We start from the raw sequence: 144,179 nt of genomic DNA on the forward strand, positions 1-144,179 counted from the left end.
CTTTGGAATTATAGTAGTAACGTAATGGATCAACAGTTTTAGGATCAGTGATTTGTTCAGCACTAAAGGGTTTTGTTCAGAGTGATGGTTTACAAGAGGTTTGTAACACCCGAAAATTGAGGAGCAATTTTGGGAATGAATCAACTTTTTAGGATTTGACACGGTGTGTTGGAGGCACCAACACTACGTGTCCAAATATGAGGAAACATGGATTTCATTAAGCGCAACACAACATGTTGCCTGTTGGAACACGACGTGTTGATAGCTGGAATGAAACCCTAATCTTCCAGGTTTTGCTCAGTTTTTAAAGGAATGTGGAGGCTATGTTTTATTCACTGTCTTTCCCCATCATCCCCTCAATGTTTGAAAGAAACCTTAATCATCTTTCCTTCCTATTTTTGAGCTAGTTTGGTGTTTTTGAAGTTAAAGAAGGAAGAAGGTGGAAGAAGGAAGCAAAGATCCAGCAAGAAAGCCCCTATTGTTCAGTTTGGCACTCTTCTAGACCTTTGTAAGTGTCCAAGACTTGATTTTTATCATTTGACTTTGTTAGATCTTGGGTTTTGTCCCTTTTTCTTCTTGTTCTTGAATGCTGGCATGATTAGATCTCATAAAGTTTGCAACTTTATGAATCTCCACGTCAAGGCAACCTAGTCGTCTCTTGGATCTAGTCTTTAATCAAGTTTTGATGCCATGAATATATACTAGGTCATAAAGTCGCATTTTGACCTAATATGGGTTTAAGACATGTGTTAGACATGTACATCTCAAAATCACAAACCTTGCGGATGGTTTTGGTGTTAGAATCACTCCTGGAAATGATGGATTTCAGACTTTAAGGACGAAGTGCTTATTGGGTAAGCCCTTGCATTTTTAAACTTTATGGATTGGATGTTGGACCTTTTTGGGTAGTCCCAAAGGATAAAGTTGGAAACTTTATCCTTATAGATCACATTTTGTACTAGATTTGAGCTTTGGAGCTCTTGTAATCAAGGAAAACAGATTAACGTATTAAGATGTTGGAACTTCAGCAAACACGGTGTGTTGGTCGGGATTTTCCCGACTGTTGGGGAGCAGAAGGAAAACGACATGTTTCTAAGTCAACACGATATGTGGGTCAACATGGATTGTTGACCTTGACCATTGACTTTGACCAACTTGGACCTTGAGGGTATTTTAGGTATTTTGGGATTTTGATGGAATTGGTCACATGATGGAAACATGTATCAGTTTGATAGTTGAGATTCAGAGTCAGTCCTCATCAGTTCCATTTAGTCTGCGAGGTGAGTTTTCCTTACTGTACTTGCTGGGTCGAAGGCACCAATTTCGGGCCATTGGATTTGATATCCTGTTATGTATGTTATTATACTGTAGTGATTTATTAGATCAGCATCCTGCTATATAGGATGATTATATGCTTAGTAATCAGTAGATCTGTCTGACCGACTATAGATTGTTATATGTGCACATGTTTGGTTGATGGCTGAGACTTTACTGCTTCGTGTATAAGCCAACAGGCCAGGGTATTCCAACCCAAATGTTGATTGGAGCCATAGTATGTTGGAATTCCAAACCGATGGTTGAGGTCCTAGGGTATTCCAAGCTGATGGTTGATTAGACCCATAGTATGTTGGCATTCCAACTAGATGGTTGGACCCTTAGTATGTTGGCATTCCAACCCGATGGTTGAGGGTCTTGGGTATTCCAACCCGATGGTTGAATGGACCCATAGTATGTTGGCATTCCAACCCAATTATTGAGGGCCTGGGTTATTCCAACCCGATGGTTGATTGCACCTATAGTATGTTGTTATTGTATTTGTGTTATTTATTTTGTGTTTGTATTTGGAGGAACTCAATAAGCTTTGTGATTACATTTTTGGTGTATGATTTCAAGTACTTCAATGGACCGTGGCAAGCCGAAGGTGTGACCATACACATCCTTGGTTTTACAACTAATTGGATCTTGGGAGACTCTGATTTTTAATGATGCTTTGAAACAATGGTTTTGTACCACTTCTATTAGACAAAAGTATTTTTTTGAAAAGTTTTAAATGTTTGGAAGTTTTGGGATGTTACAAGGGTGGTGAGAAGTGATTTTGAAGAGGAAATCTAATTAGAGTTGTAACACCCTATTCCGAAATGTTTCCTAATTCGGGGTTGTGACCCGAATATCAGTTATCATGAGGATTAGGGCATTTGGGAAAGAGAGAGAGAGAGATTTAGACCCATTTTGGTGTGGGTAATGTATTTTAGATTATACAGATGTTTGGTTTGTGTTTTGGAGCCAAGGGGTATATCGGTGAAATGTTAGTCTGGGCTTTTGTTGGATTTTGTATTTTAGTTCACGAAGTTTTGACGCAAGGATGAGTTGATAGAAGTGTAGATCTTCTTGTCACCATTCCTTGGATATAAGGATCGTCGAAATTTGATTTAAAATGAAGAAGATATGTCATTCCAAAGATTGAAGGATATAGGGTTGTCCTAGTACGGTAGGCATACATGGGGAGTACGTTGGGCATATTAGGCAAAGGTGTCATTACTCCACCTTGGACTATGTTGGGCGTACCAGAGTTACGCATGGCGTCCTCCAGTCAGAGCCAAACCCTAATTTAGGGTCTTAGAACCTATTTAAGCTTCTTAACTAAACACCAAACCTTATGATCTTCAAACTCCAGTCCTTTTAACCTTATAATCGAGACGATAACTTCCATTAGTGAAGTTTTTGAGCTTTAAGTGGTATTTCATGCATTTTGGTGACCTTTGAAGAAGAAGGAGCTTCTTGGAGATGTGTGAGATTGCTTCACTACTAGAAAAACAGCCTTTTACGACACGCAATCAATGACACGCGCTGATAGAGGACACGCATTTGTGCGAGCCCTAAAAATTGATGTCAGTTTTCCAAAATTTGAAGCATAGAGGACATGCATTTTTATGTGCCCTAAAATTAGTGTCTAATGAAAAACACACGGAGGGCACCTTAAATAAAATGTGTGTCGTCTAACCTTGCCGCTTTATAATTTTAATGAAACATGCGCGTTTCATCGAAGGGGGAAATGAAATCCAAAAATTAAAAAGCCCGCTTTTCCACAGGCTGAAAACCTTGGCCGAAAACCCATTTCTTTCTTTCTTTCTTCTCTCTGGATCCTCAAACATCCCCCACTTCACTTCTCCACATCTGCTCTCCAACTTTGCATCTCCCACAACTTCGTATCTTCATCGCTTGTTCATACAAAATTCAAGAATTTTTATGGTTTTGATTATTGAGTAAGGTACAGGGAGGTGTAATCAGTTTTCCACACTTCAAACTTCTATGATTCTCTCTTCTTCCGCTCCCCAATCTCCGATTCCGCTCCAATCGAGCTCTAATGAAGTAACTCTAGCTTCATTGAATGTTCTTGGAATGCACGAATTCTATAGTGAAAGAAAAAGGATGTCAGGTATATTAGGGTTTCCCGATAACGTGGTGAAAGTTTTCGTTAAAGGTGCAGATACAACAATGTTTAATGTTATAGATAAATCAATGGATTCAGATATAGTAAAAGCAACCGAATCCCATCTTCATTCAAATTCTTCAGTCGGATTAAGAACCTTAGTTATGGGAATCCGTGAACTAAATTCTCATGAATTCAATCAATGGCGTTCATCTTACGAGTCTGCAACCAGTGCTTTAATGGGTAGGGCATGTTTACTTAAAAAGGTGGAAATCAATTTAGAAACAAATCTCAACATATTAGGAGCTTCTGGAATTGAAGATAAATTACAAGAAGGTGTACCTGAAGCAATCGGGAGTTAAAGAACAGCTGGCATAAAAGTTTGGGTTTTAACAGGCGATAAACAAGAAACTACTATTTCAATTAGATATTCATCCAAGCTTCTAACAAATACAATGACGCAAATTGTAATAAACAATAATTCTACTGAATCGTGTAGAAAAAGCTTGAGAGATGCGTGAATTAGGTCTCGCAAAATTGATAGTTCTGGAGATGATTCAAGATCGATTGCTTTGATTATTGATGGGACAAGTCTTGTGTATATCGTTGATACGGAACTTGAAGACACCTACAAATGAGAATCTTATGGAGCTTTTGATTATGACAGATGCATGTCGCTGAGCATCTGCAAAAACTATCACTATAGTTATTCCATACTTTGGATATGCAAGAGCTGATCGAAAGGTAACTTTGCATTATAAATTCAAGTGTAAATTTAAAGGGTACATATAAATTTAACATGTATATATATATATATATATATATATATATATATATATATATATATATATATATGCAATTGATGAATCAGAATCAAGGACGTGAATCCATTGCAACTAAACTTGTTGCAAATCTGATAACAGAAGTAGGAGCAGACCGAGTTCTTGCTTGTGATCTTCACTCTGGGCAATCAATGGGGCATTTTGACATTCCAGTTGATCATGTACATGGTCAGGTAATCAGACTACTTTTCTAATTCCTTATTTTTTTTCTTATATCTAATTCTTTATTTTTTTTGTTGTTAATAAGCAGCCTGTGATACTTGATTACCTTGCAAGAAAGACAATTAAAACTGATGATTTAGTAGTGGTGTCACCTGATGTTGGTGGAGTTGCTAGAGCTGGAGCTTTTGCCAAAAAATTATCAGATGCACCTTTGACCATTGTTGATAAGCGGCGTCATGGCTACAATGTGGCAGAAGTAAATTTTAATTTTATCCCTAATTTGTTAAAAAGACGAAAATACCCATTAGAAATGTTGGTGTCTTAATCTATTTCTCTGTTTTTCTTATTGCTGATGCTGATTTGACAATTACTGACAAAGGGTCCATTGTTTGTTACTGAACCAGATCCTATTCATCTCAGGAATGATAATGACCATTGGAGTCAAGTCCTCCTTGTAGCTCTTCATGAAACACAAGAACTTTAAGGTTTCTAATACTCACTCATAAAATTTTGTTTATGTGTGATCAAATATTTCTTTTATACATCCAGTTATCTATCCTTTGATTAATTCACTACATTTACAGAGCACAATTTCATTTGGTGTTGGATTCTTCTTTATTATCATTGGGTGGCCTGTAATAAGAATGGTAGCAGAGGCTTATGGATTCATTATTCTCTTCAAGTTTGCTTGATACATTTCTCATAGTTTGATTGCTTTTGTATTTGCTCATAGGACTTGCTATTAATTACTTAAGATTCCATTTATGGAGTGGCTTCTGGCCTACACTATCAGTTTTTGTGCAGAAGATACCTGTTATTGGTTGGATATTTCAACAAGATTTTATTTTTATGATTAAATAACCGAACTCACTTCTTATCTCTTTTTTTTTCAGCATATATATTATATAAACTGTTTTCAGGAGTTACCATTCGGATGTTATCGTGCTGCCAAATCCCTTGATCCTACCACAATGCCTGTAAGGGGTAAATAAGTCATTTCACCTATATCTATATGATATCTCTACCCTTGGGATTTGGGTTTTGTTTTTGTTGAATGTATGTTTTGGATTTTGTTGTTATTTCAGACAAATGTTGATAAAGATCAAGTGAAAGCAGCAATCAAAGCTCAACAGGATCAACAGATCGATAATGTAAACCACTATTTTCATCATGTTTTGACACCTTGTTTGTTGATCTGATAATGATGTAACTTTAATGAAACAGAAACAGGCTCTTATGGCAGAGATGCGTTTTTGCTCAGATATAGAGTTAACCGTGAGTCAACTCGGCGACTCAGATTATGGAAGATTAAGTTTCTTTACAAGGCCCATATTATATTTCCATGTTTTGGGAAACTTTAAAATTGTGTGCCGTGACATCTTTGATTTGTGTTGCATTGTCTGGGAGATAGGTTTTTTTCTTAATTATGTTGCCTTGTCTGGGATTTTAATTTGTGTCTAGTGATTGCAGATGCACATCCGTCATTGCAACACCCGTTGTTCAGGAAAAACCTGTTACAGAATGTTACAAGCAAATAGTTATTGTTATGGCATCAGTAATAATAGTATTTGTATATCAGTACGAGTGTTATTCTAAAAATAGTATTAATATATTTCTTTTAACAGGAGAAAAGTGCGAGGATTGACTAGTTCTCATATACTATATACCTATGTTATTTGCCATATGCACCTATCTATATTGTTGGACCTATTATCCGCATCTAAGTGAGTTTATGCTATGCATGAGAAACTTCTCTCATGGGCATGGTTAACATGCATATTCTTTATTCCTGAAATGATTTTGAAATCAACAACAACTTCTTTTCAGGTGATGTAATAAGTTTTAATAGAGCAAATTCCAGTGATCTAATATACTTTGTAAAGCATTTAATTTAAGGAGTTTGTATGAATATTTTCACCATGTAATCTCTTATAATTCGAGATTCCATTCCATGGCATGTGTGTTTGCTTGCCAAATGATGGACAAAATTTAATTCTGTCTGATTCCTTCAAACACCAAAATACCCTCATTATACATACATATAACAAAAATAAATAGTTTGAGATTGGAATTCCCTGAAATTTGAGTTGTGGTTTTACAGGCTGATAACGTATTTAAGGAGTTTATTTTGCGTGAGCTTAGTGCAGTTGTTGGTGCTATCATAATCGCGTGTCTCATGGTTTGTGTAGCATAAAACTACCCTAATCTATGTTCCTGAAATAACAACACTTCCAAAGGGACCAATTTCCAATTCCAAAGTTAATTAATTTAAATAATATATATAACCAAAACTGAAAAAAGTAAAATTGTGGGCTTTGTCATCGGACCAATTTCCACGGATATGCTGGTTTAGTTTAAAAGAATTTGAAAATGACCATTTTGCCCTTATATCTATTTGACAGGTGGCTAACCTTGTGGGCTTTGTCATCGGACCATCGGGCATAAGTTGGCTAAAATCCGTATTTCTTCAGACAGAAGGTTTCTATTTCTATTTCTGTTTTCCCCAAATGTGTGGGTTGTCTTCACATTTGTTGCCATATGGCATGATCTCGAATGGTATTTAATTTTGGCTGCAAGAGATGAATTCAGAAGAAGATGAAGAAGAAACAAGGTTGTAACTATAGTTCAGGAACTACGGATGAATTATGTTTGTAAAATATTTAAGAAAATGATTAGAAACAAGGGTGAATAAGCATAAAGCAAATCTTACACTTCAATGTCTATGGATATCAAAGGTAGCAGGAAAAAATTAAGAATGTTGAAGCTGGTGAGTGGATTTTCTGTAAAAATATCAAAGTATTATATAATACCATTTTATCTAAGTGCTTTGAATTATAAGAATAAATAGTAATTAAAAAATTATAATATGTTGTCACAACTAAGGACAAACAGGAGAAGTGAGTTGAAGAGCTATGATGGAGATTAGACATTGAAAAGCATTTAAGGGTATATTTTTTTTATATTTCTTGTATCTAATTAGTTTGTAAATTTTTGTTACAACTTCTATTGATTTGTTTTATCTTTCCATGTAAATTCCTTGATTATAGGAGTAGATTAGCCTCTGTCCTTTTTTAGCTTCTTATGCTCCTTTATAAAGTATTTCCTTTCTATTATGAATTGATGAGAAATGAAATACAAAAATACACTTTTTATCATGGTATCAGAGAGGCTTTGACTTCCCCTAGAAACTTAACCAGGTACTCCATTATTGTCTGTTAAACCTCACCAGGTACCTCCTTTTCCATAAGACATACATACTTAGTTATAACTCTAAGCTTTGGTGGTCACGTGGATTTTTGGTGCATAATCATTTTGATGTCTACAGGTCTCAGATTTTGATTATGTTCTTGTGTTTGTTCATCTAAATACAGAATTTACACTTAACATTCATGGGTTCAAGATTTTGATTTTTAGGTTTTATCATTTAGGTAATCCAGGGATAGCAAATTAACTAGTCTTCTTCGTGATTCATCTGGTGGAAGGACTAAAACATGCATCATTGATACATTATCTCATGTTGTTTATTCTCTTGAAGACATGAATGCCCTCCTTATTCCCCTTTCAGGTTGCATGGTTGACGAGATCGGGGGATTATGAATTGGAAGTTCCAATTGCAATTAGACCAACAAGTGAAACTGTGATGTATTCGTATTTCACAAAATGATCAGGGGACACCATGACTTTCCCTAGAAACTTAACCAATGGTGTAGTGTTGTTCGGTGGGATTTTAGTAATCCGACTCCATTTATCAGGTAGCTTCTTTGCTTTCTTATTCATAATTCATCACATGACATGATTTTTTGTCTTGATTTTCTATTTCTTGAAATGATAATAAACTGTTGCTATTCTAGGAGCCGTGAGTTTCTTTGGCAAGGACACACTACCTTTGCATCAAAGGATGAGGCAGACGCTGAGGTACAATTATAAATTTAAGGAATAAAAAATACCTATGTTACACTTTATTGTATTTTTATACTGATATTGATAAAATAGTATTTCCTATTATGATTAACCATTAATAAACTATTTATGAAAATAATCTAGTTGTCTATATCCATAAAGTTGTGAAAATTTTACGTTCTGCTTTAGTATATTATAGTATTATACTATTATTATATACTCAAATTGATAAAATAGGTTAATATATTGTCAACTGTTGTATCAATATTAGTATACTTGTTGTTGATTGTTAAAATTGGTTAGTTTAGTGGATAAATCGATAAAATATTTTTGTGATGTATTTATTTTTAGGTTGTCGAAACTCTTGAACTGTATAGGCGGCTATATGAAGAATACTTGCCTGTCCCTGTGGTGAAATTGAAAAAAAAAATGCAAGATAGAGATGTTTAATGGTGGACTTTATACCACCAGTGTTGACGTACTTACTAATAATAGTTTTGAAAATATTAAATGACTTTTTTGCCCCCGTCAAGTATTATAACTTATTACATTATTTGCATGTTAAAATCCATTGTTTGTGTTAATATTGAACTCTCCCTCTCATATTGAACATATAAAGTAAACTTCTATTATATACTACAGTTCTGCTTTGAAATAGAAGAGAAAGTAAGAGGACTTCTGCATAATGTGTCATTTTTATTGAAACTAGGGGGTTACTTAATCGGTATTATTCTGGACTCTTCTACTATATGGCAGGCTATCATGTTTTTGGGAGTCATTTTCTTAGAATTTATTTATAGCATCATTTTCTTGCTTTCATTTTGAATAATTGGATTGCATTGCAGGGCAAAGTATTAGAAAAATGCGCATTAATATAAAAGAAACTGACAAGTGCATTGAAATTAATGATTTGTTTTTTTGGGGAACCTATTTGAAGAGTACAAAGCAAATTTAGAACACTTGACCTTTGATAGCATATCGGGTAAATCTATTTTATCCTTAAATTAAGTTTTATCAATTGAAATTAATGATTTGTTGTTTAGCTTGTTATTTTAATGAAATCAGTTTTATTAAAATGAGTTTTGTTTATGTCATGGTCATGATAGATTGGTACATAGAGATGTTGGCCTGATGGCTTTTGTCTTTCACTATAAGTGGCTATGTAGTCTTTAGATTTTACCCTTTCAAGTCCTTTACATGTATAAGGGTTGTTGGAGCTGGTAGATAAAGGCGTATATACAAGAAACTAATCAACAACAGGTAAATTGTAACTAACTCCAAGTAAAATAATCATCTTAAACTTCAACTCCAGATATGCTAGGTAACTTGGTTGTTTCTGCTGATGAAACAGGTCAAGTTGGTCCTTGTGCATCAGGTAAAGTTGATGGAAGAAAGGAATATGAAGCCACTTGATTTAAATCTTGCAGCATTATCAGCAAGATGCAGTAAAGACTTGGAGTTGAATTTGGCTAAGTCATTATTGAGTGAGATGGGCCAATGTACAACTGCTTATCCATATAATTAGCTGTTTGGAGCATTAGTCTCAAAGAATTATTAAAGGCAAGATGTAAATTTACTTAGTTGGAATTTGATGTACACAGTAGATTAGATGCAAATTTATATATTGTAAGAAATAGAATTGTATGACATTAAATTTATGCAATGGATTCTATTTTTTGTATATGATATTTTATTTTCTATTATAAAACGTTAAATACAAATTTAATTTGAAAATAAATAAATCTATAAATAATATTTTTTTAAACATTTAAAATTATGATACGCAAAAATGTGTGTCATCTTCATTTATGACATGGCCTTTCTTGACAGGGGCTTTCTTGATACGCATTGCGTGTCATTAACATGAGCGTTGTAAGGTTACGACACGCGAATGCGTGTCGTCTTCCTTTATGACATGGCCTTCCTTGATACGCATTGCGTGTCGTAAATGCGCGTCGCAATTGTGCGTCGTCTCTCTTTATGACAGGGCCTTCCTTGACGCGCATTTGCGCGTCATCTGAGCCTTTTACGACGCGCAATGAGCGTCCTAAAAGGCTGTTTTTCTAGTAGTGCTTGGAGCTTTTGCATCCAGCCTTTGTGCATCTTGATCTGCCTTCTGAAAGTTTCTAACTTGATGACGCTAGGTGTTACATCTAGTTTAAGGAGCATTTTGTGTTCATTTTGTTCCTTATATTCATCTTTGTGAGTATGGGTTACTCCAAGACCTTAGTATGCTAAATCTTGACATTTGGGAGGTCCCTTGTTTATAAAAATTTCATCTTGATGAGTTGTGTTGGACCATGCATGAGTTTGAGTGCTTGTTATGGTTTGTATTAAGGTTTTCGTCCCATTAAGCCATGAAAAGGGAGTAAATCTGCCAGCTTTACGTGTTAAGACATCTCATTAGGGTCATATCTGAGTTTAGAAGTCATTGTCTTAACCATTAAGAGCTTATCATGTTAAGACATCTTATTAGTGGTGTGACAACCCGAAATTTCTATCTTGTACAAACCCTACATTTCAATCAAAGTCAAACTTGCTTCTACTAACTTTTAGCACTATTTTGAGTCTGTTTGAGCATTCTAAGCTTAATACATCAAAATAATAAGTGAAAGGAAATGTAAATTGAAGTTGTAAACATCAAACAAGCCCTAACCATCATCATGTGGAGTTTACGGTGAAGCCATGTGAGTTTACGGTCGTAAACACATGGTGTCCGTAAACTCATGCTATATATACATGATTTTCTTCATTTTTCCTCATTCTTCACATTCCAAGCTCAAGAACTCAGAATTCTCTCTCAAGGATCTTGAGATTTTTGCTTCCAATCTTCCAAAAATGTAAGTAAATCACTCCATCTATGTGTTATACATCACTTCTTCTTGATTCATGCTTGAATCCATCCACAACTTTCATCTTTTGAAACCAGATCTTCAAGAACACCAAGAATACTTAAGTGTTTTAGGCCGAAAACACCCCCATTTGCCTTCAAAACGTAAGTATACTACCGTTAGCTTGTTACATACTAGAATCACTTGATAAACAACTAGAAAACACCAATAAATAATGGAAAAAAGGGTGTTTACGGCCAAGGCAAACTCCCTTACCTGTAAACTCTACTTATTGGTGCAGAGTTGCCACAAACACTTTCCTAAGCCTTGGAACTAAGACTAGAACACTTCCAAGATGAGTATAGGACCTTAAACATCAAAATGGTACAATATACCATGAGTTTACGGCCGCAAACTCATTGGGCCGTAAACCCATGGGCCGTAAACTCATGGGGACTTTACACTTTAGCCGTAAACTCCGAAGAGAGGCCCTACAACCCTTAGATACAACCCTTTGTACTTCTAGCACTCGAATCAAAGTGTTTTCCATGTCCTAGGGTGTCCTTAATTGCTTAATTAGTTTCTTAATCACTAATTAGATACATATATGTGTCATTATACGTTAAATAGGTTCCGTGTGTGTGTTCAAGTCTTCACTTGGCACTTAGCATCCTATACAACAATTTCATCCAAACCACTCACTACAGGTGAGTTCATACCCCTTAATAAACCTTTTAAATATTTTTAACGCTTTTATGGGGGGTACAAGTTGAATCATTATAGTTATAATATCATCACATGTGATTTATAACTTTCAAACAAATGGATTTACTATACTTTTAACTGTTTTGTCAACAAACTACTTCAAAATGATTATTAAACTCTTTTACATGTTAAACTCTTTATAAAACTTGGTCTTAATTGCCAAATCTTTACTTTCAATTCTTTAAATTATATATTTTCAAAATCATGTCGAATACATATATAGTTATATAAGTAAGGTTTAAAGGACTTAGGACTGATAACACACTTTAATTCTTGTTCCTTGTTTGGTTGTGGACTTAGAGTACGCTGTTGTTTGTCCGAGTGTCGTTTAATCCTTAGTTATATATTATGTATATATGTATATATATAAAGCTTTTACCTCAACTCCATCACCTTTGGGTAGCAAAAGTGTATAAACTTACTAAGTCATTCAAACAACATTTCTAGTAAACTATAATAGGTATAGTTTAGAGGTATACTACTTACTATTTTCTAGTACAATGAAACATACAAAGAGTCAGTTCATACATGAGTCAATACATACTATAACAAGAAAAAAATACATACATTACACTATACAAAAGAACATACTATAATGAGAATCAGAGAGAACATACTACACACTAGACAGAGAGAACATACACTAGTATATACAATTCATACACACTATATACTATACAAAAAAACATACTACGATGAGAATCAGAGAGGACATACACTACACTAGTACACATAATACATACACACTATAACATAAATGTGAGGCACTACTTTAGGGCATGGCATCTCTGTCATGGCTCGTCTTGTAACCACAGTCTTCTGAAGGGAGAGCGCAAATTCGTGTATAGATCTATACTGGACTGACCGTCCTACACCTTGCTGCTAGCTACAATGGGACCTGCAGGTCTTCGGGTGATGAATTTCATACCATTTCGACGTCTTCAAGCATTGTGTTTTACTAGGTCGATTAAGTATGGTTACAATTATATCACATTATACCTTAATTAACAACCGGTTTAAGGTAGTTAGTACATCAGTAGTTACTATAACATAATACTATAGTACTTCGTTATTTTCCCATTACATCTACTTTGTGATCTTCTCACATAAACAATAATGTAAAAACTATATTTTATAAATGATAGTCACATTTGGGAGAAATACTCACTTTTACAATGAACAAACATGCAGCACATTTGATGCCTTGGTAGAAGGCTACCTTTAGTAGAAAATATAGGATTTTCTAGGAGATGCAAACAATTACTACAAACATTTAAAAACTTATACATTCAAACACTTACAAACATTTTCATACAAACAATGACAATAAATGCTTATGAATTCACCAGCTTTAAAGTTGATAAACTCTTTCAAAATAACTTGTATTCTCAGGTCATTAGTAGCCAGGTACCGAGGCCATCTTTTGAGAAGATGGAGCGCATTCAAGACTTATCTTTTATTTTGATTCATATTTTTGGTGTCTTATAAACTATACAGAACACTCTTGTATTAAAATACATTATTAATGCAATGGATGATGTTGTTCGCTTGTTTACTATTATTCCGTGTTGTGATACTGTACATGATGTCCTCCACCCCAGAATGTTTCTGCCGTTCCACTTTTGGGGTGTGACAAGTGGGTTGTATCTTGCTGAGCGGAACTCAATTTGTTTAGTTTTTGTTTGCTTCTTTGATGGGATCAAATCATGGGTATCGTTTGGAGGGTTTATGTGCGGATTAGTTGGATCAGTTCATCAACAAAGTCAAATTTTAGTTGTGTTAGCATTGATTCATGTAGGATTGGAAGTCGTTTATGGAATGACCTTTGAGTACGGTCACTATCGTTAATATGAAGGAGCGGTAGCAGAAGATGGTGGAGGCAGTTGCATGAGGTTGTTTGGTCGTTGGAGGTGCAAAGAGGAAATTTCATAATCGCAAGGGTTGAAGGTGGTTAGAATGCAAAGATCCTTCTGATGATGGGTAGACGGAGTAAAGACTCGCTAGTTTAGGGTAAGGGTTATAGTCTTTGTCACCAGCATAAAGGACTTAAGGAGGTGGTATTGTATCATGTGAAACAAGTGGGGTCTTTGGACTTGCTGAGATTTCAGGAAGTTTTCATCTAGAATTTGGGTGGTTGCGTGATCTTCGAGCTTGGCTAGTAATGGAATGCTAGTCCTAGTAAGCTCCAGTTTTTAATAATTTGAATTGTAAGGTTGCGAGATTGATTGGAAATTCATCAAATCTTGAGGTTGGATTAATGCAGTTGAATCCATGTGGGAGAAAATATTTTGGCCTAAGGGATTTCACAATAAAGGATATTCGTGTTTCATTCCACACCAATAGTAACGCATGGCGGAAATGTGGATGGGTCTAGGTCAAGGTGCTGTTAGGGCATCATTGCATGCTCTTATCTGATTAAGGATCTGAGGTTCGAAGAATGGCCCAAACACCTGATTGGGATTTAGTCAGATGCGGGTTTGTCTCGGGATGATTTTGGTTGGTAGAGTTGTGGTAAGACCATGGGCAGTGGCCATGGTGGAATAGAAGTGTCGTAAGACTGTTGGGTAGCCATATCATTTACCAGGATATTAAACACTCATGGAATTGTTGTAAGTCTACGACGAGATTATAGTATTTTCCTGATTGAGATAGACCATCTTTTGGGTGGTTATTGGTATAATGGAGGATCAACTAGTACCTAAGGGCAACAGAGTCTGTGTTGCCAGAGAGTATTTCCCCTATTATGGGAGGAGGACCATTAGGGTCCAAGGCAAGGTTGGGTTAAGGTATTGGATCTTGGTTATAGTAGGATGGCTATGTGGTTAGAAAGGGGACAAGTGTTGTCCATATGATAGAGCAGCCTTATTCGATGGAACTTTGGGAACCTGGCGGCTAGGTAAGGTGTGAGACTAGCAGTCTAAACACTGGATTAGGTATTTTTATATCCCATTTTAGTGAATGTATACCGTGAGTCAAAAGATTTCGGGTGAAATTCCAGTCCAAATCCTTGGATCTTAGGTTTTGAGTTTGATACCGAGTTGACTTTTGGTCGAGAATCAGGTTGAGCTTCGTTAGTGTATATATGCAAAGATCTTTACTTCAACAAGTTATGGATTAAGGAAATCTGTATGCCCAGGATATCAATCAAATGTTTAGGGTCAAAACGGTATTTTTTTCAACTCTAATGGTAGAAAAAGGCTCTTGTGATTGTGTTTCGAATTGGCATCAACTATTTGGAGGTCAGGCAAGCTATGGGGCTTTCGAATTATAGCAGTAACATAATGGATCAACAATTATGGGATCAGTGATTTATTCCGCACTAGAAGGGTTTGTTTAGAGTGATGACTTACAGGAGGTTTGTAACACCCTAAAATTAAGGAGCAATTTTTGGAATGAATCAACTTTTCAGGATTTGACATGGTGTGTTGGAGGCATCAACACGACGTGTCCAAATATGAGGAAACATGGATTTCATTAAGTGCAACACAACGTGTTGCCTCTTGGAACACGACATGTTGATGGATGGAATGAAACCCTAATCTTCTATTTTTTGGTCACTATTTTAACAAATGTGGAGGCTAGGGTTTATTCACTCTCTTCCCCCATCAGCCCCTCAATGTTTGAAAGAAACCCTAATCATCTCTCCTTCCCATTTTTGAGCTGGTTTGGTGTTTTTTAAGTTAAAGAAGGAAGAAGGTGGAAGAAGGAAGCAAAGATCCAGTAAGCAAGCCCCCATTCTTTAGTTTGGCACTCTTATGGACCTTTGTAAGTGGCTAAGACTCGATTTTTATCATTTGCATTTTTTAGCTCTTGGGTTTTGTCCGTTTTTCTTCTTGTTCTTGAATGCTGGAATGATTAGATCTCATAAAGTTTGCAACTTTATGAATCTACAGGTCAAGGTCACCTAGTAGTCTCTTGGATCTAGTCTTTAATCAAAGTTTGATGTCATGAATAGATATTAGATCATAAATCCTCATTTTGACCCAATATGGCTTCAAGAGATGCATTGGACATGTATGTATAAAAAGCACAAACCTTTTCGATGGTTTTGGTGTTTGAATCACTCCTGGAAATGTTGGATTTTATACTTTAAGGATGAAGTGCATATTGGGTAAGCCCTTGCATTTTTAAGCTTTATGGATAGGGTGTTGGACCTTTTTGGGTAGTCCCAATGGATAAAGTTGGAAATTTTAGGGAAAATGACTCTTGAGGGTAATTAACTTTTGCGTTTGTACTCATTTGGTCCCTTTTTTTTTTTTTTTTTTTTTGTATTCAATATACCATTGAACTTGTTGTTGGTGTTTACCATAGCCCTTTTGACCGGCTTTTGACCTGTGATAGCCGGTCAAAGGGTTATGGTGAACACAAACAACAAGTTCGATGGTATATTGAGTACAAAAAAAAGGAAAGCGACCAAATGAGAACAAACGCAACAGTTGGTTACCCTCCTGATTCATTTTCCCTTTACTCATTTACAACAAATCTCACATCATCTCCTACTGATATTAATGACTTTATGAGATTCATTTTTGCTTCTCTTCAAAACATAACCTACAAAAGGACATTATTCATACATGTACAACTTTGTAATGCACTTAAATATTTATTAGGGGAATCTTGACTAAGCAGGTGCATTTCATGACTACATTTACATTTTCAATCAAATGATTTATCGTATCATGGATTCTAGACAAGTCTACAAACGAGTGGAACCACAAGTGCTATGATTTTTGAGTTTACTTAGCTTTAAGATCGAACTCATGGGATAAGATGTTGGATAAGGTGTCTAAGTTCATAACTTATTTGGTATATACTTGATCCGAATCGGCATGGTCCATTTGGGTTGCACTTCACCCGAACTATTTATGGATAATTTTATGAGAGTTATACACATATGATTATTAATATATTATAAGTTATAATATATTAATATGAAGTCATGTTACTTAATTAGTCTTAGTCTTAAATTAATTATGAATTAATTTAGAGATTAAAAAGAAGACTAATTAGATTGTGGGCTACTGGCTTTATATGGTGTGGGCTAACACTCATTTGTTAATGGGCTAGGCTTGTATGGAAGTCCGTGGATGATCCATGGAGCTTTTAACCCATGGATCCTTGGAAAAGGAACGGTCATGGGTTATTAGGGTTTCACCCTAACCATGCACACTATATAAGCATGCTTATGTTGCATGAAATAGCCACTAGTGTATGTGTTTGTGTGTGGCTGAAATTATAGTGTGTATACACTCTCAAAGTTTTCCAAGTGTTTGTGGTGATTTGTGATTCCATTTGAGGCATTCACACTATTGGTGCTTGGCCCTCAAACTCCTTAAGAATCAAACTCATCAAAAAGGTACGTAATCTCATCTAATTCTTTTATGTTTAAAAGTACCCCATGCCATGTTAGATAGGTTATGAACCTTGGAAAATTATTATTTTTCATGTATTTAGACAAACATAGATCCAAGGTTTATTAGGATTGCATGCACACTTTGGAAGTGTTAGATTGCTCAAAACCCAACATAAGATACAACATCAATATGTACAATATTATGGTGATGTGTCTACAAAAGCAGCATGATATTGTACATATTGATGTTGTATCTTATCCCATGAGTTCGATCTTAAAGCTAAGTAAACTCAAAAATCACAGCACTTGTGATTCCACTCGTTTGTAGACTTATCTAGAATCCATGATACGATAAATCATTTGATTGCAAATGTAAATGTAGTCATGAAATGCACCTACTTAGTCAAGATTCCACTAATAAATATTCAAGTGCATTACAAAGTTGTACATGCATGAATAATATCCTTTCGTGAGTTATGTTTTGAAGAGAAGCAAGAATGAATATCATAAAGTCATTAATATCAGTAGGAAATGATGTGGGATTTGTTGTAAATGAGTAAAGGGAAAATGAATCAGGAGGGTAACCAACTCTTGCGTTTGTTCTCATTTGGTCCCTTTCCTTTTTTTTTGTACTCGATATACCATCGAACTTGTTGTTTGTGTTCACCATAACCCTTTGACCGGCTATCACAGGTCAAAAGCCGGTCAAAAGGGCTATGGTAAACACCAACAACAAGTTCGATGGTATATTGAATACAAAAAAAAAGTGACCAAATGAGTACAAACGCAAAAGTTAATTACCCTCAAGAGTCATTTTCCCGAAATTTTATCCTTATAGATCACATTTCGTACTAGATTTGAGCTTTGGAGCTCTTGGAATCAAGGAAAACAGATTAACGTATTAAGTTGTTAGATCTTCGGCAAACATGGCGTGTTGGTTTGGATTTTCCTGACTGTTGGGGAGCAGAAGGAACACGACGTGTTTCTAAGTCAACACGACATGTGGCCCAACATGGATTATTGACCTTGACTGTTAACTTTGACCAACTTGGACCTTGAGGGTATTTTAGGCATTTTGGAATTTTGATGGAATTGGTCACTTGGTGGAAACAGGTATCGGTTTGATAGTTGAGATTCAGAGTTGGCCCTTATCAGTTCTATTTAGTCAGCGAGGTTAGTTTTCCTTACTGTACTTTCAGGTCGAAGGTACCAATGTCGGGCCATTGGATTTGATATCCTGTTATTTATGTTGTTGTACTGTAGTGATTTGTTAGATCGGTAGCCTACTATATAGGATGATTATATGCTTAGTGATTAGAAGATTTGTCTGATCGGCTATAGATTGTTATCTACACATGTTTGCTCGATGGCTGAGACTTTACTGCTTCGTGCATAAGCTAACATGCCATGGTATTCCGACCAAAATGTTGTTTGGAGCCATAGTATGTTGGAATTCCAAACTGATGGTTGAGGGCCTAGGGTATTCCAACCCGATGGTTGATTGGACCTTTAATATGTTGGCATTCTAACCCGATGGTTGAGGGCCTGAGGTATTCCAACCCAATGGTTGAGGGCCTGCGTATTCCAACCCGATAATTGATTAGACCCTTTGTATGTTGGCATTCCAACCTGATGGTTGAGGGTCTGGCGTATTCCAACCTGATGGTTGAGTGGACCCATAGTATGTTGGCATTCCAACCCGATTATTAAGGGTCTGGGTTATTCCAACCCGATGGTTGATTGCGCCTATAGTGTGTTGTTATTATATTTTTGTTATTTGTTTTGTGTTTGTATTTGGAGGAACTCACTAAGCTTTGTGCTTACATTTTTGGTGTATGGTTTCAAGTACTTCAGTGGACCGTGGCAAGCCGAAGGTGTGACCATACACATCCTTGGTTTTACAACTAATTGGATCTTGGGAGACTCTGATTTTTAATAATGCTTTGAAACAATGGTTTTGCACCACTTCTATTAGACAAAAGGATTTTTTTGAAAAGTTTTAAATTTTTGGAACTTTTGGATGTTACAAGGGGGTGAGAAATGATTTCGTGGAGGAAATCTAATTTAAGTAGGAGAGAGTTGTAACACCCTGTTCCGAAATGTTTCCTAATTCAGGGTTGTGACTCGAATATCGGTTATCGTGGGGATTAGGGCATTTGGTAAAGAGAGAGATTTAGACCCATTTTGGTGTCGGTAATGTATTTTAGATGATACAAGTGTTTGGTTTGTGTTTTGGAGCCAAGGGGTATATCGGTAAAGTGTTAGTCTGGGCTTTTGTTGGATTTTGTATTTTAGTTCAGGAAGTTTTGAGGCAAGGATGAGTTGATAGAAGTGTAGATCTTCTTGTCACCATTCCTTGGATATAAGGATCGTCGAAATTGGATTTAAAATGAAGAAGATATGTCATTCCAAAGATTGAAGGATATAGGGTTGTCCTAGTACGGTAGGCATACTTGGGGAGTACGTTGGGCATATTAGGCAAAGGTGTCATTACTCCTCCTTGGAGTATGTTGGGCGTACCAGAGTTACGCATGGCATACTCCAGTTAGACCCAAACCCTAATTTAGGGTCTTAGAACCTATTTAAGCTTCTTAACTCAACACCAAACCTTATGATCTTCAAACTCCATTCCTTTTAACCTTATAATCGAGACGATAACTTCCATTAGTGAAGTTTTGAGCTTTAGGTGGCATTTCATGCATTTTAGTGACCTTTAAAGAAGAAGGAGCTTCTTGGAGATGTGTGAGATTGCTTGGAGCTTTTGGATCCAACCTTTGTGAATCTTGATCTACCTTTTGAAATTTTCTAACTTGATGACTCTAGGTGTTACATCTAGTTAAAGGAGTATTTTGTGTTCATTTTGTTCCTTATATTCATCTTTGTGAGTGTGGGTTACTCTAAGACCTTAGTATGCTGGATCTTGACATTTGGGAGGTCCCATATTTATAAAAATTTCATCTTGATGAGTTGTGTTGGACCATGCATGAGTTTGAGTGCTTATCATGGTTTGTATTTAGGTTTTGGTCCCATTAAGCCATGAAAAGGGAGTAAATTTGCCAGCTTTACGTGTTAAGACATCTCATTAGAGTCATATCTGAGTTTAGAAGTCGTTGTCTTAACCATTAAGAGCTTAATATGGATTTGTGTGTCCCTATCGACTACGTTGGGCGTATGTGGAGGTATGCTCAGCGTACTGTTGAATTCTACATTTATCGCTTGTTCTTGATGCTTCGACGGTGAGTACGCGGGGTGTACCCTTTTGGTACGCGAGGTATACTTCCCAACAAGTTGATTTTCGGCCTTTTAAGGTTTGAGTATTGTTGGGTCATTAAACTTTTGACTTTGGGCCATGGATAGTCTATGGGCTTTCTTGGTATTGGTCCCATAATGGTTTTTCGACCCAATTAGGAAGTTAGGCCATATTGGGCTTTGGGTTCCCATTTAGAGATTTGGGATTTTTGTGCGAATGGGTTGGATCTTGGTTTTGGGACAAATAAGAAAAGGGTAAAATGGTTTTTTACCCTTTAGGAAGTTGGATTATGGATTGGACCTTGGATTTTAAGTTATCGGGTTACTTATTAACTAAGGTTGTATTTATTGTTAGTTGGTGCCAGGTTATCCTTATAACGCTTGGTTCAGGTATGAGATTATTCATCAAATTCGTTGCATTTTTCCTTTGGGACTCGACGAGTTGGCACCTCCAACTTGTCGTGTCGAGTAGGTGTTGGCCACGGAAGTTAGTGAACAACCTCGGCGAGTTGAGGTGCTTCAACTCGGTGAGTTGGCGGGTGGGAAGGAAACCCTAATTTTTAGGGTGTTACACCATATTTAAAGTTTTAAGTCACTTGGATAGCCTCCTTACCAGCCTCCTCTATCCAGAAAACCCTAAAAGCGTGTGTCATCGTCCTTGTGAGTGTGTGAGCTTGTGGAGGGCCTTAAGTGTTGATATTTTGCACTCTTGTGGTGAATCTTTGAAGTTGAAGGTGTATAGCTTGAAAAGAAGATTCAGACATAGAATTCCGCCACTCATTTCAATCATTTGGAGGTATCTAGTTTATACCTTGCTTTTTCATCATCTAGATCTCTTTGTATGGAGTTTTATCTTGATTTTTGGTTCATGGGTGGATTTTCCAAGAAGTTGTGTGTTCCAGGGGTTGTTATATTAGATCTTACCATTTTATGACCCCTTTGGACTTAAAGTTGCAACCTTTACTATGTTCTAGGTCCCATTCATCCATTAAGCTCTTTTTAGCCCATTTTGAGCCCTAGGGTTTCTTTTTAGCATGAATAGACGTAAAGTCGACAACTTTACGTGATTTTACAGCCTTTGGATGCCGAATCTATATTTTTGGGAGTAAGTTTTAAGAGTTTAAGGGCTTAATGGATTAATCCTCAATCTAATGAGTCTAGGGTTTGGGTTTGACTCACTTTGGATGGTTCCTAAGGGTAAATTTGGAAACTTTAGCCTTCTAAACATCATTTCAAAGGAGATCTGAGATTTGGAGTTCCTGGATTCAAGGGAAACAACTTAATGCATTAAGCTGTTGGATTTTTGCTTAACTCGTCGAGTTCATTGGTAAACTCGGCGAGTTGATTAGAGTTTTCCCGATCTGTGCAGTTAATGGAGAGACTCGACGAGTTGAAGGACAACTTTGCGAGTTAGGTCAACTCGGACCATTGACTTTAGTCTTTGACAAATTTTAACTTATGCGGGGTTTTAGGGCACTGTGAGTTGTATTTAAGGAGTTGTTTCTCTTTAGGGGTTGAGTAGAGTTGATATTCGGAGCTTGAACCTAGTCAGCTATCATACAATATTGAAGGTGAGTCTTCTCATTACCTTCATGGGTCGAAGGCACCAAGGCCGGCCCATTAATTGTTATGTGATGGGTTGCATTGGAATATGGAATTGTATACTTTTGATCTATAAGTGGATTTATGTGTAGACCATGGGGGAGAGCCCATAGTATTTGGCAAGACCATGGGAGTTGCCTATGGCCCGGGGATACAAGACTATAGGAGTAGCCCATGGCATTCCATTAAAGACCACAGAGGGATTCCATGGCAAACTTATATGTATGTGTGCATTGTATTATGTGGATGTATGTTTGTGTATTTGGGAAACTCACTAAGCTTGTGCTTACAGTTTTATTGGATGTTTTAGGTACTTCTAACTCTGAAGGGCAAGGGCCCGACTTGATGAAGCAACGTGCACTCTCCAGCACTTTTCCCCATTAGTTATTATGAACCCTCTGATCTTTTTGAATAATATGTTGATGTATTGGATTTTGGAAACAACTTATGATGGGAATTTCTAATTATTAAACATGGATTGTTAATATTTAAATGAAAATTTTTACTTCAAATTTTGGGTTGTTACAAGTTGGTATTAGAGCCTTGGTTTGAGAGTTTTGGGCACACTCGCGGATTGTTAATACGTTAAAATTTTGAGTTGCTCACTTTTGGTTAAAGTATCATTCACTATTTCAACAAGTTCATCAGCATTCAAATATTCATCTATCTTAACAATACCATAAGCAAATCGATTATCAGGCACTTTATCGAATTCTGCTATAGTTTTCTCACAGTCATAGGCCAAACTATCAAGTTTTTCTCTTTCGAAAACAAGAAAAGGAAATAACTTCCTATGTTGTTCTTTTCTTATTTCAAACGAATGATGTAATGAAGTCAATTTAGCATATAATCTTTTTGTTGAATTACAGTAAATGTTTCTTTGTGCAAGTAACATTCGAACATCCTTATCTAGACATTCCCTATCATTATTCACATTATTCAATTGCAATTCCAGATACTCTATCCTGCTTCGTTTCGAATCGAGCAATTTCTGGGTCTCTAGTAACTGCATGTTTAGTTTCTTAGCTTCATTACTAGTAGACACCACAATTGTATCAAAGTAAGCAACAGTATCATCAAGTGCAATTATTTCAGAATCATAAGCTTGTAAAGGAATGTTAAAAGATTGAAGAATAGAACATACCTTCATGGATATCGATGATTTGTCTCCTGATTTGGTCATGAAACAACGACCAGTCACCATTTCATCCTCATTTTCTTTATAATGTGCAAACATGGCACCATGCGTCAGATTACCCATATCTTCATCATCGGATCCTGAAGACCATATCTGATACGTGTCATCTTCCTCACTTTCTCCTTTTGCAACCAATGATATCCCTTTTGCTTTTGTTCGAATCTCTTCTAGTTTCTGTACATAGTATGCTTCATCCTTGACTTCATTCTTTTTCTCGTCCTTCTTACGAAGCATGTAATCATTAGCCAAATGATTTGCTCCGTTGCAGTAATGATGGTTAATGCCCGAGTCTCCTTGAAATTTCTTCTCAATTTTGGCTTCAGGTGCCTTTACCTCATTCTTCTCGAATTTATTCTTCTCCTCACCCACAAACTTATTGACGAAACTACCTCTCATATTACTCTACTTCATTTTTGTGACAACCGTCAAATTCAAGTCAAAGTCAAAGTCAAAGTCAAGTCAACAAGTAAAACCGGTCAATCTTATATAGTACTTATATAATTAAAAGTTATTCTACGAAAACGTACATTTGTATGTCAAGAATTCGAGTGTCTCAGTAAATCTATATGTTTATCAATGTGAAACCCTAAGAAGGGAGTTAAACGCATCAAGTGTTCTTCACTTGATACTCCTCATCTTCGACCTTCCACTCTTTAAATAATCACTCAAGGTGAGTTCATAACCCTACATTTTATAGTTTTCATTAGTTTTCAAGGGGGAATACAAGTTAAAACACCAAAACATATTTCAAACTTAACTTGACAGCTTACAACAGAAAAGTTGTGACCTGTTCACGAACTGTTTTACCCAACCTAAACTTAATATTTTTCAAAACTGTGTATTATGCAAATAGTTCGGGTTTATACCTTTAAAATGACTACTTGCACATCTCCATAATATTTTTGTACAGTTTATGGTGATTTTTACAAAACTGCCTATCACTGCAGCAACGAAATCGGACTAGGTTGTGAAAATGAACATTTTCATACTGGGTTGAGACCACCAAAAGTTATAAGAAAATTTGTGAACAAAGTAGACTCTTTTTCCAAACCATCTGAGTTTACGGATTCAGTTTTTGACTTACGATAATGTTTCTATAAATAATTTAAAACAGTGACAGTTAAGATTTAAATAGTTAAAACGAGTCTAAGAGTTATTCACACCTTGTAACATGCTGAGCAAGGTGTGTAAGGATTTATAATTAGCATTTTAAATGTCATTTTATTGAAATACAAGGTCATGAATAACAAGGTTTCATGTACACATTAAAACATTTTGATAAACTATAATAGGTATAGTTTGGACACCTCATTTAACAAAGAAATCGTAATATAATCGATTTACAAAACAGGTATTTTATTACAAACTACGTGAACATGTTAATGCATAAATTTGTGAGAAATTCATCTTCGGAGTACTCTTTAGTACAACAGTAAAGTCCTGTAGCTATAGCCAGAATCTCTTGTAGGGAGAGCGTGATAGTTGTGTATAGATCTATATTGGGTTGGACAACCCGCACCTGAGCTGCTTGCAACAGCTAGACCGGCAGGTCTGGGGTGACAAGTGTTATAACATTCCGACGCTTGAACAACGTCGAGTACGTGGTCTTCGAGTCATAGCATGGTTATAACAACTCACATGGGAAATTAACAAAACACAGTTCACGGGAATTTAATGATTTCATAAAAAGGAGTTTTATTTAAATATAAAACCACATATAAGTATGATGATTTGCTTACATATACTAAGTCTTGGTTCAGTTAAGACTAGAATAAACCTTTTAGAAAATATTGGATTTTCTGGAAACAAACTTGTAACAAAACTTTAAGGAACAAGATTCATTTTCATCATAAATTGCTTATGAACTCACCAGCTTTAATGCTGATACTCTTTCAAAAACAACTTGTATTCTCAGGTATTCAGTAATACAGGTAACCACAAGATTTTGAAGGCACGACACTAAGGCGCACGTTTCTTTTGAACTATTTTGACGTCATACGTAATTTATTTGGAAACATGTATTTTTGCAACGATGTAACCTTTTAAATTATATTTATGATGATTGTGTTTACTTTCTTCACTATGGTTATGATACTGAACATGACGTCCTCCGCCCCCGAATGTTTCTGCCGTTTCGGTTTGGGGGTGTGACGGATTGGTATCAAAACTATGTTTATAGTGAACTAAGTATATCAAACCACACAAGATATACAAACTATAAATACAACGGGACAAAATTCTCTGACGTAGTTTTTCAAAAATATTTTTAAGAATAAAAAATTCGTATTTTTATAAAAAGTGTTCGTACAATCGCACTCAGTAGTTCAGTATCACAATAACATAAAAGTATTGAGACAAGTTGGACACCATGATCCACCTTCGGGATATGTAGTCAGATCTTGGATGAATATAGTATGATCAACTATATTTAGTCAAGGTATGACCAACGTATGCCGAAGAAGGATCATGATGAGCAACAAGTCTTCAACTTACCAAAAACCTCGAAAATCAAACATAAAAATACTATAGGAGTATTTTTACACAAAAACCGTAATAAGCACATTATAAATTGCGATAACTAACTTCTTATACCAAATTTGTCGCGACATCCTTCTTATCCTGATTCCCGTACAGGCGCAATGGCAGGATTTCACTTGCCGGGTGACCCCTATTCCAACCAAGGGAATGCCGGTTGGATTGTGGAAGATCCAGAGGAAAATTCCTAAGAAGAACCCATGGAGGATGAAGAACCCATGGAGGATGAAGAGCCCGTAGAAGAGGAAGAGTCAGTAGACGGTGAAGAGGAAGAAGACTCAGATGGAAACGACTCCGAACCCAAAGTTTACAATCCACACCCTTCCCCTATCACTCCGTAACACTTCCAAGGCCCGACGCCCCAATGGGCTGAGACTATACATACATGGAGTCGAGAGCAAGGTCAATGACCTCCCTATGGCATGCAACGATGTTTCTACGACCTCAGCAGAGGAGGATCAGCCGACAGAGCCTTCCCTATCATGGTTCACCGTGTCGTACGCCATGAAGAACAAACCAGGATATACATCCGCTACCTCATGGAAATTGGTGCAACCAGCCAAGTCAAATCCGTTTGCATTCGCCGGATTGATGAACACCACGATCGAATTCGAGACCGCACCAAAGTTCTTCGAAAGGAAATGGCCGCGACCCTACCCGAAGTACAAGAGCTCCGGGAACACCGAACCACCTTTGAAGAACGTCTGACAAAAGCAGAGCGCCATGCAGCAGAATCCAGAGCTGAAATGAGGGAAACTAGGAACTTTGTGTCTTCACTTCGTGATCCTCAGAGCTTCAACTGCCGCAAGTAGTACTTGCACTGCTCGCTTCAGTTTAATCTAGTTTTTTTCGGATAATTATTACTATTATTTTCTAGTTTTCTATGTCCGATCCTGCGATTTAAGTGTTTACACTTCCGGGGTCTGTTAGGCAGTCAAAATTTTGCCATACATTGATGTAGCCTAGACCTTTATAGGGTCAAATTTTCCCAAATATTGTATACCAAGTTATATCAATGAAATTGACATGCTATTTGTTTTATTGGGAACATTACATCAAGTTCATAACAAGAACTATTTTCAGATTAAAATTTACTGGTGTCCGATTTATGATTGTTTGATGTATGAATCCAGGTTACATATAATTTATACCATGTCGACCTAGAAAATGTTGGTTCCGCCTTGGATCATGTTCCTTGTTTGGTTGTGGGCCTAGGGAAGATCCATTGGATTCGAAAGTCTACTTAATCTTAATTATATGTAAATATTATAAATCAAATGATTGTTGAACGGGCCCGATATGGATTCTATCAGAGATATCTCATAAGAATCAAAACTATCAAAATTCATAAAGTCTATATTTCATTATCTGTAGACCTCTAGTATGGATGGATTCATACAATTCAAGTCAAAATCATGATGCATATAAACAACTAATAATGTTTAGTTTTAACTCTCGACTTGTAAGTGTTGTCAAAGACTTATTGTCTTTTCATTCTTGATATGGCAGAAAATGCCACCTCGTAAAAACCCTAGACGCGGTGGTGCCACAGGAACTGAAGCACCACCACCGCCACCACTCCCTTAGTTTGACCCAGTGATGTTCCAGGCAGTCGTAATAGCCACAGTAGCAGCCTCCATATCCCAAATAAGCACCAACAATGCGGGTGGTGCGAGTAATGGTGCCACAAATTCTAACGACGGGGATGGCCAGGGACGCTCGAGAGAGTGTACTTACAAAGTCTTTAATAATGCCAAACCCAAAACTTTCAATGGTAGCGGAGGTGTCATAGCATTGCGACAATGGTTCGAGTAAACCGAATCTGTATTTGAAATATGTGCATGCCCTGAAGCAAACAAGGTCAAGTTTGTAGCATGCACATTCTCTGAAAGGGCACTCACCTGCTGGAATGGCCACGTCAAGACATTGACACTTCCGGTGGCTAACTCTATAACATAGGAAGACCTGAAAACCATGTTGAAGAAGGAATACTGCCCAAGAGGAGGGATACAAAAGTTGGAAGAGGAACTTTGGGGTCTCAAAATGATAGTCTCTGACATCCTGTCTTATACCTCAAGGTTTAGTGATCTAGCCATACTGTGTCCAGGGATGGTTCCGTCGGAAAGCAAGAAGGTGGAATGATACATATGGGGACTATCTTCCCAACTTGAAGGGAACGTATTGGCCTCAAAGCCAACTACCTATGATAGTGCCAAATAAATGGCACAACAACTCATCGACCATAAAGCCAGGAATGGAACTATGACAACCACCTCCGAGAAAGCTAAATGGGGAAACAACAAAAGGAAGTTCTGGAACAAGAAAAGGGTCAATCTTCTCAAGACCCTGCCAAGAACCAAAAAGTGGTTGCTGTGAACGCCGCCACAACTACTGCCAACCCAACTCCGATAAGGCAAGACGTCGGGAACCTACCAAAGTGCAACAAGTGTAACTTTCATCATGATAGCGCTTGCCGTGAAATGCATTGCACCAACTCTAACAAAAAGGGGCACACCACTCGATTTTGTAAAGCTCGAGTCCAACAAAACGCACAAGCTACCAATGCCAGAGCAAGTCGAACCTGCTATGGTTGTGGAGAGGCAGGACACTTCAAAGCGCAACTGCCTGAAGGCAAGAAACCCTAACCCAGGTGAAGTGGGCAGAGTTCTGGTGATAGGCCATTTTGGGATTATTATGTTGCATCATGGGCTCTGTCCTTAGGCCAGTTTTGATTGCCGGTATTGGGTCTATCCAACCGTGCGTGTTTTTGTTCTAGGGTTTAGTATATAAGCTGCATGCATGCAGTCTTAGAAGTTAATGCTTTTATCATTTTCTCTCATAGAGTTTTGTAAACCCTAGCACGCCTCTACAGTGGAAGTTCTTTGTCAAGCTCTGCTAAGGTGTGACTTTATTGAATCATAAGCACATACTTGATTCTATCCTGTGTTCATAATCTTATTGTGCTTGTCTTGTTTGATTTTTATATTCTTATCTGTGAAAGATCTAATCAATCTAGAGTTTTATTCTCATCAATTGTATTAGAGCAAGAGACTGTGTAATTCATACACATCTCTTCTGTCAAAGAAGTTATTAGGGTTTTTAATTCTGCATTGATTGATATTAATTGAGCCGTCATTCCATATTGACGTATCTCATTAATCGTTGATCTAACCCTAAAGATATATGACAAGTCTATTCTTTTACAGGTAATCGATCAAAAATCAACATCTCCAACAACATTGGTTCTACAACAAGGATTCCAATCTTGTATACTCAAGACTATGAAGTTTGGACGCATCACTTTGAAGATTATGTGATTGGATCGGAGGATAATGAATACTTAATCTGGGAAGCGATCACTGTTGGCCCATTCGCTCACTCAAGCAACTCAAAAATTGTCAAAACTCAGAAGGAGTACAATCAGCTTGTAAACGATGTCAAAGATATTCCTCAAGACGAGAAGGAAAAGTTTGAATGCAACATCAAAGCCTTGAGGATGATAAGGTTTGCTTTGCAGTTAGATACGTTTCGTTTGGTAAGTTCTTGTGCCACTGCTAAAGAGATTTGGGACAGATTAAAAGAATTATATTCCACTGACGAAGACTTGGAACATTCAATTCAAACTCTCTTGCTCTCTAAATTTGTAGATTTCAAGCAGAAGCCCAAAGAGAAGCTAGTGCAAGCCTTTGATCGCTTTAATCATCTTTTAAGCAAAATGATAAATCATAGGATTGAAAGGAAAGTTACTGAACAAAAGGTTACTTTCATGAACGGTCTTAGATCCGAATGGATGGCTGTTATATCTACCGTTAAAGCTCATGAACAGTTCAAGTCATATTCTTTGGCGAAACTAGTGGGTATTTTGAAATCCCATGAAAATGCATTGTCTAAGGAAATGAGTGTGGTTTCCAGATTGGGTTCTTTAGCCCTTGTCTCTAAAGGAAAAGGCTCAGTTGAAGAAGATGAGGAATTGGATCTTGCCAATTATGATCTAACCGGTGAAGAATATGCCATGATGGTATCTAATCCCAGAAAATTCATCAAGAAGAAATTCCCAGCCAACAAGAACCGAAACTAGCAGGGAAGTTACAGCGCCGAAAAGATCAAGGAGGAACCGAAGATGGGGTTGAAGTCTAAAGAGTCAAAGAAAGAATCGAAACTAGTAGGGAAGTTACAGCGCCGAAAATTCATCACGATTTGATTGCCATTACTGTGGAAGCAAGAACCATTTTGCAAAAGATTGTATGCTAAAAAGGAAAGAAGAAAAGATAAATGATGACGATGAGGAAGCGAGCCTCCTGAGAAGACTGGAGGAAATCAAGAAAAGAAAGTTTGCTGCTAACAATACTACTATGAATGCTTTAATTGTGCAGGATACAGACAACCGTGATAAATTTGATGGTGTGGAAGTATGGTCCACAGATTATAAGGATGAAGAAGTCAGAAAGCCCACTCATGGGAAGGCAATGCTAGCAAAAAAAGAACCTGTAACAGAAAGGTTCTTTGTGGTGAACGAAGGTGTGTCTCAAATGAGAGAATATACAACCGACGGGGGAATAGAAGACGATAAGGAGCGAGAGAATAGGTGTTTTGCTGCTAAACCTGTCAGCACACAGATCAATGAATGTGATGAGTTGATCAAGAAGGTACAAAACATTCTTGCTTCCCAAAATATACCTGTTACTAAATATGAAAAGGAATTAAATAACTTAAAATCAAAATTTTGAAGCATAAGTAGCAGTCTCACCCAAACCCGCATCACAAATTCTAACCTAACTGATCAAATCAGCAGGATATCATCGAAGAGCGAGGAAAGGAGGATGTGAATAGAGCAGAAGGAGAAAGAATTGATTAGGTCTAAGGATGATTCGATTTATTTGCAAAGAGACAATCTTAAACTTCTTAAACAACAAAATGTGTTTTGTTTGATTGCAAAAAGACTTTATTTTAACATCGCTCAACTGCATCTTGATTGTGAAATAGGAAAGAAGACACATCGCATGATTAAAAATTTGTTAGACGAAAATGATAGATTGAAATTAAGAACCGAAACTGTACAGAAATTTGACTCTTTTAATACCAAATTAAGTTCAGAAAATAAAATTGATGTTGAAAATGCATCTAAACTTAATGAGGATGATGATCTAAGTGAAATCTCTGTAGAGGATGTGGTGGACTGTTCAAAATTTGTCAAAAGCGAACCTAAATCACGCAAAAGCCTGATTTCTGAAAGCTTTGTTGAGTTCGCTCGCTCGTCAACTGACAAGATCAAAGTTCTCAAAGAGGAAGTTGTTGTGTACCAAAAGGTACAAACCACTCCAAATCAAGTCTACATGGTCCCTGGTGTCACTCCACAACAAACTGCAGAATTGACAACTATGGTGGAAGAAGATAATGTTGGCGGATGTGACGAGTTCTCCTAGTCAGCACCAATAGACAATGCTAATGAGACGAAGGGCCTATCCTAAAAGACCTCATGGAGAGCAAAAGGTAGATATATACCCAAACCACTAAATGAGCCTGCAAGATATGATGTGCCAACCACAAGTGGAACCAAAACTTCATTGGGCGAACCTGCGCAAACCACTAGTGAAACATCCTTAGCAAAAAGTGAATGTCGTGCTCATGCTTCAAAGAGAAAGGCCAACATCCACAGAAATCCAAAACAGGTGGCTGATCGAAAACACCAATGAAATCTGAGATACAAGAAGAATCTCTCAGAAAGAAAACAGTTTTGGAGATCACAAAATCCTCACTTTATAAGGATCGAGAGGAAGCACAAATCTAAAGAAGAATCAAGAAACCAAAAGGGTAGTTTCGGTCCTCAGAACAACATCAACCAAAAGGGTAGTTTCGGTCCCTCAACTGAAAGGAATCGAAAGGATGGTTTTGGGTCCTCGACTGAAAGGAACCGAAAGGAGAGTTTTGGTCCCTCGACCGAAAGGAAACGAAAGAAGAGTTTCGGTCCCTCGACCTAAAGGAACCGCAAGGAGAGTTTCGGTCCTCGAAGCAATATCTGCCGAAAGAGCGGTCTCAACTCTCCACTCAATAGCAACCGAAAGAGCAGTTTCGGTCCCCATCCCTACAAGTCCAATCAAAAACACAGGAGATCTAATGCCACTTCTGAATCCAACACTTCCCATTCCAATTCTCGTCCTTCAATTGATTTAAAGGGAAAAGGAAAACTCCTTCCAGAAGATAACAGACATCCAAAAGAGATCCAAAAGAACGCTGACGTCAACACCACAAATACTAATCCTACTAAATCTGAACCAACCAAAATTAAAGTTTTCATCATAAAAAGAAAAGATGAAACAACTTAAATTAAACATACTTACATGGTTGATATTTCTCTTACTATTCCCTGTCCTGTAAAACGCTCACCAGGACCCAAGAAACTTTGGGTTCCTAAATCTGCTTAATATTTTGCAGGTTATACGTGACAAGTAGTTTAACGAAGATTGGTATATTGATATTGGTTGCTCGCGTCACATGACGGGGAGGAAGGAAGAACCGATGGAGTTTCGGTCTCTCAAGGATGGTGGTATTGTGAAGTACAGCAACAACTCATTTGGCACTATCAAAGGATATGGAATGATCACTAATGGCGATTTCTCTATAAGAAAAGTGGCGTATGTTGAAGGGCTCCCACACAACCTTATCACCGTATCACAGCTGGTAGTTGGCACTAGATTGAAGGTATCATTTGATGATGAAGACCTAGAGATTGTCGAGAAGAAATCTAATAACGTTCTGCTAAAGTCAAAGCGAAAGGGGGAAAGATATCCTTTGAACCTCAACCCAATTCGAGGTAAACCAATAGTTTGCTTACTCATGAAGGCTCACTCAGATGAAAGCTGGTTATGGCATCGAAGACTCTCTCATTTAAATTTCAAGGATATCAACAAGATGGTGTTAGGTAATCATGTTCGAGGTCTTCTAGTTCTCAAATTTGACAAAGGACATCTTTGTGCAACTTGCGAAATGGGAAAGCAAAGTAGGCAAAGTCATCCTTCTATTATCAACACAAAGGTGATAGAACCGTTGGAGCTGTTACATATTGATATGTGTGGCCCCTCTTCCATTGAAAGCATAGGTGGAAAAAAGTATATTCTGGTTATAGTGTATGATTTCTCTCAATTCATGTGGGTGTTCTTTTTGAAGCAAAAGACTGAAGCTATTCCAAAGCTTAAGCTCTTCATAAAACAGGATGAAACTCAACTAAGGAGAGTTGTTCGTAACGTGAGAAGAGATAATGGCTTACAATTGAAGAACAAAGATTTTGAAGATTTTCTTGCTGAGAAGGGAACGACTCACAATTTCTCAGCCCCATATGAGGTGAGATATCACTTAATCGCTTAACCCGCAAAAAATCCATGTCACAAAATATAAAGAAAATAGTAATAAAGAAAAAAAATATCAGGATATCTTCCCTAGAACAACCAATTCTGCAAATATCCAATAACAATGGTAGAACCAATGGTGATCATCTTGCATAAGGAAGTGGAGTCGAGGAATTGACATGCCATAAATCATTTATTTCTGTCTGTTAAAATACAACTAAGCAGCTGATGTGTCAAAAAATTTAAAAACTTATGCAACATCATACACATAAGTCATAGTAGGTTGCATGAACCATTGTCCTATTTTGAAACACCATTGCATATTATGTATAACAACAAACATTATTAATCAGAAAAAATGTGAAACATTGTTGTATAAATAAGTAACTAACCCTAAACAAGAATTAGGAGTCCCTTATAAGTATTTAGTAGCATACTAATAACTTCCATTCCACCAAGGTTTTTATAACAATTTAGAGGTCACTAGAAATGCATGGAAAATGAAATTCATCATTTACAAGAACCTACTACCATAATACATACCTCAGAAAGAACCATGAACATCTGATCAATGTACCAAATCTTATCAGGGGAAAGCCTACAACACCTATCAAGAAATGTTATTGTGTGTATGATACTTTGAAAATCATCAAAATATGTTATAACAATATTACATTCACCAAATTAAAAGATAAAAATAAAACCTTCAACTTACTTTTCTACAATGGAGCAAATTTTTTCAGTAAGATCTCCCTTGAAGTCCTGGTCACTTACATGTAGATAATCAATTAACTCCTTGGTCAAAGGTTTGACATTCGTCTCATTGGATCTGATTTTCATCTTGAGACTGAAACATTTAACAAATCATGAAATTTGATTTAATTAAAACTAAAACATTAAACAAAAATTCATACCTTGTTTAATGGGTGAGAAATCAATTGTTGTTCATGTTTCTCAATCTGATTTACCAGGTCCACAAACTGAGGTTCTTATATGCCCATATCCTGTCAACAGAAGTCATGTATTTTTGAATTAGTTATGAAAAATAAAAGGTCAGTAAAACGCAAATAAAGTTACCTTGATAGGATTAATTTTTGGAAGAACTTGAGGAAAATGTTTTTGAAGCTCAGGATTCAAAATTTGAAAAACCTTACCAGTCTTGATATTGCAAATAATGGTATTTCAGATACTATTCTTCTCGAGTTTTGGGGCTCGTGGCCTTCCTGGTTAACATTCCTGAATCTTTCTTCCAACAACATAAAGTGGGAAAGTACCAGATCTGTCATCAATATTTCACAACAATTCAGTGATACATTTAAGCTCCAACAGCTTTGATGGTCTAATAACTAATGTCTCTTCCACTGTGTCATTACTAAATCTTTCTAGAAACAAATTTTCTGGAGGAATCTCCTTTTTATGTGAGGTTATCCATGGATTTTTAGTTATACTTAACCTCTCTCATAACTATCTAAGCAGACAAATTCCAGACTGTTTGTGGCATTTCAAAGAACTAAAAGTTCTTAATTTAGAATACAATAATCTGTCTGGAAGGCTTCCTGCTTCTGTTGGATCTATGATTAAGCTCGAGGCATTGGATTTATACAAGAATGATTTCTCCGAATCTGTCCCAGCTTCTGGAAGGCCCGACTTTTTCACCACATTTACAACCACCCCTACCCCCAATCTGTCCCAGCTTCTCGAACCTTAACCTGAAACAAAAAAATAGACGAATATAACCTTATCATTTTCTCAAGTATTTGACACTGCCCCAAGTACAATCTCAATTTTATGAATAAGTTGATGAACAAACACTTCACTGAGCTCAAACAATTCTTCATGATCATGGGAGCCATGATGACCTCCCTCCACTAATGACTCATTTGTCCCTTCAAGTGCCACATAGGAATCACCTTTGTGTGCCTGGAACATTAAATAAAATATATAATATGGTCTTTAAATATTAATCAAAAAATATAAACATGATTAAAACAATAATAAGAACATGACATACTCTGTTATGATGTGCCTTTAAACTGAAAGGCTTGGGTAGCAGCATCCATGGGACAACAATTAAGGATAGAAGTAGTAGCATAAGCTGTCATTGCCATTGCCAATCAGATCATTTCTATTAGTTGTCACCTTCAATAAACTTTAGATGAATACAATTTATTTTTATAAAAAAATAACATTTTTTGGTTTATTCATTAACTTAATTTACTTAGTTTTCTAGTTATGCCTGACTGTCTTTTAGCGGGGATGAGTGATGACCTAAACTCTTTGCTATTCAGTGTTTTCATTTTTTATATTACTTTCAAGTTATGATATGTAATTACTTTTGCACCAGACTTAGTATATACTCATATGCACTCGTCATTAGCCCAACATTGCAACTTGCATCTCATGATTTCTTTTATGTTGGATCATATTGAAAAGAACAGAAATAAATGTTCTTAGCTAAAGATTACTTTATAATAAAATCCAATAACACAAGTGAAGGAATGTAGTGGTAAACAAAGAAGTATGAGTTGAAAGTTTGGAAATGGAAGTTAACCTCTACTGTTCTTTTAGCTAAATCAAATTTATTTTTCAAATTCTCAACATTTGTACGCTTGACAGCTATCATCTTAATCACACATCTAGTATTATAAATAGAAAATCGTTATTAAAAGATGGATATGATACATAAAATATTAGAAAGAGGTTAAAAGCTATCTCCATATTAGGTGAACACGAAAGGTATGTTTGAAGCACATTTGGCAGCCATCTACCAAATGAGTAAGCATCAACATTAAAAAAGAAGAAAAACCTCAACTGTGAAAAGGAGACAGACCCATGACAACTCGAAGATTCTTTTGAGCATTTATACAAACACATTGTGTGCATATCCATGTTCCACATAATCATACAAAAAGTTTACACTAACATTGGTCCATGTGGTTAGAAATTAATGAATTACAATCCACATACAAAAAATTAATTTTGCCATTTCAGTTGATGGATGAATCTCACTGACACTCAAAAATTGCTTTGATAACAAAATTTATGAAAACATGAACCTGTAAAAAGATGTATCGATGAAAGAGATGAGAATAACACCTCAAAATTTGGTACAGTTCACACAAGTCAGCCAACAAGTGATTATAAAAATTGATTTTAGGGATGCCATTCATCAAAATACTTGCTCTATAAATGAAAAAACCCTAATATCAGAGAGAGAGAGAGAGAGAGAGAGAGAGATCACGGAGAATCAAAACAGGACCTGAATGTTCAAGTTGTTAGCTCAACCCATCTTTTTCCATCCGCGTCCCAGTTTAGAGAGATGTGCTTGAAATTTCACAAGAATATAGGGTTAGAAAACCTTGGACGGCCTATTCGATTGTGGACTTGATTTTTTTTCTAATAGAATCGCACAATAGGGATGTGAATGAGTATCTGGTGGAAGCTCTCCAATCTTCGTTCCCTTAATTTTATCGTCATCTTTGTGTGCGTGAAGAGCCGAAAAGAGAAAAGTAAAAAGAAGGAGAACAAGGCGGGGATTTCGTTTCCATCTTAGCTATTAAAGGTCGGAAAACGCATGTTTCATCGATTTTTGCATCTATGTTAGAACGAAGAAGGAAGTGTGGGGAGCAAAAAACCCTAAAAAAGGGGGTGAACGAACTAACTGGAGATCGATTAACATCTAGAAAGAGATCATTAGCTAATAAAACCAACGAAGCCTTGTTATACGATGAATTTGGAATGATTGAAATAGAAGAGGGTAGTGATGCATAAAAGAAAATCCCCAAATTTAATAGTAAATATGCATCTAATCGGACGAACTGATACATTATCGGAATCATCTCTATCTATCTCTCTCTCTCTCTCCCATTTGTTGTGGTTAATGGGAGAGAGAGAGAGAGAGAGAGAGAGAAAGAGAGAGAGATTTGTTATAGATAGGGCGGAGGTGGTGATTGAGATGTTTGGTGATACTGATAAGAAGGAGATCGAGTAGAGATCCGATGAACGAGATGTTTGATGATACTGAAGATGAAGATGAAGGACCTAGGGCTTTTTCTTGCTAAGTAGAAGAGGCGGGGGAATTAATTTTGGGAATCAATAGGCGGGGGTAATTTTCGTCGATTTCATTTCCCGCCTAATACGCGTGTTTCACTTAAAATTATAAAGCAACACACTCACATGACGCACATTTTACGAAAGGTGCCCTCCGCATTTCTTTTTTTTTTTCTTTTCTGACACTAATTTTAGGGCGCGCAAAAATGCGTGCCCTCTATCCTTCAAATTTTGCAAAACTGACATTATCTTTTAGGGCACTTACAAATGCGCGTCGTCTATCAGCGAGTGTCATTGTTTGCGCGTCATTAAAGGGCTATTTTCTTGTAGTGCCACCAACCACGTGTGTCACTGTCACAATTAACATTCCTTCCAATCATATTTGTATATAAAATCATTGATTTACAACATAAAATAATATATTCACAATTTAATAAACTAATTAATTCACTTATTAAGAGTTTAATGCAAAATAATGGGCCGTAAATGGATTTATGGCCGTAAACCTGTTTACGGCCATAAACCTGTTTACGACCGTAAACACCCACTTGGCCGTAAACCTGACTGTAAACTCATAAAACATTATAGAAAAATAAAATTTCCTGGAAAAGCAAAGTATAAACCATAATTTTAGACCCAACAATATCCCCTTGGTTTATAACTTTCTTTTCTAAATTGACACAACAAACTCCCCCTAAACATTAGTTGGCTTTTCTTGTTAATCTTCATTGTAAGCTTGGCTTCAACACTTATCTTCAAATTCTTTACAGCATCAAGATGAACATATGAATCTTCAATAAATGAATTCATCTTGAGCAGTTGGGCTTTTCCTCAAAAATTTTACTCTAAAAGCATATTGGGTAAGGAGGCTTCTTGTACAGATTCTTGAAAGATAGCATTCAGCTTGAGAATATTCAGAGAGAGCAATAGAGAGAAACAAATCTTTTGGATCACTTCAGCAGGTTCATAGATAGCAGCAGATTGATTGAGGAAGCTTCAATGCAATCCGTCACATAATCTTCAAGTCAGCTTCACCTTGCTTCTGGGGTTGAAGGATTGAATGTTGAAAGAATAATATTCATTTCATGTTCCTTCGATTGATAATTCTTCGATGCTCATGGATGAAGCCTCGATTCGGAAAATCTCGATACAGTCTCCATGAGTCCAATCTACATCTGAATTCACTTTTCAAGACAAAAGAAAACTTAGCAAACAATATTTTTGAATTTTTCATATTTTCTGAAAAAAAACAGAAACAAAAATATTTTTGAATTTTTAATTTTCTGATTTTTGTTTGATTTTTAATTTTTTTTAATTCTCCCCCTAAATTTGTGCATAGAGGAAAACAATGAACAAATTTAACAAAAAAAAAAAAAAACATTTGGGATCAAAGTTGAGACAGCCTGAACTTGTTTATCAGTACCTTCACATTAATAAATAGATCTGGTCAATTTCCTGTATTGTGGTCCACTTAAACACGAAGGATATCGACAAAATTTTCTAAGTAAACCATTTAGCCGATGACGATCACGGGTATTGTTGTCCACTTAAATTAAGCAACGAGATCTAAAAACAACCTCTAAATGGTTCAATTTTACTTCCACTAGAACGTGTTCTTCACTTCCCGATATACCCTGGTTATCAAGAACTTCCTAAGGACTCCTCACTTTAGGTGAGTAAACAATTATTAAGGAGAAAGTTAGGTTTATAGATAGATACATAAGTTGTGTCCCAGGTCGGATATATTTCAATCACGCAGAGGGGACAACATATGACTAACTGAGATAGAAGGATTGAGAGGTAGAATGTTTCATATGTTGTGTTCTAGGTTGGATATGTTCCAATCACGCAGAGGAGACAGCATATGGCTAACAGATAGAAATAGTTTCATAGATAGGGAGGTGCGTAGAAATAGAGTTGCATATGTTGCATTCCAGGTCGGATCTCTTCCAATCACGCAGAGGAAGCAACATATGATTGACAGATAGACAGCAAGAAAAGAATTTCCTACATACCTACTTTATCAGAACCCCCAGTCGCCCTATTAGAACTAGAGTTAAGGACATAGTCCGTACATCAAGGAAAAGTTAAGCTACAGTTCTAGATGCATATTAATTTAGTGTATCCTGTAGGTTCCCATGTTTATCTCACTACTCAATCTACCCGAGCATCGTATGGTCAGTCCAAATAATTCTATCTAAATCCACACTGTCAAATCCTTCGTGCCTACTAGCACATTGAACACAGAGTCTAGACAATTCAGATTCAGTCGCTTACACATGTTTTAAATTGCCTATTATCACTTTATCTTTATATCACTTCCCAAACAATACCTACTAACAAAAAAACTATGGAAAATTGTCTTTGAAATGAATCGGTGTAAGATAAACTCAGGAGTATAGAGAAGAAAACTCAAACCGTAATTCACCGATTGAATGTGCATCGAGAAGGTCTGAGAACAGAACGCTTAATCTCAAAGCATATCCAATAATTCTTCATGTTGTTAAGCACAATCCCCATGAGTGACCCCTTCCTTTCTTCCCTTCTCGCAAAGGAGACATACTCTCAAACAAAATTTCGAGTGTTGTACAGTTGAGAGATGCCTCCTATCATGTGTCTGGAACAGCCATTACCAACAAACCAAAGTCTGATGATATGCCTCCATAGCTGCTCCGACACAGAGCGGGATCAGTTGGTTTTTGGAACCCAGACCGTTTTGAAACTAGGTCGACCTTTGTCATCATTGCAGGGTACACTCTCCCATGACATATCCTGTTTTATCACAAACAGAAGATGATGAAATACTAGAGTCATTAGAAGATTTGGGAGTTTTCACCTTTGGTACCAATCTATATTCGGGTTTAACCCATTTCTTATTCGATCCGATGGGAGGCTTAGTAATTGCTATTAAACTTGATGTCGGCCGTTGAGATGACTTTGACCTAACCGGTCTTCATTTCACTGGAGCATCTCTTGGATTGGGCTTCTTGGCGACATTCCCTTCTTACCCTTGGGATTTGGATTATTGGCCTTGTGGGTTTGATTCTTGTCCTTCTGCGCGTTCCTGTCACCATTTTCTGAACGTGACCTTGAGGGGTTTTTTTTGGAGTATCTCCCTTTTGGCGCATTCTACCACCCTTATGCATAGTAGGGAACGTATGCGCGATTAGGACAATTTTTGGCAATGTGCCTAGGTTTTCCACAGTGAAAACATGTCTTTTTCTTCACTGTGAAGTTGTTTCTCCTGCCCCTGGTGGCGTACCCTTGCCTTGTCTCTTATTTTTCCCACAAGCACAATTACAACAGGCACTCTGTTTCATTGGAATTGGTGGCATGTATTGATGAACAATATGTTGATCAGAATCAGCTGAGTGCGATGCAACAGATTCAGAGTTAAAGGAGATGTTGGTTTGTTGAATGGTGTTCTCCTTATTCTCATCCTCTACTACTTTACCTCCTGACACAAATCCAGCTGGTTTGCTACATTGAAGATGTGCCTCCCTGTCAATTTCTTCCTGTGTCATAAGGATGGATGTGTAGTTATGATTGAAAGTTGGAGGAACACTATCATACCCTAGACCTTTTTGTTGGTTATTTTTAAATTGAAAACAATGGTCTATCATGTTCGCAACCACTTTGCTTGACACATCAAATTTTTTCTAGAATCAAAATCTGCAGTTTCAAATATGCTTTTTACTGTGTCAAGCCCAGTAGTTAATTCAGCAAGTTTTCTCTTAACATAGTCATAAACTTCACATTTATTACTATAATCTTCTTGAAGCTTCTTAAAGTCTTTGATTTTTGCTTCTAATTCAGCTTTAAGGGGTTTCTGTCCTTTTCTAAGTTGATATCCTTCGTATTTTAGGTCCTTGACATCCCTTTTTAGCAAATCATTATGTTCATGAAGAATTTTACTCGTATCTTCATAAGATGGAGTACATGAAACCTCATTGATCGGGATGTTTTCGGAACTCATTGTTTTTCCACACTTCAAAGCGTCAAGTTCTTTGGTTACAACAGCAAGACCAAGACGATTGAGATCTTTTGTCTTCTTGATGACATCCACGTTCATATCCCACGATTTCGGAAGTGAATTCAGCAACTTTTTGTTTATCTTAGATTTAGTTAAGAAGATCCCAACTATATTCATCTCAGTAGTAAGTGTAGTAAATCGCTCCAAGTGAGCTTCCAGGGTTTCTCTAGGGATATAATTAAACATGTTGAACTTTTGTCTTAACATATCCTGACGACTCTCTTTCATGTCTTCAATTCCCTCGTAGATCTCAAGAACCATTAAAAACACAGCTAGAAGCCAAAATCAAACTTAAAAGTCAAACCGAAAATCTAAATTTGAAAATTTAAAAGTCAAACGAGAAAAAAAAAGTTTAAACTCAAAGGTCAAATTTTAAAAGTCAAAGTCAAAATTTAAAAACTAAAATTTTTGGTTGAAAATGTAATTTAAAAATAAAAGAAATTGATGTTTGGGGTTAAAAGTGACAATATTGCGAAGATAAGGCAGCGAAAGATTAATATTTCACTTAAACTTCGAAGGCTTGTACCATCTAGCAAGGTAGATCAAATGGTAAGACGCTTGTTGTTTAAGGAGGAGACCCGGGTTCGACCCCAGACACCCTCAATTTCGATTCCTAATTTTTTTTGTAGCGCGTGCGAGGTTGCTGAGTGCTGGACTAGGCGCGTTGCGAGGACGAGGCCGAGAACGAAGCGAAGATGTTGGACCATACATGAGACCAAGGTGCGAACTGGAAACGCTGAGCCGTACATGTGTGTGCTAGCCACAAACCGAGGACCGCAAACTTCAGCCGTAAACTCCGGGCCGCAAACTGCCGGCCTTAAACTCTTCGCAGATTACGTGAAAAACAGCATTTTTCACCTCTTTTTGCTCCAAAACTCGATCAAAAACTCGTTTTTATCAAAAACGCGAAGAACAAACCCCCCTTATGTTGCCAAGATCTATCTAAAAACGCAAAAATCCTTCCAAAATAAGATCAAATAAGCTCGATATTTAAAAATTTTGACTGATACAATCCAAGCTCTGATACCACTTGTAAGTCCCCAATCTGCTTGTGTATCAATCAGATCCGTTTGATGGTGTGGAATCTCAAACGGATGATGCCAGATCAAAAGAATAAGAGAAGGAGGAGAAGAATAACTTGAATCTTCAATGTATTGATTAGATTAGAATGATGCTCCTTTACATGAGATTCACGCACACACACACACACACTTAAGCTCCTTTCTCTCTCTTCTATTCCTTACCTTCCTCACACCCCTCACCCCTATATATATATATATATATATATATATATATATATATATATATATAGACACACACACATGAGAAACATGGGCCGTACACACAAACCGCAAACACATACAACATTACATAAAAATATATTTTCCTAGAAAAGCAAAGTATAAACCATTTTTTTGACCTAACATAACTACTACTAAAAACATGCCTCACAAACAAAAGCACCTTTCTATTCTCTCCCATCTCAGTCTCGCTAATGACTCTCTCATGGTGTAAGAAATACCTAGCAGCAACATACTGTCCAAATACTCTGGCGGAAAGGTTGCAACCCTATGCTACCCCATGGGGCTAGCCTCCAAACTCTGAAACCGGAACTCGCTATCTCTTTTGCTTCTCCCACGAAACGAGGACAACACAACTTTTTTCACAGAAGGTGATGTCTCATTTATCAGTCGATTGCTCAACTCAGACCGCGATCCTTTAATAAGCATCAGCTCTACTCGTCCATGAGTCTTGCAATTCTAACTAGCACCTCCAAAAATCTCTCGGAAACTAACCCGATTTCCCTCTCAAGGTATGCTCCATTGAAACTCGTTTGACTTGGCCCTCTGGACCCACACTCTATCATATCTACTCTCAGTCTGATCAATAACAAAATAATAACTAATAAACTCGGAAGCACTAGTCGCCACGAACCATGGTACTTGAACCACGTTATCACCTCTCGATCTACCATGAATCATGGTACCATAACCATGTTATCACCTCTCAATCTGCCACGAATGATGGCACCCGAACCATATTATCACCTCTCAATTTGCTAATTAGAACATCTGGAATTCTCCTTGTTTCGAGTATGGGTCCTCTACTTTCAGTAGTACAGGCCAATACTACCTGTCACATCTACCCATACTTTCCACATGCATCGTCCCAGATTTCCTAAGTAGCTGCTCCACCATTCTCGATCACCAATCCTGATATACCTGGTCGCTACCCAGCGAATACTCTCCTCTATTAGCATACTCTTCTGACTACAGACACTCCCTAGGCTATTCCTAGGTTCTCACACTTCTGTTCCATCAGCTGTTGAAGAACTCCTTATGATGCCAACCATCTACCTCCTGAATATCGTCATATTCATTTATTAGCTGACTCCCATCATGAAGAGTTCCACAAAACACAAATCAAGCAGCATTCGGGTGTCGAATAATCTCCACCAAAACATAAAACCACTCTAGGTTACAACTCTATTTGCTCTACTTGCTCTCAAAAGGCATCACTGAACTTGGGCTGCCTCACCTTTCATGGCATCTAATTACTCTTCTTAGCAGAACCTTCAATGCTCATCTAGGTATCTCTCCTATATTATCTCTCAACTTAGAACTCCCTCTCTAAGTGATTCCTGCTAGATACTCTTACTCAACACTTACTCAAGGCACATAACAGATATCGATAATCCCTAGGCTAAGGCATCACAAATCAAGCAACTCTAACCTTAATATATGAAATACCTATCCTATCTTCTAGTATGCATCACTAATATATCAATAATAACTCACAACACAAACAAATAAGTAAGGGTATTTTGGAAAATCACCATTCTGGCTCTGGCTGATTATACACACTGCTTCTTTTCGTTTTTCTCTTAGACCTCTTAGTCGTTTCAGAAAATCTTTTCTTTTGAAAACTTTTCTCAAATCCTCAGTTTGAGTTCAGACACACCTGAAGGTGCATCCGAATCTCTCAAACCAAGGCTCTGATACTAACTTCTAACACCGTAAAATTTAAAACCAAATTTTCATTTCAAAAGACAAATAAACATATGTCACATTTCCTCAAAATCACTAGTAACAAATTATCAAAACATTTTTTATTTAAATTTTTTATCACAATCCAGGATCCTCCAAACATAACTCTTTCTGTCGTGTGTACAATCGAGCCAGCGCCTTTGTGATATCATGAAAAGTACCTGAAACACACATCACATAACATTAATCCAACAATAACATGGTAAGCACGAAGCTTAGTGAGATCCCCAAAATACCACACACATCACAGTAGCCTCTCATGGCTATACTCCAATAAGACCCTCTAGTCAATGTGTCTCAGTGGGACCCTCCGGTCCCACAACTCGGGTGGACCCTCCGGTCGTAACTAAGGAAACTCATAATAATAATACTCAACATAAATCACAAAGACATAATACATAATATCACAATACATAGATAAGCACATAAGACATTGTTGGGTCTAAAATTATGGTTTATACTTTTCTTTTCTAGGCAATTGTATTCTTCTTTAATGTTTTATGAGTTTACGGTTAGATTTATGGCCATGTGGGTGTTTACGGCCGTAAACAGGTTTACGACCGTAAACCCATTTACGGCCCATGTTTCTCATGTGTGTGTGTGTGTGTGTGTATATATATATATAGGGGTGAAGGGTGTGAGGAAGGTAAGGAATAGAAGAGAGAGAAAGGAGCTTAAGTGTGTGTGTGTGTGTGTGCGTGAATTTCATGTAAAGGAGCATCATTCTAATCTAATCAATACATTGAAGATTCAAGTTATTCTTCTCCTCCTTCTCTTCTTCTTTTGATCTCGGCTTCGCGGCTTCGTCCTCGCTTCGCAACTCTGGTCCTCGCTTAGCAGCCTTCGCAGAGAAAAATGAAACAGGAATTGGGGCTACCGGGATTCGAACCCGGGTCCCTTGGTCCAATATCCAAGCGACTTACCATCTCTTCTAGCCAGAATCTTGTTATTTAACTCCCGTTTTTTCTTCTTAAAGAATCCCATTCGGTTCCAAACTTTCACAATTTGACAAAATCAGCCCAAAAATTAAAAACTTTATTTTTTAAAATTCCATTTTCAACCAAAATTTTAGTTTTTAAATTTTAACTTTTATTTTTGACTTTTTACTTAAAATTTTGACTTTGACTTTTAAAAGTTGACCTTTTACTTTAAATTTTGACTTTCTCGTTTGACTTTTAATTTTTCAAATTTGGCTTTTCGGTTTGACTTTTCAAGTTTGACTTTTCAAATTTGACTTTTAAGGTTGATTTTCTCGGTTTTTAAGTCAAAGGGCAATTGAAAATATATAAAAAAAATTAAAAAAAAATGAGTTCCACATCAATTCCGGTAAATGAAGTTTCATGTACTCCATCTTGTAAAGCTACGATTAAATTTCTTCGCGAACAAATTGACTTATTAAAAAGAGAAAATGAGGACCTCAACTACGAAGGCTATACTCTAAGGAAAGGTCAGAAACCTTTAAAAGCTCAATTAGAGGCCAAGACTAAGGACTTTAGGAAATTACAAGAAGAGTACAGCAACAAGTGTGAAAATTATGATCACATTAAACGCAAACTTGCTGCTGTAACTGAAGAACTTGATGCTTTGAAAATAAAGTATGGAAAAACAGATGTTAGTTTCAAAAATTATACTGCATCAAGTAAGACAGTCGAGTCCTTAGTAGAAAATCAATTAAGTTTTAAAGATAATCAAACCAAGGGTCTAGGGTATCACAGTGTCCCACCTCCTTTTAATCACAATTATAACCTACCCTTTGAGACCAATGAGGAAGAAATGCCTGCTCAGTATGGCCAAACCCCTGCTCTAGATTCAGTTAAGACTGAACAACCAGGGCCAACTAAGGGTGTTGAGTTGAACGATACTAATGATTCTACTTCTTGTACAGGTAAAGTAATAGAGGATGAGAACAAGGAGAAAACTATTGAACACACCAATGACTCCTTGAACTTTGAATCTGTTGCTTTGAACTCAGTTGATTCTGATGAACCTGCTGTTGAGAAGTACGGGCCACCAAGTCAATTGAAACAGCCGACCTGTTGCAACTGTGTGTGTGGGAACAATCAGAAATGAGGCAAGGACACGCCACCAGGGGCAGGAAGAAACAATTTCCCAGTGAAGAAAAAGGCTTGTTTTCACTGTGGAACACCTGGTCATATTGCCCGAAATTGTCCAAATCGCGCATACGTTCCTTATTATGCACAAGGCTGGCAGAACGCGCCAAGAGGGAAATACTCCAAAAAATACCCCTCGAGATCACAATCAGACATAGACGACTGGAATGCCAAGAAGGCCAAGAATTCAAATCCCAAGGGCAAGAAGGGAATGTCGGACAAGAAGCTCAATCCAAGAGATGCTCCTGTGAAGCCAAAATCAAAATCATCTCAACGGCCGACATCAAGTTCAAAAGCAAGTGCTGAGCCACCCATCAGATCGAAAAAGAAATGAGTTAAACCCAACTACAAATGGCTTCCAAAGGCTCACTCTCCCAAATCAACTAATGACTCGAATATTTCTTCATCTTCTGTTTGTGATGAACAGGATATGTCATGGGAGAGAGTAGTGTGCAAGGATGACAAAGGTCGACCCAGTTTCAAAATGGACTGGGTTCCAAAGACCAACTGATCCTGCTCTGTTTCGGAGCAGCTATGGAGGCATATCATCAGACTTCGGTTTGTTGGTAGTGGCTGTTCCTGGGACTTGATAGGGGACATCTCTCAACTGTACAACATTCAGACATTTATTTGAGAGTATGTGTCCTTTGCGGGAAGGGAAGAAAGGAAGGGATCACATGGGGTTTGTGCTTAATGACATGAAGAATTTTCAGATCTGTTCTGAGATTATACGTGCTGTTCTCAGACCTTCTGGATGCAAATTCAATCGGTGACTTACGGTTTGAGTTTTCTTCTCTATACTCCTGAGTTTTTCTTAAGCTGATTCGCTTTAAAGACAAATTTTTGTTTTAGGATAGTTTAAATTTGCACATTTACTTTCGTTTCTCTCCTATGCACAAATTTAGGGGGAGAAATAAAAACAAAACAAAAATTAGAAAATACAAAAATTAGAAAATTTTAAAAAAAAATTAAAAAAATATATAATATGTTGCTTATGGAATGTGCTTGAGGGATATGTTTTGGGAAGTGATATGATAATGTGATAACAGGTAACCTGAGTCTGCGTAACGTACCTAAAGTTGAAGGGTCTATGCTCTGGTTTGATGTGTTGGTAGGCACAAAAGATTCTAAATGGACATGACTAGGCATAATTGAACTTAGGAAATCAAATAACTTGACAAATCTTGACCTAAATAGTTCCATTTAGCCTGACAATATGACGCTTGGATAGGTTGAGCAGGGAGATATATATGGGAATCTACTCGTCACATTAATTGAACCCGTACTTGGAACCGTGGCATAACTTTTCCTCGATGTGTGGATTATGTCCTTAATTTCGGTTGGATGGGGCGATTGGTAAATTCTGATAAATTAGGTTTGTAGAATATCATTTTCTTTCTTTCCGTCTGTTAGTCATATGTTGTCTCCTTTACGTGACTTCCAATCCGACCTGGTACACAACATATGCAACTCTATTTCTCTGCAGGTTATATATGTGAAAGACTTCTTATCTGTTAGCCATATGCTATCTCCTTTGTGCGACTTCTAATCCGACCTGGTACACAGCATATGCAACCTTCTACTTCTCAACCCCTCTAAAGTAATAAATAATAAGTAATAGAATTCTGAATCTATCCTCTCTCTGAATGGTTGTCTGCTCACCCGGTGTAAGGAGTACTCTGGAAGTTCTTGATGGCTGGGGCATATCAGGAAGCGGGAAACACGTTCTAGTACACTTAAAATTGAACACATACAGATTGTCTATAGATCTCGCTGCTCAATTTAGGTGGATAACAATATCCCTGGTCGTCGTTAGATGAATGGTCCTTAAGATATGGTATCTAAGAAATTAGGATCAGATATAATTTTTAGGAACTCAAGTTCACCTGTCTTGTAACAAATAGTATGTCCTAAATTTGTCACAATTTTTCGTGTTTAAGTGGACAACAATACCGGCGATCCACCAGATAAAGATGTGAATATAAAAGGCACCGATAAGTGGATAAAGGCTGTCTAAAAACTTTGATCCTAAATCTCTCTGAAAGTTAGATATCATTTTTATTTTTGTTAAATTTGTCATAGTTTCTTCTAATTTAAATATTAGGGGAGAATTAAAAATTTTAAAAAAAATCAGAAAAATTCAAAAAAAAATCAAAGAAAAATTAGAAAAGTTTTAAAATCCAAAAATAGTGTTATTTCTGTTTTATTTCTTGTTCAGAAAAATCAAAAATCCAAAAATATTTTTGTGTGCTAATTTTTCATTTAGTTTAGTTTTGTCTTGAAAAGTGATTTCAGACGTAGATGAGACTTGTGGAGACTGTATCGAGATGTCAACGGTAAGGTATCATGATAGGCTGAGGGTTGACATCAGGGAGTTTGTGAGTTTTTCAGGGTGCGAGACCCTGAATGATAGGATTGCTAGATCCCAAGAGCAGGAGATTGATTTGGAACACCTCGGGAAGAGGAAACTAGATCGAACTTAGATTTGAGCGGGCCAGGTGAAGAGGATCAAGACTTAGGATTCACGTTTGGGGGGCCATTAGGGTCGGGTCTGTTGTACCAATTGTGGGAAGACCCATGAGGGAGGATGTCGGGAGACAAGTTGAGGATGTTTCAGCTGTGGTTAGATGGGTCATTTTAGTAGGGACTACCCATGTGGGTCGGTTCCAATGTGTTTTCACTACAGCCAGGTACGCCACAAGAAGGTCGACTATCTGATGTTGAGGGATGCAGCAGTGAGTACACCTGCTCCGGTTACTTTGAGGATCTCTAGTGGTCGTGAGAGTAGGGCAGAAGCCCGAACAGTGAGGAGTCGAGCATTACAATGTCAATCATGGGAGACCAGAGTTTCGTTAAATGCTATTGTGGGTATGTAATCTTTTTCTTTCTTCATGAGTATTAGCAATATTTATATTGCCTTGGAATCTTGTTCTTGTATGGGCAAGCAATATCTTTGTTTGATTTCTCGGTCATTGCCTGGGTTGTCTCATCAAGAATTGCTATATGCCATTTTTACATTCGAAGGGTTATTAGTGGGTTGCATCTTGCTGAGCGGAACTCAATTTGTTCGGTTTTTGTTTGCTTCTTTGATGGGACCAAATCAGGGGTTTCGTTTGGAGGGTTTATGTGTGGATTAGTTGGATCAGTTCATCAACAAAGTCAAACTTCAATCGTGTTAGGATTGATTCAGGTAGGACTGGTAGCCATTTATGGAAGGACCTTTGAGTATGGTCACTACCGTTACTAGGAAGGAGCGGTAGCAGAAGATGGCGGAGGAAGTTGCATGAGGTTGTTTTGTCATCGGAGGTGCAAAGAGGAAATTTCATAATCGTAGGTGTTGAAGGTGGTTAGAATGCAAAAATCCTTCTGATGATGGGAATACAGAGTAAAGACTCGCTAGTTTAGGGAAAGGGTTATAGTCTTTGACACCAGCATAAAGGACTTAAGGAGGTGGTATTGTATCATGAGAAACAAGTGGGGTTTTTGGACTTGCTGAGATTTCGGGAAGTGTTCATCTGGAATTCGGGTGGTTGTGCGATCTTCGAGCTTGGCTAGTAATGGAATGCTAGTCCTAGTAAGCTCTAGTTTTTAATAATTTGAATTGTAAGGTTGCGAGATTGATTGGAAATTCATCAAATCTTGAGGTTGGAATACTGCAGTTGAATCCACGTGGGAGAAAATATTTTGGCCTAAGGGATTACACAAGAAAGGATATTCATGTTTCATTCCACACCAATAGTAACACATGGCGGAAATGTGGATGGGTCTAGGTCAAGGTGGTGTTAGGGACTCTATGCATGTTCTTATCTGATTAAGGATCCTGGGTTCAAAGAATAGCCCAAACACCTGATTAGGATTTATTCAGATGCGTGTCTCGGGATGATTTTGGTTGGTAGAGTTGTGGTTAGACCATGGGTAGTGTCCACGACAAAATAGGAGTGTCGTAACACTGTTGGGGAGCCGTACCATTTACCAGGATATTAAATAGTCATGGAATTGTTGTAAGTATATGATGGGATTGTAGTAATTTCCTGACTGAGATAGACCATCTTTTGGGTGGTCATTGGTATAAAGGAGGATCAACTAGTACCTAGGTCAAGGGAGTCAGTGTTGCCAGAGAGCATTTCCCCTATTATGGGAGGAGGACCGCTCGAGCTCAAGGCAAGGTTGGGTTAAGGTATTGGATCTTGCTTATAGTAGGATGTCTATGTGGTTAGTAAGGGGAACAAGTGTGGTGCATAGGATAGAGCAACCTTATTCGATGGACCTTTAGGAACCTGGCGGCTAGGAAAGGTATGGGACTAGCATACTCAACGGTGAATTGGGTATTTTTATATCCCAGTTTAGTGAATGGATAACGTGAGGCAGAAGATTTCGAGTGAAATTCCAGTCCAAATCCTTGTATCTTAGGTTTTGAGTTAGGTACCGAGTTGGCTTTTGGTCGAGAATCGCGTTGAGATTCGTTAGTGTATATATGCAAAGATCTTTACTTCAACAAGTTATTCACTGTCTTTCCCCATCATCCCCTCAATGTTTGAAAGAAACCTTAATCATCTTTCCTTCCTATTTTTGAACCTAGTTTGGTGTTTTTGAATTTAAAGAAGGAAGAAGGTGGAAGAAGGAAGCAAAGATCCAGCAAGAAAGCCCCTATTGTTCAGTTTGGCACTCTTCTAGACCTTTGTAATTGTCCAAGACTTGATTTTTATCATTTGACTTTGTTAGATCTTGGGTTTTGTCCCTTTTTCTTCTTGTTCTTGAATGCTGGCATGATTAGATCTCATAAAGTTTGCAACTTTATGAATCTCCACGTCAAGGCAACCTAGTCGTCTCTTGGATCTAGTCTTTAATGAAGTTTTGATGCCATGAATATATACTAGGTCATAAAGTCGCATTTTGACCTAATATGGGTTTAAGACATGTGTTAGACATGTACGTCTCAAAATCACAAACCTTGCGGATGGTTTTGGTGTTAGAATCACTCCTGGAAATGATGGATTTCAGACTTTAAGGACGAAGTGCTTATTGGGTAAGCCCTTGCATTTTTAAGCTTTATGGATTGGATGTTGGACCTTTTTGGGTAGTCCCAAAGGATAAAGTTGGAAACTTTATCCTTATAGATCACATTTTGTACTAGATTTGAGCTTTGGAGCTCTTGTAATCAAGGAAAACAGATTAACGTATTAAGATGCTGGAACTTCAGCAAACACGGTGTGTTGGTCGGGATTTTCCCGACTGTTGGGGAGCAGAAGGAAAACGACATGTTTCTAAGTCAACACGATATGTGGGTCAACATGGATTGTTGACCTTGACCATTGACTTTGACCAACTTGGACCTTGAGGGTATTTTAGGTATTTTGGGATTTTGATGGAATTGGTCACATGATGGAAACATGTATCAGTTTGATTGTTGAGATTCAGAGTCAGCCCTCATCAGTTCCATCTAGTCTGCGAGGTGAGTTTTCCTTACTGTACTTGCTGGGTGGAAGGCACCAATTTCGGGCCATTGGATTTGATATCCTGTTATGTATGTTATTATACTGTAGTGATTTATTAGATCGACATCCTGCTATATAGGATGATTATATGCTTAGTAATCAGTAGATCTGTCTGACCGACTATAGATTGTTATATGTGCACATGTTTGGTTGATGGCTGAGACTTTACTGCTTCGTGCATAAGCCAACAGGCCAGGGTATTCCAACCCAAATGTTGATTGGAGCCATAGTATGTTGGAATTCCAAACCGATGGTTGAGGTCCTAGGGTATTCCAAGTTGATGGTTGATTAGACCCATAGTATGTTGGCATTCCAACCAGATGGTTGAGGGCTGGGGGTATTCCAACCCGATGGATGATTGGACCCTTAGTATGTTGGCATTCCAACCCGATGGTTGAGGGTCTTGGGTATTCCAACCCGATGGTTGAATGGACCCATAGTATGTTGGCATTCCAACCCGATTATTGAGGGCCTGGGTTATTCCAACCCGATGGTTGATTGCGCCTATAGTGTGTTGTTATTGTATTTGTGTTATTTATTTTGTGTTTATATTTGGAGGAACTCACTAAGCTTTGTGATTACATTTTTGGTGTATGATTTCAAGTACTTCAATGGACCGTGGCAAGCCGAAGGTGTGACCATACACATCCTTGGTTTTACAACTAATTGGATCTTGGGAGACTCTGATTTTTAATGATGCTTTGAAACAATGGTTTTGTACCACTTCTATTAGACAAAAGTATTTTTTTGAAAAGTTTTAAATGTTTGGAAGTTTTGGGATGTTACAAGGGTGGTGAGATGTGATTTTGAGGAGGAAATCTAATTAGAGTTGTAACACCCTGTTCCGAAACGTTTCCTAATTCGGGCTTGTGACCCGAATATCAGTTATCATGAGGATTAGGGCATTTGGGAAAGAGAGAGAGAGAGAGATTTAGACCCATTTTGGTGTGGGTAATGTATTTTAGATTATACAGATGTTTGGTTTGTGTTTTGGAGCCAAGGGGTATATCAGTGAAGTGTTAGTCTGGGCTTTTGTTGGATTTTGTATTTTAGTTCAGGAAGTTTTGACGCAAGGATGAGTTGATAGAAGTGTAGATCTTCTTGTCACCATTCCTTGGATATAAGGATCGTCGAAATTTGATTTAAAATGAAGAAGATATGTCATTCCAAAGATTGAAGGATATAGGGTTGTCCTAGTACGGTAGGCATACTTGGGGAGTACGTTGGGCATATTAGGCAAAGGTGTCATTACTCCACCTTGGACTATGTTGGGCGTACCAGAGTTACGCATGGCGTACTCCAGTCAGAGCCAAACCCTAATTTAGGGTCTTAGAACCTATTTAACCAAACCTTATGATCTTCAAACTCCAGTCCTTTTAACCTTATAATCGAGACGATAACTTCCATTAGTGAAGTTTTTGAGCTTTAAGTGGTATTTCATGCATTTTGGTGACCTTTGAAGAAGAAGGAGCTTCTTGGAGATGTGTGAGATTGCTTCACTACTAGAAAAACAGCCTTTTATGATGCGCAATCAATGACACGCGCTGATAAAGGACACGCATTTGTGCGAGCCCTAAAAATTGATGTCAGTTTTCCAAAATTTGAAGCATAGAGGACACGCATTTTTATGTGCCCTAAAATTAGTGTCTAATTAAAAACACACGGAGGGCACCTTAAGTAAAATGTGTGTCGGCTAACCTTGCCGCTTTATAATTTTAATGAAACATGCGCGTTTCATCGAAGGGGGAAATGAAATCCAAAAATTAAAAAGCCCGCTTTTCCACCGGCTGAAAACCCTAGCCGAAAATCCATTTCTTTCTTTCTTTCTTCTCTCTCGATCCTCAAACATCCACCACTTCACTTCTCCACATCTGCTCTCCAACTTTGCATCTCCCACAACTTCGCATCTTCATCGCTTGTTCATACAAAATTCAAGAATTTTTATGGTTTCGATTATTGAGTGAGGTACAGGGAGGTGTAATCAGTTTTCCACACTTCGAACTTCTATGATTCTCTCTTCTTCCGCTCCCCAATCTCCGATTACGCTCCAATCGAGCTCTAATGAAGTAACTCTAGCTTCATTCAATGTTCTTTGAATGCACGAATTCTATAGTGAAAGAAAAAGGATGTCAGGTATATTAGGGTTTCCCGATAATGTGGTGAAAGTTTTTGTTAAAGGTGCAGAAACAACAATGTTTAATGTTATAGATAAATCAATGGATTCAGATATAGTAAAAGCAACCGAATCCCATCTTCATTCAAATTCTTCAGTCAGATTAAGAACCTTAGTTATGGGAATCCGTGAACTAAATTCTCATGAATTCAATCAATGGCGTTCATCTTACGAGTCTGCAACCAGTGCTTTAATGGGTAGGGCATGTTTACTTAAAAAGGTGGAAATCAATTTAGAAACAAATCTCAACATATTATGAGCTTCTGGAATTGAAGATAAATTACAAGAAGGTGTACCTGAAGCAATCGAGAGTTTAAGAACAACTGGCATAAAAGTTTGGGTTTTAACAGGCGATAAACAAGAAACTACTATTTCAATTGGATATTCATCCAAGCTTCTAACAAATACAATTACGCAAATTGTAATAAACAATAATTCTACTGAATCGTGTAGAAAAAGCTTGAGAGATGCGTGAATTAGGTCTCGCAAAATTGATAGTTCTGGAGATGATTCAAGATCGATTGCTTTGATTATTGATGGGACAAGTCTTGTGTATATCGTTGATACGGAACTTGAAGACACCTACAAATGAGAATCTTATGGAGCTTTTGATTATGACAGATGCATGTCGCTGAGCATCTGCAAAAACTATCACTGTAGTTATTCCATACTTTGGATATGCAAGAGTTGATCGAAACGTAACTTTGCATTATAAATTCAAGTGTAAATTTAAAGGGTACATATAAATTTAACATGTATATATATATATATATATATATATATATATATATATATATATATATATATATATATATGCAATTGATGAATGAGAATCAAAGACGTGAATCCATTGCAGCTAAACTTGTTGCAAATCTGATAACAGAAGCAGGAGCAGACCGAGTTCTTGCTTGTGATCTTCACTCTGGGCAATCAATGGGGTATTTTGACATTCCAGTTGATCATGTACATGGTCAGGTAATCAGACTACTTTTCTAATTCCTTATTTTTTTTCTTATATCTAATTCTTTATTTTTTTTGTTGTTAATAAGCAGCCTGTGATACTTGATTACCTTGCAAGAAAGACAATTAAAACTGATGATTTAGTAGTGGTGTCACCTGATGTTGGTGGAGTTGCTAGAGCAGGAGCCTTTGCCAAAAAATTATCAGATGCACCTTTGGCCATTGTTGATAAGCGGCGTCATGGCTACAATGTGGCAGAAGTAAATTTTAATTTTATACCTAATTTGTTAAAAAGACGAAAATACCCATTGGAAATGTTGGTGTCTTAATCTATTTCTCTATTTTTCTTATTGCTGATGCTGATTTGACAATTACTGACAAAGGGTCCATTGTTTGGTACTGAACCAGATCCTATTCATCTCAGGAATGATAATGACCATTGGAGTCAAGTCCTCCTTGCAGCTCTTCAAGAAACGCAAGAACTTTAAGGTTTCTAATACTCACTCATAAAATTTTGTTTATGTATGATCAAATATTTATTTTATACATCCAGTTATCTATCCTTTGATTCATTCACTGCATTTACAGGGCACAATTTCATTTGGTGTTGGATTCTTCTTTATTATCATTGGGTGGCCTGTAATAAGAATGGCAGCAAAGGCTTATGGATTCATTATTCTCTTCAGGTTTGCTTGATACATTTCTCATAGTTTAATTGCTTTTGTATTTGCTCATAGGACTTGCTATGAATTACTTAAGATTTCATTTATGGAGTGGCTTCTGGCCTACACTATCAGTTTTCGTGCAGAAGATACCTGTTATTGGTTGGATATTTCAACAAGATTTTATTTTTATGATTAAATAACCGAACGCACTTCTTATCTCTTTTTTTTCAGCATATATATTATATAAACTGTTTTCAGGAGTTACCATTTGGACGTTATCGTGCTGCCAAATCCCTTGATCCTACCACAATGCCTGTAAGGGGTAAATAAGTCATTTCACCTATATCTATATGATATCTCTACCCTTGGGATTTGGGTTTTGTTTTTGTTGAATGTATGTTTTGGATTTTGTTGTTATTTCAGACAAATGTTGATAAAGATCAAGTGAAAGCAGCAATCAAAGCTCAACAGGATCAACAGATCGATAATGTAAACCACTCTTTTCATCATGTTTTGACACCTTGTTTGTTGATCTCATAATGATGTAACTTTAATGAAACAGAAACAGGCTCTTATGGCAGAGATGCGTTTTTGCTCAGATATAGAGTTAACCGTGAGTCAACTCGGCGACTCAGATTATGGAAGATTAAGTTTCTTTACAAGGCCCATATTATATTTCCATGTTTTCGGAAACTTTAAAATTGTGTGCCGTGACATCTTTGATTTGTGTTGTGTTGTCTGGGAGATAGGTTTTTTTCTGAATTATGTTTCCTTGTCTGGGATTTTAATTTGTGTCTAGTGATTGCAGATGCACATCCGTCATTGCAACACCCGTTGTTCAGGAAAAACCTGTTACAGAATGTTACAAGCAAATAGTTATTGTTATGGAATCAGTAATAATAGTATTTGTATATCAGTATGAGTATTATTCTAAAAATAGTATTAATATATTTCTTTTAACAGGAGAAAAGTGCGAGGATTGACTAGTTCTCATATACTATATACCTATGTTATTTGCCATATGCACCTATCTATATTGCTGGACCTATTATCCGCATCTAAGTGAGTTTATGCTATGCATGAGAAACTTCTCTCATGGGCATGGTTAACATGCATATTCTTTATTCCTGAAATGATTTTGAAATCAACAACAGCTTCTTTTCAGGTGATGTAATAAGTTTTAATAGAGCAAATTCCAGTGATCTAATATACTTTGTAAAGCATTTAATTTAAGGAGTTTGTATGAATATTTTCACCATGTAATCTCTTATAATTCGAGATTCCATTCCATGGCATGTGTGTTTGCTTGCCAAATGATGGAAAAAATTCAATTCTGTCTGATTCCTTCAAACACCAAAATACCCTCATTATACATACTTATAACAAAAATAAATAGTTTGAGATTGGAATTCCCTGAAATTTGAGTTGTGGTTTTACAGGCTGATAACGTATTTAAGGAGTTTATTTTGCGTGAGCTTAGTGCAGTTGTTGGTGCTATCATAATCGCGTGTCTCATGGTTTGTGTAGCATAAAACTACCCTAATCTATGTTCCTGAAATAACAACACTTCCAAAGGGACCAATTTCCAATTCCAAAGTTAATTAATTTAAATAATATATATAACCAAAACTAAAAAAAGCAAAATTGTGGGCTTTGTCATCGGACCAATTTCCACGGATATGCTGGTTTAGTTTAAAAGAATTTGAAAATGACCATTTTGCCCTTATATCTATTTGACAGGTGGCTAACCTTGTGGGCTTTGTCATCGGACCATCGGGCATAAGTTGGCTAAAATCCGTATTTCTTCAGACAGAAGGTTTCTATTTCTACTTCTGTTTTCCCCAAATGTGTGGGTTGTCTTCACATTTGTTGCCATATGGCATGATCTCGAATGGTATTGAATTTTGGCTGGAAGAGATGAGTTCAGAAGAAGATGAAGAAGAAACAAGGTTGTAACTATAGTTCAGGAACTACGGATGAATTATGTTTGTAAAGTATTTAAGAAAATGATTAGAAACAAGGGTGAATAAGCATAAAGCAAATCTTACACTTCAATGTCTATGGAGATCAAAGGTAGCAGGAAAGAATTAAGAATGTTGAAGCTGGTGAGTGGATTTTCTGTAAAAATATCAAAGTATTATATAATACCATTTTATCTAAGTGCTTTGAATTATAAGAATAAATAGTAATTAAAAAATTATAATATGTTGTCACAGCTAAGGACAAACAGGAGAAGTGAGTTGAAGAGCTATGATGGAGATTAGACATTGAAAAGCATTTAAGGGTATATTTTTTTATATTTCTTGTATCTAATTAGTTTGTAAATTTTTGTTACAACTTCTATTGATTTGTTTTATCTTTCCATGTAAATTCCTTGATTATAGGAGTAGATTAGCCTCTGTCCTTTTTTAGCTTCTTATGCTCCTTTATAAAGTATTTCCTTTCTATTATGAATTGATGAGAAATGAAATACAAAAATACACTTTTTATCATGGTATCAGAGAGGCTTTGACTTCCCCTAGAAACTTAACCAGGTACTCCATTATTGTCTGTTAAACCTCACCAGGTACCTCCTTTTCCATAAGACATATATACTTAGTTATAACTCTAAGCTTTGGTGGTCACGTGGATTTTTGGTGCATAATCATTTTGATGTCTACAGGTCTCAGATTTTGATTATGTTCTTGTGTTTGTTCATCTAAATACAGAATTTACACTTAACATTCATGGGTTCAAGATTTTGATTTTTAGGTTTTATCATTTAGGTAATCCAGGGATAGCAAATTAACTAGTCTTCTTCGTGATTCATCTGGTGGAAGGACTAAAACATGCATCATTGATACATTATCTCATGTTGTTTATTCTCTTGAAGACATGAATGCCCTCCTTATTCCCCTTTCAGGTTGCATGGTTGACGAGATCGGGGAATTATGAATTGGAAGTTCCAATTGCAATTAGACCAACAAGTGAAACTGTGATGCATTCGTATTTCACAAAATGATCAGGGGACACCATGACTTGCCCTAGAAACTTAACCAATGGTGTAATGTTGTTCGGTGGGATTTTAGTAATCCGACTCCATTTATCAGGTAGCTTCTTTGCTTTCTTATTCATAATTCATCACATGACATGATTTTTTGTCTTGATTTTCTATTTCTTGAAATGATAATAAACTGTTGCTATTCTAGGAGCCGTGAGTTTCTTTGGCAAGGACACACTGCCTTTGCATCAAAGGATGAGGCAGACGCTGAGGTACAATTATAAATTTAAGGAATAAAAATACCTATGTTACACTTTATTGTATTTTTATACTGATATTGATAAAATAGTATTTCCTATTGTGATTAACCATTAATAAACTATTTTTGAAAATAATCTAGTTGCCTATATCCATAAACTGGTGAAAATTTTACGTTCTACTTTAGTATATTATAGTATTATACTATTATTATATACTCAAATTGATAAAATAGGTTAATATATTGTCAACTGTTGTATCAATATTAGTATACTTGTTGTTGATTGTTAAAATTGGTTAGTTTAGTGGATAAATCGATAAAATATTTTAGTGATGTATTTATTTTTAGGTTGTCGAAACTCTTGAACTGTATAGGCGGCTATATGAAGAATACTTGCCTGTCCCTGTGGTGAAATTGAAAAAAAATGCAAGATAGAGATGTTTAATGGTGGACTTTATACCACCAGTGTTGAGGTACTTACTAATAATAGTTTTGAAAATATTAAATGACTTTTTTGCCCCCGTCAAGTATTATAACTTATTACATTATTTGCATGTTAAACTCCATTGTTTGTATTAATATTGAACTCTCCCTCACATATTGAACATATAAAGTAAACTTCTATTATATACTACAGTTCTGCTTTGAAATCGAAGAGAAAGTAAGAGGACTTCTGCATAATGTGTCATTTTTATTGAAACTAGGGGGTTACTTAATCGGTATTATTCTGGACTCTTCTACTATATGGCAGGCTATCATGTTTTTGGGAGTCATTTTCTCAGAATTTATTTATAGCATCATTTTCTTGCTTTCATTTTGAATAATTGGATTGCATTGCAGGGCAAAGTATCAGAAAAATGCGCATTAATATAAAAGAAACTGACAAGTGCATTGAAATTAATGATTTGTTTTTTTGGGGAACCTATTTGAAGAGTACAAAGAAAATTTAGAACACTTGACCTTTGATAGCATATCGGGTAAATCTATTTTATCCTTAAATTAAGTTTTATCAATTGAAATTAATGATTTGTTGTTTAGCTTGTTATTTTAATGAAATCAGTTTTATTAAAATGAGTTTTGTTTATGTCATGGTCATGATAGATTGGTACATAGAGATGTTGGCCTGATGGCTTTTGTCTTTCACTGTAAGTGGCTATGTAGTCTTTAAATTTTACCCTTTCAAGTCCTTTACATGTATAAGGGTTGTTGGAGCTGGTAGATAAAGGCGTATATACAAGAAACTAATCAACAACAGGTAAATTGTAACTAACTCCAAGTAAAATAATCATCTTAAACTTCAACTCTAGATATGCTAGGTAACTTGGTTGTTTCTGCTGATGAAACAGGTCAAGTTGGTCCTTGTGCATCAGGTAAAGTTGATGGAAGAAAGGAATATGAAGCCACTTGATTTAAATCTTGCAGCATTATCAGCAAGATGCAGTAAAGACTTGGAGTTGAATTTGGCTAAGTCATTATTGAGTGAGACGGGCCAATGTACAACTGCTTATCCATATAATTAGCTGTTTGGAGCATTAGTCTCAAAGAATTATTAAAGGCAAGATGTAAATTTACTTAGTTGGAATTTGATGTACACAGTAGATTAGATGCAAATTTATATATTGTAAGAAATAGAATTGTATGACATTAAATTTATGCAATGGATTCTATTTTTTGTATATGATATTTTATTTTCTATTATAAAACGTTGAATACAAATTTAATTTGAAAATAAATAAATCTATAAATAATATTTTTTTAAAAATTTAAAATTATGATACGCAAAAATGTGTGTCATCTTCATTTATGACATGGCCTTTCTTGACAGGGGCTTCTTGATACGCATTGCGTGTCATTAACATGAGCGTCGTAAGGTTACAACACGCGAATGCGTGTCGTCTTCCTTTATGACATGGCCTTCCTTGATACGCATTGCGTTTCATAAATGCGCGTCGCAATTGTGCATCGTCTCTCTTTATGACAGGGCCTTCCTTGACGCGCATTTGCGCGTCATCTGAGCCTTTTACGACGCGCAATGAGCGTCCTAAAAGGCTGTTTTTCTAGTAGTGCTTGGAGCTTTTGCATCCAGCCTTTGTGCATCTTGTTCTGCCTTCTGAAAGTTTCTAACTTGATGACGCTAGGTGTTACATCTAGTTTAAGGAGCATTTTGTGTTCATTTTGTTCCTTATATTCATCTTTGTGAGTATGGGTTACTCCAAGACCTTAGTATGCTAGATCTTGATATTTGGGAGGTCCCTTGTTTATAAAAATTTCATCTTGATGAGTTGTGTTGGACCATGCATGAGTTTGAGTGCTTATTATGGTTTGTATTAAGGTTTTCGTCCCATTAAGCCATGAAAAGGGAGTAAATCTCCCAGCTTTATGTGTTAAGACATCTCATTAGGGTCATATCTGAGTTTAGAATTCATTGTCTTAATCATTAAGATCTTATCATGTTAATACATCTTATTAGTGGTGTGACAACCCGAAATTTATATCTTCTACAAACCCTACATTTCAATCAAAGTCAAACTTGCTTCTGCTAACTTTTAGCAGTATTTTGAGTCTGTTTGAGCATTCTAAGCTTAATACATCAAAATAATAAGAGAAAGGAAATGTAAATGGAAGTTGTAAACATCAAACAAGCCCTAACCATCATCATGTGGAGTTTACGGTGAAGCCATGTGAGTTTACGGCCGTAAACACATGGTGTCCGTAAACTCATGCTATATATACATGATTTTCTTCATTTTTCCTCATTCTTCACATTCCAAGCTCAAGAACTCAGAATTCTCTCTCAAGGATCTTGAGACTTTTGCTTCCAATCTTCCAAAAATGTAAGTAAATCACTCCATCTATGTGTTATACATCACTTCTTCTTGATTCATGCTTGAATCCATCCACAACTTTCATCTTTTGAAACCAGATCTTCAAGAACACCAAGAATACTTAAGTGTTTTGGGCCGAAAACACCCCCATTTGCCTTCAAAACGTAAGTATACTACCCTTAGCTTGTTACATACTAGAATCACTTGATAAACAACTAGAAAACACCAATAAATAATGGAGAAAAGGGTGTTTACGGCCAAGGCAAACTCCCTTGCCCGTAAACTCTACTTATTGGTGCAGAGTTGCCACAAACACTTTCCTAAGCCTTGGAACTAAGACTAGAACACTTCCAAGATGAGTATAGGACCTTAAACATCAAAATGGTACAATATACCATGAGTTTACGGCCGCAAACTCATTGGGCCGTAAACCCATAGGCCGTAAACTCATGGGGACTTTACACTTTAGCCGTAAACTCCGAAGAGAGGCCCTACAAACCTTAGATACAACCCTTTGTACTTCTAGCACTCGAATCAAAGTGTTTTCCATGTCCTAGGGTGTCCTTAATTGCTTAATTAGTTTCTTAATCACTAATTAGATACATATATGTGTCATTATACGTTAAATAGGTTCTGTGTGTGTGTTCAAGTCTTCACTTGGCACTTAGCATCCTATACAACAATTTCATCCAAACCACTCACTGCAGGTGAGTTCATACCCCTTAATAAACCTTTTAAATATTTTTAACACTTTTATGGGGGGTACAAGTTGAATCATTATAGTTATAATATCATCACATGTGATTTATAACTTTCAAACAAATGGACTTACTATACTTTTAACTGTTTTGTCAACAAACTACTTCAAAATGATTATTAAACTCTTTTACATGTTAAACTCTTTATAAAACTTGGTCTTAATTGCCAAATCTTTACTTTCAATTATTTAAATTATACATTTTCAAAATCATGTCGAATACATATATAGTTATATAAGTAAGGTTTAAAGGACTTAGGACTGATAACACACTTTAATTCTTGTTCCTTGTTTGGTTGTGGACTTAGAGTACCCTGTTGTTTGTCCGAGTGTCGTTTAATCCTTAGTTATATATTATGTATATATGTATAGATATAAAGCTTTTACCTCAGCTCCATCACCTTTGGGTAGCAAAAGTGTATAAACTTACTAAGTCATTCAAACAACATTTCTAGTAAACTATAATAGGTATAGTTTGGAGGTATACTACTTACTATTTTCTAGTACAATGAAACATACAAAGAGTCAGTTCATACATGAGTCAATACATACTATAACAAGAAAAAAATACATACATTACACTATACAAAAGAACATACTATAATGAGAATCAGAGAGAACATACTACACACTAGACAGAGAGAACATACACTAGTATATACAATTCATACACACTATATACTATACAAAAAAACATACTACGATGAGAATCAGAGAGGACATACACTACACTAGTACACATAATACATACACACTATAACATAAATGTGAGGCACTACTTTAGGGCATGGCATCTCTGTCATGGCTCGTCTTGTAACCACAGTCTTCTGAAGGGAGAGCGCAAATTCGTGTATAGATCTATACTGGACTGACCGTCCTACACCTTGCTGCTAGCTACAATGGGACCTGCAGGTCTTCGGGTGATGAATTTCATACCATTTCGACGTCTTCAAGCATTGTGTTTTACTAGGTCGATTAAGTATGGTTACAATTATATCACATTATACTTTAATTAACAACCGGTTTAAGGTAGTTAGTACATCAGTAGTTACTATAACATAATACTATAGTACTTCGTTATTTTCCCATTACATCTACTTTGTGATCTTCTCACATAAACAATAATGTAAAAACTATATTTTATAAATGATAGTCACATTTGGGAGAAATACTCACTTTTACAATGAACAAACATGCAGCACATTTGATGCCTTGGTAGAAGGCTACCTTTAGTAGAAAATATAGGATTTTCTAGGAGATGCAAACAATTACTACAAACATTTAAAAACTTATACATTCAAACACTTACAAACATTTTCATAAAAACAATGACACTAAAATGCTTATGAATTCACCAGCTTTAAAGTTGATAAACTCTTTCAAAATAACTTGTATTCTCAGGTCATCAGTAGCCAGGTACTGAGGCCATCTTTTGAGAAGATGGAGTGCATTCAAGACTCATCTTTTATTTTGATTCATATTTTTGGTGTCTTATAAACTATACAGAACACTCTTGTATTAAAATACATTATTAATGCAATGGATGATGTTGTTCGCTTGTTTACTATTATTCCGTGTTGTGATACTATACATGATGTGCTCCACCCCAGAACGTTTCTGCCGTTCCAGTTTTGGGGTGTGACAAGTGGGTTGTATCTTGCTGAGCGGAACTCAATTTGTTTAGTTTTTGTTTGCTTCTTTGATGGGATCAAATCATGGGTATCGTTTGGAGGGTTTATGTGCGGATTAGTTGGATCAGTTCATCAACAAAGTCAAATTTTAGTTGTGTTAGCATTGATTCATGTAGGATTGGAAGTCGTTTATGGAATGACCTTGGAGTACAGTCACTATCGTTAATAGGAAGGAGCGGTAGCAGAAGATGGTGGAGGCAGTTGCATGAGGTTGTTTGGTCGTTGGAGGTGCAAAGAGGAAATTTCATAATCGTAAGGGTTGAAGGTGGTTAGAATGCAAAGATCCTTCTGATGATGGGTAGACGGAGTAAAGACTCGCTAGTTTAGGGTAAGGGTTATAGTCTTTGTCACCAGCATAAAGGACTTAAGGAGGTGGTATTGTATCATGTGAAACAAGTGGGGTCTTTGGACTTGCTGAGATTTCAGGAAGTTTTCATCTAGAATTTGGGTGGTTGCGTGATCTTCGAGCTTGGCTAGTAATGGAATGCTAGTCCTAGTAAGCTCCAGTTTTTAATAATTTAAATTGTAAGTTTGCGAGATTGATTGGAAATTCATCAAATCTTGAGGTTGGATTAATTGAGTTGAATCCATGTAGGAGAAAATATTTTGGCCTAAGGGATTTCACAATAAAGGATATTCGTGTTTCATTCCACACCAATAGTAACGCATGGCGGAAATGTGGATGGGTCTAGGTCAAGGTGCTGTTAGGGCCTCTATGCATGTTCTTATCTGATTAAGGATCTGAGGTTCGAAGAATGGCCCAAACACCTGATTGGGATTTAGTCAGATGCGGGTTTGTCTCGGGATGATTTTGGTTGGTAGAGTTGTGGTAAGACCATGGGCAGTGGCCATGGTGGAATAGGAGTGTCGTAAGACTGTTGGGTAGCCATAGCATTTACCAGGATATTAAACACTCATGGAATTGTTGTAAGTCTACGACGAGATTGTAGTATTTTCCTGATTGAGATAGACCATCTTTTGGGTGGTCATTGGTATAATGGAGGATCAACTAGTACCTAAGGGCAACGGAGTCTGTGTTGCCAGAGAGCATTTCCCCTATTATGGGAGGAGGACCATTAGGGTCCAAGGCAAGGTTGGGTTAAGGTATTGGATCTTGGTTATAGTAGGATGGCTATGTGGTTAGAAAGGGGACAAGTGTTGTCCATATGATAGAGCAGCCTTATTCGATGGATCTTTGGGAACCTGGCGGCTAGGTAAGGTGTGAGACTAGCAGTCTAAACACTGGATTAGGTATTTTTATATCCCATTTTAGTGAATGTATATCGTGAGTCAAAAGATTTCGGGTGAAATTCCAGTCCAAATCCTTGGATCTTAGGTTTTGAGTTTGATACCGAGTTGACTTTTGGTCGAGAATCAGGTTGAGCTTCGTTAGTGTATATGTGCAAAGATCTTTACTTCAACAAGTTATGGATTAAGGAAATCTGTATGCCCAGGATATCAATCAAATGTTTAGGGTCAAAACGGTATTTTTTTCAACTCTAATGGTAGAAAAAGGCTCTTGTGATTGTGTTTCGAATTGGCATCAACTATTTGGAGGTCAGGCAAGCTATGGGGCTTTCGAATTATAGCAGTAACATAATGGATCAACAGTTATGGGATCATTGATTTATTCCGCACTAGAAGGGTTTGTTTAGAGTGATGACTTACAGGAGGTTTGTAACACCCTAAAATTGAGGAGCAATTTTTGGAATGAATCAACTTTTGAGGATTTGACACGGTGTGTTGGAGGCATCAACACGACGTGTCCAAATATGAGGAAACATGGATTTCATTAAGCGCAACACAACGTGTTGCCTCTTGGAACACGACATGTTGATGGATGGAATGAAACCCTAATCTTCTATGTTTTGGTCACTATTTTAACAAATGTGGAGGCTAGGGTTTATTCACTCTCTGCCCCCATCAGCCCCTCAATTTTTGAAAGAAACCCTAATCATCTCTCCTTCCCATTTTTGAGCTGGTTTGGTGTTTTTTAAGTTAAAGAAGGAAGAAGGTGGAAGAAGGAAGCAAAGATCCAGTAAGCAAGCCCCCATTCTTTAGTTTAGCACTCTTATGGACCTTTGTAAGTGGCTAAGACTCGATTTTTATCATTTGCATTTTTTAGCTCTTGGGTTTTGTCCCTTTTTCTTCTTGTTCTTGAATGGTGGAATGATTAGATCTCATAAAGTTTGCAACTTTATGAATCTACAGGTCAAGGTCACCTAGTAGTCTCTTGGATCTAGTGTCATGAATATATATTAGATCATAAATCCTCATTTTGACCCAATATGGCTTCAAGAGATGCATTGGACATGTATGTATAAAAAGCACAAACCTTTTCGATGGTTTTGGTGTTTGAATCACTCCTGGAAATGATGGATTTTAGACTTTAAGGATGAAGTGCATATTGGGTAAGCCCTTGCATTTTTAAGCTTTATGGATAGGGTGTTGGACCTTTTTGGGTAGTCCCAATGGATAAAGTTGGAAATTTTAGGGAAAATGACTCTTGAGGGTAATTAACTTTTGCGTTTGTACTCATTTGGTCCCTTTTCTTTTTTTTGTATTCAATATACCATTGAACTTGTTGTTGGTGTTTACCATAGCCCTTTTGACCGGCTTTTGACCTGTGATAGCCGGTCAAAGGGTTATGGTGAACACAAACAACAAGTTCGATGGTATATTGAGTACAAAAAAAAGGAAAGGGACCAAATGAGAACAAACGCAACAGTTGGTTACCTTCCCGATTCATTTTCCCTTTACTCATTTACAACAAATCTCACATCATCTCCTACTGATATTAATGACTTTATGAGATTCATTTTTGCTTCTCTTCAAAACATAACCTACAAAAGGACATTATTCATACATGTACAACTTTGTAATGCACTTAAATATTTATTAGGGGAATCTTCACTAAGCAGGCGCATTTCATGACTACATTTACATTTTCAATCAAATGATTTATCGTATCATGGATTCTAGACAAGTCTACAAACGAGTGGAACCACAAGTGCTATGATTTTTGAGTTTACTTAGCTTTAAGATCGAACTCATGGGATAAGATGTTGGATAAGGTGTCTAAGTTCATAACTTATTTGGTATATACTTGATCGGACTCGGCATGGTCCATTTGGGTTGCACTTCACCCGAACTATTTATGGATAATTTTATGAGAGTTATACACATATGATTATTAATATATTATAAGTTATAATATATTAATATGAAGTCATGTTATTTAATTAGTCTTAGTCTTAAATTAATTATGAATTAATTTAGAGATTAAAAAGAAGACTAATTAGATTGTGGGCTATTGGTTTTATATGGTGTGGGCTAATACTCATTTGTTAATGGGCTAGGCTTGTATGGAAGTCCATGGATGATCCATGGAGCTTTTAACCCATGGATCCTTGGAAAAGGAAAGGTCATGGGTTATTAGGGTTTCACCCTAACCATGCACACTATATAAGCATGCTTATGTTGCATGAAATAGCCACTAGTGTGTGTGTTTGTGTGTGGCTGAAATTATGGTGTGTATACACTCTCTCAAAGTTTTCCAAGTGTTTGTGGTGATTTGTGATTCCTTTTGAGGCATTCACACTATTGGTGCTTGGCCCTCAAACTCCTTAAGAATCAAACTCATCAAAAAGGTACGTAATCTCATCTAATTATTTTATGTTTAAAAGTACCCCATGCCATGTTAGATAGGTTATGAACCTTGGAAAATTATTATTTTTCATGTATTTAGACAAACATAGATCCAAGGTTTATTAGGATTGCGTGCACACTTAGGAAGTGTTAGATTTCTCAAAACCCAACATAAGATACAACATCAATATGTACAATATTATGGTGATGTGTCTACAAAAGCAGCATGATATTGTACATATTGATGTTGTATCTTATCCCATGAGTTCGATCTTAAAGCTAATTAAACTCAAAAATCACAGCACTTGTGATTCCACTCGTTTGTAGACTTATCTAGAATCCATGATACGATAAATCATTTGATTGCAAATGTAAATGTAGTCATGAAATGCGCCTACTTAGTCAAGATTCCCCTAATAAATATTCAAGTGCATTGCAAAGTTGTACATGCATGAATAATATCCTTTCGTGAGTTATGTTTTGAAGAGAAGCAAGAATGAATATCATAAAGTCATTAATATCAGTAGGAAATGATGTGGGATTTGTTGTAAATGAGTAAAGGGAAAATGAATCAGGAGGGTAACCAACTCTTGCGTTTGTTCTCATTTGGTCCCTTTCCTTTTTTTTGTACTCAATATACCATCGAACTTGTTGTTTGTGTTCACCATAACCCTTTAACCGGCTATCACAGGTCAAAAGCCGGTCAAAAGGGCTATGGTAAACACCAACAACAAGTTCGATGGTATATTGAATACAAAAAAAAAAGTGACCAAATCAGTACAAACGCAAAAGTTAATTACCCTCAAGAGTCATTTTCCCGAAATTTTATCCTTATAGATCACATTTCGTACTAGATTTGAGCTTTGGAGCTCTTGGAATCAAGGAAAACAGATTAACGTATTAAGTTGTTAGATCTTCGGCAAAGATGGCGTGTTGGTTTGGATTTTCCTGACTGTTGGGGAGCAGAAGGAACACGACGTGTTTCTAAGCCAACACGACATGTTGCCCAACATGGATTATTGACCTTGACCGTTAACTTTGACCAACTTGGACCTTGAGGGTATTTTAGGCATTTTGGAATTTTGATGGAATTGGTCACTTGGTGGAAACAGGTATCGGTTTGATAGTTGAGATTCAGAGTTGGCCCTTATCAGTTCTATTTAGTCAGCGAGGTTAGTTTTCCTTACTGTACTTTCAGGTCGAAGGTACCAATGTCGGGCCATTGGATTTGATATCCTGTTATTTATGTTGTTGTACTGTAGTGATTTGTTACATCGTTATCCTACTATATAGGATGATTATATGCTTAGTGATTAGAAGATTTGTCTGATCGGCTATAGATTGTTATCTACACATGTTTGGTCGATGGCTGAGACTTTACTGCTTCGTGCATAAGCTAACATGCCATGGTATTCCGACCAAAATGTTGATTGGAGCCATAGTATGTTGGAATTCCAAACTGATGGTTGAGGGCCTAGGGTATTCCAACCCGATGGTTGATTGGACCTTTAATATGTTGGCATTCTAACCCGATGGTTGAGGGCCTGAGGTATTCCAACCCAATGGTTGAGGGCCTGGCGTATTCCAACCCGATAATTGATTAGACCCTTTGTATGTTGGCATTCCAACCTGAAGGTTGAGGGTCTGGGGTATTCCAACCTGATGGTTGAGTGGACCCATAGTATGTTGGCATTCCAACCCGATTATTAAGGGTTTGGGTTATTCCAACCCGATGGTTGATTGCGCCTATAGTGTGTTGTTATTGTATTTTTGTTATTTGTTTTGTGTTTGTATTTGGAGGAACTCACAAAGCTTTGTGCTTACATTTTTGGTGTATGGTTTCAAGTACTTCAGTGGACCATGGCAAGCCGAAGGTGTGACCATACACATCCTTGGTTTTACAACTAATTGGATCATGGGAGACTCTGATTTTTAATAATGCTTTGAAACAATGGTTTTGCACCACTTCTATTAGACAAAAGGATTTTTTTGAAAAGTTTTAAATTTTTGGAACTTTTGGATGTTACAAGGGGGTGAGAAGTGATTTCGTGGAGGAAATCTAATTTAAGTGGGAGAGAGTTGTAACACCCTGTTCCGAAATGTTTCCTAATTCGGGGTTGTGACTCGAATATCGGTTATCGTGAGGATTAGGGCATTTGGGAAAGAGAGAGATTTAGACCCATTTTGGTGTGGGTAATGTATTTTAGATGATACAAGTGTTTGGTTTGTGTTTTGGAGCCAAGGGGTATATCGGTAAAGTGTTAGTCTGGGCTTTTGTTGGATTTTGTATTTTAGTTCAGGAAGTTTTGAGGCAAGGATGAGTTGATAGAAGTGTAGATCTTCTTGTCACCATTCCTTGGATATAAGGATCGTCGAAATTGGATTTAAAATGAAGAAGATATGTCATTCCAAAGATTGAAGGATATAGGGTTGTCCTAGTACGGTAGGCATACTTGGGGAGTACGTTGGCCATATTAGGCAAAGGTGTCATTACTCCTCCTTGGAGTATGTTGGGCGTACCAGAGTTACGCATGGCATACTCCAGTCAGACCCAAACCCTAATTTAGGGTCTTAGAACCTATTTAAGCTTCTTAACTCAACACCAAACCTTATGATCTTCAAACTCCATTCCTTTTAACCTTATAATCGAGACGATAAGTTCCATTAGTGAAGTTTTTGAGCTTTAGGTGGCATTTCATGCATTTTAGTGACCTTTAAAGAAGAAGGATCTTCTTGGAGATGTGTGAGATTGCTTGGAGCTTTTGGATCCAGCCTTTGTGAATCTTGATCTACCTTTTGAAATTTTCTAACTTGATGACTCTAGGTGTTACATCTAGTTTAAGGAGTATTTTGTGTTCATTTTGTTCCTTATATTCATCTTTGTGAGTGTGGGTTACTCTAAGACCTTAGTATGCTGGATCTTGACATTTGGGAGGTCCCATGTTTATAAAAATTTCATCTTGATGAGTTGTGTTGGACCATGCATGAGTTTGAGTGCTTATCATGGTTTGTATTTAGGTTTTGGTCCCATTAAGCCATGAAAAGGGAGTAAATTTGCCAGCTTTACGTGTTAAGACATCTCATTAGGGTCATATCTGAGTTTAGAAGTTGTTGTCTTAACCATTAAGAGCTTAATATGGATTTGTGTGTCCCTGTCGAGTACGTTGGGCGTATGTGGAGGTACGCTCAGCGTAATGTTGAATTCTACATTTATCGCTTGTTCTTGATGCTTCGACGGTGAGTACGCGGGGTGTACCCTTTTGGTACGCGAGGTATACTTCCCAACAAGTTGATTTTCGGCCTTTTAAGGTTTGAGTATTGTTGGGTCATTAAACTTTTGACTTTGGGCCATGGATAGTCTATGGGCTTTCTTGGTATTGGTCCCATAATGGTTTTTCGACCCAATTAGGAAGTTAGGCCATATTGGGCTTTGGGTTCCCATTTAGAGATTTGGGCTTTTTGTGCGAATGGGTTGGATCTTGGTTTTGGGACAAATAAGAAAAGGGTAAAATGGTTTTTTACCCTTTAGGAAGTTGGATTATGGATTGGACCTTGGATTTTAAGTTATCGGGTTACTTATTAACTAAGGTTGTATTTATTGTTAGTTGGTGCCAGGTTATCCTTATAACGCTTGGTTCAGGTATGAGATTATTCATCAAATTCGTTGCATTTTTCCTTTGGGACTCGGCGAGTTGGCACCTCCAACTTGTCGTGTCGAGTAGGTGTTGGCCGCGGAAGTTAGTGAACAACCTCGGCGAGTTGAGGTGCTTCAACTCGGTGAGTTGGCGGGTGGGAAGGAAACCCTAATTTTTAGGGTGTTACACCATATTTAAAGTTTTAAGTCACTTGGATAGCCTCCTTACCAACCTCCTCTATCCAGAAAACCCTAAAAGCGTGTGTCATCGTCCTTGTGAGTGTGTGAGCTTGTGGAGGGCCTTAAGTGTTGATATTTTGCACTCTTGTGGTGAATCTTTGAAGTTGAAGGTGCATAGCTTGAAAAGAAGATTCAGACATAGAATTCCGCCACTCATTTCAATCATTTGGAGGTATCTAGTTTATACCTTGCTTTTTCATCATCTAGATCTCTTTGTATGGAGTTTTATCTTGATTTTTGGTTCATGGGTGGATTTTCCAAGAAGTTGTGTGTTCCAGGGGTTGTTATATTAGATCTTACCATTTTATGACCCCTTTGGACTTAAAGTTGCAACCTTTACTATGTTCTAGGTCCCATTCATCCATTAAGCTCTTTTTAGCCCATTTTGAGCCCTAGGGTTTCTTTTTAGCATGAATAGACGTAAAGTCGACAACTTTACATGATTTTACAGCCTTTGGATGCCGAATCTATATTTTTGGGAGTAAGTTTTGAGAGTTTAAGGGCTTAATGGATTAAGCCTCAATCTAATGAGTCTAGGGTTTGGGTTTGACTCACTTTGGATGGTTCCTAAGGGTAAATTTGGAAACTTTAGCCTTCTAAACATCATTTCAAAGGAGATCTGAGATTTGGAGTTCCTGTATTCAAGGGAAACAACTTAATGCATTAAGCTGTTGGATTTTTGCTTAACTCGTCGAGTTCATTGGTAAACTCGGCGAGTTGATTAGAGTGTTCCCGATCTGTGCAGTTAATGGAGAGACTCGACGAGTTGAAGGACAACTTTGCGAGTTAGGTCAACTCGGACCATTGACTTTAGTCTTTGACCAAGTTTAACTTATGCGGGGTTTTAGGGCACTGTGAGTTGTATTTAAGGAATTGTTTCTCTTTAGGGGTTGAGTAGAGTTGATATTCGTAGCTTGAACCTAGTCAGCTATCATACAATATTGAAGGTGAGTCTTCTCATTACCTTCATGGGTCGAAGGCACCAAGGCCAGCCCATTAATTGTTATGTGATGGTTTGCATTGGAATATGGAATTGTATACTTTTGATCTATAAGTGGATTTATGTGTAGACCATGGGGGAGAGCCCATAGTATTTGGCAAGACCATGGGAGTTGCCTATGGCCCGGGGATACAAGACTATAGGAGTAGCCCATGGCATTCCATTAAAGACCACAGAGGGATTCCATGGCAAACTTATATGTATGTGTGCATTGTATTATGTGGATGTATGTTTGTGTATTTGGGAAACTCACTAAGCCTGTGCTTACAATTTTATTGGATGTTTTAGGTACTTCTAACTCTGAAGGGCAAGGGCCCGGCTTGATGAAGCAACGTGCACTCTCCAGCACTTTTCCCCATTAGTTATTATGAACCCTCTGATCTTTTTGAATAATATGTTGATGTATTGGATTTTGGAAACAACTTATGATGGGAATTTCTAATTATTAAACATGGATTGTTAATATTTAAATGAAAATTTTTACTTCAAATTTTGGGTTGTTACAAGTTGGTATTAGAGCCTTGTTTTGAGAGTTTTGGGTACACTCGCGGATTGTTAATATGTTAAAATTTTCAGTTGCTCACTTTTGGTTAAAGTATTATTCACTATTTCAACAAGTTCATCAGCATTCAAATATTCATCTATCTTAACAATACCATAAGCAAATCGATTATCAGGCACTTTATCGAATTCTGCTATAGTTTTCTCACAGTCATAGGCCAAACTATCAAGTTTTTCTCTTTCGAAAACAAGAAAAGGAAATAACTTCCTATGTTGTTCTTTGCTTATTTCAAACGAATGATGTAATGAAGTCAATGTAGCATATAATCTTTTTGTTGAATTACAGTAAATGTTTCTTTGTGCAAGTAACATTCGAACATCCTTATCTAGACATTCCCTATCATTATTCACATTATTCAAATGCAATTCCAAATACTTTATCCTGCTTCGTTTCGAATCGAGCAATTTCTGGGTCTCTAGCAACTGGATGTTTAGTTTCTTAGCTTCATTACTAGCAGACACCACAATTGTATCAAAGTAAGCAACAGTATCATCAAGTGCAAATATTTCAGAATCATAAGCTTGTAAAGGAATGTTAAAATATTCAAGAATAGAAATACCTTCATGGACATCGATGATTTGTCTCCTGATTTGGTCATGAAACAACGACCAGTCACCATTTCATCCTCATTTTCTTTATAATGTGCAAACATGGCACCATGCGTCAGATTACCCATATCTTCATCATCAGATCCTGAAGACCATATCTGATACGTGTCATCTTCCTCACTTTCTCCTTTTGCAACCAATGACATCCCTTTTGCTTTTGTTCGAATCTCTTCCAGTTTCTGTACATAGTATGCTTCGTCCTTGACTTCATTCTTTTTCTCTTCCTTCTTACGAAGCATGTAATCATTAGCCAAATGATTTGCTCCGTTGCAGTAATGATGGTTAATGCCCGAGTCTCCCTGAAATTTCTTCTCAATTTTGGCTTCAGATGCCTTTACCTCATTCTTCTCGAATTTATTCTTCTCCTCACCCACAAACTTATTGACGAAACTACCTCTCATATCACTCTGCTTCATTTTTGTGACAACCGTCAAATTCAAGTCAAAGTCAAAGTCAAAGTCAAGTCAACAAGTCAAACCGGTCAATCTTATATAGTACTTATATAATTAAAAGTTATTATACGAAAACATACATTTGTATGTCAAGAATTCGAGTGTCTCAGTAAATCTATATGTTTATCAATGTGAAACCCTAAGAAGGGAGTTAAACGCATCAAGTGTTCTTCACTTGATACTCCTCATCTTCGACCTTCCACTCTTTAAATAATCACTCAAGGCGAGTTCATACCCCTACATTTTATAGTTTTCTTTAGTTTTCAAGGGGGAATACAAGTTAAAACACCAAAACATATTTCAAACTTAACTTGACAGCTTACAACAGAAAAGTTGGGACCTGTTCACGAACTGTTTTACCCAACCTAAACTTAATATTTTTCAAAACTGTGCAATATGCAAATAGTTCAGGTTTATACCTTTAAAATGACTACTTGCACATCTCCATAAGATTTTTGTATAGTTTATGGTGACTTTTACAAAACTGCCTATCACTGCAGCAACGAAATCGGACCAGGTTGTGAAAATGAACATTTTCATACTAGTTTGAGACCACCAAAAGTTATAAGAAAATTTGTGAACACAGTAGACTCTTTTTCCAAACCATCTGAGTTTACGGATTCAGTTTTTGACTTACGATAATTTTTCTATAAATAATTTAAAACAGTGACAGTTAAGATTTAAATAGTTAAAACGAGTCTAAGAGTTATTCACACCTTGTAACATGTTGAGCAATGTGTGTAAGGATTTATACTTAGCATTTTTAATGTCATTTTATTGAAATACAAGGTCATGAATAACAAGGTTTCATGTACACATTAAAACATTTTGATAAACTATAATAGGTATAGTTTGGACACCTCATTTAACAAAGAAATCGTAATACAATCGATTTACAAAACAGGTATTTTATTACAAACTACGTGAACATGTTAATGCATAAATTTGTGAGACATTCATCTTCGGAGTACTCTTTAGTACAACAGTAAAGTCCTGTAGCTATAGCCAGAATCTCTTGTAGGGAGAGCGTGATAGTTGTGTATAGATCTATATTGGGTTGGACAACCCGCACCTGAGCTGCTTGCAACAGCTAGACCGGCAGGTCTGGGGTGACAAGTGTTATAACATTCCGACGCTTGAACAACGTCGAGTACGTGGTCTTCGAGTCATAGCATGGTTATAACAACTCACATGGGAAATTAACAAAACACAGTTCACGGGAATTTAATGATTTCATAAAAAGGAGTTTTATTTAAATATAAAACCACATATAAGTATGATGATTTGCTTACATATACTAAGTCTTGGTTCAGTTAAGACTACAATAAACCTTTTAGAAAATATTGGATTTTCTGGAAACAAACTTGTAACAAAACTTTAAGGAACAAGATTCATTTTCATCATAAATTGCTTATGAACTCACCAGCTTTAATGCTGATACTCTTTCAAAAACAACTTGTATTCTCAGGTATTCAGTAATACAGCTAACCACAAGATTTTGAAGGCACGACACTAAGGCGCACGTTTCTTTTGAACTATTTTGACGTCATATGTAATTTATTTGGAAACATGTATTTTTGCAACGATATAACCTTTTAAATTAAATTTATGATGATTGTGTTTACTTTCTTCACTATGGTTATGATACTGAACATGACGTCCTCCGCCCCCGAATGTTTCCGCCGTTTCGTTTTGGGGGTGTGACGGATTGGTATCAAAACTATGTTTATAGTGAACTAAGTATATCAAACCACGCAAGATATACAAACTATAAATACAACGGGACAAAATTCTCTGACGTAGTTTTTCAAAAATATTTTTAAGAATAAAAAATTCGTATTTTTATAAAAAGTGTTCGTACAATCGCACTCAGTAGTTCAGTATCACAATAACATAAAAGTATTGAGACAAGTTGGACACCATGATCCACCTTCGGGATATGTAGTCAGATCTTGGATGAATATAGTATGATCAACTATATTTAGTCAAGGTATGACCAACGTATGCCGAAGAAGGATCATGATGAGCAACAAGTCTTCAACTTACCAAAAACCTCGAAAATCAAACATAAAAAGTACTATAGGAGTATTTTTACACAAAAACCGTAATAAGCACATTATAAATTGCGATAACTAACTTCTTATACCAAATTTGTCGTGACATCCTTCTTATCCCGATTCCCGTACAGGCGCAATGCCAGGATTTCACTTGCCGGGTGACCCCTATTTCTCAACCAAGGGAATGCCGGTTGGATTGTGGAAGATCCAGAGGAAAATTCCTAAGAAGAACCCATGGAGTATGAAGAACCCATGGAGGACGAAGAGCCCGTAGAAGAGGAAGAGTCAGTAGACGGTGAAGAGGAAGAAGACTCAGATGGAAACGACTCCGAACCCAAAGTTTACAATCCACACCCTTCCCCTATCACTCCGTAACACTTCCAAGGCCCGACGCCCCAATGGGCTGAGACTATACATAGATGGAGTCGAGAGCAAGGTCAACGACCTCCCTATGGCATGCAACGATGTTTCTACGACCTCAACAGAGGAGGATCAGCCGACAGAGCCTTCCCTATCATGGTTCACCGTGTCGCACGCCATGAAGAACAAACCAGGATATACATCCGCTACCTCATGGAAATTGGTGCAACCAGCCAAGTCAAATTCGTTTGCACTCACCGGATTGATGAACACCACGATCGAACTCGAGACCGCACCAAAGTTCTTCGAAAGGAAATGGCCGCGACCCTACCCGAAGTACAAGAGCTCCGGGAACACCGAACCACCTTTGAAGAACGTCTGACAAAAGCAGAGCGCCATGCAGCAGAATCCAGAGCTGAAATGAGGGAAACTAGGAACTTTGTGTCTTCACTTCGTGATCCTCAGAGCTTCAACTGCTGCAAGTAGTACTTGCACTGCTCGCTTCAGTTTAATCTAGTTTTTTTCGGATAATTATTACTATTATTTTCTAGTTTTCTATGTCCGGTCCTGCGATTTAAGTGTTTACACTTCTGGGGTCTGTTAGGCAGTCAAAATTTTGCCATACATTGATGTAGCCTAGACCTTTATAGGGTCAAATTTTCCCAAATATTGTATACCAAGTTATATCAATGAAATTGACATGCTATTTGTTTTATTGGGAACATTACATCAAGTTCATAACAAGAACTATTTTCAGATTAAAATTTACTGGTGTCCGATTTATGATTGTTTGATGTATGAATCCAGGTTACATATAATTTATACCATGTCGACCTAGAAAATGTTGGTTCCGCCTTGGATGATGTTCCTTGTTTGTTTGTGGGCCTAGGGCAGATCCATTGGATTCGAAAGTCTACTTCATCTTAATTATATGTAAATATTATACATCAAATGATTGTTGGACGGGCCCGATATGGATTCTATCAGAGACATCTCATAAGAATCAAAACTATCAAAATTCATAAAGTCTATATTTCATTATCTGTAGACCTCTAGTATGGATGGATTCATACAATTCAAGTCAAAATCATGATGCATATAAAGAACTAATAATGTTTAGTTTTAACTCTCGACTTGTAAGTGTTGTCAAAGACTTATTGTCTTTTCATTCTTGATATGGCAGAAAATGCCACCTCGTAAAAATCCTAGACGCGGTGGTGCCACAGGAACTGAAGCACCACCACCGCCACCACTCCCTTAGTTTGACCCAGTGATGTTCCAGGCGGTCGTAATAGCCACAGTAGCAGCCGCCATATCCCAAATAAGCACCAACAATGCGGGTGGTGCGAGTAATGGTGCCACAAATTCTAACAATGGGGACGGCCAGGGACGCTCGAGAGAGTGTACCTACAAAGTCTTTACTAATGCCAAACCCAAAACTTTCAATGGTAGCGGAGGTGTCATAGCATTGCTACAATGGTTCGAGTAAACCGAATCCGTATTTGAAATATGTGCATTCCCTGAAGCAAACAAGGTCAAGTTTGTAGCATGCACATTCTCTGAAAGGGCACTCACCTGCTGGAATGGCCACGTCAAGACATTGACACTTCCGGTGGCTAACTCTATAACATAGGAAGACCTGAAAACCATGTTGAAGAAGGAATACTACCCAAGAGGAGGGATACAAAAGTTGGAAGAGGAACTTTGGGGTCTCAAAATGATAGTCTCTGACATCCTGTCTTATACCTCAAGGTTTAGTGATCTAGCCATACTGTGTCCAGGGATGGTTCCGTCGGAAAGCAAGAAGGTGGAATGATACATATGGGGACTATCTTCCCAACTTCAAGGGAACGTATTGGCCTCAAAGCCAACTACCTATGATAGTGCCAAATAAATGGCACAACAACTCATCGACCATAAAGCCAGGAATGGCACTATGACAACCACCTCCGAGCAAGCTAAATGGGGAAACAACAAAAGGAAGTTCTGGAACAAGAAGAAGGGTCAATCTTCTCAAGACCCTGCCAAGAACCAAAAAGTGGTTTCTGTGAACGCCGCCACAACTACTGCCAACCCAACTCCGATAAGGCAATACGCCGGGAACCTAACAAAGTGAAACAAGTGTAACTTTCACCATGATAGCGCTTGCCGTGAAATACATTGCACCAACTCTAACAAAAAGGGGCACACCACTCGATTTTGTAAAGCTCGAGTCCAACAAAACGCACAAGCTACCAATGCCAGAGCAAGTCGAACCTGCTATGGTTGTGGAGAGGCAGGACACTTCAAAGCGCAACTGCCTGAAGGCAAGAAACCCTAAGCCAGGTGAAGTGGGCAGAGTTCTGGTGATATGCCATTTTGGGATTATTATGTTGCATCATGGGCTCGGTCCTTAGGCCAGTTTTGATTGCCGGTATTGGGTCTATCTAACCGTGCGTGTTTTTGTTCTAGGGTTTAGTATATAAGTTGCATGCATGCAGTCTTAGAAGTTAATGCTTTTATCATTTTCTCTCATAGAGTTTTGTAAACCCTAGCACGCCTCTACAGTGGAAGTTCTTTGTCGAGCTCTGCTAAGGTGTGACTTTATTGAATCATAAGCACATACTTGATTCTATCATGTGTTCATAATCTTATTGTGCTTGTCTTGCTTGATTTTTATATTCTTATCTGTGAAAGATCTAATCGATCTAGAGTTTTATTCTCATCAATTGTATTAGAGCAGGAGACTGTGTAATTCATACACATCTCTTCTGTCAAAGAAGTTATTAGGGTTTTTAATTCTGCATTGATTGATATTAATTGAGCCGTCATTCCATATTGACGTATCTCATTAATCGTTTATCTAACCCTAAAGATATATGACAAGTCTATTCTTTTACAGGTAATCGATCAAAAATCATTACAATGTCCATGGATGATTCACAAAACAATCCAATCAACATCTCCAACAACATTGGTTCTACAACAAGGATTCCAATCTTGTATACTCAAGACTATGAAGTTTGGACGCATCACTTTGAAGATTATGTGATTGGATCGGAGGATAATGAATACTTAATCTGGGAAGCGATCACTGTTGGCCCATTCGCTCACTCAAGCAACTCAAAAATTGTCAAAACTCAGAAGGAGTACAATCAGCTTGTAAACGATGTCAAAGATATTCCTCAAGACGAGAAGGAAAAGTTTGAATGCAACATCAAAGCCTTGAGGATGATAAGGTTTGCTTTGCAGTTAGATACGTTTCGTTTGGTAAGTTCTTGTGCCACTGCTAAACAGATTTGGGACAGATTAAAAGAATTATATTCCACTGATGAAGACTTGGAACATTCAATTCAAACTCTCTTGCTCTCTAAATTTGGAGATTTCAGGCAGAAGCCCAAAGAGAAGCTAATTCAAGCCTTTGATCGCTTTAATCATCTTTTAAGCAAAATGATAAATCATAGGATTGAAAGGAAAGTTATTGAACAAAAGGTTACTTTCATGAACGGTCTTAGATCCAAATGGATGGCTGTTATATCTACCGTTAAAGCTCATGAACAGTTCAAGTCATATTCTCTAGCGAAACTAGTGGGTATTTTGAAATCCCATGAAAATGCATTGTCTAAGGAAATGAGTGTGGTTTCCAGTTTGGGTTCTTTAGCCCTTGTCTCTAAAGGAAAAAGCTCAGTTGAAGAAGAAGAGGAATTGGATCTTGCCAATTATGATCTAACCGGTGAAGAATATGCCATGATGGTATCTAATCCCAGAAAATTCATCAAGAAGAAATTCCCAGCCAACAAGAACCGAAACTAGCAGGGAAGTTACAGCGCCGAAAAGATCAAGGAGGAACCGAAGATGGGGTTGAAGTCTGAAGAGTCAAAGAAAGAACCGAAACTAGTAGGGAAGTTAAAGCGCCGAAAATTCATTAGGATTTGATTGCCATTACTGTGGAAGCAAGAACCATTTTGCAAAAGATTGTATGCTGAAAAGGAAAGAAGAAAAGATAAATGATGATGATGAGGAAGCGAGCCTCCTGAGAAGACTGGAGGAAATCAAGAAAAGAAAGTTTGCTGCTAACAATACTACTATGAATGCTTTAATTGTGCAGGATACAGACAACCGTGATGAATTTGATGGTGTGGAAGTATGGTCCACAAATTATAAGGATGAAGAAGTCAGAAAGCCCACTCATGGGAAGGCAATGCTAGAAAAAAAACAACCTATAACAGAAAGGTTCTTTGTGGTGAACGAAGGTGTGTCTCAAATGAGAGGATATACAACCGACGGGGGAATAGAAGATGATAAGGAGCGAGAGAATAGGTGTTTTGCTGCTAAACCTGTCAGCACACAGATCAATGAATGTGATGAGTTGATCAAGAAGGTACAAAACATTCTTGCTTCCCAAAATATACCTATTACTAAATATGAAAAGGATTTAAATAACTTAAAATCTAAATTTTCAAGCATAAGTAGCAGTCTCACCCAAACCCGCGTCACAAATTCTAACCTAACTGATCAAATCAGCAGGATATCGTCGAAGGGTGAGGAAAGGAGGATGTGAAAAGAGCAGAAGGAGAAAGAATTGATTAGGTCTAAGGATGATTCGATTTATTTGCAAACAGACAATCTTAAACTTCTTAAACAACAAAATGTGTTTTGTTTGATTGCAAAAAGACTTTAGTTTAACATCACTCAATTGCATCTTGATTGTGGAATAGGAAAGAAGACACATCGCATGATTTTACCCTTCCTTGAGTTAAAGGAGGATGAAATCGATGACAAAGCCTACAACTGTGAAAGTGTTGTATCTTCTGACGAGGTCTCTCATGCATATAAAATAGGTCTGGACAAAATTGAATCCAACATTAAGTCCAAAGACCACAAGGACATGCTTAAAAATTTGTTAGACGAAAATGATAGATTGAAATTAAGAACCGAAACTGTACAGAAATTTGACTCTTTTAATACCAAATTAAGTTCAGAAAATAAAATTGATGTTGAAAATGCATCTAAACTTAATGAGGATGATGATCTAAGTGAAATCTCTGTAGAGGATGTGGTGGACTGTTCAAAATTTGTCAAAAGCGAACCTAAATCACGCAAAAGCCTGATTTCTGAAAGCTTTGTTGAGTTCGCTCGCTCGTCAACTGACAAGACCAAAGTTCTCAAAGCGGAAGCTGTTGTGTACCAAAAGGTACAAACCACTCCAAATCAAGTCTACATGGTCCCTGGTGTCACTCCACAACAAACTGCAGAATTGACAACTATGGTGGAAGAAGATAATGTTGGCGGATGTGACGAGTTCTTCTGGTCAGCACCAATAGACAATGCTAATGAGACGAAGGGCCTATCCTAAAAGACCTCATGGAGAGTGAAAGGTAGATATATACCCAAACCACTAAATGAGCCTGCAAGATATGATGTGCCAACCACAAGTGGAACCAAAACTTCATTGGGCGAACCTGCACAAACCACTAGTGAAACATCCTTAGCAAAAAGTGAACGTCGTGCTCATGCTTCAAAGAGAAAGGCCAACATCCACAGAAATCCAAAACAGGTGGCTGATCGAAAACACCAATGAAATCTGAGATACAAGAAGAATCTCTCAGAAAGAAAACAGTTTTGGAGATCACAAAATCCTCACTTTATAAGGATCGAGAGGAAGCACAAATCTAAAGAAGAATCAAGAAACCAAAAGGGTAGTTTCGGTCCTCAGAACAACATCAACCGAAAGGGTAGTTTCGGTCCCTCAACTGAAAGGAATCGAAAGGATGGTTTTGGGTCCTCGACTGAAAGGAACCGAAAGGAGAGTTTTGGTCCCTCGACCGAAAGGAAACGAAAGGAGAGTTTCGGTCCCTCGACCGAAAGGAACCGCAAGCAGAGTTTCGGTCCTCGAAGTAATATCAACCGAAAGAGCAGTCTCAGCTCTCCACTCAATAGCAACCGAAAGAGCGGTCTCGACTCTCCACTCAATAGCAACCAAAAGAGCAGTTTCGGTCCCCATCCCTACAAGTCCAATCAGAAACACAGGAGATCTAATGCCACTTCTGAATCCAACACTTCACATTCCAATTCTCATCCTTCAATTGATTTAAAGGGAAAAGGAAAACTCCTTCCAGAAGATAACAGACATCCAAAAGAGATCCAAAAGAACGCTGACGTCAACACCACAAATACTAATCCTACTAAATCTGAACCAACCAAAATTAAAGTTTTCATCATAAAAAGAAAAGATGAAACAACTTAAATTAAACGTACTTACATGGTTGATATTTCTCTTACTATTCCCTATCATGTAAAAGGCTCACAAGGACCCAAGAAACTTTGGGTTCCTAAATCTGCTTAATATTTTGCAGGTTATACGTGACAAGTAGTTTAACGAAGATTGGTATATTGATATTGGTTGCTCACGTCACATGACGGGGAGGAAGGAAGAACCGATGGAGTTTCGGTCTCTCAAGGATGGTGGTATTGTGAAGTACAGCAACAACTCATTTGGCACTATCAAAGGATATGGAATGATCACTAATGGCGATTTCTCTATAAGAAAAGTGGTGTATGTTGAAGGGCTCCCACACAACCTTATCACCGTATCACAGCTGGTAGTTGGCACTAGATTGAAGGTATCATTTGATGATGAAGACTTAGAGATTGTCGAGAAGAAATATAATAACGTTCTGCTAAAGTCAAAGCGAAAGGGGGAAAGATATCCTTTGAACCTCAACCCAATTTGAGGTAAACCAGTAGTTTGCTTACTCACGAAGGCTCACTCAGATGAAAGCTGGTTATGACATCGAAGACTCTCTCATTTAAATTTCAAGGATATCAACAAGATGGTGTTAGGTAATCATGTTCGAGGTCTTCTAGTTCTCAAATTTGACAAAGGACATCTTTGTGCAACTTGCGAAATGGGAAAGCAAAGTAGGCAAAGTCATCCTTCTATTATCAACACAAAGGTGATAGAACCGTTGGAGTTGTTACATATTGATATGTGTGGCCCCTCTTCCATTGAAAGCATAGGTGGAAAAAAGTATATTCTGGTTATAGTGTACGATTTCTCTCAATTCATGTGGGTGTTCTTTTTGAAGCAAAAGACTGAATCTATTCCAAAGCTTAAGCTCTTCATAAAACAGGATGAAACTCACCTAAGGAGAGTTGTTCGTAACGTGAGAAGCGATAATGGCTTACAATTGAAGAACAAAGATTTTGAAGATTTTCTTGCTGAGAAGGGAACGACTCACAATTTCTCAGCCCCATATGAGGTGAGATATCGCTTAATCGCTTAACCCGCAAAAAATCCATGTCACAAAATATAAAGAAAATAATAATAAAGAAAAAAAATATCAATATATCTTCCCTAAAACAACCAATTCTGCAAATATCCAATAACAATGGTAGAACCAATGGTGATCATCTTGCATAATGAAGTGGAGTCGAGGAATTGACATGCCATAAATCATTTATTTCTGTCTGTTAAAATACAACTAAGCAGTTGATGTGTCAAAAAATTTAAAAACTTATGCCACATCATACACATAAGTCAGAGCAGGTTGCATGAACCATTTTCCTATTTTGAAACACCATTGCATATTATGTATAACAACAAACATTATTAATCAGAAAAAATGTGAAACATTGTTGTATAAATAAGTAACTAACCCTAAACAAGAATTAGGAGTCCCTTATAAGTCTTTAGTAGCATACTAATAACTTCCATTCCACCAAGGTTTTTATAACAATTTAGAGGTCACTAGAAATGCATGGAAAATGAAATTCATCATTTACAAGAACCTACTACCATAATACATACCTCAAAAAGAACCATGAACATCTGATCAATGTACCAAATCTTATCAGGGGAAAGCCTACAACACCTATCAAGAAATGTTATTGTGTGTATGATACTTTGAAAATCATCAAAATATGCTATAAGAATATTACATTCACCAAATTAAAAGATAAAAATAAAACCTTCAACTTACTTTTCTACAATGGAGCAAATTTTTTCAGTAAGATCTCCCTTGAAGTCCTGGTCACTTACATGTAGATAATCAATTAACTCCTTGGTCAAAGGTTTGACATTCGTCTCATTGGATCTGATTTTCATCTTGAGACTGAAACATTTAACAAATCATGAAATTTGATTTAATTAAAACTAAAACATTAAACAAAAATTCATACCTTGTTTAATGGGTGAGAAATCAATTGTTGTTCATGTTTCTCAATCTGATTTACCAGGTCCACAAACTGAGGTTCTTATATGCCCATATCCTGTCAACAGAAGTCATGTATTTTTGAATTAGTTATGAAAAATAAAAGGTCAGTAAAACGCAAATAAAGTTACCTTGATAGGATTAAGTTTTGGAAGACCTTGAGGAAAATGTTTTTGAAGCTCAGGATTCAAAATTTGAAAAACCTTACCAGTCTTGATATTGCAAATAATGGTATTTCAGATACTATTCTTCTCGAGTTTTAGGGCTCGTGGCCTTCCCGGTTAACATTCCTGAATCTTTCTTCCAACAACATAAAGTGGGAAAGTACCAGATCTGTCATCAATATTTCACAACAATTCAGTGATAGATTTAAGCTCCAACAGCTTTGATGGTCTAATAACTAATGTCTCTTCCACTGCGTCATTACTAAATCTTTCCAGAAACAAATTTTCTGGAGGAATCTCCTTTTTATGTGAGGTTATCCATGGCTTTTTAGTTATACTTAACCTCTCTCATAACTATCTAAGCGGACAAATTCCAGACTGTTTGTGGCATTTCAAAGAACTAAAACTTCTTAATTTAGAACACAATAATCTGTCTGGAAGGCTTCCTGCTTCTGTTGGATCTATGATTAAGCTCGAGGCATTGGATTTATACAAGAATGATTTCTCCGAATCTGTCCCAGCTTCTGGAAGGCCCGACTTTTTCACCACATTTACAACCACCCCTACCCCCAATCTGTCCCAGCTTCTCGAACCTTAACCTAAAACAAAAAAATAGACGAATATAACCTTATCATTTTCTCAAGTATGTGACACTGCCCCAAGTACAATCTCAATTTTATGAATAAGTTGATGAACAAACACTTCATTGAGCTTAAACAGTTCTTCATGATCATGGGAGCCATGATGACCTCCCTCCACTAATGACTCATCTGTCCCTTCAAGTGCCACATAGGAATCACCTTTGTGTGCCTGGAACATTAAATAAAATATATAATATGGTATTTAAATATTAATCAAAAAATATAAACATGATTAAAACAATAATAAGAACATGACATACTCTGTTATGATGTGCCTTTAAACTGAAAGGCTTGGGTAGCAGCATCCATGGGACAAAAATTAAGGATAGAAGTAGTAGCATAAGCTGTCATTGCCATTGCCAATCAGATCATTTCTATTAGTTGTCACCTTCAATAAACTTTAGATGAATACAGTTTATTTTTATAAAAAAATAACATTTTTTGGTTTATTCATTAACTTAATTTAATTAGTTTTCTAGTTATGCCTGACTGTCTTTCAGCGGAGATGAGTGATGACCTAAACTCTTTGCTATTCAGTGTTTTCATTTTTTATATTACTTTCAAGTTATGATATGTAATTACTTTTGCACCAGACTTAGTATATACTCATATGCACTCGTCATTAGCCCAACATTGCAACTTGCATCTCATGATTTATTTTATGTTGGATCACATTGAAAAGAACAGAAATAAATATTCTTAGCTAAAGATTACTTTATAATAAAATCCAATAACACAAGTGAAGGAATGTAGTGGTAAACAAAGAAGTATGAGTTGAAAGTTTGGAAATGGAAGTTAACCTCTACTGTTCTTTTAGCTAAATCAAATTCATTTTTCAAATTCTCAACATTTGTACGCTTGACAGCTATCATCTTAATCACACATCTAGTATTATAAATAGAAAATCGTTAATAAAAGATGGATATGATAAATAAAATATTAGAAAGAGGTTAAAAGCTATCTCCATATTAGGTGAACATGAAAGGTATGTTCAAGCACATTTGGCAGCCATCTACCAAATGAGTAAGCATCAACATTAAAAAAGAAGAAAAACCTCAACTGTGAAAAGGAGACAGACCCATGACAACTCGAAGATTCTTTTGAGCATTTATACAAACACATTGTGTGCATATCCATGTTCCACATAATCATATAAAAAGTTTACACTAACATCGGTCCATGTGGTTAGAAATTAATGAATTACAATCCACATACAAAAAATTAATTTTGCCATTTCAGTTGATGGATGAATCTCACTGACACTCAAAAATTGCTTTGATAACAAAATTTATGAAAACATGAACCTGTAAAAAGATGTATCGATGAAAGAGATGAGAATAACACCTCAAAATTTGGTACAGTTCACACAAGTCAGCCAACAAGTGATTATAAAAATTGATTTTAGGGATGCCATTCATCAAAATACTTGGTCTATAAATGAAAAAACCCTAATATCATAGAGAGAGAGAGAGAGAGAGAGATCACGAAGAATCAAAACAGGACCTGAATGTTCAAGTTGTTAGCTCAACCCATCTTTTTCCATCCTCATCCCAGTTTAGAGAGATGTGCTTGAAATTTCACAAGAATATAGGGTTAGAAAACCTTGGACGGCCTATTCGATTGTGGACTTGATTTTTTTTCTAATAGAATCGCACAATAGGGATGTGAATGAGTATCTGGTGGAAGCTCTCCAATCTTCGCTCCCTTAATTTTATCGTCATCTTTGTGTGCGTGAAGAGCCGAAAACAGAAAAGTAGAAAGAAGGAGAACAAGGCGGGGTTTTCGAATTTTTGGGGATTTTGTTTCCATCTTAGCTATTAAAGGTCGGAAAACGCATGTTTCATCGATTTTTGCATCTAGGTTAGAACGAAGAAGGAAGTGTGGGGAGCAAAAAACCCTAAAAAAGGGGGTGAACGAATTAGCTGGAGATCGATTAACATCTAGAAAGAGATCATTAGCTAATAAAACCAACGAAGCCTTGTTATACGATGAACTTGGAATGATTGAAATAGAAGAGGGTAGTGATGCATAAAAGAAAATCCCCAAATTTAATAGTAAATATGCATCCAATCGGATGAACTGATACATTATTGGAATCATCTCTATCTCTCTCTCTCTCTCTCCCATTTGTTGTGGTTAATGGGAGAGAGAGAGAGAGAGAGAGAGAGAGAAAGAGAGAGAGATTTGTTATAGATAGGGTGGAGGTGGTGATTGAGATGTTTGGTGATACTGATAAGAAGGAGATCGAGTAGAGATCCGATGAACGAGATGTTTGATGATACTGAAGATGAAGATGAAGGACCTAGGGCTTTTTCTTGCTAAGTAGAAGAGGCGGGGGGATTAATTTTGGGAATCAATAGGCGGGGGTAATTTTCGTCGATTTCATTTCCCGCCTAAAACGCGTCTTTCACTTAAAATTATAAAGCAACACACTCACATGACGCACATTTTACGAAAGGTTCCCTTTGCATTTCTTTTTTTTTTCTTTTCTGACACTAATTTTAGGGCGCGCAAAAATGCATGCCCTCTATCCTTCAAATTTTGCAAAACTGACATTATCTTTTAGGGCACTTACAAATGCGCGTCGTCTATCAGCGAGTGTCATTGTTTGCGCGTCATTAAAGGGCTATTTTCTTGTAGTGCCACCAACCACGTGTGTCACTGTCACAATTAACATTCCTTCCAATCATATATGTATATAAAATCATTGATTTACAACATAAAATAATATATTCACAATTTAACAAACTAATTAATTCACTTATTAATAGTTTAATGCAAAATAATGGGCCGTAAATGGATTTATGGCCGTAAATAGATTTATGGCCGTAAACCTGTTTACGGCCATAAACCTGTTTACGACCGTAAACACCCACTTGGCCGTAAACCTGACTGTAAACTCATAAAACATTATAGAAAAATAAAATTGCCTAGAAAAGCAAAGTATAAACCATAATTTTAGACCTAACAATATCCCCTTGGTTTATAACTTTCTTTTCTAAATTGACACAACAAACTCCCCCTAAACATTAGTTGGCTTTTCTTGTTAATCTTCATTGTATGCTTGGCTTCAACACTTATCTTCAAGTTCTTTACAGCATCAAGATGAACATATGAATCTTCAATAAATGAATTCTGTAACAGCCCGAAATTTCAGGTATTGATATAATTATGTTTTTGGGGTGTTTTAAGAGGGGACTCGGCGAGTTGGAGACAGACTCGCCGAGTAGGACCGCAGACTTGGTCGCGGGTTCGCGACTGGACTCGACGAGTCCGGATATGGACTCGGCGAGTCTGCGCTATTCAGCGAAAACCCTAGCCGTTCAGTTTTGGGACATATATAAGGGACTTATAGGCCGTCATTGTTCGTTTTAGCTTACTGAGAAGAACCCTAAATCGGTTGTGTGCATCTGGAGCAAGGATTGAAGACCATTGTTGAGTTTGGAAGAGTTGTTGTGCAAGGAAGAGAAGGGCTTGGCTAAAGGAACAGCAAGAGAATCACGTGCTGAGGTTTGGGGACGCAGAGAACACGTTATTCAGGTAATAAATCGAATTACACTCTTCCATGTTGATGTGTATAGGGATTTAGGGTTTATGGAACCCTTTTGTGGCTAGAATGATTGTTACCCTTGTTTCCTAACCGATTATAACCCTGTATTAGGACCTTTAGAGGTCCAGAATGTCCCATGCCTGTGCATTTCGGGAATTAAGAGAGGTTTTGGATTGGAATCCTTATGGCTTAAGTCAAAATGTAAATTATAAGTCTTGGGGTATAGCATGAGCTCCTAAATGAAGGCCTTATGTGATGGACCAGCTTAGGAGGACCAGACCTATGATTGGTCGGGACAATTCTGATCTTAGGAAGCAGTTTGATCGACTGCATGGCATGGACTCGCCGAGTTCAATGAACAGACCCGACGAGTAGCTTGGAGAATAACTGGGACTCATCGAGCTGTTCTTCAGACTCGGCGGGTGGAGTCGGGGTGGCCCCGCGATTCTTCCACGAGGAACTCGTCGAGTCAAGAGAGATACTCGACGAGTAGAAAGGGAACATCAGGGAATTGGTGAGGACGTCTAGACTCGCCGAGTCGCCATAGTACTCGCCGAGTCCGGTCAAGTTGACCGTTGACCGTTGACCGTTGACCAGAGTTGATCTACATGTGATTTCATAGGGTCAGTTGTCTTGAAAGATAAAAGTGTTAATAAGGGATATATGATATTATTCAGGGAGTCTGTAGTTCGGCGGATCGAGCACGAGTGATTTCGGGATTTGCTAGCTTTCGATATTCACGAGGTGAGTCTTCTCACTATACTGTACCCGGAAGGGTTTAACTGTGTGACCAGAAGGTCGGATATAATATGTGATATATGTGCTATATGTGGTAAGTTAATTGTATTACGTGCTGTGTATGTTTATGGGCCGGAAGGCAATATGTTATGGGCCGGAAGGCAAATATGTTATGGGCCGGAAGGCGATTATGTTATGGGCCGGAAGGCGTTGTGTTGTGGACCGGAAGGTCAGGGCCTGGAAAGGCGTATATGTGTAAGTAGTATACTGGGGAACTCACTAAGCATTTATGCTTACAGTTGTTATGTATATGTTTCAGGTACTAGCGAGGACCGTGGGAAGGCGCCGGCGTGATGCATACACACTGTTTGATATTTTGAGATCTTGGGAATTTTATGATTGTATTATGACATAAAACTTGGAATAATTATATTTAGTTTGAATAAAATCACTTTATTTGAAATGAAAAAATTTGTTTGAAAATTTGCGTTGTTACAATTGGTATCAGAGCCTTGGTTTGAGGGATTCGGGTGCACCTTTGGGCGTAACTGAACTCAAACCGAGGATTTGAGGAAAACTTTTAAAAATAAATAAATAAATAAATAAAGGCATAAACTTTTATAAATGATAATGTGGTAAACAAGAAAGAAGCAGTGTGTACGATCAGCCAGCGCCCGAACGGTAAACATCCCCAGAATACCTTACAATGTTATGTTATGCAATGAATTATGAACTGTTATGCATGCTAGAAGACTAGGTATTCATGATAGGACTAGAGTGGCCTGATTTGTGATGCCTTAGTCTAGGGAGTTGCCGATGTGAGATATTTGATAGCGTGCAGGTAGATAGTGCATATCAGAAGTAGAGTACTCACTTTTCGGGGTTTAGGGAGGAAGATTTGGGACGAATGCTGATACGGTGTGGTCGGTAGTATTGGGCCCGTACTACCGAAGACACCGGGTCGGTGGGAGACCCAAGTAAGAATCCCTGGATGTCGGAGACTGAGTAGGGTTGCGTTATCGAGTGCAACAGTACTTGATGGAGTCTCTAATAGTTTTTATGTTATATTTCAGAGACATTATGGTTACGACACGCCACGGAGCGAGTTCGAGCGGTGTGAGTGACGAAGAGATTCGTCAGATGATTCAGGAGGAGGTAACTACGGCGATTCGGGCTGAGATCCCGGAGATGTTTGGGTCCATTAAGACCACCCTGATGGAGGCGTTTGAGGAACGGTACGCCGCACTGACTGAAGCTGCAGCCGCTGCCGCTACCGCAGTTGTGGCCGCTGCCAGGCCGCAAGGGGGTGACTCGTTGCTGTTCCGGGAATACAGCAACACGAAACCCCCTAAGTTCGATGGGACACAGGATCCGATTGCTGCAATGAGGTGGATCGCCGATATTGAAGGGTGCTTCTACACTTGCTCATGCCCGGAGCACCTGAGGGTACGGTTTGCTTTGAACCAGTTCTGTCTGGGAGCGAAGGATTGGTGGAAGTTCGTGACGGCGAACTTCACTTTGGTGGAGATTTCAGCAGTGACATGGGAGAGGTTTACTGCCATGTTCAGGGACGAGTACGTTCCCCCAGTGGAGAGGGAACGATTGATTCAGGAGTTCTTGACGCTTAAGCAGGGTACTGATTCGGTTGCGGTGGTCACACGGAAGTTTCATGAGAGGGCGATGTTCTGCCCCGAGCTGGTGTCTACAGAGTGTCACACCCCCAAACCAGAACGGCGGAAACGTTCGGGGGCGGAGGACGTCATGTTCAATATCATAACAGTTCATAGAAAGGAAAGTACACACCACCATATATAATAAGTTTGCAAAATGTTTACATAGTTGTATTCATTACATATTCAAAATAAAGGTACATTAACATCATTCAAAATGAAGTAATTAACGCCAGCGCGTTAATCCCAAAAGTTGATTCCCAACCTGCTTAGCGATTTCCTGAGAATACAAGTTATTTCAAAGAAAAAGTGTCAACAATTAAGTTGGTGAGTCCATAAGTAGTTTAGAAAAATTTGATGCCATTCCAAAATGGGTGTATGTTTTTCAGTAACGTATTGTTTTCAAAATGTAAAGAGTTGCGATTTGTGGTGTTGGAAATGAATGCATTTGCTTCAGAAAATCCCATATTTTTCCTATAAAAGTATTAGATGTATATAGTTGTTCATGTTATAAGTTGTAAATGATTGCACCGGGAAAATCCCTTATTTTCCTCACACATAATGCCAGTCTATAAGACCGAAAATTGTAAGAAACCAACGTTTCTCGTAAGTGTGTCATAGTTTTATATATAATAAAACTACGCGAAGATCGACCGGTTGGATGAAGAATAGTTTAAATAACTACTCGCTCATCAAAACTGAATATCATAATAATTGTATATCCGATGAGTTTTTATAACCATACTAAACATAATATGCCTGTAACGACGTTCTTCAGGCGTCGCTGTTTATGACAACTGTCACCCCAAAAGACGGACTGTAGCTAACAGTCAGGGTGCGGGATCATGACTTCCCGTATAGATCTATACACATTTGACACGTTCTCGTCGCGGGAGATTCTGGTTATAAACAGGCCTTACTGCAGTACTTTCTAATAAAGAAAAGTAACGTTTGAAGATGTATGCGTCTCATGGATTCTCAATTAAGTATATATTAACATGATAGTTTTGTATGCAAAGTTTAACCTTTCTCACAATGTTTGATAAACCAAAATCATAAGTTTTTAGAATGTATAAAATGTTTTAACAATGAAGATCATTATACACTTCGTATAAGTCTAATGCACACAAAGTATGACAAGAGTTTTCCATAATAGTAATGAGTTCCAAGTGGTTTAATTTGATAACACAAGTAAAGTGAAACTTTATAAAATACACGATAATAACCGTATGTTTACTTGTATTCCCCCCCTAAAAGAGTGTAAAAGTATTTAAAAATGTATTTAAAGTGTGTTAGAAAGGGGGTATGAACTCACTTGACAACTTGAAGATAGCGAGATGGAAAAACGGCAGAGTTTCGTCTCGGGAAATGGATTTTCCTCGGAAATCTCGGGATTCCTCGGGAGAAAATCGACCTTCGGATCTTGCACGAAGTGACCAGGGCTTCGGGGTAGTACGAGCACGGAAAACGAGGAAAAACGCAAGAGAAATGAGAGAGAATGTGCCCCTTTTTCGGAAGCCCTCGCATGCCCTTTTATAGGGAGGCTGGTCAGCCTCGGTACGCGGGGCGTACGCTAGTACGCAGCGCGTACGCGTGCGTCATGCGTGACCGAACCCGACCGCCTCTGCTCCGGATGGGACGGGTTCCTGGGTTCGCGGGTCGGATGGGACAAGTCGCTGGCATGCGGGTCGGATGGGACGTCGGGTCGGGTCTTCGGATCATGCGACGTGGACGATCCGAGGCCGTGGCCTCTCAGTACGCGGGGCGTACTTGAGTACGCGGCGCGTACTATCGCATGAGGCTGACTCCCCTTCGGATAATACCGAATTTTGATTAAAAATTATATATAAATTAATTATTAAACTTCAAAAATTCATATCTCCCTCATACGAACTCCGTTTTTGACGTTCTTTATATCCCCGCGAAGGTGAGACTACGATCTACAACTTTCATTTAGATTTCGTTGGCAAATTCCGAAATTATTTTTATTATTTATTTATTAAAGTGACGTGTTTAAGGAATTTCTTTAAAAATTCATAACTTATTCATATGATGTCCGATTTGAGCGTTCTTTTTATGTATGTTTGTAGTTTAACGATATCTATGACTTTCATTTAGACACCTAAGATCAGAAAGTGTTTTATTGAAACTTTGCGTTTTTACGTAACTTCGTATTGCCGGTTTTTGGTCGGAAAACTTATAATGAGCATAACTTCTTCGTTATAACTCGGATTTTTGTGTTATTTATATGTTTGGAAACCTTAAGATGATAGCTACCACATAATGTACTCTAAATAGAGCTTTTGAATACTTCATTTTCTATTTCCTTTCAAAAGGAGGTTACATGACTCGATCTTTACTGACCTGAAATAACGGGTTGTTACATCATCCCCCCGTTAGAGGGAATTTCGTCCCGAAATTTTTAACACAAAAGAAGAGTCTTAGGGGCTGGGGAAGAGATGTGGATACTTCTGTTGCATTTGGTCCTCTGGTTCCCACGTGAACTCGGGTCCCCTCTTAGCATTCCATCGGACCTTTACTATTGGAATGCGACTCTGTTTAGTTCGTTTAATTTCCCTATCCATGATCTCGACGGGTTCTTCCACAAAGTTAAGATTTTCATTTAGTTCGATCTCATCGAGCGGAATTACAAGTGTTTCGTCGGACAGACACTTCTTCAGGTTTGACACGTGGAATACTGGATGTACTTTGTTAAGCTCTATTGGAAGTTGGAGTTTGTAGGCTACTGGACCAACCCTTGAAATGATTTCGAAGGGTCCAATGTACCTAGGATTCAGCTTCCCACGCTTTCCAAAGCGTATCATTCCCTTCCAGGGTGAGACTTTCAGTAGTACCCGATCGCCAGTCTGGAATTCCAATGGTTTACGTCTTTTGTCGGCGTAGCTCTTCTGTCTATCCCTCGAGGATTTCAGTCGCTCTCGTATTTGCACGATCTTTTCGGTAGTTTCTCTGATGATCTCCGGACCAGTGAGGGTGCTATCAGGGACTAGACCTTTTGCTAGTTGGGTGTCGCCTACTTCCATCCAGCACAGAGGTGATCTGCACTTACGGCCGTAAAGGGCTTCAAAGGGAGCAGCATTGATACTGGTATGATAACTATTGTTATAAGAGAATTCAACCAAAGGTAAGTGAACATCCCATGCTTTACCAAAGTCGATTACACATGCTCGCAACATGTCTTCCAAGGTTTGGATCGTTCTTTCGCTCTGTCCGTCAGTTTGGGGGTGATAGGCTGTACTCATGTCCAATCTTGTTCCCATGGATTTTTGCAATGTTTGCCAGAACCTAGACGTGAATCTGCTGTCTCTATCCGAGATGATAGACATTGGCACTCCATGGAGTCGTACGATCTCTCGGATGTAGGTTCTCGATAGCTTTTCCATTTTATCAGTTTCCTTGATCGGTAGGAAATGAGCGGATTTGGTTAATCTATCGACGATTACCCAAATAGTATCCTGGCCACCCTGAGTTTTGGGCAGTTTCGTTATGAAGTCCATGGAAATCTGCTCCCATTTCCACTCAGGAATTTCAGGTTGTTGGAGTAGTCCTGAGGGTTTCTGGTGTTCTATTTTGATCTTGGCGCAAGTCAAACACTTGCTCACATATGTAGCGACCTCTGCTTTCATGTTTGGCCACCAGTAGAGTTGTTTGAGATCTTGATACATCTTGTCTGACCCGGGGTGTACGGAGTATGGAGTCTTGTGTGCCTCGTTCATAACTACCTCTCTAAATCCACCAAACTTGGGCGTCCATATACGGTTCATGAGGTAGCGTGCTCCATCACTCTTGATTTCTAAATTCTTGTCCATTCCCCTAAGGGTTTCACTTGTCACGTTTTCGTGTTTTAGGGCCTCTATCTGAGCTTCCTTGATCTGCGTCGACAGGTGCGAATGGATTGACATGGCTAATGACTTCACTCTTCGGCCAGAGTACTCCTTCCGGCTAAGGGCATCTGCCACGACATTTGCCTTTCCTGTGTGATAGCGTATCTCACATTCGTAGTCGTTGAGTAATTCGACCCAACGTCGCTGCCTCATGTTCAACTCCTTCTGGTTGAAGATGTGTTGTAGGCTCTTGTGGTCTGTAAAAATAGTGCATTTGGTACCATATAGGTAGTGTCTCCAGATTTTAAGAGCGAAGACCACCGCCCCAAGCTCTAAATCATGAGTGGTGTAATTGACCTCATGTGTTTTTAGTTGTCGTGAGGCATATGCAATAACCTTTCCCCTCTGCATTAGTACACAGCCCAGCCCTTGCTTCGAAGCGTCGCAATATACTACAAAATCTTCGGTCCCTTCTGGGAGAGAAAGGATGGGCGCACTGCAAAGGGCCTGTTTCAAAGTCTGAAATGCAGAATCTTGCTTTTCTCCCCAATTGTAGGTCACACCTTTCTGGGTTAAGGCGGTAAGAGGCTTTGCGATGCTGGAGAAATTCTGGATGAACCGTCGATAATAACCAGCCAGGCCTAGGAATTGGCGAATTTCTGTTGGTGTAGTTGGCGCCGACCAGTTTTTGATAGCCTTAATTTTTAATGGATCCACGTGGATCCCTTCCTTGCTGACCACGTGACCGAGGAAGTCCACCTTTCTAATCCAAAATTCACATTTTGAGAATTTTGCATACAGCCTCTCAGTCCGTAACGTCTCTAGCACTTGCCTCAGATGTTGACCATGCTCTTCTTTATTCTTTGAATAAATGAGTATGTCGTCTATGAATACTATCACGAATTTATCCAAGAATGGACGACATACCCGATTCATTAGATCCATGAGTACGGCCGGGGCATTGGTTAGCCCGAACGGCATCACTACGAATTCATAGTGTCCGTATCGTGTTCGGAAAGCCGTCTTGGAGATATCACTCTCTAGAACTCGCAGCTGGTGATATCCCGACCTCAGATCGATCTTGGAGAAGTAGTTGGCTCCTTGGAGTTGGTCGAACAAGTCATCGATTCGGGGTAGGGGGTATCGGTTCTTGATGGTAAGTTTGTTGAGTTCTCGGTAGTCGATGCACATTCTGAATGATCCATCCTTCTTTTTCACGAACAGTACAGGTGCTCCCCACGGTGAGAAGCTCGGTCTGATGAATCCTTTTCCCAGTAGTTCATTCAGTTGGCTGGATAGCTCTTGCATTTCTGCCGGGGCTAATCGATAGGGTGCTTTGGCTACTGGGGTAGCTCCGGGAACCAGATCGATTCGGAACTCCACTTGCCTCGCAGGTGGTATTCCTGGAAGGTCCTCGGGAAAAACATCAGGAAAATCTCGTACGTCTGGCACACTCTTGATATCTTGGACTTTGCGTTTCACATCCACAACATGTGCCAAGAATGCGTGGCACTCCTTGCGTAGGCATTTCTGAGCTTGGATACTTGAGATGATACGAAGAGTGGTACTTTGTTTGTTGCCCAAGATAACGAAAGTTTCGCCGGTTGGCAGATTAAGGCGAACGGCCTTATCGTAACATAGAATGTCCGCATGATGAGAACTCAGCCAATCCATGCCAATGATGACATCAAAACTCTTAATCGAGACTGGCATGAGGTTGATTGAGAATGGGTGATCATTTAAGGTTAGGGTGCAATTTAAGTATATTTCCTTAGTGCCTTCGGTTTTCCCGTTGGCCATTTCTACTATAAATGGTTCACTCAATGACTGTGGTATTGATTTTAGCAGGCTTTTAAAGCCGTGACTCACAAAACTCCTTTCCGCGCCACTATCAAACAAAATGCATGCATACGAGTTATCGAGAAGGAACGTACCCGTAACAACTGTAGGGTCCGCAATGGCTTCATCCTGCCCCATTACGAAAACTCGGCCCCTTCCACCGGTATTCCGGTTGTTTACCCTTGGGCAGTACTTGCGGTAGTGCCCTGTGTCTCCGCACTCGAAGCAGGCGCGGTTTACCCCGGTATTAGTGGTGGGAACGGATGGTTGGATTGGCCCTTTACAATAGCGGGCCGTATGTCCCTTTTTATTACAGTTGGTGCATTGGAGATTGGAGCAAGGACCGTGGTGATGGAAATTGCATTGGTTACATTTAGGAAGTTTCCCAATGTATGAGCTTGTGGGGGAAGGGTTCGTAGGTACAGTAATAGCGTGTGTCGCTATCATTTGTTGTTTCCTGGGGTTTTCCTGGAGAGTTTTTCCCCTCCTTTTGTTCCAAGTCTTACTCTGGCTCTGAGTTTCCCTAGGTGGATATGCAGTTGTCGAAATGGTACCGGGTTTTACTCCGTGGTCGATGAGTCGCTGGGCCAGGCGCTTAGCACTGTTGTAGGTAGCAGGGCCGGAAGCTAGGACATGCCCTTGAATCTGGGGTGACAACCCCCAAATGTACCTTTCAACCTTCTTTGATTCTGGGTTGACCATGGTAGGGCACAGTGCAGCGAGGTCGTTGAACCTAGTGGTGTAGGTGATTAGGTCAGACCCAGTCATCTTCAGATTCCAGAGCTCCTGCTCAAGTTTTTGTACTTCACCCCTTGGGCAGTATTCTTCCAGTAGTAGAACCTTTAGGTCGTCCCAACCCATGGCGTTGGCGACAGTGAGCGTTACTGAATTCACATGGCTTTTCCACCAAGTGAGGGCTCGATCTACAAAGGTGCAGGCAGCGAACTTGACTTTGCTTGCTTCTGGGCATGAGCACATCTCGAAGACCGTTTCGGTCTTTTCGAACCATTGCATTAGTGCAATGACTCCTCCTATTCCATTAAAAGTTTTTGGCTTAGCGTTAGAGAATTCCTTGTAGGTACATTCTCTTCCTTGGCCATGACCAGTTCCATGATTTGGATGATTTGTGCTGCTTCCCGCCCCTCCATTCCCTTGGGAGTTTATTTGCGAGAGGGCTGCAGTTACTGCTGCTGTGATAGCAGCCTGAACCATGGCCGGATCATAAGCTGGTGGTGGAGGTGGTGGTGGTGTCGTGCCCGGCCTGGGCCTTAGGTTTGGACGAGGAGGCATCTTGCTGCCAAAAGAAAAATATGGAAGAAAATTATAAGTTTTGGCAGTTCAAAGTTGAATGATATTGAATGAACTTTTAATAGTTCTAGGAAGTTGAGTTTAATTGACACAATATTTTAAGCTTGAAAGTAAAGTTTGAATAGATGCACCCATAAATCGAACTATTTGCGCATGATTAACAACGGTAAGAAAAGCGATATACCCTTATATATATTAAACATATAGTTGTGTTACAGCGGGGTCTAGACAAAATTCCTTGGCCTCTCTAAAGGCCTCCGGTTACGGAAAATTTTAAAGAAAGTAATACTTTTATCCGAAGTCCTAGTTTATAACAAAATTTGAGAGTTGGGCAAGTACTACTTGCGGTGCGCCTTGTGTTTAGAGCTCGACTCTGTGTCGGACTGCTTTGACCCCATGAGGCGTCTGTCAAACGCAGCTTGTTGTTCTCTTAATTCTGCGAAGGCCGCGTTTGCTTGTGCTTGAAACGCTTCGGCGCGAATGTGGATGTCGTTCTGCATCAACTCTAGGCGGTTGATATCAGCCGTGTGAATTTGCACATCCACATTGATCTCTCTGATTCGGTTGGCTTGCACTCCAGATTGATAGCATTGGTTGGCGAGTTTGCCAACCATGACCGGAAGTGCGCGATCGGCTGATCCCCCGCCTCTTACGTCATAGAAGTCTCGGCACATGCCGTAAGGAGGGCGTAAGCTTTGTTGTTGGCTCCAATGATGGAGGTGACTTCCCCACACTGGAGTGGGTCCTTGGAAGTTTCTCACGTGGACAGGAGGTTGTAGGACTGGTGGATTTATAATTTCTGGCTCCGAATCCGTACCAGAGTCGTTCCCTGCCTCCACATTTATAGGCTCTTCGTCTTCTTCAGAATCTGCTTCGATCCATCCACCATTACCTTGGTTGGGGTAGTAGGGGTCATTGGGGTGATGGAATCCCGCCATTTAGGCTGTACGAGAATAGGGTTAAAAGTTTACTATAAGTTAGAGCATATGAAACTTACTCTCGAGTTTAATGGTTGACGGCACTCGAATACACCCTCAATATTCCTTAGTGATATGCTTTTGAAAATTTTAAAATTTGTTGTCCATTACAGGCACTCCTTGGCATACGTGTAGTCGGCTCTTGGACAAATATAGTTGATCAGGCTATATCCTTCCCAGTTCCGATTACATGTCCCAAGGCATACCTGCACTGCACAACTGATATTTAATACTTCAACGTGGTTTTAATTATGATACTGACCGTCTTGTTGCTGTGCAATGAATGCATGCCTACTTTACAAAAAAACTAAATAAAAATTTTATTTTTTTAAAAGTACGAATCCTACTCAGAGTGTTTTTACCCAGTTGAGTTTATAGTTGTATAACAAAAGAAATGGTTTTGATATACTTAATTCCCTATAAACGCTGCTCTGATACCAATCTGTCACACCCCCAAACCAGAACGGCGGAAACGTTCGGGGGCGGAGGACGTCATGTTCAATATCATAACAGTTCATAGAAAGGAAAGTACACACCACCATATATAATAAGTTTGCAAAATGTTTACATAGTTGTATTCATTACATATTCAAAATAAAGGTACATTAACATCATTCAAAATGAAGTAATTAACGCCAGCGCGTTAATCCCAAAAGTTGATTCCCAACCTGCTTAGCGATTTCCTGAGAATACAAGTTATTTCAAAGAAAAAGTGTCAACAATTAAGTTGGTGAGTCCATAAGTAGTTTAGAAAAATTTGATGCCATTCCAAAATGGGTGTATGTTTTTCAGTAACGTATTGTTTTCAAAATGTAAAGAGTTGCGATTTGTGGTGTTGGAAATGAATGCATTTGCTTCAGAAAATCCCATATTTTTCCTATAAAAGTATTAGATGTATATAGTTGTTCATGTTATAAGTTGTAAATGATTGCACCGGGAAAATCCCTTATTTTCCTCACACATAATGCCAGTCTATAAGACCGAAAATTGTAAGAAACCAACGTTTCTCGTAAGTGTGTCATAGTTTTATATATAATAAAACTACGCGAAGATCGACCGGTTGGATGAAGAATAGTTTAAATAACTACTCGCTCATCAAAACTGAATATCATAATAATTGTATATCCGATGAGTTTTTATAACCATACTAAACATAATATGCCTGTAACGACGTTCTTCAGGCGTCGCTGTTTATGACAACTGTCACCCCAAAAGACGGACTGTAGCTAACAGTCAGGGTGCGGGATCATGACTTCCCGTATAGATCTATACACATTTGACACGTTCTCGTCGCGGGAGATTCTGGTTATAAACAGGCCTTACTGCAGTACTTTCTAATAAAGAAAAGTAACGTTTGAAGATGTATGCGTCTCATGGATTCTCAATTAAGTATATATTAACATGATAGTTTTGTATGCAAAGTTTAACCTTTCTCACAATGTTTGATAAACCAAAATCATAAGTTTTTAGAATGTATAAAATGTTTTAACAATGAAGATCATTATACACTTCGTATAAGTCTAATGCACACAAAGTATGACAAGAGTTTTCCATAATAGTAATGAGTTCCAAGTGGTTTAATTTGATAACACAAGTAAAGTGAAACTTTATAAAATACACGATAATAACCGTATGTTTACTTGTATTCCCCCCCTAAAAGAGTGTAAAAGTATTTAAAAATGTATTTAAAGTGTGTTAGAAAGGGGGTATGAACTCACTTGACAACTTGAAGATAGCGAGATGGAAAAACGGCAGAGTTTCGTCTCGGGAAATGGATTTTCCTCGGAAATCTCGGGATTCCTCGGGAGAAAATCGACCTTCGGATCTTGCACGAAGTGACCAGGGCTTCGGGGTAGTACGAGCACGGAAAACGAGGAAAAACGCAAGAGAAATGAGAGAGAATGTGCCCCTTTTTCGGAAGCCCTCGCATGCCCTTTTATAGGGAGGCTGGTCAGCCTCGGTACGCGGGGCGTACGCTAGTACGCAGCGCGTACGCGTGCGTCATGCGTGACCGAACCCGACCGCCTCTGCTCCGGATGGGACGGGTTCCTGGGTTCGCGGGTCGGATGGGACAAGTCGCTGGCACGCGGGTCGGATGGGACGTCGGGTCGGGTCTTCGGATCGTGCGACGTGGACGATCCGAGGCCGTGGCCTCTCAGTACGCGGGGCGTACTTGAGTACGCGGCGCGTACTATCGCATGAGGCTGACTCCCCTTCGGATAATACCGAATTTTGATTAAAAATTATATATAAATTAATTATTAAACTTCAAAAATTCATATCTCCCTCATACGAACTCCGTTTTTGACGTTCTTTATATCCCCGCGAAGGTGAGACTACGATCTACAACTTTCATTTAGATTTCGTTGGCAAATTCTGAAATTATTTTTATTATTTATTTATTAAAGTGACGTGTTTAAGGAATTTCTTTAAAAATTCATAACTTATTCATATGATGTCCGATTTGAGCGTTCTTTTTATGTATGTTTGTAGTTTAACGATATCTATGACTTTCATTTAGACACCTAAGATCAGAAAGTGTTTTATTGAAACTTTGCGTTTTTACGTAACTTCGTATTGCCGGTTTTTGGTCGGAAAACTTATAATGAGCATAACTTCTTCGTTATAACTCGGATTTTTGTGTTATTTATATGTTTGGAAACCTTAAGATGATAGCTACCACATAATGTACTCTAAATAGAGCTTTTGAATACTTCATTTTCTATTTCCTTTCAAAAGGAGGTTACATGACTCGATCTTTACTGACCTGAAATAACGGGTTGTTACACAGAGCAGTCGCGGATGAGCTGGTACTTGGGTGTTTTGAGGAGGGATATCCGGGAGTTTGTGTCGAACTCCACCTATCGTACTTTTACTGAGCTTCAGGCGACTACCAGGAAGCGCGAGATCGAGTTGGAGACCCAGGCCAGGGAGGAGGCCGAGTCTCGGCAGGTGGACCGGCGGCCGGCTCAGTCTCAGCCGGCAGCCAAGCGGACCAAGTCCGCCGATTTGAGGACGGGAGGCCCGAAGGGCCGCACTTGCAGAAAGTGCGGCAAGGGTCACGATGGGGCGTGTCGAGCTGGTGGTTGCTACAAGTGTGGCAAGGAAGGACACATTGCCAGGGATTGTCCTAAGGGATTTATGGTTTTTTTTCATTGCAACCAGACAGGCCATCGGAAGGCCGAGTTCCCTCAGCTTCGTCAGGGACCTACACCTACTACCAGGACTACTGAGACTCGACCGGCGAAGGTCGAGGCCCCGAGGGCTCGCGGGAGAGCCTTTCAGCTGACTGCGGAGGAGGTCCGCGCTGCGCCCGATGTTGTGGCAGGTATGCTGTAATTCACGTATTTATTTAAAGTCGAAATGTTATGCTTATGTTAATATATGTGTAGGTACTTTTCTTGTAAACTCTATGCCTGCTCTAGTGTTATTTGACTCGGGTGCGAGTAGGTCCTTTGTATCTTTAGCTTTTAGTCAGCATATCAGCATTGGTCGTAAGCCGTTAAGTCGGCCTCTGAGCGTTTCTATAGCGGCCGAGAGGGTGGTTTGTGCCACAGAGGTTCTTCGGGGATGCGTACTAGAGATTTTCGGGGTTGAGTTTCCGATTGACCTAATTCCTATTGCGATGGGTGATGTCTGTGTCATCGTGGGCATGGACTGGTTGAGTCGATTCAGCGCTGTCATCGACTGTGAGCGTCAGCTGGTGACTATACGAGACCCTAGTGGGGGAGTTCTTACGGTGTACGGCGAGGGTACCCGTTCGGGATCAGCTTTTGTTTGGCCGCTAGGGCGAGGCAATGTCTACAGCAGGGATGTAAGGGTTTTGTGGCGTATGTGACGGATACGCGGGAGGCTTCCAAGAGACCGAGGTCAGTGGAGGAGGTTCCAGTGGTACGTGAGTTTCCAGATGTTTTTCCCGAGGAGCTGCCGGGAGTACCTCCTGCGAGGCAAGTAGAGTTTGGTATCGACCTAATTCCGGGGGCTGCGCCTATTGTGAAGGTGCCTTATCGTCTCGCACCTCCAGAGATGCAAGAGTTGTCCTCGCAACTCCAGGAGTTGCTGGGGAAGGGATTTATTCGGCCGAGCAGCTCGCCGTGGGGAGCACCTATTCTGTTCGTCAAGAAGAAGGATGGTTCACACCAGATGTGCATTGATTACCGGGAGTTGAACAAAGTGACGGTCAAGAACCGTTACCCGTTACCGAGGATCGATGATTTATTTGATCAGTTGCAAGGGGCATCTTGGTTTTCCAAGTTCGATCTGAGGTTAGGGTACCATCAGGTAAGAGTGCGGGATGAGGACGTCCAGAAGACAGCATTTAGGACGCGATATGGGCATTACGAGTTTGTGGTGATGCCTTTCGAGCTCACCAATGCCCCGGCGGTGTTCATGGACCTCATGAACAGGGTATGCAGGCCGATGTTAGATCGGTCAGTGATTGTATTTATCGACGACATCCTGGTGTATTCGCGATCTAGAGAACAGCATGAGGGGCATTTGCGGGAGGTCCTTGAGGTACTGAGGTCGGAGAAGCTATATGCAAAGTTCTCCAAATGTGACTTCTGGTTGCGGGAGGTCCAATTTCTTGGACATGTTGTTAATCAGGCAGGGATATTGGTCGATCCGGCCAAGGTTGAGGTTGTGATGAGTTGGGAGGTACCGAAGTCACCTTCTGAGATCAGGAGTTTCCTTGGGTTGGCGGGGTACTACCGGAGGTTTATTAGGGACTTCTCCAAGATCGCAGTGCCGCTCACCAGATTGACCCGGAAGGGTGTTGCATTCTCATGGGGATCCGAGCAACAGATTTCCTTCGAGACACTTCGCCAGAGACTGTGCGAAGCCCCGGTATTAGCTCTCCCGGAAGGGATGGAAGATTTTGTCGTATATTGCGACGTATCGATTTCGGGACTGGGTGCAGTGTTGATGCTGAGAGGTCATGTGATAGCTTATGCATCGAGGCAGCTAAAGCCTCATGAGGCGAGATATCCCACGCATGATTTAGAGTTGGGGGCAGTAGTGTTCGCTCTCAAGATTTGGCGTCACTACCTGTATGGGGTTCGATGTACGATATACACGGACCATAAGAGTTTGAAGTATTTGATGGATCAGCCCAACCTAAATATGCGTCAGAGGAGGTGGTTGGATGTGGTCAAGGATTATGATTGTGAAATCCTGTACCACCCAGGCAAGGCTAATGTGGTAGCCGATGCATTGCGCCGCAGGGCGGAGAGCACTCCATTGCGAGATGTATGTCTGAGACTGACGGTGATGACTCCGGTATTGGATGCTATTCGTGGGGCACAGGCCGAGGCTGTGAGATCTGAGATGCAGAAGAAAGAGCGGGTCGTGGGGTTAATTTCGGAGTTCGTTAAGGATGGACGAGGACTTCTGACGTTTCAGGGTCAGATTTGGGTACCATTCGCGGGCGGTACGCGTACTACTTTGATGGAAGAGGCTCATAGATCGAGATTCTCGATTCATCCCGGTGCTACGAAGATGTATTTGGATTTGAGGAAGGAATATTGGTGGCCCTGTATGAAGAGAGACGTCGCCTGGTTCGTTGAGAGGTGCTTGACCTGCCGTAGAGTTAAGGCGGAGCACCAGAGACCACACGGCAAGTTACAGCCATTGGAGATTCCTGAGTGGAAGTGGGAACAGGTTACCATGGATTTCATCACTAAATTGCCGAAAACTGCCAGGGGAGTCGATGCAATTTGGGTGATTGTGGATAGATTGACGAAGAGTGCACACTTCCTTGCCATCAGCGAGAGTTCATCAGCAGAGAAGTTGGCGGAGTTATATGTGAGAGAAGTGGTATCTCGGCATTGAGTGCCGACCTCGATTGTTTCGGACCGTGATGTACGTTTCACTTCCAGGTTCTGGAAGAAATTCCATGAGGAGCTGGGTACTAAACTGCATTTTAGTACCGCATACCATCCCCAGACCGACGGGCAGAGCGAGCGGACGATTCAGACATTGGAGGACATGCTTCGAGCGTGTGTGTTAGACTTCGGGGGTAGCTGGGATGCGTATTAACCCTTGGCAGAGTTTTCCTACAACAACAGCCATCATTCGAGCATTGGTATGCCACCTTTTGAGTTGTTGTATGGTAGGAGATGTCGGACCCCCATTTGCTGGGGAGAGGTGGGACAGAGAGTGATGGGAAGTACAGAGATCGTACTTCAGACGACAGAGCAGATTCAGCAAGTTAGACAGAGGCTATTGACCACCCAGAGCCGACAGAAGAGTTATGCGGACAGACGCCGGTCCGAGCTTGAATTTCAGGTTGGCGACTTCGTTCTCCTGAAGGTCTCTCCTTGGAAAGGAGTAATTCGATTTAGGAAGAAGGGCAAGATGGGACCCCGGTACATAAGGCCATTCCATGTGATCACAAGGATAGGTCGGGTAGCCTATCGTTTGGAGTTGCCAGTGGAGTTGGGGCAGATCCACGACACTTTTCATGTGTCTCAATTAAGGAAGTGCATAGCCGATGAGTCAGCAGTGGTTCCATTAGAGGATATTCAGGTGGATGCGAGCCTGAATTACACCGAGAGACCAATGGCCATCAGGGATCGGAAGATCAAGGTTCTGAGGAACAAGGAGGTACCTCTGGTGTTGGTTCAGTGGCAACACCGGAAAGGATCGGAGATGACTTAGGAGCCGGAGCGTGAGATGCGGGAGCAGCATCTGGAGTTATTTGCAGTGTGAGACTTCGAGGGCGAAGTCTAGTCCTAGTGGGGGAGAGTTGTAACAGCCCGGAATTTCAGGTATTGATATAATTATGTTTTTGGGGTGTTTTAAGAGGGGACTCGGCGAGTTGGAGACAGACTCGCCGAGTAGGACCGCAGACTTGGTCGCGGGTTCGCGACTGGACTCGACGAGTCCAGATATGGACTCGGCGAGTCTGCGCTGTTTAGCGAAAACCCTAGCCGTTCAGTTTTGGGACGTATATAAAGGACTTATAGGCCGTCATTGTTCGTTTTAGCTTACTGAGAAGAACCATAAATCAGTTGTGTGCATCTGGAGCAAGGATTGAAGACCATTGTTGAGTTTGGAAGAGTTGTTGTGCAAGGAAGAGAAAGGCTTGGCTAAAGGAACAGCAAGAGAATCACGTGCTGAGGTTTGGGGACGCAGAGAACACGTTATTCAGGTAATAAATCGAATTACACTCTTCCATGTTGATGTGTATAGGGATTTAGGGTTTATGGAACCCTTTTGTGGCTAGAATGATTGTTACCCTTGTTTCCCAACCGATTATAACCCTGTATTAGGACCTTTAGAGGTCCAGAATGTCCCATGCCTGTGCATTTCGGGAATTAAGAGAGGTTTTGGATTGGAATCCTTATGGCTTAAGTCAAAATGTAAATTATAAGTCTTGGGGTATAGCATGAGCACCTAAATGAAGGCCTTATGTGATGGACCAGCTTAGGAGGACCAGACCTATGATTGGTCGGGGCAATTCTGATCTTAGGAAGCAGTTTGATCGACTGCATGGCATGGACTCGCCGAGTTCAATGAACAGACTTGGCGAGTAGCTTGGAGAATAACTGGGACTCGTCGAGCTGTTCTTCAGACTCGGCGAGTGGAGTCGGGGTGGCCCCGCGATTCTTCCACGAGGAACTCATCGAGTCAAGAGAGATACTCGACGAGTAGAAAGGGAACATCAGGGAATTGGTGAGGACGTCTAGACTCGCCGAGTCGCCATAGTACTCATCGAGTCCGGTCAAGTTGACCGTTGACCGTTGACCGTTGACCAGATTTGATCTACATGTGATTTCTTAGGGTCAGTTGTCTTGAAAGATAAAAGTGTTAATAAGGGATATATGATATTATTCAGGGAGTCTGTAGTTCGGCGGATCGAGCACGAGTGATTTCGGGATTTGCTAACTTTCGATATTCACGAGGTGAGTCTTCTCACTATACTGTACCCGGAAGGGTTTAACTGTGTGACCGGAAGGTCGGATATAATATGTGATATATGTGCTATATGTGGTAAGTTAATTGTATTACGTGCTGTGTATGTTTATGGGCCGGAAGGCAATATGTTATGGGCCGGAAGGCAAATATGTTATGGGCCGGAAGGCGATTATGTTATGGGCCGGAAGGCGTTGTGTTGTGGACCGGAAGGTCAGGGCCTGGAAAGGCGTATATGTGTAAGTAGTATACTGGGGAACTCACTAAGCATTTATTCTTACAGTTGTTATGTATATGTTTCAGGTACTAGCGAGGACCGTGGGAAGGCGCCGGCGTGATGCATACACACTGTTTGATATTTTGAGATCTTGGGAATTTTATGATTGTATTATGACATAAAACTTGGAATAATTATATTTAGTTTGAATAAAATCACTTTATTTGAAATGAAAAAATTTGTTTGCAAATTTGCATTGTTACAAATTCATCTTGAGCAGTTGGGCTTTTCCTCAAAAATTTGACTCTAAAAGCATATTGGGTAAGGAGGCTTCTTGTACAGATTCTTGAAAGATAGCATTCAGCTTGAGAATATTCAGAGAGAGCAATAGAGAGAAACAAATCTTCTGGATCACTTCAGCAGGTTCATAGATAGCAGCAGATTGATTGAGGAGGCTTCAATGCAATCCGTCACATAATCTTCAAGTCAGCTTCACCTTGCTTCTGGGGTTGAAGGATTGAATGTTGAAAGAATAATATTCATTTCATGTTCCTTCGATTGATAATTCTTTGATGCTCATGGATGAAGCCTCGATTCGGAAAATCTCGATACAGTCTCCATGAGTCCAATCTACATCTGAATTCACTTTTCAAGACAAAAGAAAACTTAGCAAACAATATTTTTGAATTTTTCATATTTTCTGAAAAAAAACAGAAACAAAAATATTTTTGAATTTTTAATTTTCTGATTTTTGTTTGATTTTTAATTTTTTTTAATTCTCCCCCTAAATTTGTGCATAGAGGAAAACAATGAACAAATTTAACAAAAAAAAAACATTTGGGATCAAAGTTGAGACAGCCTGAACTTGTTTATCAGTACCTTCACATTAATAAATAGATCTGGTCAATTTCCGGTATTGTGGTCCACTTAAACACGAAGGATATCGACAAAATTTTCTAAGTAAACCATTTAGCCGATGACGACCACGGGTATTGTTGTCCACTTAAATTAAGCAACGAGATCTATAGACAACCTCTAAATGGTTCAATTTTACTTCCACTAGAACGTGTTCTTCACTTCCCGATATACACTGGTTATCAAGAACTTCCTAAGGACTCCTTACTTTAGGTGAGTAAACAATTATTAAGGAGAAAGTTAGATTTAGAGATAGATACATAAGTTGTGTCCGAGGTCGGATATATTTCAATCACGCAGAGGGGACAACATATGACTAACTGAGATAGAAGGATTGAGAGGTAGAATGTTTCATATGCTGTGTTCCAGGTTGGATATGTTCCAATCACGCAGAGGAGACAGCATATGGCTAACAGATAGAAATAGTTTCATAGATAGGGAGGTGCGTAGAAATAGGGTTGCATATGTTGCATTCCAGGTCGGATCTCTTCCAATCACGCAGAGGAAGCAACATATGATTGACAGATAGATAGCAAGAAAATAATTTCCTACATACCTACTTTATCAGAACCCCCAGTCGCCCTATTAGAACTGGAATTAAGGACATAGTCCGTACATCAAGGAAAAGTTAAGCTACAGTTCTAGATGCATATTAATTTAGTGTATCCTGTAGGTTCCCGTGTTTATCTCACTACTCAATCTACCCGAGCATCGTATGGTCAGTCCAAATAATTCTATCTAAATCCACACTGTCAAATCCTTCGTGCCTACTAGCACATTGAACAAAGAGTCTAGACAATTCAGATTCAGTCACTTACACATGTTTTAAATTGCCTGTTATCACTTTATCTTTATATCACTTCCCAAACAATACCTACTAACAAAAAAACTATGAAAAATTGTCTTTGAAATGAATCGGTGTAAGATAAACTCAGGAGTATATAGAAGAAAACTCAAACCGTAATTCACCGATTGAATGTGCATCCAGAAGGTCTGAGAACAGAACGCTTAATCTCAAAGCAGATCCGAAAATTCTTCATGTTGTTAAGCACAATCCCCATGAGTGACCCCTTCCTTTCTTCCCTTCTCGCAAAGGAGACATACTCTCAGACAAAATTTCGAGTGTTGTACAGTTGAGAGATGCCTCCTATCATGTGTCTGGAACAGTCATTACCAACAAACCAAAGTTTGATGATATGCCTCCATAGCTGCACCGACACAGAGCGGGATCAGTTGGTTTTTGGAACCCAGACCGTTTTGAAACTATGTCGACCTTTGTCATCATTGCAGGGTACACTCTCCCATGACATATCCTGTTTTATCACAAACAGAAGATGATGAAATATTAGAGTCATTAGAAGATTTGGGAGTTTTCACCTTTGGTACCAATCTATATTCGGGTTTAACCCATTTCTTATTCGATCCGATGGGAGGCTTAGTAATTGCTATTGAACTTGATGTCGGCCGTTGAGATGAGTTTAACCTAACCGGTCTTTGTTTCACTGGAGCATCTCTTGGATTGGGCTTCTTGGCGACATTCCCTTCTTACCCTTGGGATTTGGATTATTGGCCTTGTGGGTTTGATTCTTGGCCTTCTGTGCGTTCCTGTCACCATTTTCTGAACGTGACCTTGAGGGGTTTTTTTGGAGTATCTCCCTCTTGGCGCATTCTACCACCCTTATGCATAGTAGGGAACGTATGCGCGATTAGGACAATTTCTGGCAATGTGCCTAGGTGTTCCACAGTGAAAACATGTCTTTTTCTTCACTGTGAAGTTGTTTCTCCTGCACCTGGTGGCGTACCCTTGCCTTGTCTCTTATTTTTCCCACAAGCACAATTACAACAGGCACTCTGTTTCATTGGAATTGGTGGCATGTATTTATGAACAATATGTTGATCAGAAGCAGCTGAGTGCGATGCAACAGATTCAGAGTTAAAGGAGATGTTGGTTTGTTGAATGGTGTTCTCCTTATTCTCATCCTCTACTACTTTACCTCCTGACACAAATCCAGCTGGTTTGCTATATTGAAGATGTGCTTCCCTGTCAATTTCTTCCTGTGTCATAAGGATGGATGTGTAGTTATGATTGAAAGTTAGAGGAACACTATCATACCCTAGACCTTTTTGTTGGTTATTTTTAAATTGAAAACAATGGTCTATCATGTTCGCAACTACTTTGCTTGACACATCAAATTTTTTCTAGAATCAAAATATGCAGTTTCAAATATGCTTTTTACTGTGTCAAGCTCAGTAGTTAATTCAGCAAGTTTTCACTTAACATAGTCATAACTTTCACATTTATTACTATAATCTTCTTGAAGCTTCTTAAAGTCTTTGATTTTTGCTTCTAATTCAGCCTTCAGGGGTTTCTGTCCTTTTCTAAGTTGATATCCTTCGTATTTTAGGTCCTTGACTTCCCTTTTTAGCAAATCATTATGTTCATGAAGAATTTTACTCGTATCTTCACAATATGGAGTACATGAAACTTCATTGATCGGGATGTTTTCGGAACTCATTGTTTTTCCACACTTCAAAGCATCAAGTTCTTTGGTTACAACAGCAAGACCAAGACGATTGAGATCTTTTGTCTTCTTGATGACAGCCACGTTCATATCCCACGATTTCGGAAGTGAATTCAGCAACTTTTTGTTTATCTTAGATTTAGTTAAGAAGATCCCAACTATATTCATCTCAGTAGTAAGTGTAGTAAATCGCTCCAAGTGAGCTTCCAGGGTTTCTTTAGGGATATAATTAAACATGTTGAACTTTTGTCTTAACATATCCTGACGACTCTCTTTCATGTCTTCAATTCCCTCGTAGATCTCAAGAACCATTAAAAACACAGCTAGAAGCCAAAATCAAACTTAAAAGTCAAACCGAAAATCTAAATTTGAAAATTTAAAAGTCAAACGAGAAAAAAAAAGTTTAAAGTCAAAGGTCAAATTTTAAAAGTCAAAGTCAAAATTTAAAAACTAAAATTTTTGGTTGAAAATGTAATTTAAAAATAAAAGAAATTGATGTTTGGGGTTAAAAGTGACAATATTGCGAAGATAAGGCAGCGAAAGATTAATATTTCACTTAAACTTCGAAGGCTTGTACCATCTAGCAAGGTAGATCAGATGGTAAGACGCTTGTTGTTTAAGGAGGAGACCCGGGTTCAATCCCCGACACCCTCAATTTCGATTCCTAATTTTTTTTGTAGCGCGTGCGAGGTTGCTGAGTGTTGGACTAGGCGCGTTGCGAGGACGAGGCCGAGAACGAAGCGAAGATGTTGGACCATACATGAGACCGAGGTGCGAACTAGAAACGCTGAGCCGTACATGTGTGTGCTAGCCGCAAACTTCAGCCTTAAACTCCGGGCCGCAAACCGCCGACCTTAAACTCTTCGCAAATTACGTGAAAAACAGCATTTTTCACCTCTTTTTGCTCCAAAACTCGAACAAAAACTCGTTTTTATCAAAAACGCGAAGAACAAACCCCCCTAAAAACGCAAAAATCTATCTAAAAACGCAAGATCTATCTAAAAACGCAAAAATCTATCTTTTTGCTCCAGAACTCGATCAAAAACTCTTTTTGCCAAGATCTATCTAAAAACGCAAAAATCCTTCCAAAATAAGATCAAATAAGCTCGATATTTAAAAATTTTGACTGATACAATCCAAGCTCTGATACCACTTGTAAGTCCCCAATCTGCTTGTGTATCAATCGGAGCCGTTTGATGGTGTGGAATCTCAAACGGATGATGCTAGATCAAAAGAAGAAGAGAAGGAGGAGAAGAATAACTTGAATCTTCAATGTATTGATTAGATTAGAATGATGCTCCTTTACATGAGATTCACGCACACACACACACACACACTTAAGCTCCTTTCTCTCTCTTCTATTCCTTACCTTCCTCACACCCCTCACCCCTATATATATATATACACACACACACATGAGAAACATGGGCCGTAAATGGGTTTACAGTCGTAAACCTGTTTACGGCCGTAAACACCCACATGGCCATAAACCTAACCGTAAACTCATAAAACATTAAAGAAGAATACAATTGCCTAGAAAAGAAAAGTATAAACCATAATTTTAGACCCAACAATGTCTTATGTGCTTATCTATGTATTGTGATATTCTGTATTATGTCTTTGTGATTTATGTTGAGTATTATTATTATGAGCTTCCTTAGTTACGACCGGAGGGTCCACCCGAGTTGTGGGACCGGAGGGTCCCACTGAGACACATTGACCGGAGGGTCTTATCGGAGTATAGCCATGAGAGGCTACTGAGATGTGTGTGGTATTTTGGGGATCTCACTAAGCTTCGTGCTTACCATGTTATGTGATGTGTGTTTCAGGTACTTTTCATGATATCACAAAGGCGCCGGCTCGATTGTACACACGAGAGAAAGAGTTATGTTTGGAGGATCCTGGATTGTGATAAAAAATTTAAATAAAAAATGTTTTGATAATTTGTTACTAGTGATTTTGAGGAAATGTGACATATGTTTATTTGTCTTTTGAAATGAAAATTTGGTTTTAAATTTTACGATGTTAGATGTTGGTATCAGAGCCTTGGTTTGAGAGATTCGGATGCACCTTCAGGTGTGTCTGAACTCAAACTGAGGATTTGAGAAAAGTTTTCAAAAGAAAAGATTTTCTGAAACGACTAAGAGGTCTAAGAGAAAAACGAAAAGAAGCAGTGTGTATAATCAGCCAGAGCCAGAATGGTGATTTTCCAAAATACCCTTACTTATTTGTTTGTGTTATGAGTTATTATTGATATATTAGTGATGCATACTAGAAGATAGGATAGGTATTTCATATATTAAGGTTAGAGTTGCTTGATTTGTGATGCCTGAGCCTAGGGATTGTCGATATCTATTATGTGCCTTGAGTAAGTATTGAGTAAGAGTATCTAGCAGGAATCACTTAGAGAGGGAGTTCTAAGTTGAGAGATAATATAGGAGAGATACCTAGATGAGCATTGAAGATTCTGCTAAGAAGAGTAATTAGATACCATGAAAGGTGAGGCAGCCCAAGTTCAGTGATGCCTTTTGAGAGAAAGTAGAGCAAATAGAGTTGTAACCTAGAGTGGTTTTATGTTTTGGTGGAGATTATTCGACACCCGAATGCTGCTTGATTTGTGTTTTGTGGAACTCTTCATGATGGGAGTCAGCTAATAAATGAATATGACGATATTCAGGAGGTAGATGGTTGGCATCATAAGGAGTTCTTCAGCAGCTGATGGAAGAGAAGTGTGAGAACCTAGGAATAGCCTAGGGAGTGTCTGTAGTCAGAAGAGTATGCTAATAGAGGAGAGTATTCGCTGGGTAGCGACCAGGTATATCGGGATTGGTGATCGAGAATGGTGGAGCAGCTACTTAGGAAATCTGGGACGATGCATGTGGAAAGTATGGGTAGATGTGACAGGTAGTATTGGCCCGTACTACTGAAAGTAGAGGACCCATACTCGAAACAGGGAGAATTCCAGATGTTCTAATTAGCGAATTGAGAGGTGATAACATGGTTCGGGTGCCATCATTTGTGGCAGATTGAGAGGTGATAACATGGTTCTGGTACCATGATTCATGGTAGATCGAGAGGTGATAACATGGTTCAAGTACCATGGTTCGTGGCGACTAGTGCTTCCGAGTTTATCAGTTATTATGTTGTTATTGATCAGACTAAGAGCAGATATGATAGAGTGTGGGTCCAGAGGGCCAAGTCAAACGAGTTTCAATGGAGCATACCTTGAGAGGGAAATCGGGTTAGTTTCCGAGAGATTTTTGGAGGTGCTAGTTAGAATTGCAAGAGTCATGGATGAGTAGAGCTGATGCTTATTAAAGGATCGCGGTCTGAGTTCAGCAATTGACTGATAGATGAGACATAACCTTCTGTGACAAAAGTTGTGTTGTCCTCGTTTCGTGGGAGAAGCAAAAGAGATAGCGAGTTTCGGTTTCAGAGTTTGGAGGCTAGCCCCTTGGGGTAGCATAGGGTTGCAACCTTTCCGCCAGAGTATTTGGACATTATGTTGCTGCTAGGTATTTCTTATACCATGAGAGAGTCATTAGCGAGACTGAGATGGGAGAGAATAGAAAGGTGCTTTTGTTTGTGAGGCATGTTTTTAACAGTAGTTATGTTGGGTCAAAAAAATGGTTTATACTTTGCTTTTCTAGGAAAATATATTTTTATGTAATGTTGTATGTGTTTGCGGTTTGTGTGTATGGCCGTCCTCGCTTCGCAGCTCTGGTCCTCGCTTCGCAGCCGCTAAGCCGTGAATCACACGCGAGACCGAGGCGACGGAGCTGGACCGTACACGAGACCGCACTCGTCCAGACCGCATATGTTCGAGTCGCACACACTGAGCCGCACACCAAGGCTTATGAGCCACACACACCGAGCCGTATATTCCTGAGTCGCACACCGAGGCTTCCGAGTCGCACTCCTTCAACCGGGCCACACACCTTCAACAGATTCACAAAAAAAACGACGTTTTTCACCCTTTTTTGCTCTAAAACTCGATTAAAAACTCGTTTTTATGAACAATACAAAGAAGTAACCACCCTTATTTTTGCGAGATCTATCCAAAAACGCTATTCTCTTTTCAAAATAAGATCAAATAAGCTCCAGATCTGAAAAAATTGATTGATACAACCAAGATCTGATACCAATTGTAAGTCCCCAAAATTGCTTGTGTATCAATCAGATTCAATTGATGGTGCGGAATCCCAATCAATTGGATGATGTCAGATCAATATAGAAGAGAATGAGAAGAAGAAGAAGAAGAAGAAGATGAATCTATGATGTATTCAATATGAATTATGCTCCTTACAATAGATTCTCTCTCACACACACACACTCTTCTTCCCTCTTCTTTTTTTTCTCTTAACCGTACACTCACATGCACTCCTCTATTTATATGGACCTACGGCCATACACATGTGTACAGCCGCACACCCTGTGTACGGCCGTACACACAAACCGCAAACACATACAACATTACATAAAAATATATTTTCCTTGAAAAGCAAAGTATAAACCATTTTTTTGACCCAACATAACTACTGCTAAAAACATGCCTCACAAACAAAAGCACCTTTCTATTCTCTCCCATCTCAGTCTCGCTAATGACTCTCTCATGGTATAAGAAATACCTAGCAGCAACATACTGTCCAAATACTCTGGCGGAAAGGTTGCAACCCTATGCTACCCCATGGGGCTAGCCTCCAAACTCTGAAACCGGAACTCGCTATCTCTTTTGCTTCTCCCACGAAACGAGGACAACAAAACTTTTGTCACAGAAGGTGATGTCTCATTTATCAGTCGATTGCTCAACTCAGACCGCGATCCTTTAATAAGCATCAGCTCTACTCGTCCATGAGTCTTGCAATTCTAACTAGCACCTCCAAAAATCTCTCGGAAACTAACCCGATTTCCCTCTCAAGGTATGCTCCATTGAAACTCGTTTGACTTGGCCCTCTGGACCCACACTCTATCATATCTGCTCTCAGTTTGATCAATAACAACATAATAACTGATAAACTCGGAAGCACTAGTCGCCACGAACCATGGTACTTGAACCATGTTTTCACCTCTCGATCTACCATGAATCATGGTACCAGAACCATGTTATCACCTCTCAATCTGCCACGAATGATGGCACCCGAACCATGTTATCACCTCTCAATTCGCTAATTTGAACATCTGGAATTCTCCCTGTTTCGAGTATGGGTCCTCTACTTTCAGTAGTACGGGCCAATACTACCTGTCACATCTACCCATACTTTCCACATGCATCGTCCCAGATTTCCTAAGTAGCTGCTCCACCATTCTCGATCACCAATCCCGATATACCTGGTCGCTACCCAGCGAATACTCTCCTCTATTAGCATACTCTTCTGACTACAGACACTCCCTAGGCTATTCCTAGGTTCTCACACTTCTCTTCCATCAGCTGTTGAACAACTCCTTATGATGCCAACCATCTGCCTCCTGAATATCGTCATATTCATTTATTAGCTGACTCCCATCATGAAGAGTTCCACAAAACACAAATCAAGCAGCATTCGGGTGTCGAATAATCTCCACCAAAACATAAAACCACTCTAGGTTACAACTCTATTTGCTCTACTTTCTCTCAAAAGGCATCACTGAACTTGGGCTGCCTCACCTTTCATGGTATCTAATTACTCTTCTTAGCAGAATCTTCAATGCTCATCTAGGTATCTCTCCTATATTATCTCTCAACTTAGAACTCCCTCTCTAAGTGATTCCTGCTAGATATTCTTACTCAACACTTACTCAAGGCACATAACAGATATTGACAATCCCTAGGCTAAGGCATCACAAATCAAGCAACTCTAACCTTAATATATGAAATACCTATCCTATCTTCTAGTATGCACCACTAATATATCAATAATAACTCATAACACAAACAAATAAGTAAGGGTATTTTGGAAAATCACCATTCTGGCTCTGGCTGATTATACACACTGCTTCTTTTCGTTTTTCTCTTAGACGTCTTAGTCGTTTCAGAAAATCTTTTCTTTTGAAAACTTTTCTCAAATCCTCAGTTTGAGTTCAGACACACCTGAAGGTGCATCCGAATCTCTCAAACCAAGGCTCTGGTACCAACTTCTAACACCGTAAAATTTAAAACCAAATTTTCATTTCAAAAGACAAATAAACATATGTCACATTTCCTCAAAATCACTAGTAACAAATTATCAAAACATTTTTTATTTAAATTTTTTATCACAATCCAGGATCCTCCAAACATAACTCTTTCTCTCGTGTGTACAATCGAGCCGGCGCCTTTGTGATATCATGAAAAGTACCTGAAACACACATCACATAACATGGTAAGCACGAAGCTTAGTGAGATCCCCAAAATACCACACACATCTCAGTAGCCTCTTATGGCTATACTCAGATAAGACCCTCCGGTCAATGTGTCTCAGTGGGACCCTCCGGTCCCACAACTCGGGTGGACCTTCCGGTCGTAACTAAGGAAGCTCATAATAATAATACTCAACATAAATCACAAAGACATAATACATAATATCACAATACATAGATAAGCACATAAGACATTGTTGGGTCCAAAATTATGGTTTATACTTTTCTTTTCTAGGCAATTGTATTCTTCTTTAATGTTTTATGAGTTTACGGTTAGGTTTATGGCCATGTGGGTGTTTACGGCCGTAAACAGGTTTACGACCGTAAACCCATTTACGGCCCATGTTTCTCATGTGTGTGTGTGTGTGTGTGTGTGTATATATATATATAGGGGTGAGGGGTGTGAGGAAGGTAAGGAATAGAAGAGAGAGAAAGGAGCTTAAGTGTGTGTGTGTGTGTGTGTGCATGAATCTCATGTAAAGGAGCATCATTCTAATCTAATCAATACATTGAAGATTCAAGTTATTCTTCTCCTCCTTCTCTTCTTCTTTTGATCTCGGCTTCGCGGCTTCGTCCTCGCTTTGCAGCTCTGGTCCTCGCTTAGCAGCCTTCGCAGAGAAAAACGAAACAGGAATTGGGGCTGCCGGGATTCGAACCCGGGTCCCTTGGTCCAATATCCAAGCGACTTACCATCTCTTCTAGCCAGAATCTTGTTATTTAACTCCCGTTTTTTCTTCTTAAAGAATCCCATTCGGTTCCAAACTTTCACAATTTGACAAAATCAGCCCAAAAATTAAAAACTTTATATTTTAAATTTCCATTTTCAACCAAAATTTTAGTTTTTAAATTTTAACTTTTATTTTTGACTTTTTACTTAAAATTTTGACTTTGACTTTTAAAAGTTGACCTTTTACTTTAAATTTTGACTTTCTCGTTTGACTTTTAATTTTTCAAATTTGGCTTTTCGGTTTGACTTTTCAAGTTTGACTTTTGAGTTTGACTTTTCAAATTTGACTTTTAAGGTTGACTTTCTCGGTTTTTAAGTCAAAGGGAAATTAAAAATATATAAAAAAAATTTTTAAAAAAATGAGTTCCACATCAATTCCGGTAAATGAAGTTTCATGTACTCCATCTTGTAAAGCTACGATTAAATTTCTTCGCGAACAAATTGACTTATTAAAAAGAGAAAATGAGGACCTCAAATACGAAGGCTATACTCTAAGGAAAGGTCAGAAACCTTTAAAAGCTCAATTAGAAGCCAAGACTAAGGACTTTAGGAAATTACAAGAAGAGTACAACAACAAGTGTGAAAATTATGATCACATTAAACGCAAACTTGCTGCTGTAACTGAAGAACTTGATGCTTTGAAAATAAAGTATGGAAAAACAGATGTTAGTTTCAAAATTTATACTGCATCAAGTAAGACAGTCGAGTCCTTAGTAGAAAATCAATTAAGTTTTAAAGATAATCAAACCAAGGGTCTAGGGTATCACAGTGTCCCACCTCCTTTTAATCACAATTATAACCCACCCTTTGAGACCAATGAGGAAGAAATGCCTGCTCAGTATGGCCAAACCCCTGCTCTAGATTCAGTTAAGACTGAACAACCAGGGCCAACTAAGGGTGCTGAGTTGAACGATACTAATGATTCTACTTCTTGTACAGGTAAAGTAATAGAGGATGAGAACAAGGAGAAAACTATTGAACACACCAATGACTCCTTGAACTTTGAATCTGTTGCTTCGAACTCAGTTGATTCTGATGAACCTGCTGTTGAGAAGTACGGGCCACCAAATCAAGTGAAACAGCCGACCTGTTGCAACTATGCGTGTGGGAACAATCAGAAATGAGGCAAGGACATGCCACCAGGGGCAGGAAGAAACAATTTCCCAGTGAAGAAAAAGGCTTGTTTTCACTGTGGAACACCTGGTCATATTGCCCGAAATTGTCCAAATCGCGCATACGTACCTTATTATGCACAAGGCTGGCAGAACGCGCCAAGAGGGAGATACTCCAAAAAATACCCCTCGATATCACGACCAAACATTGACGACTGGAATGCGAAGAAGGGCAAGAATTCAAATCCCAAGGGCAAGAAGGGAATGTCGGACAAGAAGCTCAATCCAAGAGATGCTCCTGTGAAGCCAAAATCAAAATCATCTGAACGGCCGACATCAAGTTCAAAAGCAAGTGTTGAGCCACCCATCAGATCGAAAAAGAAATGAGTTAAACCCAACTACAAATGGGTTCCAAAGGCTCACTCTCCCAAATCAACTAATGACTCTAATATTTCTTCATCTTCTGTTTGTGATAAATAGGATATGTCATGGGAGAGAGTAGTGTGCAAGGATGACAAAGGTCGACCCAGTTTCAAAATGGATTGGGTTCCAAAGACCAACTGATCCTGCTCTGTTTCGGAGCAGCTATGGAGGCATATCATCAGACTTCGGTTTGTTGGTAGTGGCTGTTCCTGGCACTTGATAGGGGACATCTCTCAACTGTACAACATTCAGACATTTATTTGAGAGTATGTGTCCTTTACGGGAAGGGAAGAAAGGAAGGGATCACATAGGGTTTGTGCTTAATGACATGAAGAATTTTCAGATCTCATCTGAGATTATACGTGTTGTTCTCAGACCTTCTGGATGCAAATTCAATCGGTGACTTACGGTTTGAGTTTTCTTCTCTCTACTGCTGAGTTTTTCTTAAGCTGATTCGCTTTAAAGACAAATTTTTGTTTTAGGATAGTTTAAATTTGCACATTTACTTTCGTTTCTCTCCTATGCACAAATTTAGGGGGAGAAATAAAAACAAAACAAAAATTAGAAACTTTAAAAAAAAATTAAAAAAATATATAATATGTTGCTTATGGAATCTGCTTGAGGGATATGTTTTGGGAAGTGATATGATAATGTGATAACAGGTAACCTGAGTCTGCGTAACGTACCCAAAGTTGAAGGGTCTATGCTCTGGTTTGATGTGTTGGTAGGCACAAAAGATTCTAAATGGACATGACTAGGCAGAATTGAACTTAGGAAATCAAATAACTTGACAAATCTTGACCTAAATAGTTCCGTTTAGCCTGACAATATGACGCTTGGATAGGTTGAGCAGGGAGATATATATGGGAATCTACTCGTCACATTAATTGAACCCATACTTGGAACCGTGGCTTAACTTTTCCTTGATGTGTGGATTCTGTCCTTAATTTCGGTTGGATGGGGCGACTGGTAAATTCCGATAAATTAGGTCTGTAGAATATCATTTTCTTTCTTTCCGTCTGTTAGTCATATGTTGTCTCCTTTACGTGACTTCCAATCCGACCTGGTACACAACATATGCAACTCTATTTCTCTGCAGGTTATATATGTGAAAGACTTCTTATCTGTTAGCCATATGCTATCTCCTTTGCGCGAGTTCTAATCCGACCTGGTACACTGCATATGCAACCTTCTACTTCTCAACCCCTCTAAAGTAATAAATAATAAGTAATAGAATTCTGAATCTATCCTCTCTCTGAATGGTTGTCTGCTCACCCGGTGTAAGGAGTACTCTGGAAGTTCTTGATGGCTGGGGCATATCAGGAAGCGAGAAACACGTTCTAGTACACTTAAAATTGAACACATACAGATTGTCTATAGATCTCGCTGCTCAATTTAGGTGGATAACAATATCCCTGGTCGTCGTTAGATGAATGGTCCTTAAGATATGGTATCTAAGAAATTAGGATCAGATATAATTTTTAGGAACTTAAGTTCACCTGTCTTGTAACAAATAGTATGTCCTAAATTTGTCACAATTTTTCGTGTTTAAGTGGACAACAATACCGGCGATCGACCAGACAAAGATGTGAATATAAAAGGTACCGATAAGTGGATAAAGGCTGTCTAAAAACTTTGATCGTAAATCTCTCTGAAAGTTAGATATCATTTTTATTTTTGTTAAATTTGTCATAGTTTCTTCTAATTTAAATATTAGGGGAGAATTAAAAATTCAAAAAAAAATCAGAAAAATTCAAAAAAAAATCAAAGAAAAATTAGAAAATTTTAAAAATCCAAAAATAGTGTTATTTCTGTTTTATTTTTTGTTCAGAAAAATCAAAAATCCAAAAATATTTTTGTGTGCTAATTTTTCTTTTAGTTTTGTTTTGTCTTGAAAAGTGATTTCAGACGTAGATGAGACTTGTGGAGACTGTATCGAGATTTTTGAGCCAAAGCTTCATCCATGATCATCAAAGAATTCGCATTCGAAGGAGCAAGAAATGAAGATTATTCTTTCGACATTCAATCTGTCAACCCCAGAAGCAAGGTGAAGCTGAAATTGAAGATTATGTGACGGATTGCATTGAAGCCTCCTCAACCAGTCTGCTGCTATCTTAAACCTGCTGAAGTGATCCAGAAGATTATTTCTCTCTGATGTTCTCCCTGAAGATTCTCAAGCTGAAAGAGCTATCTTTCAAGAATCTTTTCAAGAAGCCTCCTCACCCAACGTGCGTTCAATGTCAAATTTTGAAGAAAAAGCCAACCGCTCAAGATGAAGTTATTCATTGAAGATTCATCAAGTTCATCTTGAAGCTGTGAAGAATTTGAAGATTAATGTTGAAGCCAAGCTCCCAATGAAGATTAACAAGAAAAAGCCAGCTACTTTTTAAGGGGAGCTTGTTGGGTCAATTAGATAAGAAAGTTATAAACCAAGGGGGAGATTGTTGGGTCAAAAAAATGGTTTATACTTTGCTTTTCTAGGAAAATATATTTTTATGTAATGTTGTATGTGTTTGCGGTTTGTGTGTGGTGTGAGGCTGTACACATGCGTATGGCCGCAGGTCCATATAAATAGAGGAGTGCATGTGAGTGTACAGTTGAGAAAAAAAGAAGAGGGAAGAAGAGTGTGTGTGTGAGAGAGAATCTATTGTAAGGAGCATAATTCATGTTGAATACATCATAGATTCATCATCTTCTTCTTCTCATTCTCTTCTATATTGATCTAACATCATCCAATTGATTGGGATTCCGCACCATCAATTGGATCTGATTGATACACAAGCAATTTTGGGGACTTACAAGTTCAAGCGATCAAGAGGAGTACATCACGGTGGTGGCCCTTGTTGTCTACATTGTGTATCAACTGTGAGTGTAAGGTCTCTTGCTTTTATAATTTCCCACGATGGGGAGGCTGGTCAAGGAATCAGAGACAAGGTGCGTGATAGTGCATTATTTCTATATTGAGAGTCAGGATTGTTTCAAAATAGTCAGGGTTTCCGGCGGTGTGTCGGTCTGAGGCATTCAAGACGACTAGAGGTAGTCACGTTGGGAGGATTCTAAGGTTTTTTCTAAGATGTAGGATATTTAGAGTTGCTTGGTTTCCATCGAAAAGATCATTGAATGATTTTGTGGTTCGTTTCAAGAGTCAAGTGTGATATACCTGGTGAAACAGTCTACGGAGTAGATTGTTGGTATGCCTATGGTGATGGATCGAACCCTGAGTGAGGGAGATCCGAGTATTTTATTGAAAGGATAAGAGATTGGTTCAAGGGCGGTTAGAGAACTGGATATAGAGACCTTCAGTACTTATACATGAGACCAGCATTTATTGTTGGTCGAGGCAAGGTGCAGAGCGAGATAACACATGTTATACGTGTTCAAGAAAGGACGAGTGTCTCCACAGAAGGTGGCCGTTGTTCAAAGACCTTATGGTGGTTAGAAATTCTTCAAGGTTGTAATGGTAAATTTGAGGTGGTTGGCTCGAAAGGATAGTTTCGGCGGTTGAGAACTTTGGGCTCAATGTATGGGTTGTTATATACACTTTGGAAAGGGCAGAAGTTGATGGGCAACCAACTTCAGGGTCGGTATCAGTATTCTTGCATGGGTTTTGAGCAATAGAGGAAGGAGTCTTGGATTGTCGTCAAAATGTTTTGAGTCATTGGCGATTCCCCCGTATTTCAAATTGAGAGTTGGAATGTTTTGAAGTTACGAGTTATGTGAGAGGAAGATCTACCATGAGATTCTGAAAGGATACATTACGGTATCTGAGTATGATGTCGTAAGTAGGAGGTCAGTGGTTGAGGCAAGACATCGTGAGGTTCTGTGATGGTGTACCAAGGTATCCAATTATGATGCCCTGAATTTCAGATCATTTTGAGACTTGAGTTATGAGATGGAAAGAGGAGCATCAAGTGACTATGGTTCCAGCGGGAGCCCTTCAGCTATTGTCATCAAACGGGAGTATCCAAGAGTGTAAATTACAGCGAGAAAAGTGTTTGGTCATGATGGTTGTCGTCAGGAGTGGTGATTCTTAACCCGGGTGGGTGTATGTACCTATCTATGTTGGACCGTGGAGTATTCGATAGTGAAATCAGTAAGGTTATGACTCGAGAATGAGATTATGGGGTGATAAAAGGGTGAGTGGATCCGAGTGGGAGTAATCACTTTGGATTATCATGGAAAAACCATGTAGTGAGCCCATGGTGAGCCAGCGAGAAAGTGTTGTGTTACTATGGGGAGCCGTAGTATTCAGCAGTCAGCGAGAGAGTGTTTTGATACTGTAGGGAGTCGTAGTATTCACCGGTCAGCGAGAGAGTGTTGTGATACTGCAGGCTGTGGTAGTATTCATGTGTCAGTGAGAGAGTTGCGTAGGCTTGCGGGGAGCCGTAGCCTTCTCGGGTTAGTGACAGGGAATGTTATGATACTACAGGGATCCGTCTTATTCCCTAGTAAGAGCATGACACAGAAGAGTTTTTAGGATTGGGTAGCCTTATTATTTGAGTTTTCAGGAACTTGGTGGTCAAACCAGGGGCAAGACTGGGGTCTCCATATTGGTCGGGAATCATTATAGGCTGAGTTAAGGCCTAGTTATCGCAATTGGAAGGAATTAGAGAGGTGATGTACACGTGGATAATGGGCCATGGGTCATGGGTTGAGTTCTTCATTGGGACGAGTTGTTCCAATTCTGTGTCGGATCAAACTCTAGAGTTTGAGTTTGACTCTAATGGTGTATTGAGTAGGGGAAATGAGATTCCGAATTCTGAGATGGGTCTCATTTTGGAGGGGTATTGTTTTTCATCTGACGTCTTAGACCTGAGTGGGTCAATTTTTTGGTATGGGAAGGACCGATAGACACATGGAACTAATGAGTAATAGACGAAAAAGGTCGAGGATGAGACGATTTTCGTGGGTATTTTAGTATTCGCTTGGGGTAAAGCGAACTTCGCAACTTGTGTGACAGAGTGGGCCGAGATAGTTATTGTGAGAAGGAAGCCAGTGAGATGTTTTGGGTATGCTTTGGGTAACCTTTAAAGGCTCAAATGTTGGGTCGGGAGCTAACCTGATGCTCAAGTGTTGAATGGAATATTTGAAAGGAAGCTAGGGCTTATGATTATAGATATCAGAGGATACTTCTGAGCGAGCATGATCATTTTCTTGTGTCTAAGGATAGGGTGTGAGAGTTCATTGTTCAGATGGGTTGAGATAGATGTTCAGTGGATGAGTCCCTGGTGGAATGTGAGCCCTTTCGTTCCTTTCGAATATGGACTGGTGTGACAACCCGAAACTTTCATCCTATGTAATTGGTCCACGTATTGTCTTTAAATCTTCAATTCATCATCCTTTGTAAATCTTGTGGTTCCAAATGCGTGTTTTGGAGATAATATAGTCTAGTTATGGGTCTTAGGAGATGTTGGAAAGTGTTTTGCATCATGAAACTGGATCAAACACACCAAAAGAGGTGTGTGCGGCCACACTTTTGTGTGTACGTCCACACACCGATGTGTGCGGCCGCACACCCAACCGCACACCCTCCAGCCTCACACTGAATCATGTATATAGATGGATACCCTATTCATTCATTCATTTGGATGCTCCTTACCCTCTCTCTACTTTCTCTCTCTAAAATCTTCAACCAAGAACACCTTGAAGGCCTCATATTTGTAATCTAGTTCATCTTCAAGCTTATTAGTGGTAAACACTTGAATCCCAAGCTTTAAAACTCATCATGTTCATCATATTCATGGTCCCTTGAAGGTGTACGGCCGCACACCTTCATGAGGGGGGCAGCACACATTCAAATCTCCTTAGTGTGAAGAGAAAACACTTCATTTGGACTCACAAGAGGAGTGTACGGCCGCACACACACTCTGAACGGCCGCACACACTTGTGTGCAGCCTCACACACCCTTCTGGCCGCACACCTTAGTCACACACTCAATTTCAAGGCCATGCACTCACTCAAATGCCCACTTTTGGCCCTAAACTTGCATGAATCATTAAGTATGAATCATGAGACACTTGTATTCAGTACTGCCGAGCCCTAAGGATGTTTTTCCATTATGTTTAAGCATGAAACACCCTAGTTCTAACCCAATTATGTGTCATCACATGATTTATAGGGACCATTGGCATTCAGGGCATCCGTTGACACTTGAACCCTACGATAAACTGTGAGTTCATACCCCTTTAATGAACCTTTCAAATGTTTTTAATGTTTTAGGGGGCGATACAAGTCAAATATACATGTTTATGAAAATTAATCACATGTGATTCACTATCCGTAACTCAAATCACATGTGATTTATCACTATGCCTTATAAAAGAACTTTGCGTTTTCAAAACTATTTTGGATAAATAAACTATTTTCTAAATGTTCCCTTTTGACAAGATTTTTATTAAATATATTTTCTTATAAAATGTAACCACACTAATATATTTATATAAGTAAGACTTGAAGGACTTAGGACCGATAGCTCGCCTTATTTCCTATTCTTGTTTGATTGTGGGCTTAGGGTAGTTGTTATCCGTCCGACTGTCGTTGATTTCTTAATTGTATATCATGTATATTGGTGTTGGATACGGGCCTTTTCATTTCAATCGATGTCTACACTACTTAATTGCCAAGAATTACACACACTAAGTTAACTATAATGGGTATAGTTAAGGCCACTACTAATCGTTACTGCCACTATTTTACATACTATAATACACACTATCACGAGACGACACACTAGTAAGAGAACTCACTACGAGCTATACAAAAGACTACAACACTACGACTCACTAGTAAGAGAACTCACTACGAGCTATACAAATGACTACTACACTACGACTCACTAGTAAGAGAACTCACTACAAACTATACAAAAGACTACTACACTATAATACAAGAGAAAGCACTAATCAGGGATAACACAATAACCCACTACGAGATACACTATTCGCTACATACTATGCCCAGAGTTTTCCGACAGGAAGACGACGCTACATGTATAGATCTATACTGGGCAGACACTATTACATCCTGACTGTTAACCTCAGTCTGAGCCGTGCAGGCCCAGGGATGTTGCTACTTCTCTACACTATGCATGACCGGGAAGGTCATGGGGTACTCTATTACTCACACTATCAGTAGCATACAAGGAATACACTACATTCACACTAAAATACTAACACTGAAGAATAAGTTAAAATTCCCGAAGTAAATAAGTATCTATTTCTTATGGGAGTTTTCCCAACTATCACCGATATCAGGCATAACTTTTCTTATTACACTACCTATTGGAGACTCACTAATATACCTTTACAACAAATGGTTTTAAATGAAGATAAGTACATGCAACTTAAAGGCTTTCACTTACAAGGTATTTTCTGGAAAATATAGGATTTTCTAGAGTTTTCTACTACTTACGAATGTAAACTGCAGTTTTTCACACTATCTGCACTAATACATTTTATACTAAAATTTACACTAAACTCTTATGAACTCACCAGCTTTATGCTGATACTCGTTTTCAAAATAACTTGTATCCTCAGGTCAAAGATAGACAGGTACAGGTGCAACATTTTGGAGAAGGTGGAGCATACAAGATCCATCTCTTATCTTTGTATACTTTCGGTGTTTGTTGAACTTTACAGAACACACTTGTAATTAAACTCACTATGTAAATGAAATGGTTGCATGTTTCTTGTTTTTACTATTATACAATTGTGATGATACTGTACATGACGTCCTCCACCCCGAAACGTATTTCCGCTATTACCGGTTTTGGGGTGTGACAACTGGATTGATTAGTATATCTGGTATGAGTGATTGGTAGCCAATTATCGGCCAATAACTCAATTCTATCAGTCGCAACAAGAGAATCAGAGGGGCAGTGAGTGATCTGGGTTTGTGATTCTAGAAACGATAAGCATGGTGATATCATGCGAGGGCAATCTAGCAGGGAGACAGACCACTAGGGTTTTCCAGGTTCTGGAGAGTCAGATCGGGTATTGTAATGACAGATGATTCTGTGCTTATTCAGGATTGGGAGCTCCTGTTTGGGTTCAGGTGTCCTTGGAGGAAGATAGTTGTGTGGTATGAGATCCTTTCGGTGGTGTTTCGCGGGTTATTGGGTTTGATCTATGTGTTGCTAAGGAGCGATTTCGAGGGTGAAATCTAATTTAAGTGGGGGAGAAGTGTAACATCCGGAATCCTAGGTATATGAATGGTGTGTTTATTTTGGGGTTTATTGAGTGACTCGACGAGTTGTGAGTCCAACTCATCGAGTAGATTCGAGTTAACTACGTGGGTTTAATGAGCGGACTCGACAAGTCGGAGAGCCGACTCGATGTGTAGGTGTTGTGTAGTGAAACCCTAAATCCTCGGGTTTGGGGCCAATATGAGGGAACTTATAACCCCGTTTGCGGCTCATGAGTTGCCCAACTTCACTGAGAAAACCCCTAGTCGCCTTTTTGAGCTAAGAGAGAGAAGGTTGAGATTATATTGAGTATTTTGGTGCATATTTGGAGGGGAAGAGAAGGAATTCAAGCAAGGAATGAGAAGAGGTTGGTAGATCTGTTGCTTGTCATCCAAGAGCTACTACAAAAGGTGAAAAGTTCATACCTTTATCATTCTTATGCTTAGATCTCTTGATTTTAGAAGGTTAGGGTTATGCCACCTTTATTTGGGATCTCGAGCTTACAAAGTTGTCTTAAGGTTTAAACCTCATATATGGACCTTGAGAGGTCCCTAGAGTCCAAAGGTCCTAACTTTATTCACCCATATGAAGGATATTTTTCTTAACACATTGTGAGAGCATGTTTTGGTATGTTGGAGCAAAAACTACCATGCATGAATGTAAAGATTGAAGATTTACGTGACAATGGAGTCTTGGGATGCTAGATCTAGTGTATGGAGTAGTAGAGCTGCTTTGAATCGTCTGAATGAGAACTCAGATTGAAGGGACTCGCCGAGTCTATGAGCTAACTCAACGAGTCAGCTGGGGTTTTTCCCCGATGAGTCTAGACATGGGTGACTCGGCGAGTTGGTGAGACAACTCGACGAGTCAAGGTGGACTTTCGCAATATGCCAAAAGAGACAAGGGGACTCGCCGAGTCACATAGATGCGCTCGGTAAGTCGGATCAAACATGGACTATTGAATCGAGTTTGACTTTTGTTAACTTTAGGGTTTGGTCATACATGAGTAATGGAGACCATGGATGGGTAAAATGGTCTTTTACCCAATCCAAGAGTCAGAAAGAGAAAGATAGGGCAACCTTTGGTATTGAGTATGAATAGAGTAGTAATTAGAGATATTTATCCTATGTGATAGGCGGAGGCTAGTTCGAGATTTCCGTGTGCGAGATTATTACTTGTTAGCTTTCAAGGTGAGTCTTCTCGCTATACTTACCATGTGTGGTATCCTTGTGCGACCGAGATGTCTTATGTGATTATCTATGTATTGTGATATTATGTATTATGTCTTTGTGATTTATGCTGAATATTATTAATGTGAACTTCTCGAGTTAGGACTGGATGGTCCCATTGAGACACATTGACTGGAGGGTTTTATCTGAGTATAGCCAAGAGAGGCTACTGAGATGTGTGTGGTATTTTAAGGAACTCACTAAGCTTCATGCTTACCGTGTTATGTGATATGCCATATGTGTTTCAGGTACTTTTCATGATATCGGGAAGGCGCCGGCTCGATTGTACACACGAGAGAAAGAGTTATGTTTGAAGGATCCTAGATTGTGATAAACAATTTTAAATAAAAAAATGTGTTGATAATTTATTACTAGTGATTTTGAGGAAATGTGACATATGTTTATTTTTGTTTTGAAATGAAAAATTAGTTTTAAATTTTACGGTGTTACATTATGTGTGTTCTTCAAGTTTATTGGGAGAACTTAAGAGAGTTTTAGATATTCGTTTCTAAAGTATCAGACATTATTTAAAAATATGATTTAGATTTTATACATATATGTTATTTTAATGTTTATCTTATCAAAATGACTATAATGCCCTTATTGTTTTTATTTTCTATTTATCAAAACATAGAAAAAAGTCAAATATTTGGAATTAACAAAAAAATACACATAATATAAGCTAAAATAAAGTGGTTCTTACTTCTTAGAGTTCCTAATTTTTTGGTTCTCATTCGATCATATATATATATATATATATATATATATATATATATATATATATATATATATATATATATTGGTTGTTACGGGAATATTGTGATATTCAAAATTTAAAACCATTATTGCAACAAGTTTATTTAATTGGTATGATACTACCAACCAAACATATTGGTAACCAACTATCTTGGTTCGGTTGATAATATGTTTGTTGATTCTTCATGATACATATATGACAGTCGTAGGTTCAAATCTCATTCCTTGAATTAAAAAAAAAAAAAAAAGAATATATATATATATATATATATATATATATATATATATATATATATATATATATATATATATATATATATAGGGAGTGGTTCAAATGAGAACCACAAAAGATTAAGAACTCTAACAACCCCCCATTAGTTAGTAAATATTTACATGATATTCTTATTAAACATTTGAAAATCTTTTTTTTTTCTCTTTTTGATACAAAAAAGACAAAATTGTAATTTTGTGGTATAATATTTTCATTCTTATATGCTCTCATATTTGAACACAAAACTTATATAAATTACAAGTTTATACAGTCTATTTATAGTTTAATTCGCAAAATTCACAACTTAATACAAATCATTTTACAATAATTCACAAACTCAAAGAAATCAAAAATTCAAACTCTACTAATACCACCACCATACGCTACCACTAACCACCTGTACTAGCATCACAACCATCATTTTCTTCTAAATCAGAATTGTAAATAAAGTCATGCATTAATAACTTAAATAGTACATTCACAATCTAATAAAACTATTTCTTTAACTCATTTTTAATTTAATGCAAAACTATTATCTAAACTATTATATTCTTAAATACTTATACAACACAAAAAATAAATATATTAAGAAGAAAAATTAACAAAAAAAATTATACTTACATCATTCATATTTTAAATTGTGAATTTATTGTGAATAAAATTTACATTATTTCAAAAGCAACCAAAAAAATTATAAAATCGTCACAGCTTAATGTCAACTCATTCACAACTTAATACAATCAATTCATAATTTAATACACAAAATTCACAGCTTAATATAGTCAATTCATAGTATAAAAAGAAAACTCACAGTTTCATACAGTCAGTTCACACTTTAAAACACAAAAATCACAGTTTAGTACACAAAGTTCAAAGTTTAATACAAAAAAAGTATTCATCCACAACCATATTTTCAACTTAACACTCTGTATGTAGTCAATTCAAAGTTTATACACAAAATTCATAGCTTAATACAAATAACTTCATACTTTCATACGCATAATTCACAGCTCAATCTAGTCAATTTACGATTCAAACAGAAAATTCACAGCTTAATGCAGTCAATTCGTAGTTCAAAAAGAAAATTTAAACCTTAATGCAATCAATTCACAATTTAAAACACAAAAATCACAGCTTAGTACACTAAATTCACATTTTCATACACCAAAAGTAGTATTCACATCCATATTATCAACTTAAAACACTTAGTACAATTAATACACAATTTAAAATATAAAATTCACAAACTAGTATAATAAATTCAAAGTTAATTCAAAAAAAATTATACATTCACAACTTAATAAGAGTTAAAACTAAGATTAACAAAATCATATGACAAATGAGAGATTAAGACATCAAATTCACACTTTAATAAAAAAAAACAAACAAAAAATAGTGTAGGACTTTCTTTCATAGTATTCACTACTTAAAACCATATCAATTCACTCATTCACAGTTAAAACGAACTTTAACATAACTGAATAATAGTTGAAACATTAAAAATCATAATTCACAACATAATAATACATCTTTTAAGTTTTAATTCACAGTATAACAATCAACAAACATAAACTATGAATAACAATTTGATGCTTATCTTATAACAAATAAGAAAAAAAAAAGCATAGATCCCCAACTTAACAACATAAAAGACTATTATTAACATAAATAAACAATAAATGATATACTAAAACATTAAATTCATAGTTTAACAGAAGGAAAAAATAAAAATAAAAATCGGCATACCTGATGTGTCTCACTGGAGGTCAGAGAGAACGAGATGGAGAAGGTAACGGTGTTGGAACGTATCTAAGGTAGTGGAACCACCATCAGCTACCGGTACCATTATTATAGTTTCAGATATATGCATGAAATAACACAACATAAACCAGATCTAGAAAAATTGAACCATACACACGAGAACTAACTAGATCTGAACATGATGTCGACAGTAGAAGGTTGTGGTGTGACATCAGTAGTGGTAGCAATGGTGGAAACGAAGTTGACAGTGATGATGGTGGTATCAGCTTTGACCAAATCGCACTAGAACTAAGATGTTTTGCATTTTAGAGAGGGAAAGTGAAGCTGAACAATTTCATGACTCTAGATCTTAGACAAGATGGCGATCAACGGTGGATATGGAAGTAATTTCATCATATCTTGTCAGATTCGTGTTTTTGTTGGCGAAGACAGTGATTGATGAAGGTGGTGGTTATCAGAGTTCGCCAGAGCTCATAAATCTGGAGGAGAAAATGGAAGATTTTAAGACAAAAATTGTAGTTTTGAAGAAGAAAGTCGTAGATTTGAACATGAAAATTGTAGGTCTGAAGATGAAAGTCGTAGATCGGAAAACGAAAATCGTAGATCTGTAGCTGAAAGTTGTAGATTTGAAGCTAAAAATTGTAGATCTGAAGCTGAAATTGTAGATCTGGAGCCAACCGGAGCTTGTGGATCTGATGGCGGTGGTTCGTCGGTGGTCGGAGGCGGCGACAGCAAGGGGTGGTGGCTGGTGGCAACTGGTGGCAATGTTTATGTGTTCTTCAAGTTTGAGATGAGAGAGAAGATAGAATTTGTGTAGTGTGTAAAGCTAATATATAATAAAAGATGAAAGTGTTTTTGGGAGAGTGTGAGAGAGTTTGGAAAGTTTTCTTGTAAAATAAGTTTGAAAGAATATATCAAAATAAGTGGTTCATACGGTTCTTAATCTTTTTTGGTTCTCATTTGAACCTTTACCTCTCTTTCTCTGTCTCTTTATATATATATATATATATATATATATATATATATATATATATATATATATATATATATATATATATATATATATATATAACGGCGAAAAAAAATTAAACCATAGCCAAAAACGCAAAGCCCAGGAAAGAAAAAGAATTACAAAATGTTAAAAAAGGCAACCAATCCAATTTGTCCGATTACACTTTCTGAATGTTTTTTCTATTATAAAAAGGTTTAAGATTTTTTTTGAGATTTCTTCTAAGCTTTTATGTAGCAATTCTCGAATATGGAGGTCAATCAAATCCCACTTTATAATAACTTTTCAGCAGCAAGTATTGAGAGTAGGCCAGGATTAAAAGTAGGCCAATCAATAGCCACCTAAAATTGATTCGGAGATCATTAAAAAGTGGTAGGAACCGTAGTCGCTAATTTTTTGTTGCTAATCCGTAGAAGTTCATTTTCTTAGGGGTTGTGCTATAATACCTAGGGCTGTAAACGAACTGAACGTTCGGCGAACTGTTCGGTGGGAAGTTCGTTTATGTTCGTTTATTTAATAAATGAACGAACATGAACAAAAATTATCGTTCGTTTAATTAAACGAACGAACATGAACAATGGTCTCGTTCGTTCATTTATGTTCGTGAACGTTCGTTTAAGATGTTTGTTTACGTTCGTTTCTGTTCGTTCGTTTAAGTTTATTTATATTCATCTATATTCAATTAATTTTCATTATATTGCTATATTATATGTTCATTTATGTTCATATATGTTCAATTGTGTTTTTTTTATCTTTGTTCGTTTATGTTTGTTTGTTTATGTTCGTTTAACATGTTCACGAACATAAATGAACGAACATGAACAAAGTAATTTATTAAACGAACGAACATAAACAAGAAAGTTTTGTTCGTTTATCCGTTCGTGTTCGTTTGTTGTTCGGCTAACTTAAACGAACGAACATGAACAAGACCTTGTTCGTGTTCGTTTGGTTCGTTTACAGCCCTAATAATACCCCTTTTATCTAAGTTTACCCTCTCTGAATCGATCAAATCAATTTTTTTGACATTTGATTTAACATTATTTTTTTTCCTTTTTTACACAAATTATTATTATTATTATTATTAATATTATTATTATAAATTTTGCACAAAATTTTAACATTCGGATGACGTTATAAATTCGAACGTCGATATAAAATCGGTTTTTAAATATTTTTTATATTTTAATATTAATATTATTAGTTTTATATTTTAATATTAATATTATTATTGTTATAATAATAATAATAATAATAATAATAATAATAATAATAATAAATTTAAAAGTAATTAAAGACAACAAAAAAAACAATAAAAAACAAAAGATCAAATAGGGGGTGGGATTGGAAAATAAAGGACCCCTTTTTAGACATAATTGTTCATTTATCACCATTCCTCAAGATCCTATTAGGGCCAAATATAAAAAAATGGAAATCAAAATCTTTAAAAAAGATAAAAATAAAAATAAATAAAACATCAAAAAACATTAAAAAAATATTTTTGAGTAACGGCTAAAAATATGATCAATCAAATAAAAAAATATAAAAATACATTAACCAATATATTAAAAAAAACATCAAAAAAATCTAAATAAATAAAATAAAAACAATAATAAATAATATACAAAATCACATAAATGTTCCCTACGGTAGAAGGACAAATATATCATTTATATGAGATTAACATCATTAAACCCTAAACCCTAAAGGGTTTAACATCATTCACTAAAAAGACATCTCTAAACCCTAAACCCTAAACATGAAAATTAAATACTTTGTCAAGAAAAAAAGAGAAAGTCGAAAATATCAAATGAAGGTTGTCAAGATCGGGATCATTCGTAACATTTTTGGGTTTGCAAGATCGAGATCGTAAGATCGGGATCGAGATCCTAAGATCCTACAAAATAAAATATAATTTTAATTTATAAATTTTAATCATGAAAAATATTTAAAACATTTAATTTTTCGTTCAAAAGTTATAAAAACTTCAAAATATTATCATAAGTCACAATACAAAATGATAAACAGTAAATCGGTAAATGGTAAGAAAACACAAAGTGGAAAAAATTGCATTTGCAAAATAAATAAATAAATAAATAATAATAAGTAAAAATCAAGGGAAGGTAGGATCGGATCGGATCTCGATCCTACGATCCTACCTCAAATATGATCTGTTTATGATCCGGATCGTTTTTCATACCTATGATCGTAAGATCGTACGATCCTACAATCAGGAACACGATTTTGACAACCATGCATCAAATGATATACTTTAACTTTCAACCTTCATTATTTCCTTTTTAAAAAATTCATTTAAAATCAATAATATATTTTAATATAGTTTTGACAGAATTACATATTTAGTCCAAAAAAAAGACCACTCACTGTGAGGAATGTTAGACACGTGATGTTATTTTTATATTTTAAATAAACACAGAGGTCCGTTTGATTAAGAGTCTTAACTTTTTTAATTAAGTCTCATATGAAATAACATATTTATCTTTTTACGATTAAGATAATTTATGTAATTTGTTTTTGTCGTGGGGATTATTTATGTGATTTTGTATATTATTTATTATTGTTTTTATTTTATTTATTTAGATTTTTTTGACATTTTTTTTCAAATATTTTGTTTAATGTTTTTATTACTATTTTGTTCACATATATTTTTTTTGACAATTTATTCGAATGTGTTTTTTAATCTTGTCTTTGACGTTTTATTTTATTTTTATATTTTTAAAGATTTTAAAGCTAGTGTAATTATAAGTCGTAACATAATTCACTAACAATCACATTTTCTTTTTATTCGTTCTTTTAAGATATGTGTGGCTGTATAATAATTATTTTTTAATTCAAATATTTAATTATGTTTAAAAATGTTTGTTAAATATGAATACGGTTAATATAAATTATGTATGAAATTATATATTTTAACAGGATATATATATATATATATATATATATATATATATATATATATATATATATATATATATATATAGACTACTTTGAATCCAAAACAAGTGTCAAGTTATACATAATCCAATCGAAATTCATCTAGTTCTAAAACGAATAAAATTATGTTTGTTTTTTAGTTATACATATTCCAATTTGCCTGTATATAACTTGACACTTGTTTTTAGATTCTAGGTAGCATATATATTAATTTATTAAAATGAATATTTTTTTTATCTAACCTATGTTAGACCTATTCACGTTTAACAATCACTTTTACACTTATCTTACAAAAAAAATTGTAAAATGCTCTACAAAGGTAATAATTATATAATCTTATCTGTGTTATATAATTAAATATCTAAATTAAAATATAATAATTATATAACCTTATCTATGTTTGAAAAACAAAAATAAAATAAAAACATGAATGCAATTCAATTATGTTACTACATATGATTACAATGACCCTAAAAATTTTAAAAGGTATAACAAACAAAATGTAAAAAGAATATTAAAAAATATATTCGAATAAAATGTCAAAAAAAAAAAAAATTAAGTACAAAACATAGAAAAACATTAAACAATATATTCAATCAAAACTTTAAAAAGAATCCAAGTCATAAAAATGTAAATAAAAACAATAATAAATAATAGACAAACTTACATAAATGGTCCATGTGCCAGAACAAATCACATAAATGGTCCTTGTGACAGGAAGGGCAAAATATATCATTCACATGAGACTTAACTAAACAAATTAACACCATAAAGCAAAAGGACATTTCATGTTCATTTTAAACATGGAAATGACCTAATTTGTCCAAAATTCCACAACAGGACATATATTGCTCTTTTTCGCCAATCACAAGGACATATATTGGTCCCTATGGTTTATCGTGGTCCTTGGATTTAGATTTGGTCATGGTTGGTCCCTATTTCACTAATTCGTAACACCTTTTGTCCATCCACTTAACCAGACTAAAAACAAGGCACTTTCCTTTTCAAAAAGGCAATTTTCCATCATACAACATCAACATAAAAATGCACTATAAAGACTATTTCTTTAAATGATGTGTCTTAATCTGGTCTTAAATTAATAAAATGAAATAACATAATTGGGGACTCTTAACATAATTAGACAAGTTTATCTAATCATTTAACAACATAGTTGAGGCAAGCTCATTAATAGCTGAGGTAAGAGCGGGTTGTCAAACACTAGACGAACAAGTAGATTTAATTCAGATAAGAACTTTTCAGTTAAACTAAAAATAATTAAAAGTTAGAGATTTGAGTTTTTGAATCTAAAACTCTAAACTTTAAAATAGAGAGCAATGCAAACAGTAGAATACACAAGAAAACAAATTGGAAACAAGAATGATGAAGATACTTTCACTTAGATTTGATTTCCCCTGCAATTATGGCTATTCATACAAACTACAATGCATATTGGTTGTTATTTATTGAATTCTAAGCTGATTAGATCCATTGGTCCGTTCACTAATCCTATGATAATAAGGATTGTAATCACAATTGTAATGTAAACTAATCATCCCTAAATCTAGTGTTTATGTAAGAACTAATCTTATAATTAATCTCAATGGTCATGACAATTAACTGATGCATAGAATGGTCATGTAATGCAAGATATATGCATTAAAGTTCAGTTCTTTATTGACATGGTCTTAGGGATAGATCCATCTTTAATTATACTTGTTAATGGTCATGAACAATTATGATTCAAGCATATACAATCAAACTGGTCATCTAAATCATGCAAACTTGAAAATAGGAAACAAAGATGTAAACTTCAATACACATAGATATTTGATTAAGAAAACATAATAAATTAAACGGCTTCCAATATCCAAATTATTGAGTCAACACATAACTTTGGGTTCATATACATTTAAGCAAACTAAAGTCTTTTTAGCCCATAATCTTATAAATAAGACACAATCAAATCATAAATAGTGTGCTAAAAATAATCGTTAAGAAAACTTAATGATAGGCTAATTTTGAGTGCTTCTAATCCCTTGGCTTCTTACTTCATTCGAGCTCTCCAACTTGAAAAATAGCTTTTTATCATCAAAACAAGTTTGGCCGATCCCCTTTATATTTAGGTCAAAGAAAAGAACACCTATTTATATCATTTCTATCTGAATTAATCTACACATCGCATATAGATATAAGACTTTTCGTATATTGTGGATATCCTCGAGGTTTTCGATCTGGACATCTCAATGTTGTGCCTGATAGTAATGATGTGCGACATGTTTTCTCCACATTCCTTATCTTGCTACTTATTTTGTTACAGCTCAACCACCAAGCCTTATAAGTACTTTTTATCTATTTTTACCATAAAAACATTGTAACACCCGATTACTGGTATGTCTGTTATCCAAGTATTTTTTATGTTTTCTCTGGGACTCAACGAGTAGGAGGCCCAACTCATCGAGTAGAGTCGAGATCCGCGGACAGTTTAAGTTACCCACTCGACGAGTAAGGAGACTGACTCGCCGAGTAGGTGCTGGTTGAGTGAAACCCTAAATCTAAGGGTTTGCACCCTATTTAAACGCCTTAACTCAACCTTCCTTGTCCCTATCTCTCCCAAGAAGCTGTATATCGAAACCCTAGTTGTTTTTTTGTGATCTAAGGCCATTTTGGTGCTTTTGAGTGGTTTGTGAAGTTTGAAAGGAAGGAAGAAGCTTGGGAATTCAAGTTGGAGCTTGTAGATCCATAGATTTTATTCTATTTTCAGCTCAATCAAGGTAAATGCCCCTTGTTTTGGTCTTCCCTTTTGTTGCTCATCTTTAAGGCTTAGATTTTGGGTGCATTTAAGGCTTCCTAAGCCACTTTCAGATTTCTTAAGTGATTCATGGGGTTCTACTTTCAGATCTGAGTCATTAGAGGGGTCTAATGGCATAAAGGTGCCAACTCTTTGGCCATTAGAGCCCCATGCACACTGTAGATCATCTTTTATGGATTTTTTAGCCAAAAACCCCATACATGTGCACCATGTTTGGAACTTTATGTATAAAATGGAAATTAGGAGGCTAGATCTATGGTTTTGACGTGTTAAGACCCATTTAAATTGGCTGTATAGTAAGTCGAGGTGTAACGACCACCAAATCCATTCTGCGAATGGACCAGTTCTTATGGAGGGAAGTCCGGTAGATGTTTAGACGTGAAAAATGACCGAAGAATCATGGGAATTGGCGGGTGTATTTACAGACTCGACGAGTCCAAGGCAATCTCCCAACCTTTGAAAATTGACTCGATGAGTTGTTCATATAACTTGGCGAGTTGTAGATTGGACATGTTCTTATGAGGGAGATGAACTTGTCAAGTTCAAGGAAGAACTCGACGAGTTGGATGAAGATGGTCCCGATAGGTTGAAGGAAGAAGAACCGTCAAGTTCTTGCTAGAATCGATGAGGGGAGTCGGGGTTGTATTAGATTAGTGGAGTATGGACTTGGCGAGTTAGCAGGCCAACTCAGCAAGTCAGGTCAACTGGATGTTGATTTTGACTAGTTATGGTATTGACCCCGATTAGGATCATATGATATGTTTAATGACTTGAGGATTGTCGTGTAGGGATTGAGGATTCGAGGAGAGCCGACCTTCACGCCAAGGATAGTCCAGATGCTACACGACATCGTGGTGAGTTACCTTCCAGTAGCGATGGGTCTACGACCACAATGCTGGCCCACTAGTAGGAGTTGTATGTTAGATGATTGTCTTTGTGATGTTCATCTAGGTTTGCTACTACCTGATATGTTATATGCTGGCACAATATGTTATATGTGATAGAGGTAGTAGGGGAGAATAGTCCCCAAGTTCGGTTGTTAGGACCAAAGGGTAGATCGGACACCCTAGATATGTATGACAGTACGTTATGATATATTTATATGCTGGCATGATATGTTATATGTGATAGTGGTAGTAGGAGGGGAATAGTGCCCAAGTTCGGTTGTTAGGACCGAAGGGTAGGTCGGACAGCCCAGATATGTCTGACAGTATGTTATGATATGTTTATATGTTGGCATGATATATTTATATGCTAGCATGATATGTTATATGTGATAGTGGTAGTAGGAGGGGAATAGTCCGCAAGTTGGTTGTTAGGAACGAAGGGTAGTTCGGACACCCCATATATGTCTGATAGTATATTTATGTTATGATATATGTGATAGTAGTAGTAGGGGGTGGAATAGTCCTAGAGGTTTGGTTGTTAGGACCGATGGGTAGGTCAGCACCCCAGAACGGCTTGACACGGGTAGGTCAACACCCCATAATGGCTTGCCATGGGTAGGCCAGCACCCCAGAATGGCCGTACTGGGTAGGTCGGGCACCCCAGAATTGCCCGACAGTATGTAGGCTATGTGATTGTATGGTATGTGGTATGATGGGGGACTCACTAAGCTTTGTGCTTACAGTTTCAGTTTTGGTTTCAGGTACCTCTTCGTCCAAGGGGAAGGAGCCGGCGGTGTAGCAACGCATCACACACACACTCACATGATTTCCGCATCAAGTTTTCTAGGATTGTACTCTGGTTTTTATTACTTTCGATGATATGGTTTTCAGACACATTGATATGGTTTATATAAATTGATGTGACATTGGCAATGTTTGGTAAACTATGTTACGAATTACTTAATTAAAAATGAAATTTTTGGCCTCGATTTTTGGGATGTTACAAGTTTGTATTAGGGCCCTGGTTTGAGGGATTCAGAAATACCCTCGGGGGTGTCTGGACTCAAACCGAGGGACTTAAAGATTTTTCGAGGAAAACAGTTTTTAAAATTATAAGTTATGGAATTTTGAGAAATGACGAGGTGTGTGATGCGTGCGACCGGCTGAGCTCAAGTAAGTTTTCCCCAAGATACCCATACTTATTATGTTATGTGCACGATTCATGATTCTAAGAACTACATGCTAGATTAGGGCTAGGGATCTAGAAGGATGCTTTGTATGCCTGATATATGATTTTGAGAACTACATGCTAAAGTAGGTCTAAGGATCTAGAGGATACCTTGAATGCTTGTTGTATGAGTTGTATGCTAGGACTGTTTAATCAGCGATAGAATAGCCTGATTAGGTTATGCCTGATATGGTTACTTGATGCACGTATGCTGCTTGCAACTTTAACTAACTAGTGAGCGGATATTTAACAGTATTCGCAAGATAGTTAGGGAAGGGAAGCAGGGATTCCTAGTGCAGCTGATGGCGGAGAGTAGGTCGGAGAGTTCCCTATGAAAGCCTAGGATGATATTAGTAGGAAAGGGTATCGGTAAAGCTACTTGGTGAAGTTGAAGCAATCCTTGAGGAAAGTACGGATATATGTGGAAGGTAGTATGGGCCCATACTACTGGAAACAGAAGATCCGTAATCGAGTCAAGGAGGGCCGAGATGGAACCAGGGAACTTTGAGAGTGTGTGAGACCCCTCGAGAGCATGAATGATGTTGACATTTATGTGTTTATTTGCAGCATGGAAATCACGCGACATGGAGTAGGAGGTTTAGGATCAGGATCAGGATCAGGTTCGGGTGCAGGATTTGAGCAGGTTGATGATGAGCTACGCGAGTTCATCGTGTCTGAGATCACGAGAGGTATCCTTGAGTTCACCCCAGTCATTTTCGGGTCGATCAAAGAAGGGATTGTTGAGCTGATGGAGGATCGCCTCTGAGCATTCAAGAGTGATCTGGTGTCCAGCCAGACGGGTACGCGCACACTGTCCTTCAAGGACTTCTGAGGGAGTGGTGTGCCGGATTTTCATGGGGTGAAGGACCCCATTGCTGCTAGGTGATGGATTGCATACATTGAGTCTGTGCAGTTGATGAGCTTCTTCCTGGAAGGGTTGAAGGTCCGCTTTGATGTGGGATGTCTGAGGGATAGAGCCAAAGATTGGTGGGAGTCGGTTGGTGACTCGTTGGGAGCCCCAACCATCAAGTCTATGACTTGGTTAGATTTCGTGATCAGATTCAGGGTTGAGTTTGCACCAGCTGTGGAGCTTCAGTAGCTGGACAGAGAGTTTTTGGATATGAGACAGATTACAGAGATTGTGGCGGAGATCACTACCAAGTTATGAGAGAGATCATTGTTGATACCCGCTACCATGATATGTTGAGGGTTGATATCCGAGAGCATGTCAGCTATTCATCTTGCCCGACCCTAGAGTCCATGATTACCAGGGCGTGGGAGAGGGCGCTCGATTTGGAGCATGTCAGGAAGAGGAAAGCAGTGTCTGTGCAGGTTTCAGGGGTTTCCAAGAAGAAACCCAAGGGATCCGACGTTAGGTCGAAGGGCTAGCCGGGCTAGAGCTGTTGCAGGAAATGCGGCAGGCCGCATGAGGGAGCTTGTAGAGTGGGATCACCCGGATGCTACAAGTGCAGCAAAACGGGACACTATGGAAGGGATTGTACTGCTCCCGCCCCCGCAGTGTAGATGTCAGACCTGATTTGCTTCCATTGCAATCAGAGGGGCCACAAGAAGGCCAACTACCCTAGATTGATAGCAGCGACAGCAGCGGCGCCGACCCTAGCAGCAATGCAGGTTACGGATGGCCGGAAAGCCAAGGTAAAGGCTCCAGTGGTACAGAGCCGAGCATTTCAGTTGACATCCGAGAAGGCATGCGTTGCACCTGATGTGGTGACGGGTATGATTTCTTTCTTATGCATTTATGTTATGTCGTTGTGATTTTGATATGTTATGTATGTGCTTTGTTTAGGATCGTTCCATGTGAACAGTATCCCAGTTTAGGTATTGTTTGAATCGGGTGCTACCCGATCGTTTGTCTCTCTTGCCCTTAGCAAGAAGTTTCTTGAGTCTTCGGGAATGCTGGATTGCCCTTTGGAGGTCGAGATTTCGGATGACCGGTCATTGTGAGCATCAGAGGTCTACCGAGATTGTGTTCTGAGGCTGTTCGAGGAGCGTTACCTGGTAGACTTGGTTCCCATACCTTAGAAGGGGAACAAGGTTATTATTGGTATGGATTGGCTAAGCCCCAATGGGGCAGTGATTGACTGCGTGCAACAGTTGGTGCGGATTAGGACCCCAAGTGGGGGAGAGCTGGTGATTCAGGGTGAGAGGTCATAGCAAGGATCGGCTTTATGTTCAGTAGAGAGAGCTAGGCGCTACCTTCAGTAGGGTTACGCAGGATTTTTCACCTATGTTATAGATACTCAGGAAGCGGGTAAGGTAACAGTGGGAGATGTGCCCGTGGTACAAGAGTTTGCGGATGTATTCCCTAAGGAGTTTCCTGGGATACCTCCGGAGAGGCAAGTAGAGTTCAGGATCGACCTAGTCCCTGGTGCGGCTTCGATAGCCAAGGCACCGTATCGGTTGGCTCCTCCTGAGATGCAAGAGCTGTCTACGCAGTTACATGAGCTGTTCGACAAGGGATTCATTAGACCGAGCAATTCACCCTGGGGAGCCCCGATTCTGTTTGTGAAGAAGAAGGACGGGTCGTATCGGATGTTTATTGACTATCAGGAGTTGAATAAGGTAACGGCCGTTACCCATTCCCAAGGATTGATGACCTCTTTGACCAGCTACTGGGAGCATCTTGGTTCACCAAGATTGATCTACATTCAGGATATCATCAGATGATGGTCAGAGAGGAGGATGTGCAGAAGATTGCGTTCCGGACGTGCTATGGCCACTATGAGTTCGTGGTGATGCCTTTCGGTCTAACCAATGCTCTTGCCGCATTCATGGATCTCATGAACCACGTGTGCATACTAAAGTTAGATCGGTCTGTGATATTTTTCATTGATGACATCTTGGTTTATTCCAATACACGAGAGAAGCATGAGGAGCACTTGCGGGAGGTTCTGTGTACATTGAGGAGGGAGAGCTTGTATGATAAGTTCTCCAAGTGTGAGTTCTGGTTGCGCGAGGTGTAGTTTCTTGCGCACCTTATCAACTAGGGCGGGATTTCGGTTGACCCGACCAAGGTAGAGGCCGTGATGAGGTGGGAGGTTCCGAGGTCACCATCTGAGATTCGGAGCTTCCTGGGACTGGAAGGCTACTATCGGAGGTTCATTCAAGACTTCTCCAAGATAGTCGT

The sequence above is a fragment of the Lactuca saligna genome, chromosome 6 (genome assembly GCF_052625555.1).
Source record: "Lactuca saligna cultivar CGN05327 chromosome 6, ASM5262555v1, whole genome shotgun sequence".
Classification (NCBI taxonomy): Eukaryota; Viridiplantae; Streptophyta; class Magnoliopsida; order Asterales; family Asteraceae; genus Lactuca; species Lactuca saligna.